Raw genomic sequence first — 121,896 nt, 5'->3', positions numbered from 1 at the left:
AGCAAACTGGGATTAACCTTTACAGCTGGAAAGGGACCCTAGGGGGTCATCCAGTCCAGCCCCTGTCCAGGTCCCCCCCCCCGGGGGGAATCCAACTCCCAACCTCTGGCTCCGCAGCCAGAGAGGCCTCAACCCCTCAGCTCTCCCCGTTACACAAACGTAAATGCCACGATGCAAATGGCCACAGCAAATTGCTGCCGCCTTCTGGCACGGCTGCTCCTATGCCCGCAATTCACATCCTCGCACTTACGCGGCTCTAACAAGCCAAGAGGATTCTGGCCATCTTTATATTAGGCTTTTGCATATAGTTCAGGCTGCACGTCTCTTGTCAATAAGTGTGTAAAGTAAGGTAGTCCTGTGATCATTAGGCCACTGAGGGGGTGTGTGTGTCTGTCTGTCTGTGTCAGTATTCCTGAACCACGATCGATCAATCTATCGATCGATCTGCATCAGGTTGTATCCTCCTCTTCCATCCAACGGTGCTCAAGCAAACGAACATGTCGTGGGCCACCAGGGAACCTGGCCTGTAATCAGAAATGCGAGGTGGAACTAATTAACTGCCATCAGTTCCCTGCCATGATGGATGGAACTACTCTTAGGTAAAGGTTCCCCTTGAGATTGAGTCCAGTCGTGTCCGACTCTGGTGCTCATCCCCGTCTCCAAGCCTTAGAGCCAGCGTTTGTCCGAAGACAATTTCCATGGTCACATGGCCAGCGCGACTGGACATGGAACGCCGTGACCTTTCCACCGAGGCGGTCCCTATTTATCTACTCGCATTTTTACATGCTTTCGAACTGCTAGGTTGGCAGGAGCTGGGACAAGCGACGGGAGCTCCCTCTGTCATGTGGATTCGATCTTACGACGGTTGGTCTTCCGACCTGGCAGCACAGAGGCTTCCGCGGTTTAACCCGCAGCGCCACCATGTCTCTGTGAACTACTCTAACACTGCCACAAATCTCCAACAGGATTCTGGTCGAGGCATCACAACGAGGACAGTGCATGCTTCCTGCAGGCAGAAGAGGCCTGGAAAGGGTCGGCTCCACACCTGGCCAGCGCTTACTAACTTGGGCAAAAGTCCTTTCCCAGCCTCAGTGGTCCACCTGTAAAATGGAAACTGGTTTCTTTGGGAAAATCAAGCAGAATCAAAGACAAAATAGGGCAGGCTTTGTTTTTCTTTTTAAAAAAATCTTTATTCTTTGCATTCAAAACGCAGTCTAGAAAAACAAGGATTTTCCCTGAAACAGTTATTTCAGAGAAGTAAACGTCGTTCTCTCACAGTATGCACCCAGAGAGGTTTAAAATACACGTTAAAATACGTTCAGACGGAACACTCTCAGCTTCATGACTATTTCATGAAGGACGTTCTCTTGCACAAGCCCTGTTAGCTCCCTGGGGCCGCGAACTCGAGTGCAAAACACAGGTTATGTAGGCATTCATGTCCTCATGAGGAAATCAGGCAAGCCTGGTGGAGAAACTTACGCATGGGCCTCTGGGCTGGTCCACAGAGATCCAGAGCTAGGTAGTGACCAGGTTGTGGGTGTTGTTTAGTCGTTAAGTCGTGTCCAACTATTGGTGACCCCATGGACCAGAGCACACGCCAGGCCCTCCTGTCTTCCACCGCCTCCCGGAGTTGGGTCAGATTCATGTTGGTTGCTTCGCAGACACTGTCCAGCCATCTTGTCCTCGGTCGTCCCCTTCTCCTCTTGCCTTCACACTTTCCCATCATCAGGGTCTTTTCCAGGGAGTCTTCTCTTCTCATGAGATGGCCAAAGGATTGGAGCCTCAGCTTCAGGATCTGTCCTTCCAGTGAGCACTCGGGGTTGATTTCCTTCAAAATGGACAGGTTTGTTCTCCCAGCACTTCAGGGGACTCTCAAAAGACTCTCCTCCAGGTAGTCGGTAACAAACCAATGAAAAGGATCCTGGCCAGAATCCTGTGGGGACTTCACCCCGTAACAAGTGAAAGCAGGGAACTTACTGAGGCCAACTGCAGCTAATTTAAGGAGCTGCCGGTCACAGGACCAGAAAGGCCACCACTCACACCACCCAAACCTAATCCGGTCATTGCAGTTGGTCACCAGGACTTGTGCGATTCTGCTTCCGAGTAAAATTCCAACAGGATTCTGGCCACTGAAGGGCTGTTTTTCCTTTTCACAGAGGTCCAGAAAATGTGTGTGTGTGTGGTGTTTCTGACATTCCTTGTGGATTCAGCAGGCTTTCGAAAAGTGACTGTTTTCCATTACACCTGCCAGGATTGTGAAAAAAGGGAAGCAAAGGTGGATGACACGACACGGGTGCATAAAACGATGCCCGGATGCTTTTGTCTTTCTCTCCTAGCATTAGAACCAGGGTGCTGTCCATACCAGGTAAAAATAGTTTTAAATTAAGGAATTTTTGCTACCACAAGATTTCCTGAGGGCTGCTACCGCAGAGCGTTTTAAAAAGGGGTACATTCATGGAAGGTCGGGCTGGGCCATCCACGACTACTAGTCATTATGGCTTTGCACCAACCTCCACCGTCAAAGACCGGACAATTCTTTGTATCAACCGCATGTGGATGCAAAAACCTCCTCTTTTTTTGTTCTTAAGCTCAAGTGGGACCTATGCCTTCTCGAGTAAACAATACTGAATTACAGGGAGATTAATCCAGGCTGAAAATGCACAGGATTGCCACCAGACAATAAAAAGTCAAGTCTTCAAGGCACAACATGTCTTTAAGGTGCAACGGTCTCCCCACTATTTTGTTACTTCTCATTGCTATTTCAGATTATTAAAATATGTATTTTACTAACCCTATTCCATAATCTGAGTTTGGATCAAGGAACCACAAAAGAAAGGTTGGTCCATATTTGAACATACACGTTTAGGAACAGAAGAATCCTCAAGGTCTGGGAAAACAGCGGTCAGAGTCTGTGAGTTATAAAAGAAATGTCCCGTGTTCAGTGATAAACACCAAGTCTGAAAAGGCAAGCGTCTTGACCCTGCTTAACCCAGAAATAAGCCCCATTTAGACCTGTGGGTTTTACTCACGCATGAAGCGTGCACAGAGTTGCCACTTGAATTATACATAGATCGGTCAAACAATACCTAAGTTGATAAATGTGCACACTGTTCCGGTGCCTTCCTGGTGGGTCTGGATGACCATGACCGTCGTGATGAAAAGAGGCTCATCAAACACCAGAGCATCAATTAAAAATCTAGCCTTATTAGGGGATTAAAAATCCTTATTCGGGTATTATGTGAAAGAGCAGAAGAGGCCTTCAACATGTGCAGAAATGCTTTGGACAATTTTTTTGACAGTGGGGAGACAGAAGGGTTAAAACCTAATGATCCATTCAAATAGAACAGACTTGGTGTAGAAAATCATCATCATCACACACCGTCAGCTCAACGGTGACCAGAGACCTCCACCCCTGAGTGATGGAGCCAGCAAAGAAAGGAAGAAAATATTCATGTAAATTCCACCGATTCAGTGGCTCTAGTACTATTTGGGGAGAGCAAGGGGATTTAGCCCACAAAGGTTTAATGCCAAGTTCTGTTTTGCATTATTGCTCTCTGCACTTCTCCTCAAATCCTCCCCTTTGGTCCACTCTGGCTTTCAAAACACCCTGCCTGATAAAAAGAGATAGGATGATCTCAAAAGCTTGCATACAACATGGTGTCGGTGGGTTTTGACCTAATACAGGCATTTCTCTAATCCAGACTTGGGCACTGCAGACTATACAGCGGCCACTGTGTTCGGTGCAGCGTCATGGTGACAGAAAAAATAACACGAGTGGTTCATGGTTCTACGGTCAGAGCAAGAGACAAGCCACAGCTCAGACCCCTGCAGGTTTTCCCGTCCTTGGTTGTGAAGACCTTCTGCATCGACAAGATCGAAGGGGGTGGGGTGAAGAACAAAACCCAGAACTGGGCAAGTGAGCGGCTGCTTTTCTCCGTAGTCCACAGCCATGGCACTCAAAAAAAGGGAAACCACTGAAATTGCTGAACTCCAGGGAGACCTTGTAAAAAAAAAATGCCTTCTGTGGTTCCAGTTAAAAGGGTCCAGACCTGGGAACCCAAACTGTGCACCAAGGAGTTTGGCCAGTGGGTCCGGGACTCCAAAAACGGATCCCACGGGAGCCACCCCTGGATGGGGCAGGCCGTTCTCGGAGGCATCTCAGCTGGCATTCTGGGGCCTCCTCTGACGTCGTCTGCTGCGAGAACTCGGCCCACGCCTCCCACGCAGGGAGTGCGCGCTGTGGGCTCTTCGGCGTGGCCTACGAAAGGGGGCGGCCGGTTCATCGACGTTCGGGAGCCTGGGTGGAGGGAAGAGGTCGGGGCCGATTTCTGCGGGGAAACAAAAGAGAGAGGTCAGAGGGAATCCATGCCAACAGACTGCGGGTTACTAGCCTCCAAGCATCCGGGGAACTCTTTCATGAGCCACCACACAGCTCCGAGGAGTTCCAGATACAGCTCTGATAAAAAATCAATTACCGGTACAACCAAGATCTTACCACCCTTTTTCAACGTTTGGGTGCTCAGCGGATCTTTACCTGGCCGTTTGCTCACCTTTTTGTTAATGCTTAAGATGCCTCAATGTTCTGTTTTTATTCAGATTCTGCCACCTCCTCCTTTTTCCTTCCCTCCTTCCTTCCAACAAATGGTGATTTTTCCTGTGTATATAATTTCAGCATAGCGGGGGGGGGGGAGGACATTTAGCCCACCACCACCACCACCTAAACCCCTGTTTTTTTTTTAAGCAAAGAAATGCGCCTACCATCCGGGGGAGGCCACCATCCCTGTCCGCTTCCCTCTCCATCTACCGGCCCGTTGCCATTCCAGCCGTTGTAGGGGGGGAAAGTCGCATTTAGGGAAATGGGATAGTCAAGGCCATAGTAAGAGACATCCGCATCGCTGCCTGGGAGAGAACCATCGTTGCCCAGATGGGACGGCGCATGGCTGAACATCTGCTTGCATCCACCTCCCTCGGCAGGCCTGTCGCAGAAAGCATGACCATCGCTGGAGCCCACCTCTCCCGGGTGAGGTCCCTGTGGGTATCCAGAGCCATCCGGAGGCCCATAGAAAGCCCAGGGTTGGTAAGGAGGATGATTACCGAGACCCATCTGGCCCCCGTAGGGCTGAGGGCCTGGGTCATATCTGTAGCTCTCAACCGCGCAACTGCCATAGCTGGCGTCCTGCTGGAAATAAGAGTCACCGATGGTACTGGTCCGTTCCCAGTGGAACTGGGTTTCTGTCTGCTCTTCAAATCTATCAGAAGATGCACCGCTGTAACTCACGGACTGCGGGGGATTCCCTTCCAAACTGTTGGCCTGCGACCAAGGAGCTTCATGGCCAAGATCGAGGCCGTTCCGCTGGGGCCCCTGTCCATGGACCTCCGTGGGCCAAGTGCTGTTTCTGTCACTGGTGATCTGTCGGAAAAGAGGCGGGGGTCCGGGACTGGACCAGCGACGAGGCATGCCTCTGGCCCAGGAATGCTCGGGCGTCGAGTGCCAGCGTTCTGGGTTTTCTGGCGGGGAAGGCACGGGGGCAGCACCTGTAAATAAGAGGAAACAGATGGTGCTAAAAAAGGGGGGAGGGTGGTTTCCGGACCCCCCCCCCGGTGATCTTCAGAGGGTTCAGATGCTCCCATTCCATGCACAGAGAGGAGCCTCCATGAACGCAACAGCTCTTACAGCAGAGTCAGTCACTACAAGATTAATGTCATCAGAAGAACATAAGAATCTATAGTGGCCAGGATCCAACTGAATATTCATGCCGACACAAGTGCGAAGGCATATCTTGCGTCGGTGACTGAAGTCCTTGTTTTTAGGAACGAGGCCAGTGATCGCAAATTGATATGGAGATTGGTTTCCAAAAACCAACCGTTGGCCACTCCATAGCGGTCTCTCCAGGACGAATATTCAACTGGATCCCAGTCAGTGTGTGCCCTTCCCCACAACACTTTTTCAAATCTCCTTGACCTCCTTGTCGCTTCTTACCCGAGTCTTGATGGGAGCATTCCTGGACAACGGATGCAGCATTGAAGCCAGCCCACCTGGCGCGCGCACACACACACACACACACACACACAAGCTTGCTCGCTCGCTCGCTTACTCACTGGGGTCCAGCTCTCTCTTTTCAAGTTCCACCCCCCAGGCCTCAGCCATGTGGGTCAGCAGGAGTTTGGTGATGCACCGATGCACCCAGTGGTTCCAGTGGACACCATCTTTGCAGTGGTGCTGCTCCAGAAAGCGGAAGGAAAAGTGCAAGTCCAGGATGTCCAGCTTGTAGCAAGATGCCAGGCAGGCGCTGTAGAAGTTTGCCTCAATGACATCTTTAGGAGTCGAGTTCTTCTTGACACCCTTGGGAGAGGAGGAACCAGCGGTCAGAGTTCTAGAACTCCCAAAAGCAGAACCAGTGCCTCGCCGGCATCGGTCGTCAAAGGAGAAACAACCCGAAGCAGGATTCTCTCGGTTTCCTCATGCCTCTCCTCACATGCGTGTCAGAAAGAGCACTTCATCTCATGGGAGTGCGACAGACCGTCGGGGGTTCAGTGAGCCTTGCTCTAACCATTTCGCCACACTCCCCCGTTGGATCCTGGAGTGGGTGAGCTCATGAGAGTTAAATGTGGTGAAAGTACGGAACCTGCTGGGTCCCAGGACCTCCCAACGCTCCAGCCTGACTCAACTAAGCAGTGCTTTCAGGAAGTTCCAAAAAAATCCACAAAATTAAGTGCTCTGGGCTATTATGCCAACCCTGCAAGGCAGAACACCCACAAAATACAAAATTCCCAGACGTTGGTCAAGGTATGACCTAGTTCTAAGTACCACAAACCCTCTTACACAAAACCTCAACCTACTGGATAGAGAAGTTTTTATATTTTATTAAAGATAGCAAGGATTTCAAAACAGCATCAAAAGCATTTGGAGCAAACAATCAATTAGAGTCTTGCGCCAGGAAATAAGGAAGTCAGCTAAGCTACCTAATACTTAACACACTAGCATAGCATCAGCATAGTCTTGGAGCATGCACAGATCGCATTTCTCCTGGCACAACAGAACAGGACAGCTCCTGAGCACAGCATCTCCTGAGAGATAACTAAGTCAATTAAAGTAACTTCTTGTCCCCTTTTTATAGTCCTCGGGAAGCAGGCTACTGATGTGAGCCTGGACTCACACAGCAACATGGGGCGGCTCTACCTGAGGCTGGCGCCCTTTGAGGGAGAATTAGCAAAGAGCTATGAGCCCTCCTACCTTGAAGATGCTTCCATAGGTGTTTTGGCTTAACGGCGTCGCCGTGGTCCAGATGATGAGGCAACTTGAGGGTAAGAGGTCACTTAGCTTCTCAAAGAACTTTTCCAGGTTTTGCCGGTATTCCCTGAGAGCTTTGGGGATCGGGGGTTCCATGGGGAAATTATCCTGGTATCTGTATGGAAAGCAGCAGGCGGTCAACACAACGAGAACACCCCTTTTTATAGGAGCATTTCTGCCTCTCTAGAAAGATCTGCAAGGTATCATGGTTAAGAGAGAGAATAATTCACTTCTAAAGAAGGGGCAGGGTGCTTTAGACCTAAGGAGAAATCCAGCCCTCACAAATTCTCACATATCCTTCCCTGTGAAACCATCATTTAGGGCCGTGGTTCCCAAACTTGGGTTCCCTAGATGTTCTGGGACTACAACTCTCAGAAATCCTGTACAAACCAGCAAGTGGTGAAGGCTTCTGGGAGTTGCAGTCCAAGAATATCTGGGGACCCCAGGTTGAAAATCACTGGTTTAGGGGCTTCTGCCTAGTTGTTTTCCCCAACAGATGGGAAACGACCTCTGAGCATTCAGCCTGGAGGCAGACGGTGCATCGTGTCCTCTCCCAATTTGAAGAGACCCTTGTCCAGCAGGCCGAGGCGAAGAGGCCTTCCCGAAACCAGCCAAATCAGGGAGCTGGACAGGGGACAGATTGCATTTGTCCTCAGTGTGGAAGGGATGGTCACTCTCAAATTGGCCTTCTCAGCCACACTAGACACTGTTCCAAGTCCTCCATTCAGAACACGTTACCATAGTCTCTTGAGACTGAAGGATGTCTAATCTAAATCTAGGGGCGTCTGAGATTCTGCAGCCCCTCCATTCTAAAAGAATGACGTATTTCTCCAAAGGTATTATTTTAGGGTTTGGGAAGGATTTCACGCATATGGGTTTGGTGCGATGTATGCATTACGTACTTTGTAGGACGTGACCATGTGCCTAGTTCATGGGGAGTTATACCCAGGCAGTCCATGTGTCTGATTTCACCTTTAGTGAAGCAACAGACCACGTGATAATAACACATGTTACTGCGCCACTGCATCCAAAGCATGTCTCCTGGACAAGACTTCTGCCTCATTGCAAATTTCATAACAGCATCCACAATGTCAAGTTATGCAGGCGCAGCTATGCCACAGGATTTTTGGCCAGTGTCTTCTTCCTATGCTTACCACCACATAAAGATGAAATCCTGGCCTCAGTCACATTCTGCTGTGCTTAGGCTTGGACTTTTGCCCTTTCGCTGTTTGTGACTTGTAGACTATTCATGGCTGCACAGCTTCACATCCACCCACCCAACACTTAGGAACACGACCCGTCTCATAGAGAGGCCCCGTTACCTGTTGAGGTCCCAGAGGCAAGAACCGATGATGAGGACGTCCGGTATCAGTTCCGTTTCCAAGCCTTTCTTGAAGTCCTCCAGGACGCTCTCCATGTAGGCGGAGTAGACACGAGTGATGAAGTAGAAGCGCACAAGGTGGTGGTCGGTGCGGTACTGACGCGCCTCACGGTAATTGGACCCATTACCTAGCCCATTAAATTCCACCCGGTGATCGCCCGCAAAAGTCTCCTCGCCCTGCAAACAGAGTCTGTATCATTGCCCAGGTCGCCCTGGGCTCCCTTACAGCCAGAGAGAGCCACCTTTGGATCAAGTTGCTTCCTAGAAGCGGGGAATCGTGAGAAACAAGAGGGCTGCGTGTCTTTTCCCACAGTTACAGGAAGGGAGATTCAGACTGAATATCAGGGAAAACTTCCTAACTGTTAGAGCAGTACGACAACGGAACCCATGAACTCGAGAGGGAGCGAGTGCTCCTACGCCAGAGGCCTTCAAGAGAAATTTAGACAACCACCTGTTAGATCTGCTTTGATTTGGATTTCGGCCTTGAGCAGGGGGTTGGACTCGATGGCCTTGCAGGTCCCCCTAGCTCAGTTATTCTATTCTATCCTCCAACCACCACCGACAACTAATATAGAAGACGGGTTTGATAAAGGTCCATTTCCAAAATAATTGCACGTGTAGGAATAAAATTACTTCCTTAGTATTAACTGCTATGGTTTCATAGTTTGCAGTGGCTCACCTGTGAAGTTTAGCAACCACACCTGCGCAGCTTACCGGCTAACAACAGGTATGACACGCAACAGCACCCAGATACTTTCGCCAATTACAATCTAAGAGGATTTTAAGGGGATTTGGAGGGCATCCTAACAAGGATGAATTGTGGTGCTGGAGGAGGCTCTTGAGAGTCCCCTGGACTGCAAGGAGAACAAACCTATCCATTCAAAAGGAAATCAACCCCGAGTGCTCATTGGAAGGACAGATCCTGAATTTGAGGCTCTAATACTTTGGCCATCTCATGAGAAGAGAAGACTCCCTGGAAAAGACCCTGATGTTGGGAAAGTGTGAAGGCAGGAGGAGAAAGGGGACAACAGAAGACGAGATAGTTGGACAGGGTCATCGAAGCGACCAACATGAATCTGACACAACTCCGGGAGGCAGTGGAGGATAGGAGGGCTTGGCGTGCTCTGGGTCTATGGGGTCACGAAGAGTCCGATGCGACTTAACGACTAAACAACAACAACAATCCTAACATGAATTTTTCCCCCAAGTTTTATGTCATTCTTCTTATGGAAAACCCCAGTACTCTCCTGTAATAAAGCAATGAGGAGAACCATGCTTTATCAGGCATGGGGAAATATTTGCAGGGAGAAATCACCACTAGAAGTGAAAAATTGACTCACTCTGGGCGAGTGAATTCCAGCCATGGCTACAAGCAACCCAACAAAGCGTGTTTTTCCCCCTGCATAAGGCATCCTGCAGCCAGCCTATTCGCATCGCAATGCCAAGTCAATCACCATTTATCAGTGTTCCTAGTTACATCTACCTTTCTGGTGATCAATTCCATGAGCTGGTTCTGCTTAGTAACAGGGATACCCAGTGTGTAGCGCACCGGACAGAGTGAGAGACTAGGAAGCAGAAGAACAGGGTTCAAATCCCGGGCTGGCCATGGAAACTGACAGGGTGGGGGCACCAGTAAAACCACTCAAACATCTCACCTTGAGAGCCCTCTTAGGTTGCCATAAATCTGACCCAACACCAGAATAAGACACATACACTGAGTATCTTGTTCCCGTCTGTTTTACCTTCACCTACACTGTGGCTCCCCGCATTTCTTCCTCATTCACCGGAAAAAAAACCAAAGCTCGTTATAACCGAACAAACTTGAAATACACCCGATATAATATACAAAGAAAGGCTGTTAAGGATGCTGATGATTTAGACACCACACCTTATATTTCAGCTGGGAAAGGCCGAGCATCTCATCGGTTTGCAGGATGTAGACCAGGTCTTTATACACCGACCGGAAAACTGCGAGAAAAGAGAAAGACAAAGAAGCCGTCTAAACGACAGAGGTGATGCTAAGAAAATGCCATGAACCCTTTAAAAGGAGTGTAAAAACTGTATGGCCTGTGAGCCGTACGTGGGGCCCCCAAAACCACTTCTTTGTGTTGCCCCCTCAGTTGGTGAGTCATATGTAGCCCATAAAAATCATTTACCCAATCCCCCAAGAACTTTAAAAAAAATCTTCTCCAAGAAAAATGGGGAAATTGCCCCACCAGAAACAACCAGGGGGCACGGTTCCTGATTATAACTGTTTCTTTTTAAGTCCCTCCAACTATTTTCCCCCTAAATGGTGTCTTTCCTCTGAAACTTCCATAGCTGTAATCCCCCCTGCAATAAACGAAGGCTCAGAAGATGGAGGGGGGGGTCCTTCTGTTCGAACGGGGAAGGGTCTGGCATGCCACTTCCTCACGAGAGCATCTGTTCGGCCTAGGATACTAACTGGATCTCTCACCAGGTCTGGTGGCTCAGGTGGCCTCCAGACGAGGGAGGGTCTTCTGCCCCCTTCGGCTGGTAGGCCAGCTGCAGTTCCATCCCTCGCCTTCGGGATTCTAGGTAAGGATGAACGACATGCTTCATACACGAGCTGCCTTTCGAGACGGTCCGAAAATGGCACCTCATGCAAAACTTGACCACTCCTTTGGGGACCAGATAAGACAGAAATGTGGCCACTGGGTTCCAGTCTTCCAGCCATTTTGGTCTTGGATCAACAACTCTTGACCTATAAAGTCTTGCTCTGGAACCCCCAATATTTCAAGAAGTGTCTCTCCCCCAAAATGAACCCTACCTCCTTTTCTACATCCACCCTCCAAGCCACGTTCGGTGGGGGCGGTCACATTTCAAGGTTCGGTCTTTTTTGTGGTAGCCGCTGACTAATGAACACTCTCCCTCGGATAATTTGGCTGGCACCCACATGGTCATTTTCCCCCCACCCTAAGGAGTCGTTCCTGGCATTTGGAGATTAGTTACGGCTCAGTTTTTCATGGTTTACGAACCTTGTGGGGTTCATTCCAATTTGGTGGGAAGGTTTGATTGAGTGTTGTGGGTAAACACTTCTCCTTTCACCGTTTTGTTCTCAATCCTTTAATTTACATTAGAAATCTGAGAACTTTTCCTGGACCACTAAAATAAATCTTAGAACCACAGAGCTGGAAGGGACCCTAGGGGTCATCAAGTCCAGCCCCGGTCAAGGAGGCCCACTGGGGGAATCGAACTCCCAACCCTCTTGGCTCTGCAGCCAGAGACTTAAACCATTGAGCCACCCAGGAGTTCAAATAATAACACTGATGTTCTGATGACCAGGGATGCGGGCAAATACTGGGGCCAAAGCCCCAAGTCTGAGTTCCTATTAAAAATAAGGGTTTTCTCCCCAGGGGAAAAAAAATGAAGGGGTGGGTTGGCGTCTTGAGTCATGAGTTGGAGTTGTTGGGGGAAAAAGACCCAAGTTGCGTCAATGGGGCAACTTGACAGCAAGTCCCAAGACTCTCGAGTCTCCCTCCCTGCTGGTGACCCAATAAAGGGTGTCACACCCATCTCTGATCATCAAGGCAGGACGTGCATAACTTACAACTCGGGGAAGATTCCTTCGGGACCAGCTCTCAGAACCTGTCAGAGCCGCCACCCATGGGACGTGTAGTCCCCAAACTCTGCAGGCAACCGAAGTAGTTAAAAATTTACAGCCCTCGGTTCCAGGAGATGGGAGTTTTCTGAGTGGAGGGGACCACAAAGATCTTTGGAAGGGCGAAAGGACCCTTAAAAGGGGGTGGGTGGGCATCAAGCTGACTTCAGCTGACTTGGAGGAAGGGAAGGGGGCTGGATTTTGGAAGACGGGGCCGGCTTTTGGTTTACTTCACTCCCAGCGAGACATCGTGGGGTTTCAAGGAAGGAGCGGTGGTAGTGAAGAGGAACCCCAACCAAATACTAGGCGCAGGGTCTCCTTCTCAAACCAGACCGCCCCCCATCCTCAACAACAGCTCTGCCAGGAAACGCACTGGAATCGCCCATGACCACCACAAATTTGTTGTGAAGCAGCTGTTGGGCTTCTTTCGAAGAGAAATCATGGATGCTCCCCAAAGGGAGGTGGTGGTGGTCCATCATGCCCGCCTTCGGTGGAGAGGGGGGGCACCTTGGCCAGGCGATGGTCCTTCTCCTCCTGGGGGGGGGGGGAAACCAAGAAATGGTAAGTGTGAGGAGGGAGGAAAGGACCGTAAGACAAGCCCCACCACCACCACCTTTACCCCTGCTGGAATACATGGCTTCACCTGCCTTCTGGAGCGTGTCCGGACGCCGAACAATTGTTATGTAGATTTTACTCCTCCGTCAGAACCTGAAACACAATTGAAGACCAACACAGATAAGGACAAAGTGAAGCCGGTAGAGATGAGACACCTTGGCGGGGTAGAAGTATTTTCAATCAATCAATCAATCAATGAAGACAAAAGGCTAAATCTAGCTTTTAGAATTAGGGACGTATCAAACGAATAAGACTTTAGGAAACCAACCCTTAGACAAGTCCCACTGATTCACAGGATCTACTCTAGCTACCATCATGAATGTGACTCAACTCCGGGAGGCAGTGGAAGACAGGAGGGCCTGGCGTGCTCTGGTTCATGGGGTCACCAAGAGTCGGACACGACTTAACGACTAAACAGCAACAACAACTCTAGCTGAGATAAGCAAACTGGATTTAACCTATGGAGTCATAATGCGAACCAGAGATGTGCAGATGTTATGTTTCGGGAGGGGCCACAGAATTATTTTGGGGACTGGGCTAGAGCGATTCCCCAAAGGACAGGAGAACAACTCCCATTTTCCTTTCTTTATTTGTATCAGACTATTGCACAATCTAAAATTAGGGACATATATGAAATATAGGTGGAATTAAAATGTTAATTTTAAGTCTCCTGGGGCAGTGGTGAAAACTGTTGTACTGCAGCCAACACTTTGCTTACAACCTGAGTTTGATCCCGACAAGGTTCATTCAGCCTTCCATCCTTCTGGAGTTGGTGAAATGAGCACCCAGCTCGCTTGGGGTGGAAGCAATCGACAGCCTGCATAATTAACTTGTGAACTGCCCAGAGAGTGTTTTAGCTCTATGGGCGGTATAAAAGCAGCACACCTTGCTTTTTTAGACAATCAGGCTGTTTTTGACCAGAAGTCGGCTACTGCAATAGCGCTATCTTGGCCCTTGACTAGTTCTTCTTTTGTATATATAGTATGGCATAAACTGCATAAACATAAATTAATTTCTTCACAGTCACAGAAAATGTGCCCTGCATCCAAATAGCCTCATTTTCACTTTGAAGTCTATTTAGTGACTTCCAGGTGGTCCGGCCAGAGTCTGGTCCAGGTGGGAGATGCTCTTCAGCATTCATCCATTTGGCAAAGTGTGTTGCCATTTTGCTTCTCCATAGGTTTAGTTTCGCCTCTTCTGGTTTAGTTTTTGGAGCTGGAGAGACGTGCAGAAAATTTTCCCTCGATTTCAGCTATCTAGGTGGCTGACTTCCTGCTGGCAGAAACGCAAAAGGGAAGCATGAATTGCTTCCTGTAAGAGGAAGGGAGCCATCCTAACATGTTTTGTTGTCTCTGTGCTTTTGTGCCCTTTGAGATAGGGAAGGAACAGAGACCTAAAATTCCTTCTCATGCTGAAATCTTCTGTATTTTTTGCAGCAGGAGACAGTATACTGGGACCTCCATATCCTCTGGAGATTGGCTCCAAGCCTCTTGTAGATACCGGAAATCGTGGATAATAGCAAACACCATATATACTGTTATTAGTGGTTCTCAAACTTGGCTCCCCGGATGTTCTTCAACTGCAACTTCCAGAAATCCGGGCCAGCACAGCAAATGATGAAGGATTCTGGAAATTGCAGTCCAAGAACATCAATCAATCAGTTTAAGAACCACTGCTATGTATCACAGTAACAGAAAAAAAAACAAGAAATGTTTTTTCACATGTATTACCAGAACTGACCACTAGAAGACACCAGAGACAATGCTACGTAGTCTTCATTAACAAGCATTCATAGAACGGTCTCTCACTCCATTAAGTGGCCTGTTCTGGTAATACATGTGAAAAAAATTCTGGATCTTTTTCGTGTAACATTTTCAATATTTTCATATCATGGAGAAGGGAAACCTTAGATTTTCCAGATTTCTCTCAGATATGCTTTGATTTGGATTCCTTGCCTTGAGAAGGGAGTTGGACTAGATGGCCTTAAATGCCCCCTTCCAACTCTGATTCTACGAAAATGTGCCACTTGCAGGCACTGATGTGAACCAAAGTATTGATGGTCATTTATTCTGCTAGCATCTTAGTCCCTACCTTTCAAGCCAATGGTCCACATAATTTCAACTTAACACGTTGAACATTTTTGCCACGGAGTCTTAATGCAAACAGATTAGAGTTCTGTGCTCGGTACAAATGAATAAAGGGCATTTTTTCCTACTGCTATTCCAAACTCTGGGTCATTGGTCCATTTAGCCTATTATCACCAACTCTGGACTGGCAGGATTTTTCTTTTAGCTGTACCTGGGAGTTCCCTGCTCTCTGAGGTTGTGTGTGTGTGTCTCCCATCCAACTGCTAAACCAAGCCTGACCCTGCTTAGCTTCCAAACTTAGATGAGACTGTGGGGTGTTTGGTTTTGCATGGGAGTAAGAGGAACTTAAGACCATGGAAAATGGATGTGTGGCCCATACAGTAAAAAAATGGATGTGCACCTTGCTAGGGACCGGTGGCATGAAGACCGTGTGAAGTTTTGGGGCCCTCCCTATTGAAATGAGCACCTGATAAATACAGCAACTTTGGAAACGGGCCTTATCTCTGGACTGTCCTTGTCTAACCATGGGAAAATACAGAATGCACAAGGAGGGGATTGAGCGAAGGAGGAAGCCAAGAAGTAGGAGGAAGGAGGAGAGTCTGAAAGGCTTTGGAATTAAAAATCCAAGCAACTTTGCACCTCGCTGGTTCCTTGACAGCTTCAGGGCTATTCTCAGATAACGGCCATTGTTTCCATTAAAGCACAGAAAGACAGATTTATGGCCAACAGGCTCCGTTTCCTTGCTCTGTATGAGGGAGGACCTTTGGTAAAGAGATCTAAAGACTCCTGAACTTTGGCAAGTCGGGTGTGGAGGACAGGCTGAAATGAAAAGAACAAGAGAACAAAGACGTTGGGTTGGATTTCGATCCAGTCCAACATACCACCAGTTTTGATAAGAAAGAAGAGTCTTGAGTTCTGTGGGCAAGCAAAAACCACCGTTTTTAGGGTGCTCCCAGAAGCCATAAGGGTATATTTCCCCCCCCCCAATAAACCAGAGATGATACCCAGTGTGCTCTGGTGGATAGAGCAATTGACTAGATTGCAAGAAACCTGGGCTCAAATTGCTGTCAGCCATGAAAATTCATGGGGGCGGGGGGGCGAATGGAACTGGCAGAACCACTCCTTAAATATAAAAATAAAATAAATTAGGGTTGCTCCAAGTTTGTTCCAACTTGACGGCACTTGACATAACCAGGAAGCAGGAATATGTAGACTGGAGGGGTATCACAGGGTCTCCCCAAGGTTGTGTTCATGACCCCAAGGCTCCCCACCCTGATTTCCTTTAGAATTGATAGGTTTGTTCTCCTTGCAGTCCAGGGGACTCTCAAGAGCCTCCTCCAACAACACAGTTCAAAAGCATCAATTTTTCAGCATCCAACCTTCTTGATGGTCCAGCTCTCACTTCCATACATTGCTACTGGAAAAACCACAGCTTTGACTTATGCGAACCTTTGTCAGCAAGGTGATGTCTCTGCTTGTTTACTGTAACCTGATGCATCTCTCTGGCATGCAATACTAAATACAACTCCTCATTATTCTCTGTCAAAAGGGTGACTATTGAGCCACTCAATAAACCCAGCAGGGATCAAAGTCTTAAGACTATTTTTGATGGACACACCATTTAAGTTCCTCTGTTTCCAGGAATCAGGAACAGAATGCTCCCTCCTGCCACAGCCAAACACAATTTCCCTACATTCTTATCTCCTCCCCAGAGACTGGGAAGCACAGAGAAAGCAGCCAGTGTTACAGGACACTGAGGGTTCTCGGGTTCTCTGCAAGCCAGCTGTAATCTTGCCCTTGGACAAAATTCCTAGGGGTTTGGTTGCACCCCAAATTAACTTAGAAAACAACTGAGCCACCTCTGCAAAAACTAGGTTTTACACACAGAAATACCTCCTGTCTTTATTATTAATCATCATCATCATCTTAGAACAGTACGGCCGGAAGGGATCCTATGAATCATCGGGTCCAGCCCCTCAAGGAGGCTCCGTGGGGAATCGAACGCCCAACCTTTGGTTCTGCAGCCCTACAGTTGAACCACAGAGCTATCTACCAGGTTTTCAAATAATCATCTTAGACCTGCAGAGCTGGGAGGGACCCTGTGGATCATCAAGACCAGCCCCTGTCCAGGAGGCCCCGTGGGGGATTCGAACTCCCAACCTTCTGGCTCCGCAGCCAGAGACTCTAAACCCCTGAGCTCTCCAGCAGTTCTGAGCTACCCAGCACTTCAAGCAAGAAAACACACACATGCATGCGTGCACACACAAGTCATATCCACAGAGTCCAACCCTTTGTATATCTGTTCGGAAGCAAGTCTTGCTCACTTCCGGAAGGGGTGTCTCCCAGGTACGTGTCTACAGGATTATAATCAAAATCTAACAAAGAGGTTGGCAGCACTATATGGACAAAAGGAATTACAGTATTAAGACAGGAACGACTTCAGACCTAGGAAGGGCTTCCTTCGGCTGGAATGGACCTGCTGAATTCTTTGCATGTACAAAGCGTGGAGACAAACAGTCGTGAAAAACAAAAGTATATGTTCCTCGTCAAATCCATGTGGAAGAATAATCTCTAACAGTAGTAACTGCTGACGATGCAACTCCCCTAGTGTTGTGTGACAATTTAGCACATGTAGTAGAAAGCCCTTATCTTGATTGAGTCCTGAGCTCACAAAACCAAACTTGCTAAATTAAGTGATGTTCAGTAATTTCACACTAAACATTGCACAAACCCATGTTCTCTTGCTGAAGAATCAGGACCTTCAGGCAAGTAACAAGGACAGCAAAATTATCTGGGCATTCAGCACACAGTAAAAGCAATGGATGGAAAGTGCAATTCGAACCCAAGACCAACAAACCCACGTCTCCATTCAGAGCTCACCAACAGCTGCAAAGCAACTTTTCTGTTATTCCAGTAGGAAAAATATAATTTCCCCATCTTTCCACCCCAATGCATATATTATTTCTATATTCGATACACGCCTGTCTTTAAATCTAAATGCCGTAAGAGGCTAGCATAACAAAGTCTCTTTTGAAAATGTGCAAGGTCAAAAGCATTGCCTCCAGCTAGTCTAGAGGAGAAACCATATAACAGGAAATACAAGGACGACAAAACCCCAGACTAAGCAGTCACGGCATAATAACAACTGGAATTGTAACGCTTAGCGTGACCGGTGAGAAAAAGGCTTGTTTTCATATCTCTATGGTACACGTTGTAATCGCAAGGCTTCGCCAGTGACTTTAACACACAAACGTGTCTCCATAAATCACATGCTATTGTAACCCAGCCGGACAGTGTTGCTGGTCAAACTGTCCCTGACAAGGAAACTTCTCAATCTTCTTTCTCATGTTTGTTATGATCTGTTCCCTTGTAATGGTAATTCCCTTATTTTCCATTGTTGAGCGGACTTGATTTGACTCTGAAAGACTCTGGTCACCTCCTTTCCTGCAGGAAAATATTTGTTGTTCAGTCCTTAAGTCGTGTCCGACTCTTCGTGACCCCATGGACCAGAGCACGCCAGGCCCTCCTGTCTTCTACTGCCTCCCGGAGTTGTGTCAGGTTCATGTTGGTTGCTTCGCAGACACTGTCCAGCCATCTCATCCTCGGTCGTCCCCTTCTCCTCTTGCCATCACACTTTCCCAACATCAGGGTCTTTTCCAGGGAGTCTTCTCTTCTCATGAGATGGCCAAAGGACTGGAGCCTCAGCTTCAGGATCTGTCCTTCCAGTGAAGACTCAGGGTTGATTTCCTTCAGAATGGATAGGTCTGTTCTCCTTGCAATCCAAGGGACTCTCAAGAGTCTCCTCCAGCACCACAATTCAAAACTATGATCTTTCAGTAAACCCTATGTAATATGAAATCCAATTTATTGTGTCGGTTTGTGGTTCCCCCCCCCTCTCTCCAGGTACCTAAAAAGAGTTGATTCCTGCCAGAGTAAAAACACATCTGTCTTTTTACAACATTCCTATTATTCAATTTGATTTCAGTTAGCAACTCTGCTTCACTACGCTGTGTACGCTGTTATCACAAAGGAGTTTAGGGTGTGTGCATATATTTTTCTCCTCTTTTCCTTAATTTTGGCCCAAGCCTTATTTTTGGCCCAAGATTCCCAGAACACAGCACATGCAATAATGACATTGCTTTTCACATTCTACCCGCCTGCCAAGAAGAATTCATCTATCTGGGCCTCAATAATATTATTTTCCTCCTGAAGACTCCCAAGATTCCGAGGCCATCTCCAACTATAAACTCCAAATGCTTATATTCCACATTTTTAAAAGTGCTAACCAGGCCATACAGAAGTTATTTGCATTACCGGCCATGGGTTGCACATTTTGGCATGCCAACCATATCCATTTTTGCAGGCAATGATAAAGGCTGCCGGAAACAACCTCCACGGACCTTCTCAGCAGATGTGGGTCTCCTCCCTCAACCATTATTTTAACTATCTGCCTTTGCACACAATTCTGGAATATGTGTTACCATTAACACACATGAGTAACCCCCCCGCCATTGTCTAATCACCTATGATCAATCAATACCTTCTCCAGGCGACCAGGTATAGACTCCCACATATCTTTTCCTCTTACAGACCTGCAGAATGCCATAACTCATTTATAATATTTCAGGTATACAGGTGGGTTAGTAACTTCAGTGGGTGTGTAGCTGTTTTCATAGATGGTGTACAAAGGAAGCCCAGGGCTGGAAAGTAACTAGTTATCTGTCGCAGTTATTTTAAGTTTTCTTTCAGGTAATAAGCAATGCAATGAGTAGTTACTGAGTTACAGTAAAAGTAACTACTGTAACTTCTACTGTAACTTCCTGAAAGTTACAGCAGAGTGACAAAGTAGTAGTGACAAAGTTACTTTCAGGAACAATAAGCAAAGTTATCCAGTTATTTTTAAGAGCCTTTCCAGAGCCATTTTGACAGGATTCTTCCAGTTTCAGGCAGTGTAAATCCAAAGTGGCAAGAAAAATATTTCCAGGTTTTCTCTTCATGCAATTATTTGCAAAGTGGCGTATCAGAATTAGCATTGATAATATTGCTCTGTATTTTGCAGTTGGTAACAACCACCTAATGTGGTGGAAGATTACCATTCCTGCAAGCAAAAAAGCAGACGGCTGGCCAAAGAGACCAACCTCTGAGGAAACATAGGTGATCTGGACAAGTCTCGGCTTGCCCAGGGTTCAAAGGCAAGTAAACCCACCCCTCTCTTAAACCGACACCCCAACGGCAAGACGGAGGGTTTCCACAGAAGCCCATTCGTATGGTTGGTCCCAACCACAGAGAAATTCTGTCTTCAGACTACAGCTATTCTGGGCTCCAAAAAAGAGGAACTTTTTAAATTTTCTGAGACATATACAGACGTCTCCTGGCTGCCGAGAGCGCGATCCTGACCGGGCAACGGATAAAAAGATCAAGGAATGGATGAAGTTGACTGCATTCTGCCAGAGATCATCCATTCCACAGTTGATTCACCAGCAGGACGCAAAGCCACCCACATCCTGCAAGCAGCAGAAGCCGGCCAGCTGGCTGGCAGGAAGACATTTCAGCAAAATGTCTTCAGTGGAGGAGAGAAATCGCTGACGGGAGAGAAGAAAACATGAGAAGAACCCATCTGTCCTTTACCTTGGGGGTGCGGGGAGAAAAATGGCCAAACGTTCAGCCTGGAGAGCCACTCAGCTCCTGGAGACTGCCAGGCTACCTCCTGAGCACTTGCATGGCATCCGGATACGGTCTTTCCACAACCAGAACGCACAAGCCCTCTTCTGCATTAAAGTGTGACAAAACATGCATGCACACTCGAAGAGTTGTCGGCCGAGGGTGCCCTTCTGTAGCGAGGAGGAGCAGTCACAGCTGGCATATGCTGTTGACACTTCCGCTGTCAGAGCAATACTGAAAAAAGCAAGAAAGCAAGCAAGAAAGGACCCCGTTGGTTTCGGTTTCCACTTCCTACCAAACTTGAGTTAAGCAATTTCTGCTCAATAAAATATTTGGGTACCTGGGCAAGGCCTGAAGGCAGAGCTTTCCAAAAAAAGAGGAGAGGGGGCTTAGGGTGAGTTCTCAGACAGATGCCTACGGGCTTTTTATAAAAGGATCTGGGACCCAAACCCCAAAGAGAAAACCTCTTTATTGAACGCAGAGCTAATGAGAAAGGTTTTGTTTGGTGCAAATTTTTCAAGAAAACGAACAGCAAAAGACCAGGCTGGGACTCAGAATGCCCGTTCAAATCATCATTCAGGCACAAAACGGACGGACTCCCACAAATGCAGGAGAGGGTGACTCCTTTTTAGATTACTTGAATATATATATATCAAACGATCAGTGCAAGCTTTCATAGTTAAAATCCACTTCTTCAGGCACACACCGGTAACTTCTTCTCAGGCTGACCTACCTCAAAGGGTTGTACTGAGGATAAAACGGAAGGGGCACCAGACTCAGAAGATGGCACGTTCGTTATTTTTGAAACAAATCCAAAAGCAAGAGTTGGAGTAAGCAGAAAAAACAGTCGAAATTATCTCCTTTGTCGCTCAGGAACAGTAACACTGTCATGCCGATATCTGTCTCAAAACAAAACGTTTTCTGAAATTGCACATCTCGTGTTTCCGTTTGGTTGGTTTATTTTTCCCATGGTGCTGCTAAATCGCCAACAATGAATCATGATTTCCTAGGAAAACCAGCAAAAAGTGTGAGTCTTATAAAAACAAAGAGTCTTGCGGAAAAACAAAAAAAAACTATCTCATTGTGAGCTTCCATGCACCAAGACCCTTATAAAACATCTTCTAAGGTGCCATTATTTGTGGTTAGATTTGCCACAACGCACAAACATACAGTAAGCCCTTCTCATTGTTACTTAGTGGCTGCCGTTGGTCCCACTACCCACTTGTGTCTGAAAGCAGCAGTTCTTGGGGTTTCTGGCAGGATCGTGTCCTGTCCTAGCCCTATCTGAAAACTGCTGGTATTCTTAAGCAATTTTGCTGACTCTGCTTAGAATCTGAAAACAAACAAAGAGAGCGTCCCAAGGCAGAAGATACAGACCGTCCTGATCTTACAACCTGGAAAGGCAAAGCAATCTCTTGCACACGATCCGGAACCTTCAAACAGCCTGGTTCTAGATGGAGCAAGGAGCAGGCTGGATAAGTCAGTGAGTCAAGTCTGTGGCCACGGAGCAAGAGTTCAAATCCCCACTGGGTCTCCTTGGAGAAGAGCCAGCCTGGGTGGCTTTGGGCCAGCTGCACCATTCCAAATTTCCGCCAGAAGAAGGGAATAAGAAACCACTTTGGAATATTGTCTACCTAGAAAATTCTGGAAAGGGTCGCTATGAATCGGAATTGATTTGATGGCGTGTGTTGGTTAATAGACGAATGAGGAGAGAAACCAAACGCATGCAGCAGTGAGCAGAGAGGTACCCTTGCTGAACAGATTCCCTGGGCAATACAAGGGGGGAAAAACCAATGCAGTTGAGCTGGCAGACATCTGGGTCAAGACATTTTATTGATTTGTTGGTTTCATATTATTTTATTAGATTTCTACCTCACCCATCTAGCGGCAAGTCACTAATTCTGGATGACGTTAGAAACTTTTTAAAAAATCAACATAAAAAAATAGCCATAAGGATAAATCAAAACATCAGTTAAAAAAAGAAGGCGACCCTTCCAATACTCAAATATATTTGCAAAGGGCAGGAACTGTTTGTTGGCCATTCCCAGACCTCGGTGGGCCACAAACCCTATTTAACACCCACCCAAAAATCACTCAGAGAAAGATTTGCCCCTAAAATGCAGATCACCCGCCCGCCCACAGAAGCGTGGTCAATATTTCCAAGGAAGGAGCTCTGTCCGTTGTTACAGAAAAGGTCACGAACGCCTAGACTCTCTAAAAACACGTTATTTGATGGTTTAGAAGAAGTAGCCATGTTAGTCTGTGCTAGCAGATCAGGTCAAAAACAAAAGATTGGGGGGGGGGGGAGAGAGAGATAAAGAAGACCACGATGTTGTGGCACCTTGAAGATTAATCATTATATTTTAATATGAGCTTTCGTGGACAAGTCCACTTTCTCAGACCTAAGAGGGGGACTTTATTTGATATAAGTTCTTGCAGGCTAGCCCCAGGGCTGTCTTAACTGGAAGATTATCCCATCTGCTCCTGGAGGATTCAAGAGAACTGAAATGCAAAGAAGGCATGGAGTGTGGTCATTAACACACAACAGTTGGGTGATTGACATAAATAGGCTGCCATAGATAAGCTAATGAACATATGAGCTAAGGCATGTCCTGTTCGGAGTCATAAGCAGAACTGGTGGGCGAAGGATGGAAATCAGTAGGGCCCCCAATGCAAAAAGACCAAAAAGCCAGGCATGACCATATAGTTTAGTCAATAAAGACAAATACTGGAAGTGGACAGACTTACATGGAAAATTAAAGAGAAGGAAGATTCAGAGTATGTTCAAACGGGTGGACTCTGTTCTATGAATGGTTAAAAATGCGGTGTAGCAATCAGGCCTTAAATTCATTTAATAAATGAATATAATCTGAATCCATGTATCATGATGTTTAATAAGCACAGATTGATTTTATTAATAATAATAATTTTTTTAAAAGCAGGAAGATCAATAGGGTTTGTGGTGCAGTGTTTTGACATGAGGACGTTTTTAAAAAGAGAGACGTAAGATAATGCAGACTCTGGAAAAAGAATTCAAACCTATATAGTTTGGATTTTTCTTTCGATGGGAACAGCTACTCTTACTTTCAGTGAAAACAAGGCTCTTGCAGCAACTTAAAAACTAATAATAAATTCATTCTAGGATACGCTCTCGAGTCCCGTTCAACTTATGGCAGTCCTATGAATTAAAGGCCTCCAAAGGGTCTTGTCTGTCAAAGGTCCGCTCAGGTCTTGCAAAGTCACACTTCCTGAGTCCATCCATCTTACGCTCAAGCCTTCTCCTCTCCTCCCACCTCCTACTCTTAACAATCTTGCCAATCAAACCTATTGGGCAAAAAGCCAGGGTTAAAACACGTCCCTTCCTGTTTAAGGTCACTTCAGTCCCCAAACCAGACAAGAATTATCCCATTTGTTTCCGGCCAGAAAGCCCATTAATCGCATAAATTTTTAACAAACGAGTCAGTGAAAACGTATACAGTCAGCTGCAAATATTCACAATCATCCTATTTATCTGGGAAATCTGCACTGTGGATCCCAATCATCAGGAATGTGGGTTTTCTTCTTTAACTCAACGGGAAAGAGACAATATTCGAAGTTAACAAGGAGTCCTGTGGCCCCTTAGGGGACGTGGTGGCGCTGCAGGCTAAACCGCAGAAGCCTGTGCTGCAGGGTCAGAAGACCAAGCAGTCGTAAGATCGAATCCACGCGACGGAGTGCCCGTCGCTTGTCCCAGCTCCTGCCAACCTAGCGGTTCGAAAGCATGCAAATGCAAGTAGATAAATAGGGATCACCTCAGTGGGAAGGTAACAGCGTTCCGTGTCTAAGTCGCACTGGCCATGTGACCACGGAAGATTGTCTTCGGACAAACCGCTGACTCTACGGCTTAGAGATGGGGATGAGCACCGTCCCCTAGAGTCGGACACGACTGGACAGAAATTGTCAAGGGGAACCTTTACCTTGTGGCCCCTTAAAAGCTAACCTGTTTTATTTGGTAGAAGCTTTCCTGAAGGAGGTTGCCCTTCAGATGCAAAGGACGGTGACCAAATGGCTTCAGGCCAGGCTACTGTGAGTCCCCAAGACCATCCTGGTGGCCCCCAGCAAAAAAGTAACCCCCCCTTTTTTTTTTTGCTAAAGATGCTTTCTTTAAAACCCATTTCTGCTCCCACAGGCCTCCAGGAGTGGTCCTGTTCGCATTACAGGAGGAATTACGCTTGCTTGCTTGCTTGCTTGCTTGCTTGCCTGCCTTCCTTCTCTTCCTTAACCTTCCTTCCATCAACTTTCCTTCCTTCTGTCCATCATCAACCCCTTCCTTCCTTCCTTCCGGATGAGAATAAGCATTTGGGGACATCTTGCAGCCCATGACACAAATCTGGTCCCCCTACCAGTCCCCTCCCGGAGGTCTCCCATTCCACACAACTTAACCCTTGTGTATCTTTCCTGCACAGTAGTGCAGGAGCACATTTTAATAGACAAACACCTCCCTTCAACCTGGAATTTACGGAGGACTGAAGATGCTTTTGAAGGACCTTGGCGAGGGCCACAGAGACGGTGCCTTCTCCACCCGCACGTGCAAACGCAAGGAGAGAGATCCCACGGTACTGCATGTCAGGAACACACTGAGGACGTGTGTGTGTGTGCACGTGGATGGCAGGGAAGGGGGCTGTCTGGGTGACTCCAACTCTCATGTTTGGATCGGGGTGCCTCACCTCAAATTGTGCCTCCCTGGAACACAAGCCACCTAGGATACTGCACCTTGTTGTGAAATAAAGAGGATAAGAGAAAGTGGCCATCCACTGCACCACCAGATTTTTTAATGCCACACCTGGCCATATAATACCTACTGTTGTTTCAGCTCCGCGGCTTCTGCTTCCTTGTTCCTTTTCCAGGTAAAATGAAAAAATCAGGGCCGGTTTCTCCGTACAGATATTTTTGCTCACCACCACCTGGGTGTATGTCAACAACCTCTCAACTATTTCCTCTTACCAACCCAAGAGAACAGACCCAGCCTGTGAGCCTTCTCTGCACACCTCCTCTCACTGGTTTCTAAACGATGATTCCACGATGATTCAGCCACCCTGGCTCCTGACATCTCTCATCAGATGGACTGCCTCCGACCAGGGAGGTTCAATTCAGCTGCCATCGGGCAGGAATAATTCACACGTTCCCCACCCGCTAACTCTTGACCCGTCTGCACGCGAAGGCGCGCCCACGTGCAAAGAGACCCGAGGATTCGGGGAGGGGCGGGGGAGAGAAAGACCCCCCCCCAGATGGCCGCGACACGCGAGCAGCCTCGCAGGTGGCTCACCGGGCAACGGAAAAAGGCGGCTTGGGCGGGGGGGGGCGCAGGTCGTGGGAAGGCCCCGACACGTGAGCCGCGGAAGCTCCGTGCCCAACCAACTTCCAGCCCTGCAGTTCTAAGACTATTACTGTTATAAACGAATAATATTGTGATAGCTGTAACAGGGCAGTAGCTTTAGTAGGCAAAAATAAAATAAAAATAAAATAAAAAGAATGTAAGTTTCTGAGAAAGAAGGTTTGGCCCCACCAATACGCTTCTCGAATTTCTTTTATGGCCAACAAAGTTGCTTTTGCTTTCTCTTAATAACACAGCTAATTTACACTCGCAATCACGCTGGCTGCAGGGTTAACAGCAAGTGTCAGAAACCAGACTTCACAGCAAAACACTACAGAGGACTGGAATAAACAATAACCAAGGAAAAAAAAAGACCACAGATATCAATAATGGGTTAATTATTGTGCCATTACTCAACAAGAGGCTGTGTCACAAAAAGGTGACTATTAGATCTTTTATATCCCAAGGAGGATACTCTATATAGAGAGAGTATCGTCCTTGGGATATATAAAATGAGTTAGAATACAGCAAAGGACCTCAGAAGACACATTAATAAATGCAAAATGAATATACTTTATTACCTATTGATTACAATTCTAATAAAAGGGGTTTCGTGCATTCAGCACGTTCGCACAACATATATATTCACCAAAGAGAGAAGAATTCTTGATTTGCATAGTCCAAGTTCCATAGAAAGTAGTTGATTCCGAAAATGATGGGTCTCAGCAGCCAAATTCTACCTGCCCGGACCCCTCCTTTTATATTTCTTTTTGGGCTGGTTGCTACCCTGTTTCCCCAAAAATAAGCCCTAGTATGATTTTTTCAGGATGCTTGTAATATATACGCCCTACCCCAAAAATAAGCTCCAGTTAAGTGAAACCGCATCCTCCACCCTTGTGTAGCAACCAGAAGAAGAGGACAGGACTGTATTTGAATAAACGTAGATGGTTGTACAAAAATAAAATATCCCCTGAAAATAAGCTCTACTGCGTTTTTCAGAGCAAAAATTAGTAGAAGACCCTGGCTTATTTTGTGCGCCAGACAGAGGTGGGATTCAGCAGGTTCGCACCTATTCTATAGAACCGGTTCCTAAATGTACTGTTGGTTCTTAGAACCGTTTGCTGGCTTGAGATGAATGAAGGAGGAGGGGCCAGGTGACCAGCGACAAGCGGGGGGGAAGGGGGCACAGTTAGCTGCCTCCCTTCCCGTGCCACACTGAGCCGTCTGAGGTGGGGTGGGGGTGAGAGAGATAGAGCCCTGGAAAGAGCAGAGGCATCACTGGGGGGAAAGGGGGAGGATGACTCCTTGAGGGGTGGTGATTGACAAGGCATGTGGGCAGGACACAGAGGGAAAAAGTTTTGGAGTGAGACCGCTTCAGTCAAACACCCAACCGTCCTCGTTTTACTATGATTTTTTTCAAGTTAAAGGTACCACATAAGACTGTTGCTCTGCCTAGAAACAGTTTTTTTAAAAAATATCTGAGAGAATATCCAATGCATGAACCAGTGACGGTCTCACTGATCCACGCAAGCAAGGTATGCAATAGAAAAGTCACTCACACCACAAAGAGATCAAACCTCCAAGCCTCATTTAGAATAGCAAAGAACTTTTCCTCCTGCCCCAAAACTGACAATTTCGGGAGACAAATGGCACACATATGGCCCACTCTGTTAGAAGGAGGAAGACAGCTACCAGTATTTAAACACTAGTAAGATTTACTATTCTTGAAGGCCATATATCCAGGTCCAAGAAAGGAAAACACACAAACATATGAATAGATAAGGGGAATCGAAACTCTTCTCTCGGAAGCGGCCACTGAGGGTGAGTGGGGGAGGTGGAGCCTGCCAGGGCTCTGAGGGAAGCCATCATCACCACCAGCGCCTCCACCAACACCAACACCCCTCAAAGTGATTGGCGAGGAGAAGCGGTGGGTGGGGGTGGAGGGGAAAGATGGAGGAGGAGGAGACCTCAGAGAAGTCAGTAACTGAAGGACTGATTGAGGTGGTGGGGTTGAGGTGGAGTGGCAACAGATTGAAAAGGTGCATAAAGGCGGCCTCCAGGTAACAACAAGCAGGGCTATCAGTCATTTCAGGAGCAGGAAAGGGGAGGGAAGCAATTTTTGCTGGTGAGCTATAGGGAAAAATGGGAAGTAAAGGGAAGGAGAGATGTGTCAGTTCTCTGTCAAACTTGGTCATAAGCACCCACTGTGAGGTGTGTGTTTGTGAGTGTGTGTGTGTTTGGCACATGCCCATAGTGAGGGTAACAGCAGCGGTATGCCCAAACAGATACACTGTTCGTGCATACCGCTGGGAGACCACTGTGGAAGAAACCCTCATCGGATCCCACTGTCCTGGGCATTTATTTATTTATTTATTTATTTATTTATTTATTTATTTATTTATTTATTTATTTGTCATTAGGACATAGAACCTGTTGTTAATGTATTTGAATCCCACCACTGGCGCCAGATGCTTTTTCCCTAGATAACTGGTCCTTATCACCTACTGTACTGGGAAGGATGGGGATGCCTCTAGTTGCACGTAGCGGGTCTGGGTCTTCCATCAGGAGGAGACAGGTGTGGAATCCGCCTGCCCTGCGCCAGGGGCTCCTTAATCCCCGCGTTTGCTCCACTCCCTCAATTCGCAGCAGATGGTTTTTGTCAACTTGCTAAAAGTTTAAAAATGTTTGAAATACATAAATACTGTTTGAGTCCATCGCTCTCTCTTTCTCGGCCTGTCCTTCCTCCCAGAAATATTGCGAGGGTCAACCGGGAAGCAGGCGCGTCACCTGGCATTCTTTGGAAGAAGAAAAGCAGGCTAGAAAAGTAGGCAGTGCAACAAAACCCATCAACGACACGTGAACCGAGACGTACTGTTAAAAAAAAAAAAACGCTCCGAAAACGAACGCACGCTATCTTCTGGGCTCGCGTCGCGTGCAAGCCGATTCACACGTTCCCCACCCGCTAACTCTTGACCCGTCTGCACGCGAAGGCGCGCCCACGTGCAAAGAGACCCGAGGGTTCGGGGAGGGGCGGGGGAGAGAAAGACCCCCCCCCCCCCAGATGGCCGCGACACGCGAGCAGCCTCGCAGGTGGCTCACCGGGCAACGGAAAAGGCCGGCTCGGGCGGGGGGGGGGGGCGCGGGTCGTGGGAAGGCCCCGACACGTGAGCCGCTGAAGCTCCGTGGCCAACCAACTCTCTACCCGTTTAGAAAGCGTTCGGACGGGAGCTCTGAGCGCCGGCAAGGCTTGCCTCACCCCCCCCCCGAGAGAGCCGCGCCCCCGCGTGGCTCCAGGCAGGACGCGCGCCGGATTCGAACCCAGGGCTTGGAGAGGCGCCCTCCCCGCGGGCCCTCCCGCTTCTCCGGGGACCTACCGGCGCACGGTGCCTCTTGCTCGGGGACAAAGCTCCCTTCTTCCAGGGCGAGGCGCCGGGCGAGGAGAGACCCCCCTACCTGGCCAGCCTCCCGCGGGCGATGCCCGGGCTTGTCCGGCTGGGGGGACGCGCAGCGAGGGAAAAGCAGCCCAGTCCGGGGGAGCGGCGATCCGGAGTGACTCCGGATCCTGCAGGCGTCGGGGGCCAGGAGGGGAGGGAGGGAGGGAAGGAGGGAGGGGCGGCGGGGGTGCGCGCCGGGAGCGCGCTGCCTGTCCTTTCCCCAAAGAGGGGGGAGGACTGCTAACTTTTGCGCAACTTCCCTCCAAAAAGTTCGGACTGATTGTTTTCTCTCGGCAAAACACGCCGCTTTGTGTGTGTTTTTTTAAGCTGCTTGAACTCGGGGGAAAAAGAAACCGAAATCAAACCGTGGAGTCCGCTCCAAAAAAAAAAAAAAAAAAAAAAATTCCAGCCTTTCCCAAAACTTCGGGACGCGCATCGGGTCCCTTGGCCAGAGCGCGCGCGCGCCCCCTAAATCCACTTTTTTCCCCTCCCCCGCGGCTGATCGATGGCCGAGCGCGCCTGCCTTCTAGGTTCCCGTTTGCGGAACGAGGCTTCCAAAGAACTGAGCACCAAACCGAGGTAACAGATCCTGATTCCTGAGCGCAACGTGGCCCCCAAAGGCTCCGCGTTTTGTGTTGAGGGTTTCACCGCGTGTTCTAAACTCATCTGCCTGAAGAAGTGGGCCATGGACCACGAAAGCTGACATCAAAACCTTAGGCGTTCATGCCCCCCCCTTTTGCTTTTTTTGTGTGTGTGTGTTTCTGGTGCCAGTATTCTCAGATGTTAGAATAACATCTCTCTAAGCCCAAAGAAGAGTTCAGTGGATCTCGAAAGCTTGGCCTGGTTTGTCTGTTTGTAATTTGTCTCCAGGGTGGAAATTTTGGGACTTTTTAGTTGAGGGATGAAAAGAAGAGGGGGGGGACATCTGTAATGGAGATCTGTGAATTGATGTCATGGTTTGGAGAAAGGAACAGAAAGTCCAAAAATGGGTAAACGATTATCTGGCCCCATCATCTCCTCCTGCCTCTTCCTCAATGGCGGTTTGTCCGGTCCATGAGCCGAAATCTTGGAAGACAGGAAGTGCCCCCCCTTTTCCATCTTAATTTTTGTTTTTCCTTTTACTCTCAATACTCCATGGGTTCTAAGTTTGGGTGGAAACTACTGGGCCCCCACCAAGCCAGGGTCACTTAATGGTCCAGCAAGGCCCAGATGACACCAGCTCTGTGCCTAAGATGGAAGAGGTGGTCCTGTTTCCTAGCCGACTAGAATGTTGCCGGATGACGGCACAAAAGTCCTGCTGGCTGTGGACGATGGGAGTCGTTGCCCCAAAATTCCAACAGCCTTTCCAGATTCTGGCGCTGTCTCTCCGGAATGTCTACGATGGGCCTGCATTTATTTTATCTGTTTGTTTGTTTGTTTGATTTATACCCTGCCCATCTGGTCTAAAAGACCACTCTAGGCGGCTCATAAAGGCCACGCAGGGTCAAACTTCTCTGGAGGATCACAAGGAGAAAAACATATTAATAAAGTGTGCTGCTTATATACCGCTCCATTGTGCTTCAAGCACTCTCTGGGCAGTTTACAAGTTAAATATGCAGGCCACACATTGCCCCCCCAGCAAGCTGGGTACTCATTTTACCGACCTCGGAAGGATGGAAGGCTGAGTCAACCTTGCGCCGGCTACCTGGGATTGAACCCCAAGTTGTGAGCACAGTTTTGGCTGCAGTACAGCGGTTTAACCACTGCGCCACGAGGCTCCTAATATTATTAATATTATTAATAAGTTAATCCAAAAATAGAGAAGACAAATGTGAAAGTGTACAGTAATACTCAAAAACATTAGGAGCAATAAATACTTTTAATTCTACCATAAACGGAAGGTCTGCCCTGTTTCCCTGAAAATAAGACCTAATATGATTTTTCAGGATGCTCGTCATAGAAGCCCTACCCCAAAAATAAGCCCCAATAAAGGGAAACCCCCGCCCACCACCCTTGTGCAGCAGCCAGAAGAAGAGGAAATGACTGTAAAATAAAACATCCCCTGAAAATAAACTCTATTGCATTTTTTGGAGCAAAAATTAGTATAAGACCCTGTTTTACTTTCAGGAAAACACAATCGCAATCAAAAGCCTAGAGAAGTTTATGAAACAGGAAAAGGTGCGCACAAGAATTTTGGGCTTTTAGGTACTCAACCTGTGCCATAGGAAACGTGGTGCCCCCTGCCACAAACACTCTTGGTGTTACCCATCATTTGGTGAAAATGGCCTGACCTTATCAGATCGGATTAGTACAGTACTGTACCTGTTTCGGCATCAATATAACAGACTGCCTATAGTAGAATACTCTCTTCTGCTCACTAACATTCACGCCTGTTGAAAAACAGCCCTGACAATTGCCATGTGTTTGGGTAAGACGTGATGAACACGGGGGGGGGGGGGTCACGTTCTGGGATTTCCCCTTGCGCGGTGTCACTTTGTGAACGGTATTTATTTATTTATTTATTTATTATTTATTACATTTATACCCTGCCTATCTAGTCAGTTGTGACCACTCTAGGCGGCTACATAGTGAGCAGAAGAGGGGATCCCCAAGACCATCTTGACTGCTGCCATGAGTGTCCTCAACCTTCAGGCCGCCCTGTAAAAAGCTTGGCACCCTTTTTCCGGCTGGCAGCGTGGCCACGGCCTTGTGCCGCCATCTTGAGCCATTTCCTGTCTTTTTGAATCGTGGATACAGAGGCACAGTATCTCACACTCATAAACCAGAAGGGTTTGAAGAGGAGTTAATTGCACTGTGGTGCTTCTGATCACCAAAGGAAAAAGCTGCTTAGAATATCCGGCTACCGGGCCTGGCGACGCTGCTCGCCCCTCAAATCAGAGGGATCCAGCATAAGCTAACTTCTTAGGTGTTCAGTCTTCAGTCAGGAAGGAATAGGATGATGATAGTGACATACCAAGGAAGGAAGAAGGCATAGTAGACCTTATGTTGGCTGATAAGAGGGCCGGGAGCGAGAGGATGGGAAGGGATTGTCTTGCAAGGTGGTCCTATGGCTAATGGGGCCGTTGGCCAATGAGGAATGGCTTTATTTACATTCTCCCCAGAAGGAGACTTATCTCATTTGTGAGAGAAGTTCTAGCATCCATCCACAGAATGACCTTCAAAGTCCTGCAAACCTTTGGCTCCTACTCCGTATCTCTGTGAGAAATGCTCACACCCTAGTTACTTAACAGATTAACCAAAAAAAACCACACACAAAAAACACACCATGAATTCACGCAGCTCTCCTTTCTTAAAAAGCACTTTGGCAAAAGCGGGTGTCCAAACTCGGTAGGCACACCCATCAATACAGATAGTGTGATACTTATCCTCTACAGGGTGCCTCGACTTACGAATGTCCCGACATACGACCATTTCAGGTTACGATCAGCTCTGGCTGCAAAATTTTGTTTCAACTTGCACCTGGAGCTTTGAGTTACAACCAAAAAAAGGTTGTAGGCAGGGAATTCAAATTGCTAACTGTTGGTGGCGATGAGGCTGCTTCTTTGTAGCTCTTTCACCCCAGCAGTTAGAGAGTGTGCGGATCGGAGGAGGCTTCGGACTGCCCGGTAAGGTAAGGTGCTGCTTTCTGCTTTTAAAAAATTGTTCTGGGTGGGTTTTGCAGCGTAGTTTTGGGCTGGGTGGTGGGATTATGTTTCTATGCTGTGATAGGTCTCGCAGGGTTTGTTTTTTGGGTTTTCACCCCATTTCCGATGGGTCTTGTGGGGTTTGTTTGCTTTCTGCTTTGCTTTTTTGGCATTTCCGAAGGGTCTTACACAGTTTGTTTGCTTTCTGCTTTGCTGTTTTTTGCATTTCCGAAGAGTCTTGCACAGTTTGTTTGTTTTCTGCTTTCCTTTTTTTTTGCATTTCTGATGGGTCTTGCACGGTTTATTCACTTTCTGCTTTGTTTTTCCTCCATTTCCGATGGTTCTTGCAGTGTTTTGCTGTTGTTTTTTGGTGATTTTTTTCTTCAGCTGGAATGGATTAATTGCATTTCAGTGCATTCCTATGGGAAATGGTGCTTCAACCTACAACCATTTCAAGTTACGCCCAGAGTTCCGGAACCAATTAAGTTTGTAAATCGAGGCACCACTGTATTCCCGGCCGTACGGTTCCTTCCCTTGTTTCCTCATTGGTTAGGTACTTCAAGGTGTGCAACCGATCCTGTACGCTGAAACCGATCCTGTGAATCCCCACCCCTGTTTACGTCTCCCACCCCTCTCTTTACCTAGAACCCAGACTCTTATTTACTTTTCTCCTTATTTGGTACATGTTCCCTTTCCTTAACCTCCCTGTGGTCATTCTAACTGGCCCATTAAGTTCCTTCCTTCTTACCTAAGCCTTACTCACTTAATCTTTTTGTCAGTACGGTACAATAGCGTACCTCCCTTATCGGTACTTTCCTCTGTTCGTTTCCTGCAAAATTCCTTATGTTAGCTAAATAATTAACCAATACACATACTAATTAAGAAGCAACTTAATCCTCTTGTCCTTACTCCTAGGGAGACTTAAGCCTGGCTGGAGTCGCTCTTCTGCTTTTCCTGCCCTTTCTCCACTATCTTCCAGAGGGAGTTTTTTTTGGGGGGGGCGGGCAGCAGTGACTTCATACTCAAAATTCTGTTCTGGGAAGGGAGGTGAGGAAAAGGTAGACCCTTTCCCCATCAGAGAGACTGGGCCCCTGGGATACCCAGAGAGCATCTGGAAGACCCTGGGACGAGGATGAGCTGGTGCAGCGCAAGGACCATTCTGAGAGGACCGAATAAAAGTGGCTTCCTCCCCCCCCCCCCACAACTGCTTTCGGATGACAACTTCCCAAATCCCTCAGGTCGCCGAGAGAGGACTTTCCCAAACTCCGTGAGGCCCATCTCTCCAAACATTCAGAGGATGGAGACCTGCAGGAATGGCTATCAGCTCTTTTCTCTTTGATTCCAAGCCAGGGGGTCCACGTAACCCGAAAAAAAGTCGGAGGACAAGCTCACTGTTGTTAGAGGAGGCTGGACGACGGAGAAGATTTCCCCAGGAACTCTGGGGCTGTACATCTAGGGGTTATTTCATAAAAGAAAAAGGGGGGGGGGAAATAAACTGGCGCATGTTACTGAATTAAGTCCTGCCTGTAGACTAATTTTTGAAACAAGTGGGTTTTCCTGAATTATAAGCTGCCCGTAAACTGCAGTATCATCGTGGGACACTTAGTGGTGTCCCGAACCCCACCTAGAGGCAGGCCCATCATTCAACTGGCAGGTATTTAGACCCAAGTGCGAGAAATCTCTCTTGCTAGGTCCTCCGGAAAAAGGGCAGGAGGAAAGATAATTTACACGGTGGTAGGGCTCTGAGGTTGCTGCTAACCCAGGCAAACAGAGGTTCTGCCACTAAGCTGTAAAATAAGAGCAGCCCAAAGCCGTTGGCTGTGTCTTTTTAAAGTGAAGACGATGCTTACTTGCTTGCTTTTAATTATTCAATTATATTTTAATGAGTGTCTAGTTTAATTGTTCCTAAAGTAAGTTTTATTATGTGGGCATAGACCCAATTATACAAAGATGCATATGTGTGTGTTTAGTCGTTTAGTCGTGTCCGACTCTTCGTGACCCCATGGACCAGAGCACGCCAGGCCCTTCTGTCTTCTACTGCGTCCCGGAGTTGTGTCAGGTTCATGTTGGTTGCTTCGCAGACACTGTCCAGCCATCTCATCCTCGGTCGTCCCCTTCTCCTCTTGCCATCACACCTTCCTAACATCAAGGTTTTTTCCAAGGACTCTTTTCTTCTCATGAGATGGCCAAAGTACTGGAGCCTCAGCTTCAGGATCTGTCCTTCAAGTGAGCATTCAGGGTTGATTTCCTTTAGAACTGATAGGTTTGTTCTCCTTGCAGTCCAGGGGATTCTCAAGAGCCTCCTCCAGCACCACAATTCAAAGGCATCAATTCTTCGGCGGTCTGCTTTCTTTATGGTCCAGCTCTCACTTCCATACATCACGACAGGAAAAACCATAGCTTTGACTATTCGGACTTTTGTTGGCAAGGTGATGTCTCTGCTTTTCAAGATGCTGTCAAGATTTGTCATCGCTTTCCTCCCAAGAAGAAGGCGCCTTTTAATTTCAGGGCTGCTGTCTCCATCTGCAGTGATCATGGAGCCCAGGAAGATAAAATTTGACACTGCCTCCATATCTTCCCCTTCTATTTGCCAGGAGGTGATGGGACCAGTGGCCATGATCTTAGTTTTTTTGATGTTGAGTTTCAGACCGTTTTTTGCACTCTCCTCTTTCACTCTCATTACAAGGTTCTTTAATTCCTCCTCACTTTCTGCCATCAGAGTGGTATCATCTGCATATCGGAGGTTGTTGATATTTCTTCCGGCAATCTTAATTCCGGCTTGGGTTTCTTCCAGTCCAGCCTTCCGCATGATGTATTCTGCATATAAGTTAAACAAGCTGGGGGACAATATACAGCCTTGCCGTACTCCTTTCCCAATTTTGAACCACTCAGTTGTTCCATGACCAGTTCTAACTGTTGCTTCCTGTCCCACATATAGGTTTCTCAGGAGATGGATAAGGTGGTCAGGCACTCCCATTTCTTTAAGAACTTGCCATAGTTTGCTGTGGTCCACACAGTCAAAGGCTTTCGCATAGTCAATGAAGCAGAAGTAGATATTTTTCTGGAACTCTCTGGCTTTCTCCATAATCCAGCGCAAGTTAGCAATTTGGTCTCGAGTTCCTCTGCCTCTTCGGAATCCAGCTTGTACTTCTGGGAGTTCTCGGTCCACATACTGCTGAAGCCTACCTTGTAGGATTTTGAGCATAACCTTGCTAGCGTGTGAAATGAGTACAATTGTACGGTAGTTGGAGCATTCTTTGGCACTGCCTCTCTTTGGGATTGGGATGTAGACTGATCTTTTCCAATCCCCTGGCCACTGTTGAGTTTTCCAAACTTGCTGGCATATTGAATGTAGCACCTTAACAGCATCATCTTTCAAGATTTTAAATAGTTCAACTGGAATGCCATCACCTCCACTGGCCTTGTTGTTAGCCAGGCTTTCTATGGCCCACTTGACTTCGCTCTCCAGGATGTCTGGCTCAAGGTCAGCAACTACATTGTCTGGGTTGTCCGGGATATCCAAATCTTTCTGATATAATTCCTCTGTGTATTCTTGCCACCTCTTCTTGACGTCTTCTGCTTCTGTTAGGTCCCTTCCATTTTTGTCTTTTATCATGTTCATCTTTGCGCAAAATGTTCCTCTAATATGTCCAATTTTCCTGAACAGATCTCTGGTCTTTCCTTTTCTGTTATCTTCCTCTATTTCTTTGCATTGTTCATTTAAGAAGGCCCTCTTGTCTCTCCTTGCTATTCTTTGGAAGTCTGCATTCAAGTTTCTGTAACTTTCCCTATCTCCCTTGCATTTTGCTTCCCTTCTCCTCTCTGCTATTTCTAAGGCCTCGTTGGACAGCCACTTTGCTTTCTTGCATTTCCTTTTCTTTGGGATGGTTTTCGTTGCTGCCTCCTGGACAATGTTACGAGCCTCTATCCAAAGTTCTTCAGGCACTCTGTCCACCAAATCTAGTTCCTTAAATCTGTTCTTTACTTCCACTGTGTATTCATAAGGGATTTGGTTTAGATTATACCTGAGTGGCCCGGTGGTTTTTCCTAATCTCTTCAGTCTAAGCTTGAATTTTGCTATGAGAAGCTGATGATCAGAACCGCAGTCAGCTCCAGGTCTTGTTTTTGCTGACTGTATAGAGCTTCTCCATCTTTGGCTGCAGAGAATATAATCAATCTGATTTCGATATTGCCCATCTGGTGATTTCCATGTGTAGAGTCGCCTCTTGTGTTGTTGGAAAAGAGTGTTTGTGATGACCAGCTTATTCTCTTGACAAAACTCTATTAGCCTTTGTCCTGCTTCGTTCTGAACTCCAAGGCCAAACTTCCCTGTTGTTCCTTTTATCTCTTGGCTCCCTACTTTAGCATTCCAGTCCCCTAGAATGAGAAGAACATCTTTCTTTGGTGTCAGTTCTAGAAGGTGTTGTAAATCTTCATAGAATTGTTCAATTTCAGTCTCCTCAGCAATGCTGGTTGGTGCATAAACTTGGATTATTGTGATGTTGAATGGTCTGCCCTGGATTCGTATTGACATCATTCTATCATTTTTGAGATTGTATCCCATTACAGCTTTTCCCACTCTTTTGTTGACTATGAGGGCTACTCCATTCCTTCTATGGGATTCTTGCCCACAATAGTAGATATGATAATCATCTGAGCTGAATTCGCCCATTCCTGTCCATTTTAGTTCACTGATGCCCAGGATGTCGATGTTTATTCTTGCCATCTCCTGTTTGACCACATCCAGCTTCCCAACGTTCATAGATCTTAAATTCCAGGTTCCTATGCAGTATTTTTCTTTGCAGCATTGGATTTTCCTTTCACTTCCAGGCACGTCCACAGCTGAGCGTCTTTTCGGCTTTGGCCCAACCACTTCATTAGCTCTGGAGCTACTTGTGCTTGTCCTCCGCTCTTCCTCAGTAGCATGTTGGACGCCTTCCGACCTGAGGGGCCCATCTTCCAGCGTCATATCTTTTAACCTTTTGTTTCTGATCATGGGGCGTTCTTGGCAAAGATACTGGAGTGGCTTGCCATTTCCTACTCCAGGTGGATTGCGTTTAGTCGGAACTCTCCACTATGTCCTGTCCGTCTTGGGTGTCTCTGCACGGCATAGCCCATAGCTTCTCTGAGTTACTCAAGCCCCTTCGCCACGACAAGGCAGCAATCCATGAAGATGCATATAGTATAGTATAAAATCTTGCTATATCGTTTTGCAAATTCTCATAGCTGAAAATAAAAAACTTAGCCACTAACTGTGTTATTATTTGATTCTTTCCGGACAACAGAAACTTCAGATAGCCTGTGGGAGGTAGATCCAGGACATTTACTCATGATTGAATCAAGATATCGAATATGTTGGATCGTATATAAGCTACGTTCTAAAATGATGTGCACCAAGGTCTCAGTAATTCATTGATTCTAATGTTTAACTTTTAGCCTTTTGTTTCTGATCATGGGGCATTCTTGGCAAAGATACTGGAGTGGCATTGCCAATTCCCACTCCAGGTGGATTGCATTTAGTCGGAACTCTCCACTATGACCCGTCCATCTTGGGTGTCCCTGCACGGCATAGCCCATAGCTTCTCTGAGTTGCTCAAAGCCCCTTCGCCACGACAAGGCAGCAATTTATATGCAGAATACAACATGAAAAAGGCTGGACTGGAAGAATCCCAAACTGGAATTAAGATTGCTGGAAGAAATATCAACAACCTCCGATATGCAGATGATACCACTCTGATGGCAGAAAGTGAGGAGGAATTAAAGAACCTTGTAATGAGGGTGAAAGAGGAGAGTGCAAAAAACGGCTTAAAACTCAACATCAAAAAAACGAAGATCATGGCCACTGGTCCCATCACCTCCTGGGAAATAGAAGGGGAAGATATGGAGGCAGTGTCAAATTTTACCTTCTTGGGCTCCATAATCACTGCAGATGGTGACAGCAGCCAGGAAATTAAAAGATGCCTGCTTCTTGGGAGGAAAGCGATGACAAACCTCGATAGCATCTTAAAAAGCAGAGACACACCTTGCCAACAAAAGTCCGAATAGTCAAAGCTATGGTTTTTCCTGCGGTGATGTATGGAAGTGAGAGCTGGACCATAAAGAAAGCTGACCATCGAAGAATTGATGCCTTTGAATTGTGGTGCTGGAGGAGGCTCTTGAGAGTCCCCTGGACTGCAAGGAGAACAAACCTCTCCGTTCTGAAGGAAATCAACCCTGAGTGCTCACTGGAAGGACAGATCCTGAAGCTGAGGCTCCAGTACTTTAGCCATCTCATAAGAAGAGAAGACTCCCTGGAAAAGCCCCTGATGTTGGGAAAGTGTGAAGGCAAGAGGAAGAGAAGGGGACGACAGAGGACGAGATGGCTGGACAGTGTCATTGAAGCGACCAACATGAATTTGACCCAACTCCGGGAGGCAGTGGAAGACAGGAGGGCCTGGCGTGCTCTGGTCCATGGGGTCACGAAGAGTCTGACACGACTAAGCGAATGTTTAACTTATGTTTCTAATTCTGTTCTTTTTAAATACAGTATTGTGAGCTGCCTTGGATTCCCCTTATAAGGAGAAACGCACCTATATTTAAAAAAAGCAAATAAATAAATAAACGGAGGGGAATTCCAAGGTGCCACGGACGGAGGTGCAAACGATAAGGTTTAATGACCGTCCCATTTGTGTAAAGGCTTTATGCGTCTCTGTTTGTGAGCTACCCCAGATTTAAACGTTTTCAGGGCCTTCTCAGTTGCTGCTCCCAGACTAGAACCCCTTGCTGGAAGCCGGTTGTCTTCCCACTAGCAGGCAAAGGATGTCCTGTTCAGGCAAGCTTTGGGTGACCTAACGGTTGGAAAAAGCAGCCTTTCATTGGGGAGGGAAGTGCTGTGCTTTAAATATTGAATTAAAGAAATTAGCCAGCCAACTTTTTAAAAAAAGTTTAGTTTAAGTTTAGTGTTATAATTAAGTGCTTTTAAAAAGCTAGTTATAAAAGACTGCATTAGGAGGAAAGTGGAAAGACTGTATAAATGGCATTGTTGTTGTGGGTTTTTTGGGCTCTTTGGCCGTGTTCTGAAGGTTGTTCTTCCTAACGTTTCGCCAGTCTCTGTGGCCGGCATCTTCAGAGGACAGCACTCTGTGCTCTGGTGTAGTTGGCTTTGGGAGTGCAGTATTTATGGCTGTGAGATAGGCCTTTGTCTTTTTCTGTAGATGGGTGATTAGTGTGTATTGTTGTGACTGTATTGTTGTGCTAAGGAGGAGAGATTATCTGTCACTGTGATTGATGGGTGTCATTAGCTGGTCTTTTGTGTGTAGTGATCCCGTCCTTGTGGCTGGGTAGAGTTCGTTGACCTTTTGCACGCTGTATTTTTGAGAGCTGGGAGCCAATGACATTGTTAATGACATTGTTTAATTAAATATAATAAAGACTTTAATGCTGGGAGTTGCACCCAACAAAGTCAGTGACATTTCCTTCCTAAGAAACTTGTTTAGGGTTGGGTGGCGTGAGGTCAGTGTGCAACAGAGCAATAGGGAACTTGCACCAATGTTAGGCTTCTGTGTGAGAGAGACAGGAGTTATTTTTATTGCTAATTTGCAAAGGGCAATCTGATTTGACTGGCGGTTACTCTTCTGACTTGGTCTGGTTGCTTGGGAGGTGAGTTTCGCTCAGCTTCTCTGCCTTTCTGCACAAGATAAGAGAAGGCAGTGGGGAGCATAAATATTGCAAGGAATTCCCTGGCATTCTGTTCTTGATAAATCCCATGGAAACGGAGGAACCTAAAACAAGTCTCCATTCGTGTATCTTGAGTGAGGAAGGACCTCTTTGGAATTAGGCAGTGGTTCTACCTCTACTAGCCGGATTAATCAAAAATAGTTTTCTACTCTGTATTCCATTTAGAGGCCAGGTTTCTGCAAGAGATATCCAAGGCAACTAACAGTAGAAAAAAAACTATAGATTATAAAAGAAGATAGCAAACCATTGGGGGGGGGGGGGAAGAGAATCTAAAAATAAACTAATATATTAGCAGCCCGTGCAAAGAGGATTAAACTAAAATGGAGAGTGGAAAACCTAGAACAGGAAAGGACAAATCAGCTTGTATAGGAAACACACTCTGGTGAAATGAAATCAGTTTTGCCCTGAATTAAGAAGTGTTTTTTTTTGGGGGGGGACTGAAAAAGTCCCTCCGTCCCTCAACTTTCTGCTGGTGCATATTTATGTACAGTATTTATTAGTTTGTTTTATGGGCCACCTTTCTCCTATTAAGGGGACCTAAGGCAGCTCACGGTATGAAAAAGAGCAGAATTAAAAACACAAGAAGTTAAACATTAAAAAACAAGGGTGCTAATTAAAATCCAATTGAATAATTAAAAATTTAAGTCAACATTAAAAGCTCTCGTAACTTGTAAAAGGCATCCAGGCAGTCCTGAGGGTTAAATTATCCATTATTAGATGGGAAGGGTAGACCTGCTACCCTTTTTTTTGGACTCCAGTCTCCTTCAGTGTCGATTCAATATTTATTTACTTATTTCTGTGTGTAAAGGAGGGCTTACAGCCTATGTATTTCTGAAGTGCATTTCCTCTTTGTGCGGAAAGATTTGTCTTTATTGGACTCCTGTTCCAGGCATTGCCTGGTCTCCATAACTGCTGAGTGGGGTTGCATGGGGATGCTGGGACTCGTAGTCCCAGCTTTGGGTTCCAACCTGGAGCTTTTAAGATTTGCAATTTCCCTTATTTTGCTGGAATTAAAAAAAAAATTAAAGGAGTCTGGGGAGGATTGCAGGGCCGAGAAACATTCTCTGGGGTCCTGGGGAGCACCGATCCACACCGTGTCCCCACACCATCCTGGATCAGAAATAAACTCTGTTGAAATCCACGGGACACCTTTTCCTTGAGAAAATAACTTGTGGGAATTTCTTACTGAAAGGGGAGTTCCAGTTCCTAGGGCCATGCTCCAGGGACAGCTGTATGCATGCGCTTACACAGAGTTAAGTGCCACAGAATGCCATGGCGGCTTCCTTCTGAGTAAATTTGGCACTCAACCGCCAGCAGCTGCCGTTATTGAGCCCTTCCGCACCTCTTGCCAGGTGGGGGAGTTGGGTTAACCCTGGGGGATATCTTAAGTGAGAAATCCAGCACCTGGACAGCCCTGGTGTTTGAATCCCCCCCCTCCTTTTTTATCTGCAAGTAAATCAAAGATCTTCTCACCTGGGGGAGAGGGGGAAAAAGGGGGGAAGCAAATCTTTTCCTGCTTTCCCTGTTTGGCTTGCTTGCACACCCCACCCCTGGTTTTAATCTGTTTGGGTTGATTTGGGGTGTCTGGGTCCTGTTAATTCCCCCAAAGTGTCTGCATCTCTCCTTAACAGTGTCTGAATTCCATTTTTGGAGGGAGGTAATTTAAGAAAGGATGGAGAGAGGGGGGAAAAACCCCATCCAGGGGAGATAGAAGAGAAGATTGAAAAGACACTTTAGATTATATTTGGAGGTTTCTCCCAAATCTTTCCCCATAAACCCCACAAAAGATAGCATTTTGCTAGGGTAGAAAAAGCTTTTGAAAGAAACGTAGGCATGCCCGCGGCCTTCTCAAACATGCAATCTAGTTCATCAGAAATCTTTGCCCCTTTGTGGTCTTGCTAAGAGGAACTGCCTTAATAAGTATTGACGAGTCATTTAGTTTATTAGCATTTATATAATAAAGAATCTCGTGGCAGCTTTGAGAGTAACAGGGGCTTTTGTCTCCTGCACCCCATGGGAGCAGGTCCCAAATAAACTGTGTAGGCTTTAAGGTTCCACAAGATTCTTGGTCAGTTTCAGGGCAGCCGACTAGCCCTTATAATGCTTGCGCAGACTTAACAGGGCTGCCTCCTCCACACGTGTAGATTTGCAGCTTTAATATCTCTCTGGAGTCTTATCTTTGGAAGGACCTCAAACCGGAGCCTTTGGCTGACAGAGGTTGTAAGGAAAGGAGAGCGTATCTTGAAAAGCCAGGCTAAATCTGAACCTGGTCAGTAGGGTGTTATTTCCCCCCCCCCCCAAACCCCAAATCCTCCTACCAACATGGGCCACTTTTTGGAGCACTTCTCCAGCCTGCTTTCTTAAGGAGTCATAAGCACTTTGCTGGACCGGGATTCCTAGAGCTGTTTGGGTTTTAAAACTAGGTGCAGAATTTTTGCAAACTGGGGGAACAAGGCGGTTGAAAAAAAAAAGTGGGGGGATTCTTATAAACCCCCGGCAGGAGAGGTGTGTGTTGGGTACAGGTGACCTTGAGGAGGGCTGTTTCCCCTTTTAGAAGCAGAGCATCCGAGAACGCAGGTGGGAGAGCATTCGGAGGGAAAGTAGGTGGGAACTCCTTTATCTGCCAGACCCTGCTATCTGTTGCCGCAACCCCAGTCTGCACCAGCTGCATTTTATTTTTATTTTATTTTTTTGCATCCAGTACAGGGAGAAGGATTGTTAGCCTTTGGCTAGCTCTTGTTTGGAGACTTTTAAGAGTTATTTCAATTGCTCAAGTGCAGCTTTCCTCCTCCATCAAACTTTAAATGCGTTGCTTCACTTGCTAGAAGGTCTTCCGTAGGGGAAAAAAAATATAAGTTTTCTACCAAGGTTTTGTGGTTGAACATCTACAGAGGATGGAAGACAATGGCTGAAAAATTCTTAACTTCTTTTTAAAAATCTGTGTTTTTTTCCCCCTTGGAGCAGAGCCTGGCTCCTATTATCTTTCCTCTTCATTTCTGTACCGTTGGTGGAGAGAGAGAGAAATTCCCAGTGGCCTTGTATCCCATGGGCTAATTCTGTCTGCCATATTTCATTGATTTATTGGTTGGTGGGTCTGAGATAGTCACCTTGCCTGTTTTTTTGTAATTTTACTGCGTCATGTTTGTTTATTATGTGATTTTATTAGGGTTGAATTTGTGTGCAGAAGAGTTGTACCTGTCTTTTCCTTTATTTACATCTTTTCTCTGTTTTTTTTTTAAAATAGGTACTAGCCTTCTCTTCCAGGAAAATCACCATCACCGGAGAAATGCGCACTTTTAGTTCGAAAGAGGCCTGCCAGCTTCTCTATAACAAATTTGTCGTCATCCTGGGCGACTCGAGTGAGTGTCACAGTCCTGAGGGTTCTGGGTTTTTTGGAGAAGGGATTGGAGAAGGAGGCGTCTTCTAGTAGTAACGATTTTTTCCCCCCATCCATAAATGGGTTGGTTTGCAAGAATTCCAAGGCAGAGAGGCCTCACCACTCCATTGCCTTCGTGTTTTATTATCTATAAATTCCAGGTAGAGGCCTTGTAGTCCGGTGGAAGAGTGTGGGGGTCCATTGAGCTTTTTACTTTCCTGCCTTTTGTCTATGGGGAGAAAAGCAGTTTAAAGAAGGGGGAATTTGGGGTCAAAAACCAGCAGGAATGAAGAAAAAAAAAGGATGGTCCTCTTGTTTGCATGTAAAAGGCCCCCATATTCAGTTCTTGGCAAGTGCCATTTAAAAATAAGAATAGGCATAATCTCCTGGGTGACTTCCATTTGCCTGGAAGGCATCGGGGTTTAGGGTTAAGTCTTGGATTAAAAGCAAAAAGCCAGGAATCGGAAATCCTGCTTGATAATCTAGATGCACTGGTGGCTTTTCTGCTTGCACTCCAATTACTGACCCCAACTAGAGAAGATTTGTGTAGAACTAAATAGGAATCCCAGTGATTCCATTGGGTTTAGGCTGCTGGCTGTTCTTAAAGTCAATAAAACAAAATAATAATTGCAGTAAGAATAGCTGAGATCCTGCATCTCCGAGCACCAGGTTTACATATGTAACTGGTGGAGCATTTCTGCCCTTATAGTTGGTGTAAATAGTGCCATAATCAACAGAAGAAGGCCTGGAAATATTTTTTACAATAAAATAAAACATGTTTTTATCTCAAAGGGAAGAGAAAAATCTGGGACGCAATCTCGTGTTTAGAAAACCGGAATGTAAATTCCCGCCATCTCAATCAAAGCCTTATCATTTAATTAATGATTTTCTTGATACTGGCTTTCCCCTTTAGCCCTCTTCCTCTAATTTTTTTTCCTGCACCACTTAGCCCAGTGAAGAGAAGGAGAAACATTTTGGTGGTCCTAATAAAGATGTTGTCCGCTGTGGATTCTGGCGTTGGTCTGAAACCTTCTAAAATCTAAAGATGGTTTGCTGTTGGTTCTCTGTAGCATTCAGCTATTTTATGATGCTTCTCCAAAACAATTTAAGTACTTTTATCTTTGTGCGTTATTTATTTATATTGAAAAAATATTTTTACTCTGCCTTTCTCCTTAAAAAAAAGAATCTAAGGCAGCTTACATCGTTTAAAAAAAAAGCAAAATTGAAACCTTTTAAAAAAGTTATTTGACTGTTACAAAGAATTAAATAAATGTCATATTGAATAGATTATAGAAGCATTACTAAAACAGATTAAAAAGTGACAAAAATACAAATTTTCCAACCCCTCTTTTTTTTTTTTTTTAAATCCCACTCAGACAGCCAGTGATTAAGGGAAAGCCTGCCAGCAAACAGATAGGTTTTTGTCTAATTGTGGAAGGATAGCAAAGATTTATTTATGTATTTTAAATCTTTTTATGGTGCCTCTCGCCTTAGAAAAGGACTCAAGGCAGCCGACATCCATTGAAAGACAATATTTCAAGCTGAAAACCATGAGGGTTGGCACCATGAAAAGAAGGAGCCAGCCTGGCCTCTTTTGGGGAATCTTTGCAACCACTATTTCAGTTAATTAAACCTGTGTTGTGTTTCCCATAATAGAAGGGTGAGGGGGGACAGTGAAGCTGAGATGGAGGCAAAATGATTTGCTGATGAGGAACTTTCATCGTGGGCTTCAAAGCTGTTGCCCTTAAGCCCCTCGGCGCCCTGTCACTCATGTGGCTGAAATTCACCCAGAGGTCATGTAGTCTGTCCTCAAGGCTGCGCCTTCAGCAGTAGCTCTTCGGTTGCAACCTGGCCGCAAGGAGAGTGTGTGGCCTGCCCTTGTTGCGGTTTTACCTTCTTCTTTTTCAGTCCAGAGGTCGGTGTACAAGGATCTCGTCCGGCTGCTGCAGACCGATAGCTTGCTCACCACGTCCCAGATGAAGGCCAAGGTAGCCCACGGAGGCCCTTCCGCCCTGGGGTCGGGGGCTGCTTGTGCTTTCCGTTGTGACTTAGATCAGCGGCTCAGCACCCGGCAGGCCTGGGTCCAGAAACGTGGACCGGCGGGAGCCGGGGATCCCCTTCCCCCTGGAAGTCATAAAGCATTCAAGCCAAAAGCTTGCCGGTGCAAATGCGGGGTTTCTTGGATTATAGCATTCTGGCAGTCTTTGGGCGAACAGAAGCTGCCTCCCATAGCCAGCCCTGGTGCTCTGTTTGCTAATCAGATTGGGAAAGGCGCATTGTTCCCAGTCTGTAAAGACCCGGCTGTGTTTGTTTGTCTCGTCTTGTTGGAAAAATTAAAGAGGGAAAAGAGAGAGAGAAAGAAAAGGTAAAATATTGTGGCCTTCCCGGGACACTCTGTTATGGAACTAGAACTGGCCGTTGAAGAAACTAAGGACTTACAAGAGGAAGACCACAAACATTGGCTACATCAGCCAGTTTCAGAGCGCCTCTAGTGCTTAAGTAGAGATCAGGCCCTCTTGCTGTTGTGTTTTGTGCCAACCAACTTATAGTAACCTTATAGGGATTTCTAGGTAAGAGATATTTAAGGAATGGTTTACAGATACTGCAGAAAGCTGTATATATAATGCACTAAGAGGTCTTTTGCTTATTCCGTGTCATGTTGTGGATATTGTGATGGAATAGGATTCCAGACACCTTCATTTGAATCCTTCCTTGGCCATGGAAACTCCCTACGGGGTGGCCATGGTAAACCACTCCCTAAATAGCTCCCTTAGCTTGGAAACGACTAAGGTTGCTGTAAGTGGGTTCCATCTTGGGTCAAAAATAATTGTCTCCTGTCTCCTCAGCTGCTCATGAGGAGGTGTCTAAATCCAGAGGGCATGTACTGTACTGTACTTGCACGCCTTCTGGGTGAAGAAATCCACCTCTTAAGGGCCTGAATAGATTTTGATCCACGAAAGCTTTGATGATGTTGGATTGTGACATCCAGCCATTCAGGGATCTTGAGGCATTCCTTACATAAGGGGAGCCTCTGTTTCTCTATCCTCCTTCTATGGGAGGTGGGCCAGGCAGCGAGGGGAAGAGAGGGTCCCGTTTGCCCATCCTGCAACGGTCCTTTACAGCCTTTCATCTCTAGAAGGAACTCCTGCACGGCATTGTCTTCCTCCGTAAGATGCGCTGCACGGCTTTGCTTTTACAGCTAGTCGACGGGTTGAGGTGCCCGACACGTTACGCAGGGGTGGCGGGGGACCCCTTTTTTGTCTCTCACCCCTGCCGAACGTCAGTGACTTTGGAGCGCCAGAGGTTTCATCCTGCACTCTGGTGGAGGAAGGATCTCTTTTTGGAAAGGCTGAAGGGAGGGATGTGGGATAAAAGGGGTATGTGTGTGTCACAATCCGCAGCACACAGCCCTGCTCTCCTCTCTCTCGATCTCTCTCTCTCCCCCCAGGGGGAACTCCGCTTCCAGAACGACCACTTAATCGAAGGCGGGGTGGAGGGCGGCTTGCACAACGAGACCCATTACCGTGAGGTGCGCCAGTACCGCACCGACCACCACCTTGTCCGCTTCTACTTCCTGACGCGAGTGTATTCCCCTTATCTGGAAAGCATCCTGGACGATTTCCGGGCCGGGCTGCAGCCGGATGTCTTGATCCTCAATTCTTGTGTCTGGGACGTCTCGAGGTAAGCTTGCTCTGCGTTGCCCCAGTTGGTGGCTTCCGGCGAGTGCCTTGAAGCTTCCACGTCCTCGGAAACAAGCCTTTGGTATGATGGCCAATATGCCGTCGTGTTGGCGAGAGGAGCAGCCGGCCCCTGCCCCGGGCGACGTGATCCGACAGCATTGCTCTCTTAACAGGGGTTGGGGCTCCTTGGCTCCAAAGCCCCCCATCGAGGACTGACGGCTCTCCTTTCTTCCGGCAGATACGGCTCGGCCTCCATGAAGCAATACCAAGCAAACTTGGAGACGGCCTTTGACAGGCTGGAAGCCGTCCTCCCGTCCTCTTGCCTGGTGATCTGGAACATGACGATGCCGCTGGGTCGCAAGATCAGAGGGGGCTTTCTTATACCGGAGGTAAGGAAGGGCAGGAGCCCACCCACCCCTGTGGCTTTGTCTAGGGATCTCGGCTGCTGCCAGCTCTCCAAAGCCCCAACCAGCTTGGCTGGTGGTCTGAGATAGTCCCGACAACGCCCGGGTTCGGAAACCCCTTGACCTGGCCCTTTTGAGTGGCGGGACAGGGGCTGCTGGAGAATAATATATATATGTTTGTGCAAGTGGACTGCTCCGTTGAGTTCCCCTGAAGGAACCTAAGGAGAATGAGTAGAGCGAGTTACGGTGGTGTAGCATGGAGGAGAACGTGGAGAGGATGTTTGGACAGAGGAATTCACAAGGCACTTTGTATGTTGTGTAATAAACTGCCAATTCCTTGACTGTTTCTTTTGATGCCTCGATAGTCCGAGGTGGCTTCGTGCCTGAGCGGGACCGTGTCTGAGGGATGAACTAGAGGACCCGTTTGCCATGTTGTTAGGAGAGGTGCTCTCCCAAATGGCAAAAGATGTCTGTTTGTCATCACACGCAATTTTGCTTACCTGTGAATTTTGCATTTAGTGTGCTTTGTCATTAGCAGGGAAGCAGTGGCTGAATTTGCAAGTGGGACTGCTGACGCACGCCCCTGTAAGGCAGCCCTTTTACGCTAGCCGGTGTCAATCTTAGGTTGCCTTTTCAGTTTTAGTTTGGGATATCATGCAGTTCATTTTTTAAAAATTATCTTAGGCATTGTAAGTTTTGCTGAAGGATGTAAACCACCCTGACTAGAAACTAGTGTTTCACTACGTCAGATATCTAAAAACTCCAGCCAGCCAGTTAGCCAGTTGCTGGAGCAGAAGCAGGTTAAGTAAAAGGAGTAATTTAATCCTTAGTTTTTAATCCTTAGTTTGACCCCGGGGCTGCCTGTATTGGGCCAATTTTGAAAAACATGTGAGAAACAGAAGCCTGGTCCCCGTGCAGACATTTGTGTTGTTTTGCACGATAGTGGGAGTGTTTCTGCAAGGGTCTCATGGCTTGGGGGTCCCTCCAGGGGCACACCCTGGACCCCCCCCCAACGACTGTTAGCCAGCTCCCACACACTGAGACGGTTCCCTCGAGTAGGGTCAGCTGGCTTGTCTCCTCCAGCACGTTGTTGCTCCATCATGTCCCATTCAAGGGCGTCTGAGCCCCCTCCTAAATAACGTCTTGCCCTCTCTTGCTGAGACAGAACATAAAGTATGGAGGGGTGGGGGCAGCTGTGGCCCTCCATTCTGGGTTGGAACCCCCCATAGTCTTTCACCATTGGGGATGCTGGCTAAGCCTGGGGGGGCCCTGCGGTTGCCCACCCCTCCTTGAAGCACCAGCATAAAAGCAGCCTGTCCCTCTGTTACCTCTTGTAACGGTTTCCTGTGGGGCCAGGCATGTGTGGCTTTGGCCCTCGGCCCCGCCTCTCCAGACCGCTTTCTCCTGCAGAGAAGAGTGGGACAAGGGCGAGGCAAGGGTGTTTCAGAGACTGGTTTAACTGGGGCTCTTCTGGCCCAAACCTGTGGGTTTCTAGTGAGTCCGCAGAAGGATGGCGGAAATTGCCATTTCAGACCTAAGAGAGAAGAAGCCTCCCCCCAGCAGGGAATGGCCGAGGATGGGGTGCCTCGTTTTGGTCTTCCATCTCCGGGCGCAAAAACAGCGGCCAGGAGGAGGGAAACTTGGAAAATCCCATCTTCTGGCAGCAACCTTTTGAAGTTCTAAGACCGGGTTTTATTGTGATCCATCCATCCACCACCTGTCTGGATTAGCAGCCCTCACTCTGAGCTGCTCACCTGTGCTGTGCCTTCACGTTCTAGCACCTGTGGCCAGCTCTTAAGTAGAATCTCTGTGGCTTAAAGGTTTAAAGGAGTCACCGGTTTGCTACCCTCGGATTCGCTCCTCCCAGCCCCACGGCGTCCTCTTCCCTCCCGGCTCTAGACGTCTGTCCGTGACTTCCTCTCCTTTCCGGCAGCTCCAGCATTTGAGCAAAACTCTACGCAAGGACGTCATCGAGGGCAACTTCTATGGGGCCATGCTGGCCGGCTCCCACCTGTTTGACGTTGTGGATCTCCACTACCACTTCCGCCACGACCTGGGCCACCGGGTCAAGGACGGCATCCATTGGAACAACCTGGTGCACCGCAGGATCACCAACCTGCTGCTGGCCCACGTGGCAGACGCCTGGGGTGTCGTGATGCTGGAGAAGAAGCCTCGCGCGGGTGAGTGCTGCGGTCCTGGTGCTTTTTCTCCTTTTTTTAAGCTGAGCCTCGTTCCAGCCATGATTCAGCGACTTCTGCTAAGCTGGTTTTAGGTGGCTCAGGATTGTCAGGACCGGCCGAAATCCTGAGGATGTCTACGTAAGGTTTGCATAATTTACTACAGGCAAAGGCAGCTAACTGACGGAAGTTCCAGGGCATGGCTTGGTCGCATGCCCAACTCTTCCCTGGGCACCTCACTCATGAGCTGCTGCAAGCGATGCACATTTTAAGCGGACATCCGCTGGATTCTGACCACTGACTGAGAGCAGCTGGAAAATAAATGAGTGGACCTTGGGTATAAAGATCTGTCACTGAACCATGTCCTTTTCCTATGTGCCTGACAAATATGGGCAGCCTTTGGAGAGAGTTCAAACAATGTAATTTTTACAGTGGTGCCTCGCTAGACAGTTACCCCACATGACAGTTTTTTCGCTAGACATTGACTTTTTGCGATCGCTATAGTGATTCACAAAACAGTGATTCCTATGGGGGAATTTCGCTGGACAATGTTTGGTCCCTGCTTCGCAAACTGATTTTCACTAGACGGCAATTTTGACAGCTCCCTCCACGCTCGCAAAACAGATGTTTCCGGGACCTAAGCTTCGCAAGACAGTGATTTAAACAGCTGATCAGCAGTTCGCAAAGCGGCTTTCCTATGGCCGATCTTCGCTAGACAACGACAATTCTTCCCCATTGGAACGCATTAAACAGCTTTCAATGCATTCCAATGGGGAAATGCTTTTCGCTAGACAATGATTTCGCTAAACAGTGATTTCAGTGGAACGGATTACCATCGTCTAGCGAGGCACCACTGTATTTAAATCTTACTGTTTGGCTAGAAAGGCACTCACCCACCCCCCATACTGGGTCCTTTGCAATCCATAAGATGGCAATGAACTGGCCCGCAGGTGGCCACTGAATCGAAAGAGATCTTCCATTCCTAGCCTAAGTCTGGCATTCCATTGCGTCGGTGGCACATCTTCATAGCCGACAGTCTCGCGGTCCTCCTGTCTCACTTCATCTTCGATTCTGTCTGCGTTTCACCTTCTCTCCCCTTTCCCCTTGTTCACGGAGCTGTGTAGAGGTGGCTGGTGGTCGTCCTGTGTCTGCAAAGGTGGAAGGTTGGTAGAGCCAAGGCTAGCTGGCAGGGCTGTCGAAGCAGAGCAAAAAAAAAAAAAGGGCACTGGAGGCTTGTCTTCTGACGAGTGCACAAGAGGCATCTGGCTGTGGATCCAGAGGTTGGGAGTTCGATTCCTCACTGGGCCTTCTCGTCAAGGGTTAAGGTCCATGAGGAGGATTTGAACTGCAGCACCTATTGATTGATTGATTTGATTTGATTTGATTTCTATCCTGCCTATCTGGGCTACCAATCCACTCTAGGCCACTCTATTTGTTTTCTCTTTTTTTGAAAACACGAGCTTTCTTTTTCTTTTGGGGAGACTCCAGATGCATAGGATCCTTGTGCCCATCCCTCTGGATAAAAGAGAATGGTATTCTTTGCCCTGGTTTCCCGAAGGGCGAATGAAGGCTGTGTTTGCAGAGAGAGGCAAAAGCATGGAGCGCCTCCTTAACAAGGAGGTCGAATAAGGCAACATGGCTTGTCTTCTTCACTTTGGGTGTGGGTGTGTGTGCGTGCGCGCAATCCGTTGCCTTACAGAGCATCTGCTTGTAACTGGACCCTCTGTCTCATGATCCCCAACGACCGACACTCAGAGGCCCATGAGCTCTGAAGGTGATACAGAGTTGCTGCAACCAAGGTCGTTCCTGTGGACAACGACTTAAATTTAACGATGCCCTATTCTTTCTCTCTCCCGCCTGTTTGAGAAGGCACAGCCTGTCACACGAGCTCAGACGAGCATCCCTATAAGAGCCAAGGAGAGCCTAAGGCTGGCAGGTTAGCTCCAGGTGAGTGGACGGGTGTGTTTTAGTTAAAAGGAAGCCCATGCAGTGTGGGAAATGAGGACCTGAGAGGAGGGAATACGCCCCTGACCATCATCACCGCGGAGGCCTTTTGAACCCTGACCCTTGATTCCGCAGGCCTGGCGTGCAAGGATGAGCCTCTTGACTTCCATCCGGCGGTGACGCCCTTGTTGTCTCCAGTCCGTCGCCGGAGACCTCCCTCGCCGTCCGACCTCCGCAGGACGTACCCTGATTTCTCCTCGTTCCAGGATGATGGCTTCTTCCTTCCCGGCCATGAGGGGTCACCTGAGCCCTTTGCTGGATTCACCAGCTTCGAGGACAACGATCTTCCACCATTCCACCTGGATGGTATATTCAGTGGGGCACAGTGACATTGAGAAGGCAAATCGTGTGGGGGGTGTCATTTCGGGAAGGGGTGTGTGTGTGTCAAGGGGCTTTGACCCATGGCCCACATTTTGCCCAGACCTGATTTACCTAAAGAATTCTGCACATCCCCCCCTCCATATTTCATCTCCATGGTGGCCATTGGGAGGGAGGAGCATCATCACGTTTTACTCTTTTTTTACCGCAGAATAGCAAGAGGGAGGGTGGAAGCTCAGGAAACACCAGCCTCTTTTCCCCATTCTGCCTTATCCAGTGGTTGAGTGCTAGCTCCTGTACAGAGGTTGTAGAGGTTACTTTTTTTGAACCCTAGCTTCCAGATTCTCTTACTCAGCATAGAAATGAAAGCAGAGGTGAATGGTAGTGAGCGGAAGAGGGGATCTCGTAAACCATCTTGACTGCTGCCATGAGTGTCATCAACCTTCAGGCTGTCCTTTGCTATGTAAAGCTTAGCATCCTTTTTCCTGCTGGTAACGCAGGCACAATATTACACAGTCATATTGGGCCGTTTCCTGGTATGTGGTAGTGTGTTTTTTTTGTTTTGTTTTTGTTTTTGAATCGTGGGTCTAGAAGCACAATATCCCACATTCATAAACCGGAGGTATTTGGAAAAACTGCTATATAAATGGATGCAGAATGTATCGGTGTCAGTTCTCCGGACTACATCTTGCAGAATCCCTTAGGCAGCTTGAGACTTGTAAGCTAAAAAAGGAACTTCCCCAAAGTCCAACTCGATGGAATAACAAAAGAGTCATCTTCACAGCTTCATTTTTGCGCTCTCTCTCTCTCTTCTCTTCTTAGCTGCGGCGTGTAACAACTTCCGCCGTTTCGAGGAGGCCGACCGGACCCGCTTCTCGGTTTACCCCTCCCACAACGTGGTAAATAGCCCCCCAAGATCCCGCAATGATCGCAGAAAAGTCCGCCGGGTCACTGAGCACCGCCATGGCCTGGTCATGCGCCGTCGCTCCTTCCACGCCAGAGACACCAGCCCTTACAGGAGAACCCACGTGCGCTATCGGTGCTACTGAAGCCAAATGACCTGGATGGGGGGGGGGAATAGCCGCTGCGGCAGGGAAGGACTGTCCCACGTAAAGTCTCTTTTTCTGGCACCAGGCTGCCCGTCATGCAATGGTCTATGTCCTCACATGACAGGGTGTGTGGATAATGGGCTTGGTTGTTGGCTTACCTAGCCAAAAGGTTTGTTTTACAGGGATGGCTTGTGGGTTATGTGGCCTTCGGGTCTTGTTTGCATCTTGAGGCCGAGAGCAGGTGCAGGAGGAGCACCTGGACCAAAGAATCTGGTGTTTAGGCTATATCCCCATCCTAGGATTTTTGTCCAGAGAAGACCAGGGTCCTTTTGGATTTAAGTTTTTTTTTCTCTCCCAGGATGTTTCTGTCTTCGCAAGGGGCAGCTGGCTGGATCCACCTTGGATCTGGCTGCTACTTTGCAGGGTTCAGGCAGCGTATTCGGGTTTCAAGCGGCCCCACCTGTTATGTTTAAAATGTGGGAAGCCGTGGGGGGAAGCTTGTGCATGAACCCTGCCTTGCTTCTTGAGGCAGAGTTGGGGGCTGGGGGGGGAGAAGAAATGGGGGGAGGTATTGCTTTGAGATAGTTTTGAGATGCAACCTTGACCCCGTTTGACTTTAAAATTGGATCTGTAGCAAAGGTGCATGGCGGCAACTTTCATTCTCCCCCCCCCCTTTAATCAGAAATGTGTGGGTGTCTTGTTTTGGGGCCCCCGGGGGGCTTGCAGTGGGGTGAAGATGGAGAACCCATAGAAAAACCCTAGTGGCTTTTGGGGCACACAGGATTCTTCATTGCAAGGGAGTGCCAAGGACCCAGGCCGTTCCGTTCCCACCCCAATGCGCCGATGGAGGTGCCCCCCCAGTGGCAAATCCACATCATGCCGACCTTTTCAGGCACATTTCAAGTTGCAAGTTGGTGCAAGTACTGCTTTCTTGTGCATTTATCATGGACTGTGTGTTCTCCGTGTTCTTTGAATATCCATTTACAAGGAGAACTTGTTGAACGCGGCTGCCCGTTATGTGGGACGGTGTTTATGTGTGTGTCTGTTTTAAAAATTAAACCTTAACCCATACCTGTTTTTTGCAGTCTCGGTTTGTTTTGTTTTTGCCCCCTCCCTTTTCCTTTTGGTCTTGAGTGTTTCCCCCACTACAGAAACCTACCTTGTCTTTACAATCGGTGGCCGGCAGATGGCATCCGAGGGCCCTTTTTTAAGGCACAGCCTCCCCGAGGTTTGAGACTCCGGCCGAAGAGGCTGGACTCTTTTCTCAGAGAACTGGAAGTGGTCTGAAAGGGGCCTGATGTCCACCGATCCCCCTTCTGTGTGGCAGATGGGTTAGGGGTTTCTGCAAAGTCCTGGCCGAGACAGCCATGAAATCGGCAATTACGATGGTGGAGCAAGTGCCCTTTATCCTGGTGCCGCGTCTCCCACCAAAGATGCCATGGGCTCCAGGTTGTGGGACTCGCCAAGAACAAGGATTTCTTGCAACCAAGGAACTAACAGGAACGCTGGGCTCAGCCCTCTCTGGAGGTCGGGTCCCCTGCACCAGCACCCCGGGGAGTATCCTTTGGAGAGGGTCCCCCTGTTAAGCCCTGAGAGGGGGGGCCTGAGAGCAGGAGGGGAAGATGAATCCCAACTCTGGTCCAAGAGCCTCCAAGGTAGGGCCAGGCAGAAGGGGTGGGGGATCCGGGGTCCATTCCTCCGCACCTCCTGGGAGCTGCTTCTGGCTTTGGTGCCGATGCTTATTTCTTTCTGGCCCAGCTGTTGAACCAGAGCAGGTGCAGCTGTTCCTGTTGGGCGCTCTGAGCTCGCATCTTGAGGTGTGGGAGGGCTTCCGGAGTCCTGGCCCGGGCATCCCTAATCTGCCACCCTTCCCCAGCCCCACAGGCAGGACTCGGGGACTTCTGCCTGGGGCTCTCTTTCCCAGAATTCCCCAGGTAGATTTCCCAGAATTCCCTAGGCAACATGGCTCCTGGCAATTGTAGTCCAGAAACACAAACCTACCCACTTACAAGATTTGACAGGCAAGATGAACATGGATTATGCTTATGCATCGCACCAATTAGTGGTCTGTAGATTTTTTAAAAAGTTAAATCTTTAGCCTGCGAGGTCTCCAGACCTGGGATTCCAGAAGTTACATTTTTCTGAGTGCATTTTAAAAAATATATTTTCGGGTCGGCAAAGATGCATGACCCCCCACCATCTTTGTGGTGTTCGATGGAGGAGATGTGAGTGGACAGTGCTTCATGTTACCCCCCCCCGGTCTGCTCTGTCCCACCCTTCACCCCACACACCCCGCATAGATTGGAAGAGGTTGTGCCCTGGACCCTATTGCCCAGCCGGTGCCCACCGCATGCACGAGGGCAGTGTTTCCCTACAGCAGCAAACGGCTTCAGCCAGTCTTGACCTCTCTGTGCTGCTGGATCACCTCCAAGCTATGGTAACCCTAGTGAGTTTTTTGAAGTTTGTGAGAGGCCTGAGGAGGGAGCTGCCGTTACCCCCAGGCTTTCCACTGCCGAGCAGAGATTTGAACTCAGATTTCCTAGGTCTCGCCCGCTCGACGCTCTGTTCGCTCGACCACACTGGTTCCCTGGAGTCTGAATTCGAAACGGCAAAGGGAAAACAGTTCGGTCAGTGGCTGTCCATGCCAACATCTTAAATGGAACCTCCCATTTTCTAGGGCAGGCGAACTGAAAAGATCAGGAGCGGAACTTGGGAGGTTCTGGGAAGAAGCACTGAGCTAAGCTGAGGTTGGAAAGGCACTGGTCTAAAAGGAGCAGCTCCCATCCAGTGTGGGGTGGGGTGGGGGCTGATAAAAGAAAAAACGGGACTTGGTGGATCGGGTCCTTTGCTTCCTCACCCTGTTCTCTCTCCCCGTTAGCTAAGTTGAAGAAGCTTTGCCCTCTGGGCTCCCTGCACGGCCCTGCGTAGCTTTCGCCCTTCTGCAACCTGCCCTCTGCCTCCGTAAGATGGATTTCAGGATTGTTTTAATCATCACGACGCGCAGAACCAGAGGTGGGAAAGGTGTACAAAGCAGAGAGCATTTTGTCCTCGAGCGCAAGGTCAAACTCGGATAACAATCCATGGGTGGGGGCCAATTTTTAAGTTATGGTAAATTGCCGTTAAGATTACTGCAGCCTTATACAAAAAAGAAAAACAAGAAACTGGAAAATTCCATTAATGATTTTTTTTTACTTATAACTGTTTTTCCCTCCAGAGCAGGATAGAGTCTTCCTGCTACTTTACTCATACAACAAGCCTGCGAGGTAGGGCCAGTTTGAGGGGGGGAGGGAGAAGATAGGACTCTTTCCTGAATCACTGCCAGTCAGTCCATCATCCTGGCTCCCCTTCCTCACCAGGCTGCCAGCTGTCAAAGATCCCATCTTTCTTGGTTACAATGCTGAAGTCCTCACAGATACGATCAACAACCTTCTTGCTCTGCCCACCACAGGGGGACACAACCAACGACGCCATTTCGAAACCTGCTTCGGCAACGATCATGCGCTGCATTGCGGTGGCCAGGGTTAGGGAGGTCACCCCTTCGGCTGGGTTGCGATGTGACTCAAAGGCAAGAATTCCTACATTAACTTCAGTTAGTGAAACCCTTAAGGCCTATCCAGTTGCTACTTAACAGGTTCTCTCCCCACATGCAGGCGAGGCCTCTCCTTCCTCTTATTCTCTATTTGGAAGGAGATGTTTCTGCAGCATTGAGATTCCTGCTCACTTGTAGCGTCCCCGTGTGAGCAAGAATGCCCACCCACGGTCCACCTGCTCCTCTGATAGACCTTTTGGGGGGAAGATGTGTCTCAATAGGTCTCCAGGATCTCATAGCGATAGATGTAGATGTGAAAGTTCAGTAGCTTAAGCAGGAGGAAGGGGTGGATGATCCTGACCCTACGGAAGCCCATGCTCTCGTACACGCGCTGAGCCGCCGTCTGTACTATTGAGGTGCCCAATACGACTTCCTTATAGCCACGCTCCTGGGCGAAGCGGATGACGGTCCGGGTGAGCGCCTTGGAGATCCCCCGGCCGCGGTGCTCCTCCTTCACGGACATGCGCTTCAGCTCCAGCGCTCTGCCCCGCCACGAAGGCTCTTCCGGGTGGGTGACGGCCACGGTCCCTACCACCTCCTCACCATCATCCACGACCCAGAAGCAGCAGTCCTTGCGCTCCAGGTAGGTCCCCCGGATGTCCCGCATGTCTCCATCAAGGGCCCCTTGGATGTAATCGTTCGAACTGGCCTTCGTCTGAATCCAGCCCAGAACCAAGAGGGCAGAGACGACCCCAAGGGAGAACAGGACAGACACAGAGGCCACGTAGGCCAGGAGGAAGGCGCCCAGCAGCAGGAGGTGGGCCTGGGGGCGGCTCAGGATGTACCGGAAAACAGCCGGATTGTGCTCCATGAGCCCACTGGCAAATATGGCACGTGCTGCCTCATAGTCTCGGTCCTCATAGGTCCGTATGTGGTATTCAGTCATGATGGAAGCGTCACTTCTTCAACCGAGACCTGGAGAAGACAGTGGATCAAATCAGGATATTAGTGTGTTTGCTATGAATCCCCATCTGATCCCACATGAATAGATGCCCAAACATTTATCAAAAAGCATGATGGTGTCGATCCCTCAGCTGGAGGGAGGAGAGGGCATGGCCAAAATCCAGATGTGTGTGCAATGACGTCATTAGGATCAACTGCTAAGCCCAAAAAGGTCTCCCAAACCACTGGAAAGCTTATATTTATGTTTTGGCCACTGGTCCTAAGAAAAGCAACTTGGTGGATGTTATGCCACCTCCTGGGGCGACTTTGGGTGGGCCCAAGGACCAGTCTGGCCCATCAAAAATCAAATAAAATTAAAAATGAGGCAAAAAGAAGCCAAGGAATCAAAAGACCCTCAGCCACGTTGTTGAGCTAAACAGGAGCACAAACTATTCACTTTGTTGGGGAGGTGGATTTCCAGCTACAGAAGCAAATCTGTTCATATTTAAGATGCCACCCTATTTTCTCCCCTTTCATTTGTCCAATAAATTTGAAAATCTGGTGCGCCGGATATTTTTGCCTATTCATTCTGCTTTTCCAAAACTTTTTAAGAAAGTGGAGATTTTAGCTCTATGTCAGTTTGGACATTTTCCTACAAGTAGGAGAAGCATGTAAATTTTTGCTGTAAACAGAAAGGCACAGAGCATGAACAGGCATAAGCCTTAAATACATTTTATTTGAAATAGCAGTATGTCCAAGTGATTAAGTGGCTCACGTTATAATGTTGCATGCTATTTTTAAAAGTATTGTTTCTCTTCCTTAACTAGCATCTGCAATTTTCTGCCTTTTGGACAATATACAAAGTGGTCGTGACTCAGAGGGCTGCTGAACTTTGGCGGTGTGCCCTAGTTTCTGAAGAAAGTATAACTTTTAAAGAAAAGGCAGTTCTTCCTTCTTTCCTTCCGCTGTTCAAAGGGCATGTGAGGTGCGTGTCCCCTCCCACAGTCCGTGCTCCGGTGTCATGGACCAGCTTCAAAACCTTCTACCCACCCAACCTCTGAAATTGGGGCTCCTTGCTACAAACTGCAAGACAGAAACTCTCCACCTCTGTGTCAAATGAAAGCAGCAACACAAAGGGATCCTGTGCTCCCTTAAGGAACAACAAGAAGTTACTTACGCTGGTGGCCTTGAGCTTTGTTCCCTCAATGCGTTGGGTGGACTCCGGACCATCAAAGCAGCCCCTGCCATCATGAAGCCATTCCGCTTTTAAGGAGGCAGCGGGGCTTTGCTCCTATAGCTGCCCCCTTTGAAGGATTTGTCAGTGGCACCCTCGTTTGTTGCCAGCAGGAATCTGTCAATTAACAGCAGTGTGTGTGTGTGTTATGTTCCTTGTGGACGGCTCCAAACAGTGCAATGAGGAATATATAGAGAAAGGGGTGCATGGGTGTAAAAAGCTGAGCATTTGGAGGGTGGAAAAAAAATATCTCAGCCTTTCTCAGCTAGTTTCTCTCTGTTACTGCCTTCCCTTCCTGTCCAGCCATCGTTTGGAGGGAGGGGATTCCCTGCCAGAGCCTCCCACTTCTGTGTCCCCGAAGGAATCCTGCAGGTTGTCTGGCAGACCCTTCTTCATGTTTCTCTTACCTTGCAGCTGAGGGCCAGCCCTCCGGGTGGGTCTCCGGCCACCCCTTGCACCAAGGGCGCGCACAGCCTTCCTGCTTGCCCGGAGCCGGCTTCTCCGGCTGGGGAGGTGCCAGGAAGGAGCCTCCTCTCCTCGCAAGCAGCCAACCCAGGAGGGAGCAGCCCACAGCAGAACTCAAGGCGGGAACAAAGCAGGGGAACCCAAGACAAGCGAGAGGAATCCCCCCACCCCTTGCATGCTTCCTGCACAGCTGTAAGGTGCTGTGGATCAAGGGGCCCAAAAAATCATCTCCCTCCCCTAAGAGAAGCAGTTCCGCAACAGAGATACAGGCAGACTCCCTTCTTAACTGTGTTATTAAATGCACATTAATTAAAATAACTTGCTTAACTACGATTCCTATGATGTGAAATGAAAGCGCAGTGTGTTGCAGCTAATCAATGGAGGGGAACATAAATGAAGAGTAGGAACAACAAGCTGAGCAACACGGATGAGATGCTATTTCATTGTCTAGAGCGGATGTACACCAGTACAGGAATGCCTAACCTCCAATAGCTGTTCTGCCCTGTACAGTCCCAGGATGCCCCCGGAAGAAAGGAATGATAACCACTTCTATGTATTCTTTACCAGGAAAATCCCAGAAAGGGTCACCTTAAGTGAGAACTGACCTGATGGCACACAATTATTATTAATGAATCGGAGTGAGAGATCACCTGTCTGTTGGAGGCACAACTATCTTCAGACTCCAGGTGATCCATCTTCTGGACCTTCTCCAGATACAAAGCTGGGGCGTTCCTTTCTCCAACGGCCATCTAGGGCAGTGGCTCCCAACCTTGGGTCACCTGAGTCCTCTTGGACTACAACTCCCAGACGTTTTCGCCACCAGGTGTGCTGGTCGGGGTTTCTGGGAGTTGCCGTCCAAGAATACCTGGGTGACCCCAGGTTGGGAACCCCCTGCTTTAGGGCCTGGAGTTAGGCAGCCCTACTGGGGCTTCCACATAAATTGCTCCCCCAACTCCTCAAGCAGTTCAGTGAAAAAACAGCTGAGAGGTGTACAGGAGCCGGACGTGAGCGGAGGAAAAGGCCGAACAATACTGGATGGAGGGAAACGGAGCTAAGGAGCTCTCCCAGTCATTTAGGATCAGCAGCCTACAAAAATATCTGTGCAACACCTAACCTTGTTCAGGTGACTGTTTGTTTGCTGATCAGTAAACCAGGACAAAGTTCAGGATTTACAAAAAACAACCCTGTGGCCGAATGAACTCGAGGACATGGGGCCAAAGTGCAGGCGCTCTAGGAAACTATGATGGGGCAGAAACCAACTAATATGCAGAAAGAAAACCAAGTGAAAAGTTGAGTACTCTGTCTTGAAGAAGAATAACAGAGGTGCTTCTAACATATGGAAAAATCACAAGTTACATGCATGTGTATTTACACATATTGTAAAAAAACCGGGAGTTGCAAACTGTTGTTAAGAGACGGGTCTGTTGTGGACATATGGAACAAGACACGTATACTGTAAGCAAGCTGATTACCAGCACCAGTGGTTAGCGTCGGTCCAGAAGCAGGAAAGGTCTGGTTGAAGCCCACCTCTTAGCCATGGAGTTCATTGCAGGAGCTCACCTTCCCCAGAAGGATGTGAAGATCAGTAGCGGAGAAAAGTGTAGACTTTTCAGGCCAAGTGGGCTCTGCTTTTTTTTTTAACAAACTAAACTTTATTTGGAAAAAGCACTACAAAGCAAACAAAAAACACCAAGCAACCAGCAATTACAAACAGAAAATAAAAAAACCCCACTAAACTAAAAGCAAGCCCTCTCCCCCCTTTTAGGACAGAGATTCCAACATCGTTTGGATCTCGGATTTCTCCAACTGGTTTCCGGTGAGCACTGAGTATATAGAATACAAGATTTTGCCCTAAACTCCTGTCTTTTTCTGGGCCCACACATATATTAATTTCCAACTTTGTTTTACATAGTCTCTTGGTTGTTCCTGTAGTGCTTCTGAACATGTGTCTAGTTCTGCCGTGTCCAATAACTTCTTTAGCAACTCCTCTGTCGTTGGCAATTTTTTCACTTTTCCGTTTTTGGGCCCAGAGTAGCCTAGCTGCTGTGAGTATATACATTAGGCAGTATTTTATTTTCTTATCAATGTTTTCTGGCATTATATTCAGTAATGCTATTTCAGGTTTAAAATTAAATTTTTGTTGAATAATTTCTTTTACTAGTTCCCACACCTGTGTCCAGTCTCCTTTGACATTTTCGCATGTCCACCACATATGACAATAAGTCCCTACCTTTTTTTTTACACTTTCAACAAACATTGCTGTTACCCTCTGATATTTTTGCCAATCTTACAGGTGTATAATGCCATCTATAAAACATTTTGAGGATATTTTCCCTAAGGTTTAATGGCTTAATCATCTTATGACACTCTTTCCACATCCTTGTCCAGTTATCAATGTCTATATTATGTCCAAAGTTACTTGCCCATTTTACCAGCACCTCTTTCACCTTCTCATCCTCCAAGTCATATTCCAGTAAGTATATGTACTGTACTTCTTTTTTTATTATTTTCTCATCAGTATATATCCACAGTTTATCCACCTGCACTTCACCCTCAAAGAAGCCTATGGTTTTATCTTTTTTATATCTCGATTCCAGTTACAACATGGACCACCAATCAGTGGCCACACTTAATTCCTCTAGCTCTTGCTTATCTTTTATATTCTTTCGTAAGTAATTCTTTATATGTGCATTTTTAATGGAGCATTTTGCCAAAGGAAGAGGCTGCTTCTCTCCTGCTTCCAGATATGAAACCTGCAGGTTGACCAAACTTATCCATAGTTCAGAAAAAGCTGGCTCGTATATGAGGAGGGCAACGTGGTCCTTATGCCCACAAAAATCTAGACTCAAGGACCTGGCTCCAGGCTCGGACGATGATCTCACCATGCCATTAAACAGGAAGACTCCCATTCTCACCTACCCGTTCTTTCTGTCCTGGAACATTTAAACACCATCCGATATCCAATGAACACTATTTTAATCAGACCCTACTGAAGTTGGGAATCCAACCCAAGGTAAGCTCAACTGAGTCAGTTATCTTTTCACAGCAGCTGCCTCGTGGGCGAGAGGCAGGGGTGGAGAATCCATGAACATACTGGGGCCCTGTAAGGTTGCAACCCCACAAAAATCCTTTCCATCAAGAAACAAGCCGCCCCTGTTCTCCAGGCCACCTTCCGGAGTAATGTGTGCATCAGTGAGACTCTGGGATCTCGTAGCTGTAAATGTAAACGTAAAACTGCAATAGCTTAAACAGGAGGGAAGGGGAGAGCACCTGGACTCTGCGGAAGCCCATGCTCTCGTACAACCGCTGAGCCACGTGTTGCACCATGGAGGTGCCCAAGACGACTTCCTTATAGCCACGCTCCTGGGCGAAGCGGATGACGGTCCGAGTGAGCGCCTTGGAGATCCCCCGGCCGCGGTGCTCCTTCTTCACGGACATGCGCTTCAGCTCCAGCGCTCTGCCCCGCCACGAAGGCTCTTCTGGGTGGGTGACGGCCACGGTCCCTACCACTTCCTCGCCATGCTCCACCACCCAGAAGCAGCAGTCCTTGCGCTCGAGGTAGGTCCCCCGGATGTCCCGCATGTCTTCTCGAAGCGCGTCTCGGACGTAATCGAGCCAGATGGCTTTGGTACGGTTCCAGCCCAGAACCAAGAGGGCAGACACGACCCCGAGGGAGAACAGGACAGACGCAGAAGCCACGTAGGCCAAGAGGAAGGCTCCCAGCAGCAGGAGGTGGGTCTGGGGGCAGCTCAGAGCATGCCGGGCACCAACAAGAGCAAAATGTCGGATTCCATCAGAGAATATGGCACGTGCTGCCTCGTAGTCTTTGTCCTCATACTTGCGGATGTAGTAACCACCCATGAGGGCATCACATTTCTGTTCTGAGAAAAGGAACGGGGGTGTGTGTGTCAATGAACGGAAGCCGCACCCTGAAGGGTTAGGGTTGACTGCCCACAGTGAAACCTTGTCCCATTGTTGGGGAGAGAGAATGAGTTCTTGTTGCTTGACGAGAAGCAAAGCAACATTCGAAAGTTAAAGGTGGACAATATCTTTAAGAGGATTAACTGTAAACCCAAGGAAGAGTTGAAGCCCAACTGAAGCCAGCCTGCACATTTCTGTGCATGCTCAGATGATCGGAATAAAACCAGGGTCCGCCCGTGGATTTTATTCCACCATTGAGACAAAGATGAGTAACTTCAGTGAGGCCGGGACCAATTTTCTATTACCTAGGACACTTTGAAAGCCACACACACCGCAAAAATGGCCAAAATCAAAACCAGAGATACCAAGGCCCCCGTCAACGGATCCTCGCGCTTCCCCTTGGGACCAGCTGACTTTCAAAGCTTTTGCTCCCCAGTCAACCGGGGAGAAAGTATGATTACTTATGACTACCTAGGGGAGGTGGAAAGCCAGGGAACAGAGGATTTTACAAACCCATAAAAGAAGAGGGAAGATAGCTGAAGGGGAGGATGAAATCAGGGTGGTAGAGGAAGGCGAGGAGGAGAACTAGGGTGATGCAGAGGAGGAACAGAGAGAAAAATCCTGCCTGGTATAGGTAGAGACTAGAGGGAGAATGGCACCCCAGGGAGAGGGAGAGGATGTGTTAAAGGAGGCCTCCTGGAAAGATTGCCTCCTTGAAGGCACCTAAGGAAGAAGTACATTGATATCACAACCAACAGACCCCTCGGAAACCTTCCTTTTGGGGAGAGAGAAAAGAGAGAAGACACCAAGCTCAAGAACAGGCTACCCAGTCCCCCCGAACCCTTTTCTACTGATCCACCCTGGCCCAGATCCTGAGAAAGGGCTGGTCAAATCACTCAACTCCTAGGGGGGAGCAGAGGGAGGGGAAGGAGGGAGGAAGGAAAGGAAAGGGAATGGAATGGAATGGAATGGAATGGAATGGAATGGAATGGAATGGAAGGAAGGAAGGAAGGAAGGAAGGAAGGAAGGAAGGAAGGAAGGAAGGAATCACCCACCTACTCCCATTGGGACTGCAGAGATGATCCCCGGGGTGCAGCACCTCCTCTGGCCTGGGATACGCAGGACTCCTTTGTCAACCAAGCGGAGACCAGAATCCTCGTGGTGACACTTTAAGGAGAGTGACGGGGCCCTAGAACTTGATTAAAGGTATTGTGTGTAACTGAGAGAAGAGTTCAATATTGGTCTGTTAATAAGTTGCCTTCATGTTCAATAAAAACTGACTCTGGATAAGATAACGTCCCATTCCATGGAATAGAGTATGGTGGAAAGGAAGCCTCTGACCCCAGTGATGGTGGTCACAAGAAGTCATCATGAAAAATTCGTATTTGAATGTGATAAATAGTCCTGGTCAGGGCAATGACCTTTTAAAGAATGGGTCTTTCCAGGAAAGCCTGCCCCCTTGCTTTCAAGGTGGCTTACCCTGCGGCATTCCTGCCTTCCCTTTCCTCTTCTCCTGTCTTCTACTCTGATCACGACAGATGCCAGGCAGCGCCTGGATCCCCCCCCCCCGCTTCGGCTACAGAGACTGCCGACAGCTTTTCAGTTGACGGGAAAGGATGTGACCCTGAATCCCTTCACCGCACAACTTTTGAAGCTCTGTAGGCAAGGCACGCACCATGACACTCAGCTGAGTCCCTCCTGTGGCTCATTAGGGCTGGAAGTTTTGATTACCAGATGTCCCAGCCTTAAAAAAAAGGGGGGGCCCTTTCCTTTCTTAACTGTGTGAATCACATTACATAAGCGAGTCCCACTCAGAGGTTTTGGCAGGGCTAACAGATCTTTCACTGTGAATCAGCAACAAAGGGAAGGAAAAACAGCAAGTCTGAAAGGAGACTCAGCTTCTGGACTGGGGCCTCGGACTGGCCTGGGCTGTTGAGCGCTGCAACAAATGCCAGAACTTCTCTTCTCGGGGTATAGTCCCACAGCTCAGAGACAAGCCTTCTTAGATTTGCGGTACCCTCTTGCAGGTACTCACAAACACCCCTTCCTCCTACCTGCTGCCGGATGCCGACCCCGTGGTTGTCTCCGACCACCATCTGCACAGACGCCCGGCTCTCCAGCTGGCTCGGAGCTGCCAGAAGTCGGCTTCTCCAGCTGGAGAGACACCAGCAACCAGCTATCTCCCCTCCTCCTCCAACAGCCAGCGAGGAAGCTGCCCACAACCAAACTCAAGGCCGAAAGAAACGGGTCAAAGCAAGCAAACAAGATCAGCCCCCAGCTTGTTGTCTCCCAGTTTTATACTTCCTGCCTAGGGAAAAGTGCTGCGAGTCAACCTGCAGAGAAAACCATCTCCCTACCCGAAGAACAGAAGTTAAGCCATGGGACCAGATGCGCTTTTGGAAAGAGGTGGAATCTCCATTGAAGGAAACTATCGTTCCTCTGGCTATTTTATAACACGCACATTAATGGGGCGGGGGGGGGATCTCTTGCTTAGTAATGTAAGTTGCGCCATATAATGAGAAATGAAAAGTATAAATTGTCAAGGCAAAATAAAAGGTAAAAGTGCAGAGAGGAGAAGCTGGAAGCTGGTTTGGGATGCAAAAACACTAAGATTATGCTCTTGGTTAATACGATGAAATAAGCAATGATCGTGCACCATCTCTGACTAACGGCGACCCTTCCAAGATTTTCCAGATAGAGAATATTCACTCAGAAGTAGTTTCTCAGTTCCCTTCTTCTGGGGGAGAAATCCTGGGACTGTGTGCAGCTGGCCCAAGGCCACCCAGGCTGGCTCTACTCACAGGGAGGCCCCGTGGGGGAATCGAACTCCCTACCTCTGGCTCCCCAGCCAGAGACCTAAACTACTGTGCTATCCAGCCAGTTAATATGGCAGAAGAACTAGCCAAAAGGTAACTCTGGCATGCCTGCCTGCCTGAGCCAGTCTAGGCTCTTGAAAATTTGCCTGCATACTGGAGGAATCCCTGCCAGGGTTATTTGGTTTTTCACATGGCTATATGGATTTTAATGAGTTAAGATATGCCTGCAGGATATGCACTACCATTTTCATGCAGCACAATCTTCCCAAGATTCAAAGCTGCAGCAAAACGTGGGATCGGCATTCCTTCAAGGCGATCAGTGAAAAAGCTGCTGACGGGCGAATGGGGTTGCAAATGAGTAGAGGGAAAAGTCGAACAAACAGGGGGTGAAGGGAGACAGAGATAAATATGTTGACTGGTAATTTATGATCAGCTCCCTGTAAAGATGTCTGCTTAGATGACTGCGTATCCACTTATCAATAAACCGGTGCAAAGTTCAGGACCAAAAATATCCCTTAGTCCGACAGAACCTGAGCGCTTGTGACCAAAGATCACACACCCGTGAAACTGTATTGTGAAGCAGGAATCTGCTAATGTGCAGAAAGAAATCCAAGTGTTTTGTTAATAGGAACCGTCAGCATTCTATCTCCAAGCAGAGTATGCGCATTCCTGGGACAAGACAAGGAGATGATGCAACTGACAGAAGGTTGTGATATATTGCAAAAAGGCTGGATCTGCAAACTACGGGTCAGAGGCAGACCAGTTATAAACATACTGAGCACTACACTGCACTGGAAAGCAAGCTGGATACCAGCAGAGAGATCAGCACGAGACTACGATGCAGGAGACCCAGGTCGATTCCAGGTGCTATCCGTGGCAATCTGTGCATGTGCTCACCTTCCTCGGAGGGCTAGGAAGACCGACTGTAGGGAAATGTGCTTATTTCCCAGGCCAATATGATATGTTTCCTTCTGTTTTTAATGGTGTGATTTGTTAGCTTCCCCAAAAACCTTTGCCTGATCCGCACAGGAGCAGAAAGAGCTGCTTTACAAGGATTTCTCTGGATGACCGGAGGGCAAGGTCGGGTCCTCAGCAAAACAAGGACTTCCCCGTACAGGGCCGTTGTTTTACCTGACAAAGCACCTCCCGAGCTCTAAAAAGGCACAAAGGCATCCTGCTCCGCCATTGTCTGCTGTGAGAGAGATCGGCGGCAATGGGCAAACAGCCTTCCTTGGAATATTCGCCTTCTGCCATTGTTGAGAAATTCCTCATAAATCAAAATGTTTGTACTCAAGCCCAAAGCATTATTTCCTGTTTGCCCTTATATTTGCCTTCCCTCCTCACAGGGGTTGGATTTGCAGACCCTGCTAATCACGCTGCTTCACCACCAACTAAAAGAGATGGAGATCCCACAGCAACAGTGGAGGAAATTGGGGGGGGGGGGGAGAGAGCAAAGGTTCCCCCTGTGTCTCCACTGGACCTCCCTGCACTGAGTTTTCCACTGGAAACTCTTTTGGGGCACAGAGTTTGTAGTGAGTTGGGGTGCTAATCAAAAGACAAAAAAAACCCTCTTAACATGCAACAAGCAAAAAGAAGAAGAAGAAAGTCATATTTCTAAGAGTTTCTCTTGTAAGAAAATGAATCCAAAGATTATGTCATGCTGGCTGCTCAGTCTTCCCTCCCTCCTAAAGGACCCGATTCTCAGGGCCAACTGAAGGACACTGGAAAAACCAGGCACACAGCTGTCGGAAATGAAAAGTAACCTCCGCAGGTGGGATGAAGTGAGGACTTAATACTCAATTACTGATTAGCAAGGGGGGGGGGCGCAAATGATTTTGGGTGCAAGGAGGTAAAGCGTCTCCTTCATGTCTCAAAGAAATCACTGGAAGCAGTGGTGCATGTACTACATCTTATACTGCTTTCCCCCTAAAAGACAATACCGAATACGTAAGCAAAATGATCACGGAGTTAAAGCAACTTTCTTCATTCTTAACTGGTGTAGAAATTCATTCTTAGTCTCTGGCTCATACCAACACCGTGCTGGACTATAACTCCCATCACTACTTAGTAAGTGAGCTGTAGTCCCATATAAGCAGGTGCTGGTAGCAGAATGCATACTAACCATTTCTGGAGCCTAGTGGGAGGTGGGGGCATGTCAATATTCCTTCTCCTCAGCTGGATTCATGTCTTAAACACACACACACACACACACACCAGACATGGAGGAAATTCCTCAAAGATAAATGATGCATTTATTTGGTGGTCAGAATGAATGCTCTTCAGAGATTTGTGTTCCAGCAAAACCCGACACCCAGAAACAAGGACATTTTGAACTGCATTAAGATCACAATACGCTTCTGCTAGTTCAACGGATACGGAGTGCAGCAGGCTGTGTGCTCCTCAGGAAACAAACGGGCATTTCTGCTCCAAGTTCACGGGATGAAAATGCCACTAGATATTCCTGCTGGCAAGAAGACAACCACAGCAAAGGCTCTTCGCAACAGCCACAACAAACTGTAGTGGCGCGTGAGTTCCTGGACCGCTCACCTGCTGCTACACATCAGGACTGTTCTCTCACAAAACAAGGCAAGAGTGGGCGGCACACAGAAGGCAAGCGGAAAACACCGAAAACTAGTAGAAGATGCTCCTTCATTGGCCAAGGAGGATCTCATTCTGTAAGCTCCATGTGCTTCTGACTCGTGATTCCTGCCAGCTTGCAAACACACTGGAGGGGGGAAAGGGGCCTTCAGAATACCTCACTCTGACTTCCGTCATTACTGCAACGCCTTATGACCTGTGCACACTCACTAAAACAACCTGGAGGTTAGTGCTTAAACAGCAGGAGCAGAGACACACTCCTTGGTTCAGCAGCAAAATGAATCACGATCCGTTCTCTTCATTCTACGGCACCTGTTGCACCTCGTGTCCGAAGGACAAGCGCACCAGAATGCCTGATCCAGCCAGTCGCCAGCGAACATTCCTCCAGCTTTGCTCCCTCAGTCCACAGAGGGAATATCATACCGATACTTGGAAATGGTGCAACTGGCCAACCTGCCGTAGACGGTAGGTAGGACGTAATGGTGATACATCTGGAAACCAACCCCCTCGTACATGGCACGGGCCTCATGCTGCACCATGAGGGTGTTGAGCACCACGGACTTGTAACCATGTTCTTTGGCAAAAGAGATGACTGTCCTACACAGGGCCTTAGCAATGCCAAGCCCTCGGAAGTCCTTCCGAACGGACATGCGCTTCAGCATGAGCTCTTCCGGGTGCTCCTCGGAGGGCCTCGCACCCACCGTGGCCACCACGCAGTCCTCCACTTCGGCCACCCAGAAACAAGAGTGTTTGTCGCCCAGATAGGTGGCTTGGATGTCCAGCAGGTCCTCCCGCAAGCAGCGTTCGATGTACATGGACCAGACGTAGCCCAGGACCTGGCGGCCCACGGCCAGAAGCAGGGTGACGGCAAGGATGGGCAGAAGCAGCGATTTGGAGCTCGTGAGCAGCAGGCAGAAGGTACAAGCCAGGACCAGGATCAGCCAGGGCTGCTTCAGCATGTGGACGCACAAGGTGGGCATGTACTCGCTCATCCCTGTGGCAAATAAGTCCCGCACCGTCTCATAGTCATCCGGACGATACTCACGGATGCGGTAAGTCACCATGATGCACCCGCCAGAAGAGATGGGCAAAGAGCAGCAGCAGCGAGCTGGGCAACCGCACGGGGAGAATGCGTGTCGGTGGAGGAAGACTAAAATCGGGGGACAAAGAAACAAAAAAAGGGCATTATCAGAGGAGAAGAAACGGATGCCATCGTGGCATGCCTCTGCCAAACAGAGTTACACAAATGCAGTCCTGGTTATCAAGCAGACAGACTGGAACAGTCTCGGACGAGATAGGCGGGGTATAAATCAAATAAATAAATAAATAACTTAGCATAGGAAGGAAAAGCTGTTCTATATCCTTCCCACTGTGGGAAGCAGCGGAGCCACGAATTCCGTCTCGTCTTGGCAGCAGTCACACCTCGGTGATCTCGGGGACTCTTCCCATCCTTTCCCCCACTTGGTTTGGGGCGTATCCTCCAGAACCGCGGCAGATACGGCAACACCTTAAGCACAGGATAAGACAGCTGGCAGTCCCTTGCCCTCTGCTGCCAACTCTTAAGCACCATTCCATAATTCCCAGTGGTGTCGAACTGTGGCCCTCCAGATGTTCTTGGCCTTCAACTCCCAGAAATCCTGGCCAGCAGAGGTGGTGGTGAAGGCTTCTGGGAGTTGAAGTCCAAGAACATCTGGAGGGCCACAGTTCGACACCACTGCCTTAGACGCTTTCTAATGCTATTTGGAACAAGGAGATGTTCCAACTCCTTGATTAGTTTGGCTGCCCTTTATCTACTTTTTCTGGCTGTACAAAAGGAGCTTTCACAAATTGGTTTTGTTGTGCTACAAGTAGAACTCAGTATTTTTCTTTTTCATGGTAGCTACACAATGATTCTATACTGCCACTGCAGGAAAGAGATTTCTCTTGCCCTAATTAATTACCTCTGGCTACTGCTTATAGTTCAGCTTCCAGTCACTCCTAAACAGAGCTCTTCAAATGTCACATGAAGAATAATTCATTGTATCAGGCAAAAACAAAAGAAAAATAAACAAATAAAGGCAGAAACTCTCTCCTAGAACCCAAAAGTCTACAACCAAAAAAGCTAAGGGGTGAACCTACACATACGAAACATGCAATCCGTCTGGGGACCTATTGCTTCTTCACAAAGCTGTTCTCCCCAAATGCAGGGGCTTGCCTAAAAAGTCAGAATCAACCCTCTTTTCCCCCATTATATCCTCCAGAGAGCAGAAGGGGAAGGAACGACAGTCTCTCTGTAATTCGCCGGCTTTCTCCTCCTTTGTCTCACGTTCAGTCCCCTTCCCAAAGGGACTTCCTCTTTCCCAAGACCAGCCCTATGATTAAGGAGAACAAGGAGAGCGAGCGGGTGCCTCAAGCCAGGGATCTGGAGTTTTCATGAAACGGCAAGAAACAATTTGTGATACAAATTCATTACTGTACTGCTCTATCTTTGCTGCCAGGAAAGCGGAGAACCACTTATGGGGCTGTTCAGTCTTAAATGTCAGCCTAACAGGGCTAGTGTTAGATACAATGCAGCTTTGTAGTTATTTATGAATCCCGTGTGGTATCTGTTGTGGGGGGGGGCAGGAAAGGCTGTGGGAGGAACACTATTTGAGTAAGGTAAATGCCATTGGAAAAGACCCTGATGATGAGAAAATGTGAATGCAAGAGGAGAAGGGGACGACAGAGGATGAGATAGTTGGACAGGGTCATCGAACCTGCCAACATGAATTTGACCCAACTCCGGGGGGCAGTGGAAGACAGGAGGGTCTGGCGTGCTCTCGTCCATGGGGTCACGAAGAGTCCGACACAACTTAAGGACTAAACAACAACCGTTAAGATTGCCGGAAGAAATATCAACAACCTCATATAGGCAGATGATACCACTCTGATGGCAAAAAGTGAGGAGGAATTAAAGAACCCCTTAATGAGGGTGAAAGAGGAGAGTTCGAAAAATGGTCTGAAGCTCAGCCCCCCCCCCAAAAAAACCCTAAGATCATGGCCACTGGTCCCATCACCTCCTGGCAAATAGAAGGGGAAGATACAGAGGCAGTGACAGATTTTACTTTCCTGGGCTCCATGATCACTGCAGATGGTGGCAGCAGCCACAAAATTAAAATATGCCTGTTTCTTGGGAGGAAAGCAATGACAAACCTAGAGAGCATCTTAAAAAGCAGAGCCATCACCCTGCCGACAAAGGTCTGCATAGTCAAAGCTATGGTGTTTCCATTAGCGATGTATGGAAGTTAGAGCTGGACCACAAGGAAGGCTGACCGTCGAAGAATTGATGCTTATGAATTAGAATTGATGCTTTTGAATTGTGATGCTGGAGGAGACTCTTGAGAGTCCCCTGGACTGCAAGAACAAACCTCTTCATTTTGCAGGAAATCAAACTTCAGTGCTCACTGGAAGGACAGATCCTGAAGCTGAGGCTCCAATACTTTGGCAATTTCATGAGAAGAGAAGACTCGCTGGAAAAGACCCTGATGTTAGGAAAGTGTGAAGGCAAGAGGAGAAGGGGACGACAGAGGACGAGAGGGTTGGACAGGATCATGAAAGCGACCAACATGAATTTGACCCAAGTCCGGGAGGCAGTGGAAGACAGGAGGGCCTGGCATGTGCTCTGGTCCATGGGGTCACAAAGAGTCGGACACGACTAAATAACAACAAAAAGCCATTGTCATGCTATTTTTAGAGTGCTGGGCTGGACATGGAGATCAAGGTTCAAGTTCCCACCAAAGAGTAACACTCCCTGGGTGATCTTGGGCCAACTATTCTCGCTCTTAGCCTAACCTACATCACAGAGTTGTTTTGAGGAGCTTCTGGAGAAGAGGAAAACCATGTACGCCACCTGGAGCTCAGTTAAGGAAAAATACTGTAATAATCTTGTGCTGTCATGTCAATTCCCACTTCTGGTGACCCTTTTCTGGTTTTTTTTTTCCAGGTAGAGAATATACAGAAGTGGCCTCCCATTCCCTTCTTCTGGAGGGAAATCCCTGGGACTATGGTGCAGCTTCTGCCCAAAGCCACCCTGGCTGGCCCTTCTCCCAGGAGGCACAGATGAGACACCAAACTCCCAGCCTTTAGCTCTCCCACCAGAAGCTTAATCGAATGAGCTATCTAGCCAGTTATTTATCTGTTCTAAGAGCTGGTTGTAAGTGGGCGGCAGAGGGGTTTTAATGGGAAGCCGCTGAGGGTCCGATGGGGATACTGTGGGTGGACAGGGAATAGGGAGGATTATCTGGATGGGAACAGGCTGGGAGGATGACCAGCAGCAACCAAAGACATCTCAGCAGGCTTTTCCTGTAAATGCGTGATAAGGAGGACCATCACAAATTCCCTTTTTAAAAAAAGTACCATGAGATTCTCAATTGCTTTCACTGCCACCTGCAGGGACCTCTTTCGATGGTTCTTGGAAGACACCTACGGCCCACACCTCGCCCTGGATAACCGATACTTTGGGGAGTTTGCAAAGCCTGCTCCCCAAGGCAGAGCAGGCTTTTTCAAACTCCTGTGCTCTGAACGGGAAAAAAAGGAGCTGCTGCCCTACCAGAGACACCTGCTGAAAGTCCCGCCTCCGCACCTCTAGAGGAGACCCGCCCTCCTTGTCCAGATGAGCCACCTCACCTCAATGGACGGGGTGCTGAGAGGAAGGAAAGGGCCACAGCCTGCCCCACCCCAGGGAGGAAAAGGCCTCCCCAGCTGGCTTGCTTTCCTTCCTTCCTGGGTGGGTGGGGAACAATCCTGACAGGTCTGGGGGGGGCAGGTGGGTTTTTTTAAAAATCTAATTGGTTTACATCACGATTTAAATGTTTTAAAATCGGATTTTTTAAAAACAAAATCTGAATCGTGATTCAAATCCATTGGATTTTTTAAAAAAACAAGAAGTCCAACTGATTTTTTTTTTTTTTTTAAAAAAAACAGTGATTTGGATCCACCTTGTCTGGGGGCCATTTTTGTGTGTCCCCCCCCCCAGAGACCCTCCCAGGTGTGCAGAGAAGGCGCACGAAAAAGGCAATTCAATTCTATCGCAAAAGGGGGGGCGTCGAAAAGGCTCCCCCTCCCAAGGGGGAAAAAAGGGGTTCAGGTTGCAGGTGGGGAGACCTCCGGGGGGGGGAAATCATCCCTTTTCTTTGCTGGGGGGGGCTACATGTTGGGGCCCCCGAGGGGAGTTTGGCCCCTCCCTCCCGCCCTTGGGGGGACAGAAGCCCCCTCCCGCTTCTCCGCCCCCCCGTAGAGCCCCCTCCCCCTCCCGGGTCAAACAACCCCTCCCCCTCCCCAACGGGCCCCTCACCTCTTCCTCTTCCTCCCGCAGCCGCTCCCAAGGGCCCTCACGTGACGAAGACCTCGGTGACGTAACTTCCGGAAGACTGGCCCCGGCCCCTCTTTCCCCTCCCCAAAAAAGAAGAGGGCCCCCCCTTTGCCGCGGCCACGTGACGAAAGGGGAGCTCCGCCCCCCCCCGTTCGCTGCCAGCCCATCCACGGCGCACGCGCGGGAGCTCGAGCTCTGCCGCCGCCGCGAGGCCGAAAGGGGCGGGGACCGGACTGGGAGAGAGGCGTGGCTTTTCTCGTCGGGTGGGGGAGGAAGAGGAGGAGGCGTGGCTTAGAGAGAAAGAGGCGGGGCTGCGGGTTCGTCGTTGTCCCGCCGCTCGCTGGCTTAAGGCGCGGGCGGGTCTCCTCGAGAGTAAGGTTCCCGTGCGTCCGGAGAGGGATTGGCCTTCCTTAGCGTGTGTGCCTAGAACAGGCTCCCCTCCCCCTCCAAAGGGCGACGTTTCAGATGGGTTGGACTACAGCCCCCATCATCCCCATTTGGCCGAGGGATGATGGGAGTTGTAATCCACCCCCACCCCACCCCAGGGGATAGAAGGGGCCTACAAGGCTATCAAGTCCAACCCCCTGCTCAAGGCATGAATACTTTATTTATTTATTTATTTATTTATTTATTTATTTATTTATTTATTTATTTATTTATTTATTTATTTATTTAATATCCTGCCTATCTGGTCGGATCAGGACCACTCTAGGCGGCTAACAATATAAAATAGTACAATGGATATATATATCCATTGTACTATTTTATAGTACAATGTTATATATATATATAACTTGAGTAAGTTATATATATATATATAGTAAGTTATATATATATATAACTTGAGCCCATTGTTGAGTGTCCTGCACTCTGGAGATGATCGAGAAGAGATCCTGTCTTTCCTCTGTAGGACAAGCTTTCAAGTCTTTGAAAAGTACTATCCTCTCTCCCCTCAGCCTTCTTTTCTCTAGGCTAAACATGGCCAATTCTTTCAGCCTGTCCTCCTCATGAGGCTTGGTTTCCAGCCCCCTGATCATCATCCTTGTCACCCTCCTCTGAACTTGTTCCAAATTGTTAGCATCCTTGAAGTGTGGGGTGTCCAGAACTGGACACAGGATGCTAGAGGAGGCCTAACCAGTGCCAATTAGAGAGGGACTAGCACCTCACATGAATGATAATGGTATCAATTGGGGGGGGGGAAACCTTCTGCATTACCCTTCAATGTCAATATTCAGGGCTCTTTCTGCATTTCAGTTATATATTGCTACCCGCATTATTTTCCATATTACTCAACAACTCAGAAAAGTAACATTCCCAAGTTCTAGGACAAACCAGTCGCAGAAGGCGAGTTGTGGAAGGTTAAATAGCAAAAAAAGAGAAGATGTTTTATTTGGTAACACTCTGAAAGCCGCTTGGCTCGCAAGGGCGCTTCAATGCCAGCATTTTCATTTTTAAAAGTTCTCATAATAAGCCCCCTGCACCTCACTTCCCCTTTTTGTCCCCTAACAGGCAGGGAACCCCCAATCCAGAGGGCTGAGAAAACAAGGCAGCCGGAGACACACCATGTTCCAGTCGGGGGGGCCAGCCCACATACACCACTGGTGTGCATGGATGTGCCCACGATACGACATCTCACCCACCCCCCACCCCTTATGGTCAGGAAAACAGGACAGAGGACATTCTGAAAAGATTACCCATTTGGAGAGCCCAATCCACCACCAACCTTTCTGCTTGTTGCTGCCATAATTTGGGGGGGGGGGAAAGGGTTCCCCTTATCTTGGGAGTCTTTTTTCTCTGGAAAGCTTAGCAGAGAAATGCAGGGCATGAAAGGAGGAGCTGTCGCTTCTTGCCAGGCCCACTGGGATCCAGCTAAAATGGGCCAAATGAGAGTCCCCCCCCCCCCCGGGAGGCAAACGGGGTTCTGGAGACTTAGCTTTTCCTTGTCTGAGCTGGTCTTGCAGCCTTCCTCCTCCTCGCCAAGGTTAAATATGCCAGGCTTTCCCCAACGGGTCCTCTCCGGATGGGCTGAGCTGGCTGGAGGACTCTGGGCAGCTACAGTCCAAACATCTGGAGGGCACCCGGGTGGGGGAAGCTGCCAGTTTATAAAGAGAGAGAGAGAGACTGGACCTCTCTTTTTTGTATGCCAGATTTTCAGAATTGGGAACAGGAAGCTCCGTCGTTGGGGCTGAAGGCTATAAAGAGTTTGGAAAGGACTGACCGAGACGGTTGCATGCACTGTCACAAAGACATGGCGCTCCCGTGGAAGAATTTATTTTTTGTGAAGTTTGAGGGCCCTCCCCCCAGACTTCTAGCCCTTGGCTTCATTGGGCTGGGCGACGCTGGTCCTCCAGATGTTTCTGGACTGCAGTTCCTATCATCTCTCATCACAGGCTATGCTGGCTAGGGTTGATGAAGGCGATGAGCCAAGAACATCTGGAGGACCTTGGCTGCCCTCCTCAGCTTTAAGAGTTCTCCAGACAGCATGCTCTTTCTCTCTTTCTTAGCTAGAGGTGGCTTTTCTGCTCCCCGAGGGAAGAAGCCAGATCTGATGCGCTCCCCCCTCCTTGTCACTCTTAAAGGTACAAATCTTTATAGGATATAGACTTACTTCATTTGAAATGAGGTTTAGACCTATGCCCTTGAGGTCTGTTCGCTTGCCCCCAAACTCCCTTCCTGATGAATCTCTGAAAATCCACATGGAGACCTTGTCCCTTAGTTATTAGATACATGTGCTAAAGATTGCCCATTAGTTGAGAACAAAGCAAAGCAGATTAGCTTATAGGTCTGGGTGGGAGGTGTCCTTTCTAACCAGATTTTAAGAAGCCTGCAGGGCTCACCTGGAACCCCTTTTCGAGACCCATATTCAACCCCAGAAGCTACAACATTTAGTGTTTCAAAGCAAAAAGCTTCGGCCAAGCCACTGAGTATATACAGTCAGCAACTAGAACTCTTTTTTTTGGGGGGGGGTTCCTGCAGGGAACACTAGGTAGGGAAAATAAATCTCTAAGTATTGTATAAATATTGAACCTCCAGAACTCTTTTTTTGGAAATGTGGTGCTGTTTTTGACACCTTTCCAGTCAGTGTATTTTTTTTTTTAAAAAAATACCGATTTTGGTGGGGGCTGATCCAGGAAAACCATTTTTGGGCCTTTGCTGGTAAGAACGCCTCGGCGCCTCATCCTGTGCTGCCCATCTGGCCCGAAAATGGTTCCAAAAACAGCAAATCTGCCCGTCTCTACTAGAAGCTCAAAGCTGCGAAGACCGGAAGAGGAGCGGAGGGCCCCCGAGGGCGTCCCCTTGGCTCTGGAGAAGTCCGGCAGTGTCTCTCACTGGAGGGCCCGCCGCCTTAGGGCCTCCAGTTTGCGCATCCGCAGCTGGCGCAGCCGCAGGATCAGGTCCTTGGGGGGCTTGCCGCCTTTGGCCAGGATTTCCCGGAGCCGCTGCTTGGGCGTCTTCGTCAGGTGGAAGTTGCAGAGGGTGGGGTGGTCCTCGTAAGAAACGCGACAGCTCCGGGTGACAGGGTGGTAGCCCTCGGCCGTGGCCGTGACCTCGTACTCGCCGGGGTTCAGCAGGCGCCAATAGTCCCCATCGAAAGCTAGCCACCGAGAAAGGAAAAGAGAGGCATTAAGGAGGGTCCGTCTCATTCAGCCGGGTGAATCCTGCAGGGTGAGAAGAGGGATTGCAACCCACCCTGTCCCATGCCCACACTGCTGAGGGGGGATGATGCGGTGTGTAGTCCAGCACCGCCTGGAGGAAGCTGGGGTGAAAACTCTTGGCATAGAAAGGCTCACGGCAGGAAGAGTGGATTTGCACTTTCTGATTCCTCCAGGATGGGGATAACTCTCGCTTGAGGGCTGGTGAGATATAGCGGATAGTATGATAGATAAGGTCTCAGGGATCCTGAGTTTGAATCCGTGTTTGACCATGGAAACTCACTGAACCCCACTGAGGTTGCGATGAATCAGGTGGGACTCCACAGCGTGTAATCACAACCACCTTCTTTGGGGAGGAAGGAATTTGGTCTCATTTCTTCCTGATTTTGTAATCTGATGTCCTAGCTTTGGGCAAAAGTTCTCCCATGTAAGCTCTACTGACTTGAACAAAATGTAAAAAAAAAGGAGAGGGAGAGAGAGAAAATGCCATAAGAGGGCTCAAGAACAGAGCTTGGTGAAGAACGGAGCACATTTATCTTCAACAACTTGAATGTTATGGCAGAACGGAGAGGCCCCGTGAGGAGTTTGACCAGGGAGATTGAGAACTGCTGCAGCGGTAAATTCTCTACAAGATGCAAACCGGAGTGGCCAAACGCTGTGGAAACAAAACTTTGCAAGATCCGACCTCAATACAATGGGAGGCGATACAGGATGCGAGTCAAGGGAGAGGTAGGACTGGATCAGCCTAAAGGGATATAAGCTCACCGTGGGCAGCAAATGACTTAAGAAAGCCTGCCAGCCCGGCCAGTGTGAAGGATGATGGGAGTTGTGATCCAGCAGCCTCGACTCTAGCTCAGGGATGGGGTCTTTGCTAAGAAGATAGTGGAAGAAAAAAATAACCCAGCTCTGGAAATGGAGTCTTGGTTGAGCGCCACATTTAAAAAAATTAACTGTACCCTGCACTCCTTCGGGATGGTTCAGATTCTGGGGGTCTTGCTCAAAGCCACCAGGGGAGGATCCAGGGCAAGATCCGAGAGGTGACGCAGGAACGGTTCCAGGCAGGGCCTCGGGGCCTCTGTTTTGCTTCCTTTTTTTCGTCACTTGGTGATGGACGTTTATGGGAATTGCCAGAAGTTGCATCCCGGTGGTGGACAGCCTCGTGCAAACCCACCTCTTTGCTTCCAGGCTGTTTTTCTTGCTTGCCCGTGCCCAGGAAATGTCCCCTGCTAAGTACCGTTCTGGGGTGTGCTGTCTTAGCTCTCTGGCTTCCTGGCACCCAGCGAGCTAATTTAGCACCGTGATGCTTCTACAAGCACAGGAGCGCTAAAGTCCACCCCTGCCGCCCCTCGAAGCAGAACAAAAACCAAACCAAAGATTTTGGGTCACTAAAAAAAAAAAAAGATTCAGGAAGCAAAGAAAAAAAGAGGGAAGCAAGATAACAGGGACATCATTCGAACATGGGGGGGGGGGAAATCACAGATCAGTATGGAATGCTTCAAAATGGAAGGGAACGGATGCTCTGAATAGAAGACCCTAAGGGAATCCCAAAAAGAGTTTCAACAGGTAAATCAGGCAACTGGAGAGCATGCGAATTCTGGCTGACTTTGGATCTCACTCTACCTGTCCTGATGTCGTGGTTGATCCCGTCCACCGCAATGATGGCATCGGCGATCCCTTCTTCTGTGTCTTTGTCTCGGACAATACCTTTGATGCCTCGGCGGGTCTATAAGAACAGGCCAGGTTAGTGCGTCCAATATGAAAAACAAACAAACAAACAAAACCACCTGGAAAATAGACATGCACTCGGGGAAATGAGAAGAGAGTGTCCCTAGGGAGGGACAGCGGGAGAGGTGGGCATGAACTAATAGTTCGTTGGTTCCTGCCGGTTTGTCCGACAGCCGCACAGCTGGTCTGCGGTTGGGTGCCCCGCCCCCTCGGTTGGGCACCCACTCGGAGCCAGCCTCCCAGCCTCCCTGCCCTGCCTCCCTCCAGCATCCCGGAGGGAGACGGGGCAAAGAGGCTGCCTCCGAGCGGGTGCCCAACAGAGGGGGCGGGGCACCAAACCACAAATCAGCAATGCAACCGTTGCACGAACTGCCGAACCGGTGATTTGGCCCCATCCCTAAACAGCAATGGCACCGAGGGTCAGTTTGGAGCAAAGGGGGAGTAAAGGCATGGCATTTGGATGGCAGTCCCCAGCACTGGAAGACCCCCCCCCCAAAAAAACACAAAAAAAGCTGACTCCTGTTTCAGCATCAATGGGTGTTTCCCCCTATGGATATATAGGAACTAAAATATATGCATGTTCAATGTTTCCATGTGTGTTGCATTCATCCATTCCCTACCCCATTCCTGTCTATATCACACAGGGCTGCTCCTCCTAATCATTCTCTGGTTCCCTCGCCCATTCCATTTCCCTGATCTTTTCTAGACTACAACACCCAGAATCCCCCCCAGCCAGCCTCTCTCTTGGGGATTCTGGGTGCTGTGGTCTAGAAAAGATCAGGGAAATGGAATGGGCGAGGGAAAACCAGAGAATGATTAAGAGGAGGAGCCCTGTGATATAGATATATATACATTTATGGGATTTTTCTCTTAATATTTTTAATATCTTCAGACTGTGGATAAGTGAATCAGCGTATAACTGATCCCACAGATAAGGAGCTCCTGCTGTACCTATTTATATGTATTCTCAGGGTGTATTTGCCACAAGTGGCCACTTAGACGGGGGGTGGGTGGGTGTCAAAGACCATGCAATGCATAGCCTTTGATACGTCCCCATGTTTTTCATCATCCCTGGAGGAGGGGTTTGGGACTGATCCCTCACAGATCCTGTAGCCCCTCTGCAAGGCCAACACTTCCCAAAGGCCAAGAAAATCAACTTAAGTGTCCAGTTAAAAACACAAGGGCATCTTCACGCTTCTCGCCTACCTGCTCCATGTAGACCAGCAGCGATTCCTTGTTGTTCTCCCACTCTTGGGGCAGCTCCGACTCGTGCGGGAACTTGTCACAGGACAATTCGATGGTGATCTCAAAACAGTTTGTGTGCAAGTAGCTGAAGTCATTCATACCTGGAGAGGAGAGGGCGAGTCAAGACGGCAGGGAGCCCGTCAGTGGGGAAGGAGAGTTGGATTGGAACACAGACCCTTCTGGATGCAAGGGTGGAAGAATCCTCTTCCAGTTTAGTCGGCTGCTGAGTCTCAGAAGAAAGGCGGAACGGCAACGTCTGCAACCCAGTGCCCTCCAGATTGCTCCCATCCTCCCCTGCTTCCCTGGATGGGGGAATATGGGAGTTGTAGTGCAACACATCTGGAGGACAAGAGCCTGAGAAAGGTTGGCCTAGTAAACAGACCCACATCTGGTTCAATTTCCTACTTAGCCCAGAGCCATTTAGGCTCTAAAGTTTAGAGCCAAGCTTCCGTTCCCTCCACCACCGCCCAGACCTTTAGCTGAGTTTGCAGCTCATCTTTTATGCAGTTTTTAAAATGCTTCCTGATGATTCAGACAGGATTTGTGAAATGTTATTGTTTTATTACAGCTTACCCTTTTATTTCCCTTTTGCAAATGCAATGCAAACACACCAAGGAGTTGCTTCCCCCCACCCCCCCAGAACAGGAATCCTTCAGGCACTCAACTGGTTGTCTCTTCCTGCAGAACCTTGAATGAATTCAGAGCCCAGGGACAAACAAGGAGAACTATAGTTCTGTGGAAGCCGACTACGAGAAGCAAACCCGTTCCAAGATTCCAGCATGGATGTAAAACACACAGATATGCAAAGCAGGCAGTGCAGTGTAACGGTTAGAACCTTGCACAGAGACTTAAGAGAAGTATTTTCTAGCAAGTGAGGAAACACACCCATGGAGAAATCTGCATCAAGGTGTATCTACTCGCATTTTTCCATTTTGCATGCTTTCGAACTGCTAGGTTGGCAGTTGCTGGGAGAAGTGACGAGGTCTCCCTCCGTCGCGTGGATTCAATCTTATGACGTCTGATCTTCTGACCTTGCAGCACAGAGGCTTCTTCGGTTTAACCCGCAGCGCCACCACGTTAATTAATGTTAAAGAACATTAAATAAAGTTCCTCTTGTGAACCCATTCAATTGGAATCAGGGAAAACAAACTGGAGAAATATACCAGCATCCAGCTGATCCTCACCAGTGCCTGGGAAAAGTCACTTTTTGGACAACAGCTCCCAGAATCCCCCTGCCATCACAGGGATTCTGGCGGCTGTAGTCCAAACAGGGATTCCCACCCACCCATGCCCCAGCTCAGATTCTATGGAAGGCGAAGGGGTCTGGAGAGGAAAGGCCGGGCCTCCTTTGTTCACTCACTTCCGGGCACCGTGTGCCAGTTGGCCCCGTTGATGATGTTCCCCTCCCGCATGAAGTCATCGTAATGGCAGAGGCGCCGGTCATCGTCCACCATGGCCAGGTTGGAGGTGGCGTAGACGGTGGCCAGCCAGCGGAAGACGGGGTCGTCGGCCGTGGGCGTGAGCTCCTGGGCTTTCCAGTAGGTGCGGGTCATGTCGAATGGGTATGTGACCACCAGCTCCCCTCCGTGCAGGTTGGCGCTCAGCATGAACGGGTAGCGTTGCATCCAGCTGATCACCGCCCGGGTTTCGGGGGCCACCTGTTGCGCCAGGAGAGAAAAGGAGAGAAAAGGGAATCTCCTTCAGCTTCAGAACGGCTGCGAGGCGGGCTCCTTCTCCTCCAAAAAACAAAACAGGATGCACGGTATTGCCCCGGGAAGTCACCGGGGGGGGGGGGGGCCACGATGAGGCTGCCCCGTTTTGTGATATCACCTTTGGTTTTGTGGGACTCAGGAGACCCTGGCAGGTACCACCGTGTTTCATTTCTTAGAAGCATTCATTCATTCCAGACACGTTTGCTGTTATTTCAGGGAATCCATAATCCCACTGACTTGCCCATGCATTTCTGGGCTCAATTCAAAGGGCTGGTTCTAACCTAGAAAGTCCTAAACGACTTGGGTTTGAGCTGCCTCAAGGATTGCACCTCCCTGGATGAACCTGCCCAGATGTTAAGATCATCAGGAGGAACCTTTCCCTCAACCTCGCTACCTGCACAGTAGGGCCTTCTCGGTGGCTGCTCCTTTAGACTCTGGAACTCCCTCCCACTGGAGGCCCGCCTGGCCCCAACTTTGCTCTCCCTCTGCAACCAGACAAAGACCTTTCTCTTCAGGCTTTCTCTTAATGACTGGCTGCATGAACGTCATCATTTTAGATGGATTGTTCTGCACCGCTCCTTTAACTGTGTTTCAGCATGGCTCGTGTGTCCCATTTCTCAGAGGGGTATTTCTTTTTTTTTAAATTCTTCTATACTCAGTGTGTTTAGCTTTAAATATTGCCTTTTAAGGGTGCACGCCACCTTTGTATGCTCATTGTTTTGTTCTTAAATATTGTCTTTCAGCATTGTAAGGAGCTTTGTGGCCTTTTCTAAGGAGAAAAGGTATATTTAAATAAAAATAAATAATCAACCCCTAGCATGTGGGCTTCTCCTTCCCCCAGAGGCTGATGCAGAAATTAATGTGCTCCTAAGACACAGAATGTTTCTCCACTCCCCTGGTGGGGGATTCACTCCGTCCCCAGCTGACCCCCAAGCTACAGCAGCCTCCATAAAGCCCAGGCAAACGGGGCAGGACTGTGATCTGAGGGGTGGGCTCCGGAGGGCCAGCGGTGGCATTCTGAACATGTAGAGATGCATTGTTCGAACAGCACACAACCTCTAAGGTTGCTTGAATAATTCTTGCACAAACCCTCGATAGAACTTGAGATTTCCTCCATGAGGACTTGAATCTTGCCAAAACCAATGCTGTGTACTATGGGACAGCATAAAGGTGGGATATGCCTGAAAACGGAGGTAGGATCTACTATTGCTAGACCCAGAGAAGGACTATGGAGAAGACAAAAGCAGCCACAGGCAGTGGGGTAATGGAGCCAGAGCTTTGCGGAACAAAACCCAGGGATGTTCTGAACGGGAGGGATTATGTCACCCCCCTCAGACTTCCCAGAGCTCACCTGCATCCTGACAGTAGCTGCCGGAGGCAGAGATTTCCCAGAAAACAGTATATTGTTGTAAACCATCCCTGTTGCAATGCAAAATATTCAAGAGTAGTTTGGTCCCAAATTAAGAGCCATTAGCTTTACAAACAACCCACTCCTCATTTGTTGAGATTGGCTTGGTACCACTGTCTGATTCTTTTTTTTTTTTACTCTGCTTGTTGTATGGGCTGGTTTTTGGGGTCTGCTCTAACAGGCATCTGGACTTGCACCGCGTTGAGTACCTCACCCTCAGCCAGAGCCCTCCGTCTGGCCGGCAACCACCTTTTCCCCAGCCGCGTGGGCATCCGAGGGGCTCAAAGACGGCACTCACCGTGGCGTTGGGGAAAGTGTAGGGCTCCGGGATGGGGATGTAGTGGTTGGGGAACTCGTGAGGCACCATCTCGTTGTCTTCTGCATCCCAGAGGGCGGTGTTGAGGTCAGCGAAATTGTGGTTGAGATCGATGCCTTCGTAGGTCCACCGGCCCATCGCCCAGCCAGACAATTCGGAGCCCTGCGTGGGGAATGAAGGAAACCGTGTGAGTTACACAGGGACCGGGAGACCCTCCGAGCAAGCCATCAGCCTCGGTCTCCTCCCGACTGGCCTTCAGGGACCGAGGTCCTCCACTCAGATCTCCTCAAACTGGACTTTTAAGCTCCTTTCTTGATCACCGCCATCTAGAAGATCACATGGACAGCGAACATCAGCCAAGCAGGGCGGGAGACAACCAAAGAAAGCCAGATGTGCTTCCAACCACTAGGTACTATAATATTATTGATTTGGACCCAGCGGGTGGGTGGATTAAATTGTAATCCCTGTTCTCTGATGCAAGGTTAGCCATGCGGGTGTAACCTCCTTCCCCAGCCAAATAGGGAACGTGAGTTTCAAAACAAACAAAGCAGTGTGGTCCTTAACACAATACAAAAGCAAGGGCCGGTGATATCTTTATTAGACCACTAAAAAAATAAAAATTAAAAAAAGTGCAGCTTTCAACTCAGACTAATCTTCATCAGGCTGTGAGCCAATGTATTGTAGCTGGTGCAGGGGAAAAAGAAAACCCTTTGAAAATTACCCCTCTCCCCTTTTCTTTCTACGCTTTTATATTGTGTAAGGGCCACAGGGTTTTTCCTTTTCTGGATTACGGAGGATACCTTGACTAGCTGCCCAGAAAGCCCATTCTAGAAGAAAACACAGACACGGACACTTGACCATCAGCCAAAAAGGGTATATGACCCAATTGTAGTTTTCTGGGGGTTTGCCAAATTTTTGTGTAACCTGTCTTGTTTCCTATTAAGGAACCTTAAGAAGGTACAGAGGGGGGAAAAACTGAATATCCGGCAGTCCTTTGTTTGAGAGCCTGGGAAAGAAAATCCAACCTGGGGCCACTGTAGCAGAATTTGAACCCTACACTCCAGAAGCAAAGTGGAAGTGTGCTTTTTCGAACCCGTTTTTAATTGCTTTATTGTTATTGTTAGGGTTTTGCTGTCTGCAAAACCCATTCAAACCCATTTTTTGAACCTATTTTTAATTGCTTTGATTATTGTGATTGCTAGGGTTTTGCTGTCTGCCTGCGGACAATATTTTAATTCATAGGCAGACATACTTTGGATTAGAGATGGGGATATTGGTATTCGTTTACGAATACAGGTATCCCAATGACTAGTTTGAATCTGTAAGGAAATGCGTGTGTGTGTTTAGTCGTTTAGTCGTGTCCGACTCTTCGTGACCCCATGGACCAGAGCACGCCAGGCCCTTCTGTCTTCTACTGCCTCCCGGAGTTGTGTCAGGTTCATGTTGGTTGCTTCGCAGACACTGTCCAGCCATCTCATCCTCGGTCATCCCCTTCTCCTCCTGCCATCACACCTTCCTAACATCAAGGTTTTTTCCAAGGACTCTTTTCTTCTCATGAGATGGCCAAAGTACTGGAGCCTCAGCTTCAGGATCTGTCCTTCCAGTGAGCACTCAGGGTTGATTTCCTTTAGTATTGATAGGTTTGTTCTCCTTGCAGTCCAGGGGATTCTCAAGAGCCTCCTCCAGCACCACAATTCAAAGGCATCAATTCTTCGGCGGTCTGCTTTCTTTATGGTCCAGCTCTCACTTCCATACATCACGACAGGAAAAACCATAGCTTTGACTATTCGGACTTTTGTCGGCAAGGTGATGTCTCTGCTTTTCAAGATGCTGTCAAGATTTGTCATCGCTTTCCTCCCAAGAAGAAGGCGTCTTTTAATTTCAGGGCTGCTGTCTCCATCTGCAGTGATCATGGAGCCCAGGCAGATAAAATTTGACACTGCCTCCATATCTTCCCCTTCTATTTCCCAGGAGGTGATGGGACCAGTGGCCATGATCTTAGTTTTTTTGATGTTGAGTTTCAGACCGTTTTTTGCACTCTCCTCTTTCACTCTCATTACAAGGTTCTTTAATTCCTCCTCACTTTCTGCCATCAGAGTGGTATCATCTGCATATCGGAGGTTGTTGATATTTCTTCCGGCAATCTTAATTCCGGCTTGGGTTTCTTCCAGTCCAGCCTTCCGCATGATGTATTCTGCATATAAGTTAAATAAGCTGGGGGACAATATACAGCCTTGCCGTACTCCTTTCCCAATTTTGAATCACTCAGTTGTTCCATGACCAGTTCTAACTGTTGCTTCCTGTCCCACATATAGGTTTCTCAGGAGACAGATAAAGTGGTCAGGCACTCCCATTTCTTTAAGAACTTGCCATAGTTTGCTGTGGTCCACACAGTCAAAGGCTTCTGCATAGTCAATGAAGCAGAAGTAGATATTTTTCTGGAACTCTCTGGCTTTCTCCATAATCCAGCGCAAGTTAGCAATTTGGTCTCGAGTTCCTCTGCCTCTTCGGAATCCAGTAAGGAAATGCAAAGCCCAGCTATTTCAGGACCAGTTGATGAGATGAGAGAGCAGTAACAGCTGGCGGCAGCTGTTCTTATGAAGAAGGTTACCTCCTGCATTGGCTTTGGTAGAGCTTGACCAGAGTCAAGGGAGCTTAATTGCCAATTCTTCTGCGTAGATGTATAGTTGCACATTGGCACAGAAGATGTGCCACAGACGGTTCTGGTGAAACTGGGGTTGGCTGGGCCTTTCAAGGTTGAAATATTCAAGAATGCCAGAGCTAAGCTGGAAAGCCTCCTGACTTTGGGGCCAATAAGGTCTTTAGGGAACCACAAATTACTGAAAAGGCCAAAGGAATCCTTAAATTACACCTCAGTGCCTTCCTCTTTTGGCTGGGCCCTCCACCAGCTCCAGAACTGGGACTGTTTCTTATCCAAACCTCTGTTTCCCCCTCTCACGGGTTCGATTCCCCCATGGTGCCTCCCTGATCGGGGCTGGGCTTGATGATCCCTCGGATCCCTTCCAGGTCTGCCGTTCTAAGAGGATGATGAGAATCGAAAGACCCGGGAAACAACGTTCGCTCTAAAGCAAATCTAACGTAACATCCTCCATGGAACAACTGCCTTGTCAAGTTGGATTGCATTCCGAGGGTGAAAGACTGAGCACCTGAATTCTCTTGCTGTAATGTACAATGCTTGTTTTTGGACTACGGCGCCTATAATCCTTCACCCATCATGGCCACTGGCCTTGCCTGCATGAATGGGATGGCCGTGGTGGGGAAGACTGACTGTGCATAACTAAATTCTTGCCTCTTGGAAGCAAAAGTTGGAGAACAAGACTCTAGAAGCCGTGATCCCATGGCTTCTTCACCAGAGGAGCAGGGGCACCGTAGTTTTCCCAAATATAGAGCCGTGCCAGGTCCGTGACTCTGGGAGTTGTAGTCACACCTTCCCAAATTCCCGTAATGAATTCCTCCCCCCCCCACCTCTGTCCAACGTACCAGCTTGTAGGCTGTCTCATAGCCGTCTGGATTCATGGAAGGGAGCAGGTGGATCCGAGTCTCGGTCACCAGCCTCACGACGCGTGGGTTGCCCCGCCTGAACTCGTAGCAGAGGTATTCCATCAGGTTCAACAGCAGCTCCCGCCCCAGCGCCTCGTTCCCATGCATGCCGGCCACGTAACGGAACTCGGGTTCCCCTGGAGTGGTTGGAGAGACAGAGACTGATTCGTGCCGCCCCCATCTTTCAAAAAGGTGTGGGGGGTCTAGTGTTCCACCCTTTCCCACACCTGTGGTGGGTCTCTGATGGTATTCAAGGACCCCAAAACTGCCTGAACAGACACGACTGTACTTTGGGCATCTCACGAGAAGACAGGACTCTCTGGACAAGATGGGCATCCTATGAAAAGGGGAAGGCAGTAGGAAATGAGGAAGGCTAGACAGGAGAGGGATGGAATCACGAAGGGAAGCCACAGGCTTGAGTTTGCAAGACCTCAGAAGAGTTGTTGTGGATAAGACATTTTAGAGCTGGCTGACTCATAGGGTCACAATTATTTCATGGCACAGAACGAGGGCAGCATGAAATCCCAGCTCACCTCCAGTCAAAGATTTTGAAGAAGTGCACCCTAAAGGAAAGTTAGGTTGGAGTTGTGTGTTTTTTAACACTGTTGCAGCCTATAGATGTTATTTTTGGTAGGGATTTTTTCTGAGCGGGGGTGACCATCAATACATCTAGCACTAACCCATGGTTTCCTCCTGCTTCTGAATTCAAAGAAAGCTCTCTGTCTCTTTTGACACAGGCAGTGCCATTTGTCAGTTTGCTGTTGATTTGTTTAAACAAATGATTTTTTTAAAAAAATTCTCCTACTAATGTCTTAGAGTGAGTTCTTGAGACTGTAAGTGCCAGTTGATGAGAGAAAGGGGTGGACAGGTCTGGGGAACTTGAAGCTATTTTGCCCTGTGAATCCCTGCCTTTCTGCTATGCAGCTGGAGGAATTTAACCAAAATTTTTTAAAAAAACTTTGCAACAAATTATTCTTCACAGGTAAAGAGATGCCCTGTTTATTATTACTACACAGATCCTACAGGGCAGGATCTGGGCAGGTCTCATAGGGGCCACCGGCACTGCCTGCGCCATTCAGAGAACCAGGGTTAGACAGTGGTTAGAGCACCAGGATGGCTAGATCTCACTCAGCCACAAAAAAAGGACTGGTCCTCTTTCGGGAGAGTTACTACCCTCTCTGTCAATCTGCCCGGCCAGAGTTCTTGGGAAAGAGGAGAGCCCATAGCCATGGATTTTGCACTCACCAGAGACAGGGGGAATATAAATGCAAATAATTAAAACCAATCAATGAATCATTATAGTTACAGCTTATTTCTTTTTAAAATATGGGGCAAATGCAGGGAAGAACGAATAGTTAAATCCAGATTTTTTTTCTTTCCTCCAATGTCATATGGCCACAACACACATTCCAGTCAGGAAGGAAACAGCTGGATGTATCTGCCAAGTTCGTTTTTCAACAAAAGTATTGCCTGTAATTAAGCCTCGGGAACAGCGATCTTTTCCAGGCTGAGTCAGCATCTCCTTCTCCGAGTTTTAACAGACAAGGCTGTGCCTTGTTAGCTCTGAAGCTATCCTGTGAACACCCCCCCCCCCCCAAATCCTCCTCTTTGGGCCCATTTTGACATGGCGACATTTTATTCCTACTCATTTATATCTGAACCTGCCTTTCTGCTTCCAAGGTGGGCAGCTTCCAGACCACACACTAAGCTCATTGGTAACAGAACTTGGAAACATTGCGTTTCATGATGGCTGGCTGTTGGATTCTGGGAACTGTAGTCCAAAAAAGTAACTTCCCCATGTTCTGCACTGTACTGCTATTTTTTAAAAGTGCTTTAAGTGCTTAGGGAGGGGTGGGATCTCTCTCTTTCTCTCTTTGTGTGGTTATGGACCTATCCGTCAGTAACGGTGTGGGATCAACTCCCTTCTGCCACAAAGCCCAGCAAAATCACAATTAACGGTGAGTCTGAGAATCGAACACAAAATGGCCTGATTTATCCCTTCCCCAAGCTGAGAAGAGACAGAGGTATTACCAACTTTACCCAAATGTCACTGGAGAATTAACGGAGTCCCCCCACCACACAATGAGAATTCAGCAAGAAGGACTGCAAGGAACACTTTCTGCCTTACGGTTGTCGACACAGGCCTCGGAAAGCAAGGGCAGAGGGAAAAAACGAGGCTTGTGTCCTTTTAGGCCATGCTGGCGAAGGGGCTCTCCAAAGATCCAGTCCGCACGGGGTGCGGCTTTCCCTTTGATGAATGCAGGGAGAAGATGGCGCAGCCGAATTCTCCTTCATGCAAAGGAACAAGCAATAGAATATGCAAGCCAACCAATTCTGTGGAACCGCAGAACTCTACGGCTGGAGGGGGTGTGAGTTTGAAGCATGAAATGCCCAGCGGAGGCATCCTCGGCAAGCGATTCCTAGAAGCGTGTGCTTCACTAATGGCGCGGTACAGAGATGAAAGAAGCGAGCGAGCAAACAAGCCAAGAGAAGCCAACTAGAATGCAGAACGTTAGAGATGCTTTTGGAAACTGGATGGGAGGGTTCTCTCGGTATCGGTTTTCTGAGCCCCGCCTGAGCTGGCCAACAAAACGGATCAAGACAGACGGAAGGCGGAGGGAGGTTTGCGCTGTGCAAACATCTGCCCATATTTCCCGAAGCCACCTGCAAACCGGCCCTTAGCCTCACAGACGTGGCTTGAGCTGGCCCGCCTTGTATCGCTCACCTACTTCATGTTGTCCCGGGTTGTCCGAGATCTCCATGACGTACATTTTGAGGCCGAGGTAGCTCTTCCCGATGCTGTACACCCGGGTGATGTTGGGACAGGCCTCGTTCACCTCCTTCATCAGCTGCAAGGAGGCACATGTCACACATCAGTGTCTGCTTTTCGACCATACTCCCGCCCGACCCCCTAGTAAGCTTGGTGGAACGTCACATGCTTTGGAAGCCTTTCTGCATCCGAAAAATGGGGCAGGAGAAGACCGACATGGAGGGCAGAAGGTTGGCGAGGATGCTTGACCAGGGAGATGACATGGCCTCCGTGGTGTGGTCTACCCTGTGCTCACAGGGGGTCAAAGGTGGGAAACTGCATTCATCCCCTCAGGCTTAGTTCCAATCCTCACAGTATTGGGACACACCTGGATCCTCTCCGGAGGATATTGTTTTAAGCTATCCCTGCTGTCACATAAAGTCTTTGAAGGCAATTTGCTTATGGATGGGCCATTAGGAGCCGTGAAGTTTACAAAAGACCCGCTCCGGCTGCCTGTATCTTTGGATCGTCCTTGATGGGGGCCAGGGTAAGGGTGGAGGGCTGGTCAAGGCATCATTTAGGGTCATTTCCCAAGAGACCGGATGGAGGAAAGGGCAGGCGCCATCATGATGACTCCCTTGTCCTTCTCAAGCAGCAAAAGATACACACCTTCCTCATGTCCTTATAGTTGTGGTGCCTAAAATCCAGTTTGTCGTTGGTCACAGGTGCGGTGTTCCAAAAATAAATGTTGTTTGGATCTGGAAAGAAGGGAAGCAGAAGACAATCGAGGCAGGGTGTGTTGTTTTTCATGCACCACCAACACTGTTTTGTTGATGTGGCCGAGATGGAAGGAACGGAAGGCCCTTCCCAGCCTCTCAGCCGACCCCTTTCGAAGCCGCCCTCCACCGCCCTGTTGTCTATCTTTGGTATTCCTGGCGCATGATGGATATTTTTGAGCTTTTCTGGACCTCACAGAGAAGTGGAATGAGGGTAAATCCCCTGGGCAGAGCTGTTGGGGGGAGGATATGCTGCACATAGGGTTGAGCGCATGCTAAGACCTCGATTCACGCATGGGAGGGGGCATTGCCAACCCTGCTTTTTCTCTGCATCCAAACCCCTATTGATCTGCACCCCTATAAGGAGCAATCTGTGACAAAGCTAACCCAGGGATACACAACTTTACGTGGCCTGCAGCCAAGCCCTACCTGGGCTAGATCAGCCCTTCTTGATACATCTTTTAAATGTGTGTGTGTGTGTGTTTGTTTTGGGGTTTTCTGGGGGGGGGGGGGGTTGTGCATTTGGGTCTTCTCTGGAAACACGTCAGCCAGTATCCTGTCAGGCAGTTCTGTCTGGGCAATAAGCATGACTTCAGCAGTAGCAGCAAGTGGTTGCTGATTGAAGACTCCTGTTTTCAAATTTTGGGCAGGCATGACTTGCGTGCAATGGGACAAAGTTGTGCACACCCCAAAACTGAAAAAAAGGGAAGCAACTTGCCGGTTTCTTCCTCATTTCTCTCGTGCAGGCAGAGTTGTGAAACAGGAGGCTACCCATCTTGTTTTCGGATTACACCCCCCCCCCAAGCCTCTTCTGGAGGCGTTATTCTGGAGAAGGTAAGGCTTCGGAGTACAGAGCCAGAGGTGCACGCAGTCTGCAATCAGCACTCCACTCTGTCGGCTGGGCGAGTCAGGCCCAAAAGAAGTGACGATAAGGGAAGGGACAGCCTCCAGAGCCAGAGAAGGAGGAACAGGATAAGGATGGGGCAGACCCATTTGAGAGGGGGGGGTTGCTCTATGGTCCTCATCCCCAGCCTGGAGCCAGCCTCACCCTCCTGGCTCAAGTGCGGGGGGGGGGGGGTCCCCACCTGGCAGCACACAGCCCAGGACCTCCATCCGCAGGCAGATCGTCCCATTCTCGAACCAGCTTTGAGGATTGATGCGGAGGTAACGAGCCACGACTGGGACAGGCAGCACTCCGAGGACCGGCGTCTCCGGGTCCTTGTTTCCCTGGAATATCTAGAACGAGGGGGAAAGAGAGATAAAGAAAGGGGGGGGGATCTCCGTGATGCAAACTGCTGAACGAAAAAGCAGTTTGATGCAGTGACTGCCGATGTCAGACCTGGGCAAAGTGCAGCCCAGGGGCCACATACGGCCCACGAGCCGCTCCTGTCCGGCCCGCGGACAGTTTTGAACATCAAAACCATTCATAGCTTTTTGTCTAAAGTTGATCAGTTGCTTATCTTTAACATATCGCAAAAAAACTCTTTAGTATTTGTGAAGATTAACAAGTTCAAAATAAAAACAATCAGAACATCACCATTTCATTTTATTTTTAAGTAAAGTTGGTTCGGCCCCCGAACACAGTTCAGATTTTTCATGTGCCCCCCCTCCCATAGAAATTAATTGCCCACTCCTGGCCTCTGTGGTGCCGTGGCTGGAGAGCTGGCCTGGGGACCTGGCAGATCCCAGGCTGGCTTTCTAAGTGTGGGTTCCCAAGCAAAACAGTTTCCTCCAGAGCTTCGAGCATCACTCTCGGTTCCTTGTTTCAGGCCACTAAAGCCTAGCAGGAAATACCCCTCCTGTTCTGAGGCACCCTGACTAACCAGACACTCTCCGGCTAAAGCACCAGGATCTTAAACTCTTTCATGCTAAACCAAGCCCTTACTTAACGGAGTTGGACAGAACTAGGGCAGAGCAACGGAAGCTTTGCTCCAGGGCACCAAAATTTAAAGGGCGCCAAAATCTAGAGGCAAGGAGGGTTCACGAAATAAACACTCTATTATTGAGTGTTATAAAACAAGCCATAACATTGCTCAGCCTTCTTGATAAAGAAAGCTGGTGGAGCCAAATGATGGAGCAGGATCGGTTTTGTTGGATTGATGCCTGGGCGCTGGCAGCATAAACTCCCCCCCCATGTATGAAAACCCCACCTCTAAAAGCCTAAATAATCTAAAGGTCCAAACAGCTGACCAGTCCCACCTGTTTGCAAAATCCTCCCATCACTGGGTCCAAAGACAACAAGCAGAGCACGTGGACCCCAGCCGGTTCCCCGTTCCCGATTTGCCCATCCACCCACGTCCTTCTAACATCGCACCCCATCTGTCCCCACCAATTTGGGTGCTTGGAACTTCAGTTACGCTTGGTTTATGTGAGCTGTGGGGAGAGGATGGAGACATGGAGAAGAAGAACAAAGTTTGAGCCTGGGAAGACGGCCGGGTTGGTTCCTGGCTGAGCCGTCCAGCTGTGCGTTTTGTGTTTCCTTCTCTCTCGCGAGACGTGGCTGCAACTGTTCAGCACAAGCCCCCTTCTACCAGCAGATACCAACGGGTAGATGGGCAACCTCCCAGTGGCGCATTTTTGCACCCTCTCTATTTAAGTACTTTGGATCAGTGCCCCAATATCCTTGCCCTCTATAGAGCTCTGCATCTTGTCTGATAAATAAACCGGGTTCTCCAAACCTTGTGCCTTTTTCTGGGCCTCTGCACCCTTGCGAGTACCTTCTCGGTTGGCCAAGGAAGGCATGATGACCTCTGTGCCAAAGGCTTTCTGCCCATCAGCTGTGAAGGCTGCGAGATTCTAAGAGTTCAAACAAGTAACTTTTCTAAACTCTGGAACACGAAAGCTCTGGTGCTTTGAGCCACTGCGGGAATCAAGGGACCCTTATAAGAACATTTGCTTCCCAAATTCTGCCTGGGCTTTTAAAGATGTCCTTGTTCACGCTCGGCCGCTGATTCAGGAGGAAAAAGAGAGAGAGAGAGCACAGAACCTAAGAGGCGGTGGGGCACCTCGTTTCTCTTGGCAGGCGGGCAGAGAAGCCATTGATTTCCTTTTGCTTGGCTTGGCACCGCCGGATGGCTCTAAATCTCCTGCCCCGCTGGTACCAAAGGTCCAGCTCCGTTTGACCGCGCTTCATTTCTCGAATGAAGGGAGGAACAATCTCCAGGGATGGGGTATTAAAAGGGCACCAAAAGAAGGCAGGTAACTCTTCAGGATGCCAACCACAGGGCACTTTTTGGACTATGGAAAGGCGCCAGCCTCAGGGTGTCTACTGGAAGGTGGACAGAAGGGAGGATTGTAAGCCTTTCAACCTCCATCGCAACGGAATTGTTTTAAAAGTTTCTGCCCCTTACAATTGCCAAAGAAATGCCTGAGCAGCTTCCAAGGATACTGTAATTAGGGGGAGAGAGTCTACTTTCATATAAATATTTTTAAATGCGGATATTACCCAACAGGCAAGAAGCTGAATATATATTTTAAAACGAACAAACAAAATCACATCCTTAGCCAGTTCGTCCACGAAGCAGCCTTGGCTCCCCCAGATGTTCTTGGGCTACCACTCCTCAAAATCCTGGCCAGCACAGCTGGTGGGGAAGGGTTTGGGGAGTTTTAGTCCAGGAACATCTGGGTTACCCAAGCTTAGGAACTCCAGCACTGAGGGTTTAGATCACTGGTTCTTAACCTTTGTTACTCAGATGTTTTTGGACTGCAACTCCCAGAAGCCTTCACCATCAGCTCTGCTGGCTGGGCTTTCTGGGAGTTGAAGTTCAAAAACACCTGAGTAACAAAGGTTAAGAACCACTGGTTTAGATGATTGCTCCACGGTCTCCATGAATTAAAGCTTGCATCTCTTCTGGCCTGCAATCAACTCTTGTATGTTCCAGATACTGTACCTTTCCGTTATAAATCAATTGTCTATAAACTTTTAGTATTTGGATGCCAATTAAAAATATTTCTCTTGGCACAAACCTTTGTGTGTGTGTCGGGGGCGGGGGAGGGATTCCTCCCTCACCAGCTATTTGGTCAGGCTATATTCTAGCAGACATCTGAAGTGTACAAGTGTCGGTACCTATTCCCTAAACATTTGTCCTAAGGGCAGGAAACAGTTGCAGCTAGAATTGACCTGCTGAATCAATGGGACTTCCCACCAAACACTTAAAATTACGTCCCATGGATTTAAAAGATCTGCTCTAGCTGGGAATAACTATGGGCTTCATCCTTGTAGAGGCTGCATCACGGACAGTGAGCTACCCTGAATGAATGAATAATAGCTATTGGATAGCTCAGTGGTTTAAGTTTCCAAAGATCCCAAAATGTGGGTTGCTTGAGGCCGCTGGTCGGCTTCATTTCATGTGAAGGCTTGGCCCGGATGGTATCCAAAGTTAATGAAATTCTTTTGGTAAACAAGGGAGAAAAATCACACCAATGCCTCTCCCCATCCAAAAAGTCATAAATTGCAGAGCTGATAATTTTCGGTTCTTTCATGACCTCACTATATCGTACCTATTACACGTGGCTTTCCCAGGCAGCTTTCCTGGCACTGCCCTCTTCCCCAGCTCACTATGCCAGCTCAGACATGCTTGTCTGTCCCATCAGGGCCGGCCCAGGATGCCACACAAGACCAACCCCCCCCCCCCCGCTTGCCCACCCCTGACTCACCGCCTCCTGGCTCCCATTCATGCAAGGCTGCCATTGGTGGGTGTCGTTGCTGAACTGGATTTTATACGAGGTCACCCAGTCGTACCTGATGGAAGAAAAGAAGCGCGAAACGTGGGGAAAAAGCACAGAAGCAAGGGAATCATGTCTGCGCCAAAGGTGACGTGAATCGGACCAGGGGAAAGGAATACAGTGCATGAGAGAGAAATGGTGTCAAGGGGTGTTTCTTAATGACTTCGCTTCGTCCAGCACAGAAACAACCCAGAGAACAGAACTAAAAACCAGAAGATTTTTTTCCCAGATAAGATTTTTGTCCTTGTAGCTGCGAAAATCAGCGAGCGAGCAACATCTGGGGACATTTCGCAAGCCAGGAGATGGGTGGGAAACTGAATTGAAGAATCTGGGATAAGAGAACGCTTCTTGTACTCACTGTACTGAGGCTAAACCAGGACATTTAGTGGCCCTGGGGACAAAGAATGATAGAACCCCCGACCATCCTGTATGGAAACCTGGAAAATATCTCGCATCCCATCTTAGGGGTGCAGGATGAGCCGCTTTGTACACAATTCTCTCATATCTGGAGCCGTTGTTCCCAACCTTGGCTCCCCCAGATGTTCTTGGACTACAACTCCTGGAAATTCTGGCCAGCACAGCTGGTGGTGAACGCTTCTGGGAGTTCTAGTCCAAGAACATCTGGGGAGCCCAGGTCGGGAACTGCTGTTCTAGAGGCTGCCACTCAGCACCGGCCGCCTGAAGCTACCCGGTCACCTTGCCTAACAGTACGGACCTCTGTGTTACACAGAGAGGACAAAATAGGAGCAGTGACACAGAATAAGCAAAATGTATGCAGATTTAAACAAGAATCAGACTATGGGGAGGAAACCCCTCGAAGCAGAACTGTCCTGTTTGGGTAGCTTCAGGACCTCATGAGACAAGATGCTGATTCTGTATCTAGAAGAAAAGGTTGGGCTCCTTCCAATACTGGGCTTGTCTTAGTAGTTTGTAAATTCACTAGCTTTTGTTTCTTTGCAAGACGAATATTTCAGGCATGCAGCGCTGAAAGGTTTGCTTGCCTAAAGGGACAACATTTTTAAGGGACATGAAATACATTATGCAGCCTTACTGTCTTTTTCCCAGCGTTTCTCTGGCACTTACGTCCAGATGGAGTTCAAGCCCTGGGTGATGACCCCGGTGAAACGTGTCAGCTGCTTGGCATCGAACTCTAGCCACTGGTTTTTGTCTTCGTGCCCGGCGCACCAGCCACCGTCGTAGAAATCCCCGTCGTGGATGCCGGACTGGAGAAGAAGGGAGCAAGTTAGTGGAAGGCACAAGGACACGAGGGTCAATGCTTTGAGCGAAAGGAGGAGGATTTTGACATCAGGAGAGTTGTCAGGACCAGCCTGACAGCGGCTTGAATCAGCAGCCTTTCCTTTTTGGGACTACAGTTCCCAGAATCCCGACTGCTGCCTGGGGATTCGGGGAGCTGTCGTTTGAGAACTATCAATTTCCAAGCTCCAATTGAATCCTTTAACCTTGGGCTGAAATCCTGTTGCTTAGTGCAGTGAATTGCAATGAAGAGCAGGCCCTTTGAATCAGTGGGACGTAACCAAAGATTTGCTGAAAATCTCCTCCGCAGGCAAGACCGTTTGGGTCAGTATTTGGTGTTTATTCTGGAAGAGTGCGGCAGGTGAATGCAGCATTTTTATTTTTATTTTTGCTAGTGAGCAAGGGCGTGTCCCCCTGGGCCTTCATGATAAAGTAAGAGCAGAAGACGCCCTTGTTTCAGGATGGCCCTTCAGCAATAGAGCAGGAGGAAGAACCATAAACATGGTTACAGAAGCCCCCAAGGCTGGAATTCCCCAAGAGGAATTCGCCCCGAAGCCCACTGCTTGCCACCATCAGAGGCATCTCCCCCCCCCATGTTGACTCCCTCGGCCGGCCAACGAGCATCACCTGTATGTTGAGGCGTCCACGGTGGGGCCCGAGGCCGTAGCGCTTCATGCTGGACGCTCGAAGCTGAGAGTCCCGGACCCGCAAGGATTCCAGTCCCAGTGGGGGGCATTCTGGGTTGGAAGAAGGCAGAGGGTGAGAAGAGGGGGGGGACCCAGATGCAGCCTCCACACACACACACACACGACACTTCCTGCCTTTCCCCCTCGGATGATCCTGCTTCGTTTAAAAAGGAGCACGTGTGGGTTTGATGTTGTTGCCCCCCCCCCCGAGTTCTGTCTTTTTACAGAGGGCTAGGAACAGGGATGGTGACCCTCCAGATGTTGCTGGATCATCGTTCCCATTATTCCTTATGCTGGCTGGGGCTTATGGGAGTTGTAGTCCAGCAACATCTAGAGGGCCCCATTTGTTCCCAAGCTTGGATACCCCCTTGAGTTCTTATACCCTTCCTGCCTACACGGGGAAGTGAACATCTGCCTATATTTACAGTCTGTCCTCAAATCTTTAGTCGTTAAAAAAAACACCTTTTTGTGCATTCGTTTGTCTCAACAAATTTGCAAAGCAGGCCACCGCTAGCTCAGCTTTCGTAAACATCGTGACACATTCTTTTGGTTTCAGCTGGGCTGCAAGGAATCTTTGCTGGCTCAGATCCCGGTGATCACAAGATTGAATGGTTCTGGTGCTCTTCTGATTCTGTCTGGCAAAGTCGCCTCCTGGCAGGGCTTGGAAGCTTGCCAAAGTCCGAGGAGGTGCTGGAACATTGCTTACAACAAAGCTTTCTGCCTCAGTTCCCCCTTTGTGCCTGGAAAGTCTCTGGGCATTCCACTGTGTTGAAAGGCACAGGCACCTTTGCGCATGAAAAAGTTGGCAACCTTGCGGCTTTAAACCAAAAGGGCAAAATAACAATTCAGAAAACCCTCCATTTATTTATTAGGGCTAGAACTAAAGAAGAAGCAGCCGGCAGCAGAATTTCCTTTCCTATTCCCTTTTAAAGAACGCTACCAAGGGGGCAGGGAGTGGATCTGAATTTGGAAGACTGCACATGCTCTGTGCATGCTGCTAGTCCTCAGTGTTGTGAAGTCTGCACCAACCCATTTCCAATAAATGTGCCATTATCCATGGACCAAGGTCTAGTTAATTTAGATGAAGACAAATTGATTAAATTCTTAAAAATGCATGTGTGGCCTGCAACAAAGTGTTGTAGTGCAGGGCAGTGTATCATTTTGCTTTGGATGTAGAGAGCCACATTTCCTTGGAAGTAATCTGTCAGGGTAATGTTAGCCCAGGTGGAAAAAAGCTAGCTGGGGAGGAAGCCATGTCCCAAGGTAAGCAATTAAACCCCTTCTCCTTCCCCCCTCCTCTCTCTGTGCGTGCCACCCCCTTGTCCTCTTTCGCTCTTTCTCTTCCGCCACCCCTTTCCTCTCCCTGTTCCTCTTCACCTAAGCAGGCTGCCTAGGAAAGGCACGGAAAGCTGTCTTGCATAAACCAGAACCGAGCCCTTGCGCGCAAATTCCGGAATCCGTCTGAGGTCCAGGGGAGATCAGCCTGTGATGTGGCGATGGGGCCTCTGTGTTTCCCACCCATGGAGGATAGCATGTCTCAACAGGCGGAGGAAGAGAAAGTCAAGTGCCTAGCCCACGTGAAGGAGATCCACTGGAGAGAAGGAGCCCCCTCTCCCCGGCTGCCTGTTCATTCAGTTGTATGGTATCAGGAAATGAAAAGTGCTAGAGTTTTTACAATCTTGCAGGCTGCCTGTAGTTTGTCTGGCTGGGAGGGTCCCTTTCCGGGCTGGGCTGACTGTCAATCTGTTCTGCACTAACCAATTGTCCCTTGCTGATTTTGAATTCAAAGACAGCCCCGCCTCTCTGCCGAGTGCTTCGTTTCCCTCTCTCTAGTCTGTTGGAAGCAGAGTCCGTTTGTTGCTTAGTTTGCTGTGGTCCTCGCCACAACTGTAATGGAACGTTATCTTCGTTCTCCTGCCAACGTCTCAGAGTGAGTTACTGAGACTGTAAAGTGCCAGGAAATGAGAAAGGGGTGGACTCTCTGGGGAACTCGAAGCTACTCTCCTCTGTGAGTCTCTGTCCTTCTCTAATATAATAATAATAATATAATTTATTGTCATTGTAAGTATATACACAGTATACCATACAACGAAATTCACAAATATGCAGTGAAAAGACTCTGAACCAGAAATTCACAACTGCAACGAAAACCACACAACGGTTTCTCACATGGCTCTAGGATGAGTCAGTGGATCGGAAGGAGAGAATCCCAGGGAGCGAAGGAAGAAGAAATGTGACCGCATTGTTTGGGAGGGACCTGGCAGGAGATGTCCCTTGTTGGGCCCCTAACCCTTTCCCAACAGGCACTAGAGGAATTATGCTGAATAAGCAGTTTTAGGGGATTCAAACAGCCAGCTTCGTGCATGCCTGTCTGTCCAGGCTCCTGCGCCTTTAAAAGCTGTGAGATCTATAGTGCCAAGCTTTGCCTGGCTCGGCGATCCGGTTCCAGGAAAAAAATTCACTGTAAAGCTTGAACGTGCCACTTAGAAAGGCAGAGGACCCGTTTAAAAGGTCAGCCGTCCTTATTTTGCACAGATGGTTCCTAACACGGACTGGAAAGGGGAACCGAGGATCGGCAACAGCACCAGAGCCTGGATCTGGAAATCCAAGGAAAATAGAGAGGGAGGGAGCCGGACCGAGCAATTTGTACAGACTTAGTCCTTGTGAAATGGAGATACGCGCTTGCGGTTATATGGGATGTCTGCTCTTTGGTGCAAACGTGGCAGACGGGCAGCGTCGTTTCACCTCCTGAAGTGGTGGCTCCCAAACTGTGGGTCGCCCAGATGTTCTTGGACTTCAACTCCCAGAAATCCTGGCCGGCGCGGCTCGTGGTGAAGGCTCCTGGGAGTTGCAGTGCCAACAGGTGGAGAACCACTGTCCTCAATGGTCCCCGGCCCCATTCACAAATGGATGAACCTCTATGCATGCTCTGTGCTCAGTGCTGTGACGTTTGCTATCTGCACCAACCCACTTCCCATAAATGTGCCATTATCAATGGGCCAGTTAAATGGACCACCTTCAAACTATTTTTTTTAAATCCAGGGGCACTATTTCACAATGTAAAGGTGCTGAGAATTCCCACCCCGCCTCCTGCTTTACACGGCAGGATTTCGTTCATGCGAACGGTTCCTTTCTCTCTGCTTCTTGCTCAGGAGGAACAGTTCCCCCTTTCCAGCTTACAAGCTTGATTGGTGCCCCTTTTTCGCCCGCCTGTGCCAAGGAGCTGGAAGGGGCCGTCCTCCCACATTTCGTTTGGCAACAGCCAAACACAAAACTCTCCATGCCCCATTAAGCCTCAAAAGCCCAGGGAAAAACAACAGATCTGGCTTTCCAAGAATAACCCACATGAAGCCCAAACTGCCTTCTGGAGGTTTGGAAGGCCAAAGGCTTCCCTTTATGTAAAAAGCTAAAAATCAGGGCCAAAATATCGACCCACCCATTTTTCATTTGATTCTCTGTTTATTTCTTTCTGAATATTGTAACAATTTAATTCTCCCCAGTTTTTTTTTTCATATTTTGATTTTAATACTGTAAGCCACTTTGGGGCCTCTTGAGGAGAAAGATGGGAGTCTAAATATTTTAAATAAATAAACATGTCAAGTTAGATGGTGGAAGAGGGTTGTTTTGCCTCCTGGAAGTGGAAGATGTGAGCCACTGGGCTCAGTGTCATAATGATAATGGGAACAACAACACCGACGGTACAGGAGACCCCTGTATCCATGGGGGGTCGGTTCCAAGCCCCCTTCCCCTACAGATGCTGAAAAATGCAGATGATGACAAAAAGCTATTATAATAGTCAACACTATCCCTAGTGTGGCCTCTGGCTCTCTCTAGTGGCCACTTTGGGTAACTTCGTGGTTGGAAATACCTATTTTGGGTTTTTTTTATTTTAATATTTTCACAAGGAGGGTAAATGAATCAGCAGATACTGAGCCCGCGACTAAGGGGGCCCTACTAGAATTGTTATGAGGGCCAACATGGCCTACTGGTTAGAGCTCCTGCTGGCTGATGTTTGCCAGCTCCAGCCAGCCAGCTGAATTTTGGATACAAACATGCAATTCTGGTGATGCTGAATTGCCTGCCTGTTCATTTTGGTGGGAACGAGCTGCCATTTTGCACCCTTGAAATGGGCCATGGAAGATCCCAAAGAGCACCGATGAACCAGAGGGACAGGGTGGTACAGTGGTTTGAGTGTCGGACTGAGAAGTGTTGAGTTCTGGGTTCAGGTCTCCCCTCAGCCTAGGTTGAAGTCCCTGAACGAGCCTGGGACCGTCTGTCATTCCCAAACTGGCTTACCTGTTGTGGTGGCAATGTACCAAAGGTAGAAGACGTGGACGTATTCTTGAACTCATTGGAGGAAATGTGGGATTATGTTTACAATAATGTCACTGTCAGTATTACACATGGCAGAGTTCAGCCGTAACCTCATGAATGCAAACACTCCTCCCAGCTCTCTCTCTCCTCTGTGTTCACGGTCGCCCTCGACACTCACACAAAGACCTCCAAGGACGCTGCTGCACTTAGTGTACTGTAGTTACACAGGAGCCTTCCAGAGTCAAAGTATTTGATGCATGTTTTCCAACCTTGACAACCGAAAGCCAACTTGTTCTTTCTCCCTTGTTCCAGAGCTCAGGGCTCTGCAGGGGTCTTAACACTCCTGCCACCGGCCCGGCTGCCTCCTTCTCCCCCTTGTGGCCCTCCAGAGATGTTGTCTGGGGACGATGGGAGGTGTATTCCCAAACATTGCGAGGGCCCCTTAGGGAAAGCGGCAAGGAGACACAGCTCAGCAAGAGGAAGCTCCCCCATTCTTGGGATCACCAACTCTGCACCCAAAGATCCTGGAAGGGAGGGGCGGGGGGGGACCGAGGGCAAGGAGTCCCGGACCTTACCTGAGGCTTGTTTGGCTGCTTTTTCCTGGATGGAAAGCTTGGCCGTCTTCTTCTTCTTCTTCTTTAGTACTTTTTTCTTGACAACTTTGACCCGGTCAGTTTTTTTCACAGCTGGAAGAAAGGGGGGAAAACCAAATGCTCGCGGGGGTCATCATCCCTATTCTTTCTCTGGGTTGGGGCCAGAGGCCTGTGCTCGGCAGGATTTGCACAAAGGGACCAGCAGGATCAGAACCATGGGGAAAGTTACTTTTTTCTTTTTTGCACGTTGGCTCCCCGGCGCCCCTCGAGATTTGTGCCAAAGGTGGCAGAGATGCAGCTTCTGGAAGGCATCAATCCCTGGGGTTTCCTGCCAAGACCCCCCCCCCCGTGACATTTGGGCTGGAGATGGTCACAGGACCGACTCCAGAACAGATGTTTTGCAGATGTTTCTTTTTTGAAAAAGCTCATGGGATCTGCTGGGAAGGTTTATTTTGCTTTTCTACCTTTTTTTCCCCCTTTGCCTCTCCTCGCCCCGAATAGCTGGCCTGGCGAAGAGCTTTGGTGAATCTCTGAAGCTGGCGCAGTTTTGTACTTTGTGGGGAAGATGTTTGGCTTAAGAAGTGTCCTCGGGTCCTTTTGGGGAGAAAGGCGGGAGGGAAATATTTTAAGAAAATAACTAAACGGTCTTTTTATGGTCAGGAGCTTTTATGGTCTTTTTGTAAACCACGTTGTTGTCTTCTGCCATGAAATCTATTCTATACATTATTTCAACAAATGCCATCCATAATAATATTCTAACTGGCAACAAAAGGCTCTCCCTTTGCCTGCCGTCTGCATTTTCTCGTCCCAGATTCTGCGCACTGAACTTGGGACCTTCTGGATCCAGAGCATCGCTCTCCTGCAGAGCGATGGCCTCTCCCTACATCATCAAGCTTAGAAGCTGCTTGGCTGAAGAGCGGCCGAGTCCTGCGGCTGCTTAAACAGATGAATTCAGATTTGTCATTTTTTTGAACTGCAAGTCTCAGAATTCCCCGGGCCGCTAGAGTTCAGATTTGGGGTCCCAGATGCCCACTTCCCCATGCTCCGTAGACAACGGTCCTTCTTGGGGAATTCTGGACGTCGTAGTCCAAAAACGCAAGCCTGCACATCTCTAATTTAAATCACTCTGGGTGGATTGAGGAACTGGGAGGCATCACCTAATGGGCAAGCCATACGAGGGCCCCCAGACTGGCCCCCCAAAAACACCGGAATTCTGACGTCCATCCCTGATGGTTGATGGAGGAAGCCCTTCAGTGTGGACAGATCCAGCGGCCTTCGGGAACCCAGCGCCTTAGAGAAAGGAGCCTGTCTTAAGTGAATGTGTGACTTGCGTAAGTCTTATAACAGGTGGTGAGGTGTGCATGTATGTCTCCTGAATGGTGTGCAACAGCACATAAAACAAAACTACAAAACCACGCATAAAGACACAAAGCCCCCCAACCCCCAACCCGGGTGTTCTGTGCTAAGGTTTGTGCTGAAATGTCTTGCTGGAGGTTGACAAGCCCTTCTGTACTGACTCAGCTGGCTGGGGGATTCTGGGTCTTGTAGTCCAACAAAATAAACTTTTCCAGTTTTTGCCTTGCCGTGCTCACAAACGAACAGGGTCTGCTTTCTTCCCCTCCCGGTTCCTTCCTGCCTCCCTGAAATGGACTCCCAGCCCAAGAACATGATGCGGGAAGAGGATGCACATGTGCACAGCCTCTCAGGGCTCGCTTGGTGCCAGCTTGGCCTGGCATGACGCCATCCGCCCGGGTGGCTTTCCTTCAACCCTGCTGGCCAGAGCAGGGAAATGAAGCGCCCAGCAAAGCGGTTTGAATCAGGAGACACCGGGGGCAGCCTGGGAGCCGGAAAGAGTGGGCCACAGGTTTTTCGTGATGGTGCACCCCTCTTCAGCAGGTGGAGCGAAAGCAAGCCATAAAATGTAGGAGGGAGAAGACTTAGATGGACACCTGGAGGGGGAAACACATTCCCCTGCACTTCTCAAGCCCTGTACGATCCGAGCGCATGGTAACCAAAAGGGGACATAGGAGGAAACAGCTGGAACTGGATGAGAAGGCCAGGGAAGAAGGGAGGAGCAGGACTACGTGCATGCAAAGGGTGCAAAACCAGCAGGATGATTGGCATCGTTTGCATACAATAAAAGTTGCAGCATTCTGCCACCGAGGAAAAGAAAGCCTTCTGCCCAAATGGGCCACAGCATGGCTCCTATACAATGGGACCACCCCATCCGCGGGGTCGGTATCCAAGGATTTCTTTGCCTGATGCCTGAAAATAATAAATAAAGCCTCCCAGAAATATGTATTTACAGGTATAGGTATTTCCAGAGTATGCTTACAAGAACTGGCCACTAGAGGGAGGGAGAGACCATGCAATGCATAACGTTTGATTGAACTGAACTCCCGGTGTGGTCCTCGTATAGCAGTGATCCCCAAAATTGGGCCTCCAGATGTTCTTGGACTTCAACTCCCAGAAATCCTGGCCAGCAGAGGTGGTGGCAAAGGCTTCTGGGAGTTGTAGTTCAATAACATCTGGAGGCCCAACGTTGAGGACCACTGTAATAGGACAAAAATGTAAAAAGGTGCAGGCAGAACTGCTAATCAGCCTCACACACGACCAACAGCCTGCTGCTGAGGACCACAACATGCTTGCAGGGCATAGTGTGATGACATGGATAACATTGTTAAGGAGCACAGAGTGCAAAGTGTCTGTGGAAGAGCTTGGGCACGGGTGCCAAGCGCACGGTGAGCAAACGGCCAAGCGCAGGGGCACAATCTAAGTTTCTTGCATGACAAAGCACCATGTGCTAAATGTGCCAGAGAAGCCCAAGGCAGAAACCTGAATGTGCAAGGTGTTCTCACGTCGAGCAGCCCGCTCCCTTAGCAATCAGCCCACAGAACCCTCGGCAACACTCAAGCGACACTCAGAGGGCGCAACTCCCTGTGATGCTCTGCGCGTCACCAAGCAGGACCCCTGAAGCATCGTGTGGCATAGTACGTACGGCCCTGCAGAATTTACAACATGCAAGGTGGCAAGAAGCAGAAATGTTATTGGAAGGGAGGGAGGGAGGGAGGGAGGGAGGAAGGAAGGAAGGAAGGAAGGAAGGAAGGAAGGAAGGAAGGAAGGAGAGAGGGAGGGAAGGAATGAAGGAAGTATCTGATGATGGATAGAAGGAAGGAAAGAAGTAACATGATGGATAGAAGGAAGGAAGGAAGTATCTGATGATGGATAGAAGGAAGGAAGGAAGTAGCTGATGATGGATAGAAGGAAGGAAGGAAGTAGCTGATGATGGATAGAAGGAAGGAAGGAAGTAGCTGATGATGGATAGAAGGAAGGAAGGAAGTAGCTGATGATGGATAGAAGGAAGGAAGGAAGGAAGGAAGGAAGGAAGGAAGGAAGGAAGGAAGGAAGGAAGGAAGGAAGGAAGGAAGGAAGGAAGGAAGGAAGGAAGGAAGGAAGGAAGGAAGGAAGGAAGGAAATACCTTCTGGGGCTGCTATAAGTCAGTTGTGACTTGATGGCACTTAAGAACCACCCCATGTTGCTTGCCGCTGACTGGAGGGAAACTCGCTCACCCTGACCAGCCCCATTGACCCCTGGTTCCGACACAGGGATGAGCAGTCAAGAGAAACAAGAGAGTTTACTCAAGAAAGGGAACCGCCGTGTGAATGGCCGGATGACTTCCTTCTGGCCTCCTGGGTTCATGTGTCTGAGTGGGAACTCCCACATGCCCGACAAGGAATGCCAGGGCAGGCACCAGGTGCCCAGCTAATCTGTCCGACACCCGAGCGGCTATTCGCAAGTGACATTCTCCTCCCCAGAAAGAGCTTTGGGGAGACAGGATTGTTCTTGGCAAATCCAAGGGATTTTTGAGCCGTTTTTCCAACACTGCCCTCCCCCATTCCCACTTTGGAAAAAAAGTAAAGAGAAGGCCGGTTTGGCAGCTCTCCGAAGAGGCCACCTCGCCTCTTAAAATCATCTTGGCTTGCTGCCCAGCAGACTTTGCAAAGATTTGCGTCCTGAAATTCTTGCACAGACCAACGACGACGGGCAGCAAAGTTTTGCTTGGTGCCCTATTTTTTGTGTGCAAACGGACTCTCCAGTGAGCAAATCTCAGTGCGTGAAAAGGACCCAGGATAGCTCCCTCCTCAGCAGGACCCCTTTCCCTACGTGTGGCCCACCCCGCAAGGTGATGCTCCCGTGTACCTGTCTTGTCCGTCGGCCTCTCTGTGGCGAGTGTCATCCTCTTGGCACTCCGTGTGGGAGCGGCGGCGGTGGTCTTGAGGCTGGCAGGGGCCCAGGTGGGCCTGGGACTGGCAGTGCCCCCGACCCGTGGGGTCCTGGAGGGGGACGGCGAGGTGAGGGCCAAGTGGGGCACGGTGGTGGCCACCGTCCTTGTCACTGGGCTGGTAGCTGTTGCTTTAAGGATGCCAGGCTTTCTCTGCAGGAGGCTCGGGGTGACGGTGCGAGGGGCCCCCTCTGCCAGAGGGCACCAGGAGGCACCGGAGAGGACGAGGAGGGCCACCACCGAGAGAGCCAGCATTTTGCAGAGAGAGGGTGGTGCTCCGGGCCAAGCTACAGGCACTGCTGGAAAGCTCTGGACAGCTTCTCTTCCAGCCTCTCCTCGTTCCTCTCTCTCTCTCCCCCCTTCTGGGATGCTGCTGGTCCCTCGCCTTTTTAACCAGCCTTCCCTCCCTCCCACATTCCATGCCATTTCCATACGTGTGTACCGCACTGTCAGGAATAGCCGTGACCCGGGGAAAAAATAAAATAAGGAAGCCCTCAGCTCTTTTCTAATTCGTTCTAACGATGCCAATCCTGGAAAAGCGGTGCCTTTTAAAAGTCTAGCGGAAAAATAGTCTTGGGGGCCTCCTAAACATGAGCGGTTCTATTGGCTTTCTTTCCTGGGTCTTTGTCTTCTTGTAATTTTAATTTTTTGTTCTGTTTTCTTCCTCTGCTTATTGATCAACGTCGTCTCCACGAGTTTGCAGCTCAAGAAAGAGGCTGCGGATCACGAGGGCTCGTGCAGCAGAATCTTACTTATTGGTAACGGGACTGTGAGTTCCACCCCATCTGAGGGCAACGAAGGAGGCCTCTCTAGAACAGCCACCACAGTCTTGCCACAGAAGGAACAGCTGGGCAGCAATGGAGGCTGGCGATCCAGCCCCAAGGCCATGGGGGCGGGGAGTCCACTCCAGATTTCAGTCTAAGCCTCATTGGATCTACCCAAGGTCCTGAACACTGACCCCAAACAGCGACACCAGCCGGTTCGCTTCTTTCAAGTTTGGACTAAAACTCGGAGTAGTTTGAACTTCCTCTCTTCCACAGCCTTTGAGTCCCCCTTGCCCTTCATTGATGGAGGCAGAGCGGGGAGGCAGTCCTTGCTTCCCCCAAGAGATGCTTCCTCTGGGGATGGCCTTATGCCCTCCAAGGATGGACCGTCCTTCCTCTGCCTCTTCTTCTCTCCCTCCCCTCTGGTTTGGGGGCCTTAAGGCCAGATAGGGAGTGAAAAGAAACGAAACAGCTGCCTTTCCACAGAAGGAGGTGGAGCAGATGACAGTTGGGTTAACAAGTTTGTGCAATTAATTACAGGCAAAGAGCCAATGACCGCAACCCCCCCCCTTCTCTCCTCTTGGGTGGCTGAAAACGGACTCTACACACCACGTCCTGGAGTTCTGGATTCCATAGAAGAATCCGGGAAACTCAAGGGAGAACAATCACTCATTTGCCTTAACAAGGGGGGGAAAAAAACCATCCAAGCCAATGACGACAAACAAGCACAAACGGCAGCTGTAACAATTAGTAATAATGGACTGCTTTTGTGTGATGTTTTCCTTTTGCATGTTCAGGTGGTTCACATAGGTTGCGTTTGAGCCGATGGAGCGCCCTTAGAGTGGAAGTTGCGAAGCCGAAGAGATTTAACTTCCTCATGACTAGGAACACCGATTTTGCTGCTAAGGGCGGCGGCAACAGCCTATCTCTTGAGTGTCACGGCCCTGCTGGGCTCAAGTGTGAATCCTGAACCCAGCACAGGGAAGGGAATTCTAGGTCCCGTGGATCAACCACCAAAGGAAGGCAGCTCCGTTCCTGGGTTGGGGAGGTTTTCCTCTCAGCCCACAAGCAACGTGTAGGACAAGCGCACGAGCCTAGATCGAAACACGGAACCAAATCCATCTTGCTATGAACTTTTAAGTTCTTCCACACGGGTACAAGCCTGACAAAGTGGCTTTGATCCACAAAAGCTCACATATTGTAGGATTTAGATATAAAGTCCAGAAAGGTACCACCTGCTCTTGGCCTTTGTATTTTGGACCACACTGCTCTCATTGATTTCTTGAGGGAAGGGTCTTCCTCATGAGTAGGGGAGTCTCCTTGGGGAAAAATCTTTTCCTCCCAGGAGGCCAAATCCTGCTTTGGGCCTCCTCTAGCACCTGGCCAGCTGTGAGCCGCTAACCTCTGGAGGGTTCCCTCAGGCTGAGACGGATCCTTGGTTGGGGGCAACCATCTCCTACTTCCGGATGTTGCTGGCTGACTCCCTGGCTATTGAACCTCTCGCCCTGTCTCTGACTTCCAAGCAGCCTTGGCTCTCCCTGCTTCCTTCCTTGACTTGATGGATACCTTTTGCTTCCTTCAGTCTCCCAGGGTATGCTCTTGGGACGAGCCCACCGGGCAGGAGGCGGCGGTGGCTTTCAGAAGACAAGAGGTCTCCTCTCTGCAAGAAGGAAGGCCAAGGCAGATGAAAAGGGCAGCGGGGTTGGGCAGCCACCGCACCCTCTCCAGAAGGTTTTGCAATGCTAGCAAAGGCCATTTTTTTGCTGCAGAGATGGGATGGGAGACAAAGCAACCAGTTGTAGAACAAACAAACAAACAAAAAAGCAAGAATTCTAGGTTCCACCACAGATGAGCTGGAGGAGGGAGGTCCCCGCCAAACATCGCCTTGTCCTACTGGAGGGCCAACCTTCAAAGCAAGAATAATCCACCCTTCCGGATACATACAGAAAGATACTAGCTCAAAAACCCCAGAAATATTACTGATCGGCCATGGAGATTTTCATGCATAAACTTTAATCGATGTATTAACCCATATAATCCAGTACACAAATATCAGGGAATCGAATGGAACGATCCATTCAGTCATCTCTGACCCTTGGCGATTCCAGGAGCCAGATCTCTCCATGGTTTCTGATCTTGTAACAGCGTCTTTCAGCTGCTTTATATTTTGGGCAGTGTCTGCTTTGATTACACCCAAGCAACGTGTTCTTGGGTGTCCTCGTTGTCTTTTGCCACTGACCATTGCAAGCCTAACATCTTTCTCCAAGGACGTTGAGTCTAAATGTTATAGCCATATTTTTTTCATTTGTATATCACTTCATACAATAAAAGCTCCAATATTTTAACTGCAGGTGTGGGCATCAGGTGTTAACAGCATTTTGCAAATGATAACTTGGTTGCTGCTGAGAAATTATTATTTTTCCTCATTTTAAATTAATGCCCTAAGCTCCAGACAATTTCCAGAAATGTCATGCTCCCTTTCAGAGTACCATGCGGTGAGTCAGCTGCCTATTTACCAACATTTCCAAGAAATCTTGTGTGCACTAAGTAAACATCTGTTCTAATGAAAGAGGTAAAGAATATCACAAAGCAATGGCTTTCTGGAAGAGCAGTGTCTGTCTATTGATAAGAGAACATGAAATAATGGCTTTGAGTTACAGGAAGCCAGATTTCAGTTGAATATCAGGAAAAATTTCCTAACTGTTAGAGCAGTATGACAATGGAACCAATTATCTCAGGTGGTGCTGAGTGCTCCAACACTGGAGGCATTCAAGAGAAATTTAGATATGCTTTGATTTGTATTCCTGCACTGAGCAGGGGTTGGACTTCATGGCCTTATAGGCCCCTTCCAACTTCATGACCGTATGATTTTATGAGCTACAATACTAAGGCATTAAAACTTACCCACCTAAAATTTGGCATGCACATGAAGAAAACCGCAAGAGTTTGCAGCTCGGAGTTATCTGGTTGTTTACACACATTAGCAGCTTTCCATTAATGTAAATGTATCCACATCCTTGATATCTGCATTGCCAACTTCAGTCACTAGGTGGCAGATGTCTCCAATTAGTTCATAGGCTTGTAGTCAATTTAAAGCCAGTCCAATGGGCAAAATTATGTGGCTGTGGCTCCATATTTGCATGTAGGGATATCATTTCAGAAAGGCTTTGGAAGCAACTTCTACCGAGATAGAGATTTTAAATCAATTGGTGCTGTTTCTTCCCCCCAAAGCATGACCTGATTTTACAAAAAAGAGATTAAAAATGGGTTTTAACCTCATAGTGTTTTAATACCATGTATTCAACTGAATTTTAGCAGTATATTTTTTGTCTCGCTTTATCTAGACCTGCTTTTTGTTCTCCTGTGAGACACTCTTGAGTATTACTCTGGGGAGTAAGGCAAGTTATTAAGCCAGATAAAGAAATAAGAACAAAATGGAGATTATCTGGGCCGATTCGTGGAAGTGAGAGAGTTATCATTTCTCTCCTCCAAGCCAAGCGGTGCCCAACAGATAAGACCAGGCGCATCTGGAATCCATTTGCTGCTGAGCTTTTCCTGTTTCCTTGCCCTCCCTTCCCAAGGCAAAATAATGTGCTTTATGCAACTCAGAATATTTTCGGTTTCTTCTCCTTCCGCCGCTCCTTCCTGCCTCACAAACGGCCCAGAATTTTCCTTTCTAGCAAAAATCAATCCCTGCAAAGAAATCACTTGAATAAGAGAAAGACAACCCCAGAACTTTTCCTGGAGCTGAGACAGAGCTCAAGTGAACTCATACCCCGCCAGCTCCCCATAAACCGCCAACTGCTGAGTCTGCATTTTATAGGTTATTTCGAAGATTTTCCATGTACAGGATCATGCAGAGTTGTTGCCCCAAGAACCACTGTGAAAATCCTCTGTAAAAGAACAGGAGACCCGGCTTCTTTCCATTGCCCTCAGGGCTGATGCAAATCACAAGAGAGCTTCCTTGTACCACAAGAGTCAAGTCCATTTACTTTAGCATTACCTACACAGGCTGGCAGTGGCTTTTCAGGACTGTAGACAGATGTAGCCTTCACCGTCTGACGATGAACCTTGGAAAATGTCTATAGGTGAATTGCTTGCTTGCTTGCTTGCCTGCTTGCTTGCCTGCTTGATATGCCACCCTCGTCCCCACATATAGGTGGCTATATGTGCTTGACCCCTGAGCTACACACAAAATTGAAATGAGACTCCAGATTCTCAAGGAAAGACAATGAGGCCAGAGAGAACTGGGAGGTAGCAGGAAAAGAGGAAGACTGAAAATGAGATGGAGAAGCTCCGTAAAGGAAGCCACAGCCTTGATTTTGGAAGACTTCAGCAGGGCTGTTAAGGATAGGAGCCTTCAAATGTCATTAATTCGTCCTGATGATGCACAACCACCATAAGATTCCAGCCCTCATGGATCTAAAAAAAATGGACTAGCTTCATGAAGTACCCAAGAGGACGATGCTTTGAATCAGGTCGGTCCCTCTAGCTCAGCCTCATCTTCACAACATATGAATGACTCTGTAGAGCAGGGTGGCTCATATAGCTGCCCAACACAATTTGTGCGGGTCTCTGAACAAAATAAGGGGTTACCCATGCTTTTGTGAGCAACAATAGCTATTTTTAATTTTGGAATAAGAAGTGGCTGGCTTTCCAAGCTCTCTTAGGGAGCTTGGAAAACTAAGAACCAGAAGTTCTGGTACTTCCGTTTTGTTCCTTCTCCTTGACTCGTCTGGCCATTTCTGGGCCCCGTGCAGCCCACGGCGGTTGGCGGGGCTCCAGAATGGGTCCCTTTGCCCCCCAAGTTGCCCACCCTTGCTCTAGGGAGTAAGGCATCTTTGTCAGCCCCAGGAACAGAGCCCAGGAATTCCACAGGCAAAACCTAGACTCTCTCCCCAAACTCTGTCCTTGATCTGCCTTTTAGGATAGTGTTAACGGAAATCAGAAGGCATGGGAGAGATGGAAGAGGGCTCTGACTGTGTGGGAAGCCTCACTCAAGGCTGGAAGAGTGTTCTAGAGAGACAGCTTTGCTTACACTGGGGCAGGATGTAGAGTCTTGTGGGACTGGGAACCCACTTCTGAATACCTTTATATCTAGAAAACCCTGGGAAGGGTCCAGCCTTGGGCACTGATTGAGGCTGGGCTAGAGTGCCATCCCCTGCGCATCATGTGATCGCTGGGGAACAGATCCCACCAGACTGGTCCAGAGGTAAAGGTAAAGGTTCCCCTTGACATTGAGTCCAGCTGTGTCTGACTCTAGGGCGCGGTGCTCATCCCCATCTCCAAGCTGTAGAGCCAGCGTTTTGTCCGTAGACAGTTTCCGTGGTCACGTGGCCAGCGCGACTAGACACGGAATGCTGTGACCTTCCCACCATGGTGGTACCTATTTATCAACTCACATTTTACGTGCTTTTGAACAGCTAGGTTGGCAAGAGCTGGGATGAGCGATGGGCGCTCCCTCCGTTGCGTGGATTCGATCTTACGATGGTGGGTCTTCCGACCTTGCAGCACAGAGGCTTCTGCGGTTTAACCCACAGCCCCACCACATCCCTACTGCTGCTCCATAAGCAACCCCCAATTGCAATCTGTTTCCCTGTGTGATCACACTCTGAGCTGAACAGTTCTTCATCCCAGGTAAATATTCGTGGCACAGCAGCCGAAGACTTGAGAGAGACCAGATAAAGCAGCAAAACTGCAAGTCATTTGCCTGGGAATAAGTGCTGTTCAGTTCAGTGAGACTTAACATCTGAGTCAATATGTACGGGCTTGCATTTTTATTGTGGTGTCGTTGAAATTTCAATGAGTTGAATTGCTTGCTGTCCAGTTGGGAAATGGTCAAATTTACAAACATCTGGTGCAGGGGAAGAAGGGACATGTGCCCAGGAGGACCATGTGAAGTGGATGAACTTTCAGTAAAAAATTGAAGCCAACAGTTTTTATCAGAAGGCTAGAGGGTTACCAACACATCCTTTTAAAGATTAAAACAGTCTGTAGGCAGGGGAGGAAAAGAGTTACGCCATCTGACCACTAAATATTGTTGCCTGTGAATCCGAAGAAATCTGGAATTGTCAAAAAGCTAGAACGATGAGCCTTGCTGATCCTGAATCAGTTTGGCTTCCGGAAAAGAAAAGGGGAAAAAAAATCTGCATTGTGCTGGATCACTCAGGGGTTGAAGTCTCTGGCTGTGGAGCCAGAGGCTGGGAGTTCAATTCCTCCCTGTGCCCCCTTGACAGAAAGGGGCTGGACTGGATGATCTTTAGGGGTCCTTTCCAGCCCTGCCATTCTAAGATGAGGACAATCTCTTTGAAGCTCTCGAAGAGTGTTGTAAACTTGTGGAGAGCAGTGATTTGGTAGACCAGGTGCCCTCAACTGGTTTGTGGCTGAGGGCAGGTCCACCCCAAAACATCTGGAGGACATTGGGTTGGAGGAAAGTGTAGGAGACAACATATACTTGGATTTTTTTTTTTTAAAAAAAAAACACAATTGTTTGACAAAATCACTTGCTGAAGGCTTTTGACTAAAACTCAACAGTCAAGGAACTGGAGTGGAAATAACTGAAAAGTGAAAAGGACTTAAGTAACTGCAGCCCGAGAGAGGGTTTTTTTTAAATGATTTGTGGTGCTCTGTTGCTTTTAAATGCAATTTTAGTATTGCTCTCATTGACTTTTTAAAAATTTAATACTTGTTTAATTCTTCTAAAATATTTGTATGCTTAACTGCTTTTAGCTTTTAAATATGGTCTTTTAATTGTTGTAAGCTGCCTTGGGTCCTTTAAGTAGAAAGACGGGGTAAAAAGGTCCAGGATGGTCTGAGGTCTCCTGCTTTGGGCAGGGGGTTGGACTAGAAGACCTCTAAGGTCCCTTCCAACCCTACGACGATTCTATGTTTAAGTCCCACTTCCTTTTAAGGCTTTTCTGGAGGGACCTGGGGATTCATTGTTCCAGTGCTGTCTTGAAAGCCTTTCTCAAGGAATCGCCAGCGTGGGCTTTCTGAGGGACTGGAGAACCGACAGCGAGGGCTCAGCTGTAGATCTGTGCCTGTCCTCCTCAATAATAGGAACCAGAGGCCAGTTCCCGCAAAGATTATTGTGCTTCCAGTGCCAGCGGTCGAATTTTCGTGTTAGGAGTTGATGTCCCCAACTTCTGACACGAGTAGATGACTGTCCAGCTTCTAGCAGAGTTGCTTGCAGACCATGAACTCTGTAAAGGATGTCTCTCCCCACGCCTACCCCCAAAACACTGTCCTAGAGGTTCCAGGATTTTTTCTAAGGTTTTTCACCTCTCACCCTTGAAGAGGGGTTCCTTGACTTTGCCATCCTTGTATCATAAGCAGAAATTCAAATAGATGGGTCTTTGCAACACAATGGTCCATTCATTCTGTCTTCCAAAAGGGCTTCTGTGAAACCCCCTAAGCCTGATAAAGAAAGGAACACAGCTTTAATGCACCTGGAGACTGGGCTTAGACTTTTTCCTCTCTCTTCTTGCAACTTTAGAGATGGACCAGGAGCCCTGCCGGATCGAAAATGCACCAACCTCCGGTGTCTTCGAGGAGCTAACTAGTTCACCTAGTGGAATTATTCCACCCGGCTTTGGCTGAATATCAGGAAAATGTCTTAACCGTTCGAGCAGTACAACAATGGACCCAATGTGGCGACTGTTCCAACGCTGGAGAAAATTTTCTAGAGAAAACGGGACCACACTCCATCAGATCTGCTTTGACTCGGATTCTTGCCTCGAGCAGGGGGTTGGACTGGATGGCCTTAAGAGGCCCCTTCCAACTCCATTGTTCTATGATTCTGAAAGCATTCTCAGAAATCTAGGGTTTTGCCAGGCTCAAAAAGGTTCAGGAAGCCAGAGTAAAAACTGGTACAAAGGAAAATAGGAGGGGTGCCATTTGGAAAATTTCTGATGTGATCTGTGTTTCATAAGCCAAAAATGGTGGTACTAATCTCTTTTGAAAATCCAAAGGGGACTCAAGATAGAACTGTACATAAACTGTACAGGACATTAGACAACAGAGACAGGGAGCAGGTTTCCTTTTGTTCTCATAATACTAGAACCTGTAGTCACCCACTGACCGTGGGAGATCTAGGGCGGGCAAAAGAAACAGCACATTGTTAAACTATGGAACTCACTGTCACAGTACGTAGAGATGGCTCCCAACTGGGTAGCTTTCACTGGGGACTGGAAACATTCATTGAAGTGAGACCACCAGTGGCTACTGGTCAGGATGGCCATCTGTTACTTCCAGTTGCACTGACCGTACACCTCTGTAAGTTCATGGGTGGAGAGTGCAAGACAGAAGTGCAGTTACGTTTGCTCCGATCTAGGAAGACCCTTTGTATGTTCTCATGTCCCAAAAGTGCTGCTTGACTTAGAGAAGACTTGAGCTGTGTTTCCAAATGCTTGAAAACCAACCAGTCTGGCCATGGCTATGACCACCCCCTGGTGAATAGAACTGCCATGTTCAGAAGCAGTCCACCTGTGCCACGGTGGGGATGAACAGCACTGTATGGTTCTCCAATTTAGCCCTGGTTTTTAAACATTCAAGGCGCAGCTAACTGATTCTTGCTGGAAATTGGAAAGCTGGACGAAGGGGAACGCGATTTGAAGAGAGGGAAAACAAGATATAAAGGTGAAAAAGCTTTCCTAAATGAGTGGAGCAGCCAAATTAGTTCTCAGCTCCTTGTTGACTCCTCCATCTCTATTACCTTTCTGACGTGCCCCACTGATGTTGAGTGTTGGCCTCTTCCCCAATACTTTTCACTTCAGCCTCAGACCAACGCCAGTAATTAGAGGATTTCTCTGGCCTCTTTGTCGTTCCTGGCCACCACAGGACCACAAGTGTGTCAAGGAGGCGTCCGAGGTCACTGGACCCTCTCCAAAGCAAGCCGGCCAGCGGCGAGCTCCCTGACCGCCCGGGCGTCCTGCCCAAATAAGCTGCCACGCTTTGGACAGTTCCGTTCAAAGGGCCCTCGGGATGAAAACAGGATCTTGCAGTCAACCCGTTCTGATCCCCGGCAGAATCCCCAACTTGCTCTGGAATCGGTGAGGGTAGAAAAATAAATTTCAAAGCGAGATTTGAGAGGAAACTGCCAAGATGGCTCTATTCACACACCTCAATGTGTTAAGCAAAGCACACCGCATGCATGAATAACCTCGTTGTCAGTACAATTGTAGATCTGGCAAAACTGGCTACCCTCAACGTTGCACTACCAGCTTTCCCCTGAAAGTTGTGGCTTCTGTTCTTCAGTAACTAAAGTCTAACTATTGTAGATGTTTTGCATGAGCTAATCACTCCGCCTATTGCCACAATTGTATAATAAACACGTCAGAGGTTCATTATCAGTGTTAATAATACAATTGCCCTCTTCTGTTTGCCATTTCATGCAATTCCTTGGCAAACAACCATGTACACAATGTATATAAACCTCAGGCTTAGATATTGCAATGCATGCGTCTGAGGAAGTGGTCTATATTGCATGAACCCTTACACTGAAGTAAAGCTGTCTTATATGTACCAGAAACCTCTCTCCCTCTCTCTTTGCTTTGCTTGGTATTTGTTTCATCTATTTATTCACCTTCAATAAGACTCAAAGGCTTTATTTTTAAAGCATAGGATCACAACCATGGTGTTGGAAGGGGGCTCTAAAGCCATCGAGTCCAAATTCCCCCCCCCCACTCAGTGTAGGAATCCCTTACATCTCTAAAATAAAACATTAAAGGTGGAGCAGTACTTATGCATTAGAAGAGGCCAACAATTTCAAATATAAGAAAGCAACCCTATTGCAGTCCTATTAAGCCGCAAATAATAAGTTCCAAATAGTGCAGCAACATCTATAAGTGTAGGACAATAGCAGAAAATAGAGTTTTCGGATCAGTGCAAAACCATCCGTGGTTGGTTTAAGAAAGAGCAGAAGATTAGCTGGGTTAATGTAGTGCCCTTTTGGCTTTGCTTCCAGTCTCTGGAAGGATGATTGCTTTCGGACTGCCAGATTCCAGCACAGTCTCATGGTGGAAGGAATAAAGAAACACACACCCACACAGCCATTCTGAAAGGTGCTGTTTTGGCTTCGGTTGTTGATCAAACTAGTTAGAGGGATGTTAATGAGGATAAAATGGGAATAGGAAGCACCCCTTGTACAGAACACTTTTTAAAGGGGGGGGGTTGTGTAACAACTAAAAACAGCCACTGTTTCTTGTCTCACCAGGTACAAATATTGTGATGCAGTGGTTCCCAATCTTGGGTCCCTAGATTTCTTTATAGGACAACACTGCCATCGAGCGGTTGAAGTTTTGAGTGAGTAAATGAGGGGGGAGTAGATTTATGAAGCTGTCTTTAATGCCTTGGGGTGGGCAAAAGGTCATTTGGGGACACACTTGGTAGATTTGCAGCTGATCGACAGGGATTTCTGACTCAAACTTCTTTAAGGATGACGTGCACACACCCGTTAGACTGCTGCAATGGCAATGAAACTCGGGCTCCCATACATCACGAGAAGGGAAGACTAGCTGGACAAAGACGATAAAGCTAGAGAAAGATGAAGGCGGCGGGAAAAGAGGAAGGCCAAACAGAAGATGGACCGACTCTATAAAGGAAGCCACAGGGTCGAGTTTGCAAGAGCTGTAAACAAGAGGACATTTGGGAGATCCCGTGTTCATATCGTCTCCAAAAGTCAGAGGCAACGGGACGGCACAAAACAGCCACAGACCACAATGCATCTTTAGCTCCCCTTCCTGACCTAAGAAATGCCTGCCGGCGATCGTGATCCCATTTTCAGAAGATGCCACTTTTCTAAGAAAGGGCGTGGAATTCAGGAGCGAGAAGTAAATGGCATTGGGGACCAGATTTTCACACGGTGTGGTCCTTTGCCAGCCAGAGGGTGAAGCGTTTTAATTCTGGCTGATGCATAGTCTTATTTTATGTAGGTTTTCATCTCTTCGAAGGCATTTTAAACAGAACATTTTTAACGGTTTACTAATTATTTTAGTGCTAATATAGAATTGTTTGTAATGCAATATTTTTTTCACCAGTTTGGTTTTTTTTAACCATTTAGGAGCCACCTTAAGAGAAAGGCAAAATAGAAGTGAAACAACAACAACAACAACATTGGCAAAAATGTATTGGTAATCCAAGCTGGTCCAGCTGTGGAATGGATTACCATGGATGGTGGTGGATTCCTTCAATGGAAGTGTTTGAACGGCTGCTGAGATGGTCATCTCTCAGAGAGGCTTAGCTGCTGATTCCCTGCTTCGCCCAAGGGTTCGACTCAATGACCCACTGGATCCCTTTGGACATGGTGGCGCTGTGGGTTAAATCGCAGTAGCCTCCATGCTGCCAGGTCAGAAGACCTGCAGTCGTAAGATCGAATCCACGTGATGGAGTGAGCTCCCGTTGCTTGTCCCAGCTCCCGCCAACCTAGCCGTTCGAAAGCGTATAAAAATGCAAGTAGATAAATAGGTACCACCTCGGTGGGAAGGTCACGGCGTTCCGTGTCTAGTTGCGCTGGCCCCGTGACCACGGATGGTTGTCTTTGGACAAACACCAGCTCTACGGCTTGGAGACGGGGATGAGCACCGCCCCCTAGAGTCGGACATGACTGGACTCAATATCAAGGGGAACCTTAATCTCTATCATTTCTGTGATTTCTCCTACAGTCCTGAAAGCAAAGCACAAGCACAGGCAACTGGGTGCTGTCAGCAAAAGAGAGGGATGATGGGATGTCTGATCACAGAACTCCGCAGTCACATGATGTTCGACTCTGAAACCAAGGGTGACAGTTTTTTTCTTCTTCTCTGATCAGAACGAATACATCTGGTCTGGGCAAAAGGGATGGAGAGAGGAGGCCAATCACTGCCTGTGATGTAATCCCTCTGGTTATGACATCAGAAGAATAACAGCCACCTCTGAGGTCATTTGTCCAAAGTCTTCGGTAGGAAGAGGGGACTGCTCGGCAGCTGGCAGCACAACATCCTGTGCCGAGGTAAAACTAGAAAACTCATTTCAGTGCGTGGTGGGGAGTTGGTTTTCTTGAGGTGGTTCTCTCATCTCTGATCAATGACACGAAGTCTCTTTTTTGACAGGTGCCACAAACTCTGGGGGGGGGGCTCCAAACAAGCCTCGATGGCAAACCTTTAACCTTCTATCGACAGTTCAAGACAAGACCTGGGATGGGTCCCCCGTTAAAATGAATGCAGCAACATCGGAGAAAAAGACGGGGTGATGCAGGACAGGGGAGTCAAAGCTGGTGAGGCTGGAGGTAAAGAAGGTGCGTGGGAAGAAGTCTTTTATGTAGAGAAGGCCAGGGCTGGGTTCCAGGGGGTGAGTGGAAAGGACTCTGTGCATGCCTAGAAACATCCTTCTCTTCAGGACTGTGTGGCAGCTTCTAGAGCTAGATCTGGAAACCTGGCTGAAGAGGATGTCAGGGGGAACAGTTTGCTGATGGGCTGGCTCTGTTTTGGGAACGGTCTTCTGGAGGGAAACCCAGGCTTCCTTTGCAAGTCCTGACGGTTCAGTTGCGTCGCTCTGCGGGAGCCGTGACTCTGGAAGATGGACAGGTGTCAGATTTCAAAGACAGGCAGGCCCCCCTCTTCCGAAGCCAATCTCCTGTTTGTCTTCCAGAGTCATGGCACCGGCAGACCCCCCCCCCATGGGCTTCTCCGGGTTTTTATCCGCACCTCTTCTTCCCTGTTTCTCCCTCAGGGACAGCCCGACATCTTGGGAGAAGCTGCCATCCATCCTCATGGGGACCCCGGCGGAAGAGGTCTTCGAAACTTTTGAACGGATCCTAGACATTGTGGTGTGTTTGGGGGCTCTCTACTTCCTCTCTTACACCTCGGTCATCCTCTTGTACCTTTGCCTTCTCCTGCCCTTCATGTTCATCTTTGAAGAAGTGGAGGCCCCCGAGCCGGAGGCCCCATCGCAATAAAAGAGTGCATTTGAGTACACGTTGCTTTTTTTTCCTGGAATGCATTACTGGGGTGGAAAAATTCCAAAACCAAGTGTGAGTTTTACTTTCATTACCTTCAATGACAACAGGACCCCCATATTTGAAAGGGAATGGTTCTAAGCTCCCCTGTGGATGCTGAAAATCATGGATTATAGTGAACACTATACTGTACATAACATGTTCACTATAATCCTCGTGGTGGTGCTGCGGGTTAAACCGCAGAAGCCTCTGTGCTGCAAGGTCGGAAGACCAGCCGTTGTAAGATCGAATCCACGCAATGGAGTGAGCTCCCGTCACTTGTCCTAGCCCTCACCAACCTAGCGGTTCAAAAGCATGCAAAATCCAAAATGCGAGCAGATAAATAGGTACCATCATGGTGGAAAGGTAACAGCGTTCCATGTCTAGTCGCGCTGGCCATGTGACCACGGAAACTGTCCCCGGACAAACGCTGGCTCTATAGCTTGGAAACAGGGATGAGCATTGCCCCCTAGAGTTGGACACGACTGGACTCAATGTCAAGGGGAACCTTTACCTTTATACATAACATGGAGTCTGCCT

The 121,896-nt window shown here is 48.4% G+C and overlaps 6 protein-coding genes and 1 long non-coding RNA gene across 26 annotated transcripts; 2 read left to right on the top strand and 5 right to left on the bottom strand.

Moving 5' to 3' along the window:
* Positions 1 to 1,164: 1,164 nt before the first annotated feature.
* On the bottom strand, positions 1,165 to 29,706 carry LOC110086604 (uncharacterized). 7 transcript variants are annotated; one of them, XM_078394431.1, is made up of 10 exons: positions 29,382 to 29,706; positions 20,622 to 21,660; positions 12,935 to 12,999; positions 12,665 to 12,825; positions 10,561 to 10,640; positions 8,614 to 8,849; positions 7,235 to 7,406; positions 6,100 to 6,343; positions 4,759 to 5,535; positions 1,165 to 4,328 (listed from the first exon to the last, which is right to left on the bottom strand). In XM_078394431.1, the coding sequence occupies exons 4-10, from the start codon at positions 12,768 to 12,770 to the stop codon at positions 4,159 to 4,161; spliced, it is 1,785 nt and encodes a 594-aa protein (XP_078250557.1). In that variant the 5' UTR covers positions 12,771 to 12,825; positions 12,935 to 12,999; positions 20,622 to 21,660; positions 29,382 to 29,706; the 3' UTR covers positions 1,165 to 4,158. The 7 variants fall into 7 exon arrangements, with proteins under 7 accessions (XP_078250557.1, XP_078250556.1, XP_020663288.3 ...); XM_078394430.1 differs by having other exon boundaries at positions 12,939 to 12,999; XM_020807629.3 differs by lacking the exon at positions 20,622 to 21,660.
* A 139-nt stretch (positions 29,707 to 29,845) lies between these two features.
* Positions 29,846 to 54,865, top strand: PCED1A (PC-esterase domain containing 1A). Of its 12 annotated transcripts, none has more exons than XM_073002164.2 (9): positions 29,846 to 30,020; positions 44,025 to 44,139; positions 46,065 to 46,144; positions 47,605 to 47,837; positions 48,075 to 48,225; positions 50,174 to 50,420; positions 52,287 to 52,364; positions 52,497 to 52,727; positions 53,562 to 54,865. In XM_073002164.2, exons 2-9 carry the CDS (start codon positions 44,067 to 44,069, stop codon positions 53,786 to 53,788), a joined length of 1,320 nt encoding a protein of 439 aa, XP_072858265.2. In that variant the 5' UTR covers positions 29,846 to 30,020; positions 44,025 to 44,066; the 3' UTR covers positions 53,789 to 54,865. The 12 variants fall into 12 exon arrangements, with proteins under 12 accessions (XP_072858265.2, XP_078250559.1, XP_078250561.1 ...); XM_078394435.1 differs by lacking the exon at positions 29,846 to 30,020 and adding an exon at positions 32,917 to 33,051; XM_073002163.2 differs by lacking the exon at positions 29,846 to 30,020 and adding an exon at positions 40,685 to 40,702.
* A 2,092-nt stretch (positions 54,866 to 56,957) lies between these two features.
* On the bottom strand, positions 56,958 to 66,238 carry LOC144582977 (N-acetyltransferase 8B-like). 2 transcript variants are annotated; one of them, XM_078394436.1, is made up of 4 exons: positions 65,934 to 66,237; positions 64,935 to 65,074; positions 59,901 to 61,583; positions 56,958 to 58,292 (listed from the first exon to the last, which is right to left on the bottom strand). In XM_078394436.1, the coding sequence occupies exon 4, from the start codon at positions 58,261 to 58,263 to the stop codon at positions 57,592 to 57,594; it is 672 nt and encodes a 223-aa protein (XP_078250562.1). In that variant the 5' UTR covers positions 58,264 to 58,292; positions 59,901 to 61,583; positions 64,935 to 65,074; positions 65,934 to 66,237; the 3' UTR covers positions 56,958 to 57,591. The 2 variants fall into 2 exon arrangements, with proteins under 2 accessions (XP_078250562.1, XP_078250563.1); XM_078394437.1 differs by lacking the exons at positions 59,901 to 61,583; positions 64,935 to 65,074 and having other exon boundaries at positions 65,934 to 66,238.
* LOC144583031 (N-acetyltransferase 8B-like) lies at positions 61,161 to 64,784 on the bottom strand. Its single transcript, XM_078394438.1, has one exon. It carries the CDS (start codon positions 63,817 to 63,819, stop codon positions 63,148 to 63,150), a length of 672 nt encoding a protein of 223 aa, XP_078250564.1. The 5' UTR covers positions 63,820 to 64,784; the 3' UTR covers positions 61,161 to 63,147.
* A 2,677-nt stretch (positions 66,239 to 68,915) lies between the features above and the next one.
* On the bottom strand, positions 68,916 to 74,830 carry LOC110086613 (putative N-acetyltransferase camello). Its single transcript, XM_073002170.2, has 2 exons — positions 74,605 to 74,830; positions 68,916 to 70,443 (listed from the first exon to the last, which is right to left on the bottom strand). Exon 2 carries the CDS (start codon positions 70,355 to 70,357, stop codon positions 69,692 to 69,694), a length of 666 nt encoding a protein of 221 aa, XP_072858271.1. The 5' UTR covers positions 70,358 to 70,443; positions 74,605 to 74,830; the 3' UTR covers positions 68,916 to 69,691.
* Positions 74,831 to 75,971: 1,141 nt separating this feature from the next.
* Positions 75,972 to 108,845, bottom strand: CPXM1 (carboxypeptidase X, M14 family member 1). 2 transcript variants are annotated; one of them, XM_078394428.1, is made up of 14 exons: positions 107,541 to 108,845; positions 103,322 to 103,432; positions 98,374 to 98,483; positions 97,576 to 97,715; positions 96,424 to 96,508; positions 92,853 to 93,003; positions 91,661 to 91,749; positions 90,968 to 91,091; positions 88,183 to 88,379; positions 84,580 to 84,843; positions 82,606 to 82,903; positions 81,207 to 81,346; positions 79,896 to 79,998; positions 75,972 to 78,217 (listed from the first exon to the last, which is right to left on the bottom strand). In XM_078394428.1, the coding sequence occupies exons 1-14, from the start codon at positions 108,052 to 108,054 to the stop codon at positions 77,949 to 77,951; spliced, it is 2,595 nt and encodes an 864-aa protein (XP_078250554.1). In that variant the 5' UTR covers positions 108,055 to 108,845; the 3' UTR covers positions 75,972 to 77,948. The 2 variants fall into 2 exon arrangements, with proteins under 2 accessions (XP_078250554.1, XP_020663305.3); XM_020807646.3 differs by having other exon boundaries at positions 84,664 to 84,843.
* An 11,274-nt stretch (positions 108,846 to 120,119) lies between these two features.
* Positions 120,120 to 121,359, top strand: LOC140707803 (uncharacterized). Its single transcript, XR_012087986.2, has 3 exons — positions 120,120 to 120,372; positions 120,473 to 120,657; positions 121,092 to 121,359. It is a non-coding gene; the product is annotated as an uncharacterized LOC140707803 (long non-coding RNA).
* Positions 121,360 to 121,896: the final 537 nt, after the last annotated feature.

Source organism: Pogona vitticeps, chromosome 5 (assembly GCF_051106095.1).
Source record: "Pogona vitticeps strain Pit_001003342236 chromosome 5, PviZW2.1, whole genome shotgun sequence".
Classification (NCBI taxonomy): Eukaryota; Metazoa; Chordata; class Lepidosauria; order Squamata; family Agamidae; genus Pogona; species Pogona vitticeps.
This window is presented reverse-complemented; position numbering and strand designations above follow the sequence as displayed.

Coding starts and splice junctions, on each gene's coding strand:
- PCED1A (XM_078394434.1), top strand. CDS start 47,329: ATGCGCTGCACGGCTTTGCTTTTACAGCTAGTCGACGGGTTGAGGTGC. Junction 50,421..52,286: donor GGAGAAGAAGCCTCGCGCGG/GTGAGTGCTGCG, acceptor CTGTTTGAGAAG/GCACAGCCTGTCACACGAGC. Junction 52,728..53,561: donor TCCACCATTCCACCTGGATG/GTATATTCAGTG, acceptor TTCTCTTCTTAG/CTGCGGCGTGTAACAACTTC.
- LOC144582977 (XM_078394437.1), bottom strand. CDS start 58,263: ATGACTGAATACCACATACGGACCTATGAGGACCGAGACTATGAGGCA.
- LOC110086604 (XM_078394431.1), bottom strand. CDS start 12,770: ATGATGGACCACCACCACCTCCCTTTGGGGAGCATCCATGATTTCTCT. Junction 7,407..8,613: donor TGCCTCTGGGACCTCAACAG/GTAACGGGGCCT, acceptor CTTTCCATACAG/ATACCAGGATAATTTCCCCA. Junction 4,329..4,758: donor ATGGTGGCCTCCCCCGGATG/GTAGGCGCATTT, acceptor GTTTCCCCGCAG/AAATCGGCCCCGACCTCTTC.
- LOC110086613 (XM_073002170.2), bottom strand. CDS start 70,357: ATGGTGACTTACCGCATCCGTGAGTATCGTCCGGATGACTATGAGACG.
- CPXM1 (XM_078394428.1), bottom strand. CDS start 108,054: ATGGAAATGGCATGGAATGTGGGAGGGAGGGAAGGCTGGTTAAAAAGG. Junction 91,092..91,660: donor ACTATAAGGACATGAGGAAG/GTGTGTATCTTT, acceptor GCCTCCTTGCAG/CTGATGAAGGAGGTGAACGA. Junction 81,347..82,605: donor CTGGCACACGGTGCCCGGAA/GTGAGTGAACAA, acceptor TCTCCTCTCCAG/GTATGAATGACTTCAGCTAC.
- LOC144583031 (XM_078394438.1), bottom strand. CDS start 63,819: ATGGGTGGTTACTACATCCGCAAGTATGAGGACAAAGACTACGAGGCA.